Here is a 123,005-nt window from a genome sequence, read left to right on the forward strand (position 1 = left end):
ATATACCAGAAGCCTAGTGAAGTGAGATTTGGAAGGCAGAAGTGAAGCCATTACTAAGGTTTTGCAGTTTGTTGTTGCTTAGTTGCTCAGTTATGTCTGACTTTTTTGCAACCCCATGGACTGTAGCCCACCAGACTCCTCTGTCCATGGGATTCTCCAGGCAAGAATACTGGAATAGGTTGCCATTTCCTTCTCCAGGGGATCTTCTTGACCCAGGCATGGAACCTATGTCTCTTGCATTGGCAGGTGGATTCTTTACACTGAGCCACCAGAGAATCTATAGACACATTTAATTACCACTAAAATAACCATTTTGTTTTCCTAACATATTTTGAGGCATATTGTTGGGGAAAGGTCAAAGAGCTTCTTCTAGAACTGTTCCTTAAGATAGTAAGTCTGAGGCAGCACTTACTTATGGAGGAATTTCAGAGATTATTGCTGCTATCAAGTCCTGGGGGATACAAGGACTTTTTTTTTTTAACTAAACTTTTCTTTCAGTTTGGTTGTTATAAAAGCTATGAAAGGGGAGTTTGAAATATCACAATCCTTTTTAAGGTGCTTTTTAAAAACTTGTAGTTGATTTACAATGTTGTGTTAATTTCGGCTGTATAACAGTGATTCATATATATATATGTGTATATGTGTGCATATTCTTTTCATTTTCTTTTCCATTATGGTTTATCACAATCATTGAATATAGTTCCCTGTGCTATAGTAGGACCTGGTTGTTTGTTATTATTGATACATTATTATTGACTAAAGTCCTTATAGGCTAGTGCTGAAATTCCAACTTCAACCCCAGTTATTTTAATTGGCAAACAACCTGATACCCTATGAACCATATACACCCAAATCAGGTCATATGATTTAATTCTATTTCTGGACTTCCCTGACAGTGCAGTGATTAAGACACTGCGCTTCCACTGCAGGGGCACAGGTTCATTCCTGCTTGGGGAACTAAGATCCTTCATGCCACATGGCGCCCCTACACAACCCCCCCAAAAAAGTTATTTGTAAGTCATACTACTATGCCCACCTTTGTCTTAGGATTCTGCAAGTGGCTCAGCCTCTATGGCTGTGTCATAGAACCACAAAAATCTGATGCATAGCAACTCAGGTTGGTATCCACTGGGGTATCACCCCAGGCCACATGGCCCTGAAACCAGGCCCTCCAGAAGCTGCAGGAGTCATCATTTAAGAAATGTACCTAGGGCTTCCCTGCTGGCTCAGTGGTTAAGAATCCATCTGCCAACCCAGGAGACATGGGTTTGATCCCTGGTCCAGGAAGATCCCACATGCCAGGGAACAACTAAGCCCACGCGCAACAACTACTGAGCCTGTGCTGAGCAGCCAGTGAAGTCGCTGCAATGAGAAGCCACTGCACTGCAACTGGAGAAAAGCCTGCCGCAGCAAGGAAGATCCAACACAGCCAAAATAAAGAATTTTTTTAAATGAAATTGACTTATAAAGCCAAGTATATCTGATTTTTAAAAAAATCTATAGACTTATTAAAGAGGACTCTTATTCACAGAGTGCTGCCAGAGGACCGAGGCTCGGGCCTAAAGTGGGTCAGCATCTCCAACCACAGAGCAAAGGGCTTTTCCCATCTGTGTGAAGAGGGGAAGCAGGATGAAAGTTGGGCTAGTGAGGGGCTATGTGGATTCTGAGACCAGCAGGACTGGACGGGGGCCTCCTGGGTACGTTGTCTGGAGAAGCTGACCAGGGGCTTGTTCAGAACCTCACTGTTGCTCAGACGGGTGGAGAGTGAGGGGCTGTGATCCAGCGTTTCCATTCCCTGTGGGGAGGGAGCCTGATACCGTGGGTTATGAAATAGGACTCAAAAGAATTTGATCAAGCCCAGATTGGGAGCTGGGTCAGGAGAGCAGGGCCTCCTGGTGCCAAAGGCCACACATCAAACACGGTGGGATCCTGGCTTCGACGCGGACGTGAATGTCTTTGTTCTTAAAGAAATGGCACAGAACCACAGTGATTTCACCCCCCGGACCATTGGCCCCTGAGGTCACCAGACTCTCCTGTCCCATCTTATCCAGTCTCGACCATGGACAGGGGCCTCTCCGCGGGGCAAGTAATTCAGGACTTCTCGGTACAGGTCCACCTGCCCGGGAACAAGTTCTGCTAGGAACCCACGTCCCGGGCTAGCGAGTCCAGGTATCTAGAAGGAGGCTGGGCAAGGATGGGCTGAAGCCGAAAACCACACTTCCGCCCGGCATAAACACCTGACGAAGGTTCAGACTAAACACTGAAGCCTGGAAGGACAGTAACACTGTCTAGTCAGGGGGAGGCGGGGGCGAGCCCGGGAGAATAACCAGAACTGCTGGGAAGCTGTCAGGGTAACTTAGCTGGGGTGAGTGTCAGGAGTACCATCCAATAAGATCGCCACTTCCCGGAGAACCATTCAATCAAGGACTGCGGGGGCGGGTGTTACGTACACAAGAAGCATCTGGCGGAGGAGTGCGTGGGACACCGTTCAATTAGAGGGCGGAGGCCTCGAACTCCGTCCAATCAGGACCGGCGGCGGCCACCCTCTCAGGCCGCGCAGGCGTCGCTCGCTTCAGACCTGGGCGCTCCCGCACGCCTGAGGGTTGCGGTCCCAGGTGTCATGTTTCCGTGGCCTCGCGGGCTCCAGGAAGGATGCTCTGGAGATCCAGGAGCTGGCAGATATGGTGAGTTCTCTGGCCGGAGCCGGAGACCGGCTGGGGCTGATTACGACCCTCTGGGAGCTGAGGCAGGCCCGGGTCTCCGGCGCCCGCTGCTCTAGATAGCGACCCAAATCTCCTCCTCGACCCCGTTGTCCTGTCCCTTCCCGTCCTCTCTTAAGTGGGAGTGTCGGCCTTAGAATGCGCCCCTTGGGGATCCCGGGGAGGACCGGGTGACCCGGTCAGGGGCTGGGGTGAGGGGACCCGTCCAGACCTGACAGATGCCGTCATATCCCTACCAGGTAAGAAGTGCTTTATTCCCATTAAAAAACAAAATTCAACGAAGTAAGTTTCCAAACTCTTACTGGTTTTATTCAGTCATTCAGGAATCCGGCAGCTTCCCATCCAGCACAGAAGGGCGCTGCGGGTTGAAAGTCTCCTGTAGGCAGAAGTGAGCGGGTCGAAGGAAGCAGCGAAAGTGGGTTTTGTCTGTGTCAGGTTCCTTTACTCTAAGGAGGGCGCGGGTCTGCCAGGAAGATCGCCTCCCTTTGCCGACCTGGTAATTCCTGATTGACTGCTTTCAAATTCCGTTTCTGGGAGAAGCTGAAACTCTTAAGTTCAGCCAGCTCGGTGTCTTGGGACTCAGCATAAGTGACTCCATTTGGGGCTCTGAGCTTGTTTTATTATTCCAGAGATTTGGAGTAGGGACAGGACTCCGATCTCAGCATATGTCCCAAGGTCTCAGACGAAACAGAAAGGGGCTTTTCTGTTCTGGATGAGGAGGGTGAGAGCGAGGCAGTTTGACAGCCTGGGGGCTCTCTGGGGTCAGTGCATTCTCAGTCCAGATGGAGAAGGGGAGCTTTATTCTGCATCTCAGTGCTTCTTGATGATGGGCAGGGGGAGCTGGTGACCAAAAAGTCAGGGGAGAGTTTGGGTTAGAAATGGGCAATTGTGAACTCTTGGTCAAATGAAAAATTCAAACTTCCTAAGCATGCACTTTCATACTTTCATTCAAGTGTGTTATTGCGGGGTGCGGGCGCGGGGGTTGTCTGTAAGTGTCTCAAAAGGTAGACAGAGTTTATTTTACACAGAGGAGTAATTTGCTCTAGCGCAATAATGGAACCTGGGACTTCCCTGGTGGTCTAGTGGTTAGAAAACCTTCCAATGCAGGGGATGTGGGTTTGATCCCTGGTCTGGGGATTAAATCCCACATGCCACAGAGCAACTAACACCCAATTAAGCCAAAAATAATTAATTTCTAAAAAATAATGGAACCCCAGGAGAGGGGTTGTGGGAAATTGATCTACAGCCGGTAGATCTGAAGAAGCACAGGTGACAGTCTGATCCTGAGACTGGCATCTGAAGTGTGTGTGTGTGTCTGGGGGTTGGAGGCAGTCTTGAGGGACTGAACCCTGAACCTGTGGAATCCAATGCCATCTCCAGGTAGAGCGTGTCAGACCCCAGTTTCAAGGGTAGGAAACCCAGCTGGAGTCACAGAGAATTGCCTGTTATGGGGAAAAACCATGAAGTATTGGTGACCAGGAGTCTCTGAAGTGATATGGTCTCTGTGAGGGTAAAGAGACACAGAGGGAAGAAACACACAGGAGGGAAAACTGAGTTTTCCCCAAACACGTAAGAAGGAGAGCTAGTTTTCCTTTTACCAGGCTTCATCACATCACCGACCCAGCCCATCCTCTGGGAGATTCTCCTTGCTGACTCCATCTGTCTCCCAGCTCTTAATCTGGAGCTTTTAAAAGTTCTTATTATCTTTTGTCTTACTTGTGGAGCCATGTTGGGAGTTTTCACAAGAATGATATGGCTTATGGATGGTTCAGGATGGTAGGCAGACTCTTCTTCAGGCACTGTCCTTGGCTGATGCAAACAGTACATGGGTGGTGATGGATGAGCATGGCTGACCCTCTGTGCTTTAAGCCAGCACCTCCACGGTGGAGTCTGGGGCCACGTCTCTATTCAGGAAACCTCTATTAAGGCAACTGTGGGATCACCATTTTCACTCTGTAGTACTGAAAGCAAATCAGACTGAATTCCCAAAAACTTTCCTTGCATTTCCCTGATGACTCATGTTGAACATCTTTTCATGAACGTTTGTTTTTTCTTTTTTTGTTTTCCTTTGAATGAGCTTATTGACCATTTATATTTCTGTTTTGGAAAAGTGTCTGTTCAAATGTTAGGTATCAGCATCTCCTGGATGCCCTTTAGCATTTTATTTCCTCTAGTTTGCTGAGTATTTTTATCAAGAAAAGATGATGTGGGGTTGTTTTTCTTCCCTTTCTTAAAAAGTATTATGATGAGATATTTTGCATTTTTTTTCAAAAATAATTTTATTTATTTTTGACTGTGCTGAATCTTCACTGCTGCTGGGACTTTTCTCGAGTTGTGGCCAGCTGGGGCTACTAGTTGTGTGTGGGCTTATCATTGCGGTGGCTTCTCTTGTTGTGATTCATGGGCTTATTTGCTCCACGGGATCGAACTAGTGTCTCCTGCATTGGCAGGTGGATTGTTTACCACTGAGCCACTAGGGAATCCCTTTCTAATCCTTTTTTCTTTTTTTTTTGATCTTTTTTGGCCTATCCACATGGCATGTAGGATCTTAGTTCCCCAACTAGGATCGAACTTGTGCCCCCTGCATTGGCAAAGCAGTCTTTTTTTTTTTTTCCTTTGGTTGTGCCAGATCTTTGTGGCTGCTCTTGGGCTTTTTCTAGTCTCAGTGAGCAGGGGCTGCTCTTCATTGCCCAGTCTTCATATTGCAGTGGCTTTTCTTGTTGTGAAGCATAGGCTCTAGGCACTTGACTTTCGGTAGCTACAGCTCATGGGCTCCAGAGTGGTGACTCAGTAGTTGCCCGTGGGCTTAGTTGCTTCACAGCATGTGGGATCTTCATGGACCAGAGATTGAACCCCTGTCCCCAGCGTTGGCATGCAGATTCTTTACCCCTGAGCCACCAGGAAAGTCCCAAAGATGATGTGTTTTTACAGATACCTTTTCTGAGTCTATTGAGATGATCATGTGGTTTTTGTTCTTTATTAAGAAGGTATATGATACCAGTTTCCCATGGATGGAGGAGCCTGGTAGGCTGCAGTCAATGGGGTCACGAAGAATCAGACACGACTGAGCGACTTCACTTTCACTTTTCACTTTCATGCATTGGAGAAGGAAATGGCAACCCACTCCAGTGTTCTAGACTGGAGAATCCCAGGGACGTGGGAGCCTGGTGGGCTGCCGTCTATGGGGTCACACAGAGTCGGACATGACTGAAGCAGCAGCAGCTTTGTTTCTTTAAACCAAACTTTTTATTCCTGAAATAAATCCCACTTGGTCCTGGTGTTGAATCCTTTTTATATCTCTCTGGATTTGGATTGCTGACATTTTGTTGAGGAATTTTTTTGTTTGTGTTTATATGGGATAGTGCTCTGTAGCTTTCTTTATGTGTGATGTCTTTTTTTGGTTTTGGTATCAGCATAATGCTAGCCTCCTAGAAGGGGTTGGAAAGTGTCTCCACACAATTCAATTTTGTATATGGATTCCTAATATTAATACTAACAGTGTTTAACATCTTTTCTTGTGGTTATTGGCCATTTGTATATCTTCTTTGGAGAATTGTCTATTCACATTTATTGCCCTATTATTGAGTTGTCTTATTTGTCTTTTATTTTTTATTGTCATGTTGTTTAGTCACTAAGTCATGTCCAACTCTTACAACCCCATGGACTGTATAGCCCATCAGGCTCCTCTGTCCATGGGATTTCCCAGGCAAGAATGATGGAGTAGGTTGCCATTTCCTTCTCCAGGATTGTTGTTATGTGAGTTCTTCACATATATTTCTGATACAGAGCTGTCATCAAGTATGTGACTAGCAAACTCAGTTGCAACCCTAGTTGAAGTAACTTTGCCTTCTTTGTAGCTGATGTTGTGGGATTTCTTTTTCCCTTACATCTTGAACCCATATTTTTTTGCTTAAAAAAACAATTTTAATTTTGTACTTGTATCTTTTTATATCATCAATGTAGAGTAATCCCATATTTCTCTAAATATAATAATTAGGTTCTTCATTCTCCCTCTTAGAGTCACCTCTGGCTCAATCACCATCAGATTCTTCAACAACTCTTGTTTGTGGGACATCTTTCTTGAATTCCAAGCACTCTATTATTTATCTGAGAGGCCCTGCTGGCTTGACAGCTTCCTGAGGAACCAGGCCCTTTCTTACCCAACAGATGTGCTGAGCCCTGTGTCCTGGATGGCCTGTATACCCTCAGTGTCCACCTCATCACAGGAGGGGTTGTGTCTCTGCCTCTGTCGGATATGACGGGACCAGACCAGACTGCTTGTTGCTGTTGCCTTCAGGTTCATGGTTATTCAGATCCAGCAGCACTGATGTTCTGATTCCAGTTCTTGAAGGTGACAAGACAGTGATAATTTTTGACCAATCCAATGTCCATTTCCATGTTATCTGAATGATGGTTTCATTTATCAGTCTTTACCATGCCTCAGAATCTACTATCTTAGTAAGAACAGTTCTTTTTAGTCCTGTCTCCATTAGTCCATGTCTACTGTTGCTGTTACATTTTGCTTCAGTGTCCAGCACTTTCCATCACTGAGGAACCTGCATTGGATTTGCTGGCGTGTGATTATTTCCCACAAGAGTGTGAGCTCAGGAGTCCTAGGAATTGAATCCAGTTCCCACTTATTGGCCTCCCCATCCTCCCACACTCAAGGGTGACAGCAGAGCCTCACTGACACAGAATATATGGCTGTTTCAGGACTCAGTGGTCTTTGAAGATGTGGCTGTGAACTTCACCCTGGAGGAGTGGGCCTTGCTGGACCCTGGTCAGAGGAAACTCTACAGAGATGTGATGCTGGAGACCTGCAAGAACCTGGCCTCTGTGGGTGAGGACAGCTTCCTCCCTGCCTTAAGTCTTCCCATTCCGTTCCGTTCCGTTCCGTTCCGTCGCTCAGTCGTGTCCGACTCTATGTGACCCCGTGGACTGTAGCCTACCAGGCTTCTCCGTCCACGGGATTCTCCAGGCAAGAATACTGGAGTGGGTTCAGTTCAGTTCAGTTCAGTCGCTCAGTCGTGTCCGACTCTCCGCGACACGATGAATCACAGCACGCCAGGCCTCCCTGTCCATCACCAACTCCCGGAGTACACTCAAACTCATGTCCACAGAGTCGGTGATGCCATCCAGCCATCTCATTCTCCGTCGTCCCCTTCTCCTCCCGCCCCCAACCTTTCCCAGCATCAGAGACTTTTCCAGTGAGTCAACTCGTCGCATGAGGTGGCCAAAGTATTGCAGTTTCAGCTTTAGCATCAGTCCCTCCAATGAACATCCAGGATTGATCTCCTTTAGAATGGACTGGTTGGATCTCCTTGCAGTATAAGGGACTCTCAAGAGTCTTCTCCAACACCACAGTTCAAAAGCATCGATTCTTCGGCGATCAGCTTTCTTCACAGTCCAACTCTCACATCCATACATGACCACGGGAAAAACCATTGCCTTGACTAGACGGACCTTGGTTGGCAAAGTAATGTCTCTGCTCTTTAATATACTATCAAGGCTGGTCATAACTTTCCTTCCAAGGAGCAAGCATCTTTTAATTTCATGGCTGCAATCAGCATCTGCAGTGATTTTGGAGCCCAAAAAAATAAAGTCTGACACTGTTTCCACTGTTTTCCCATCTATTTCCCATGAAGTGATGGGACCAGATGCCATGATCTTCGTTTTCTGAATGTTGAGCTTCAAGCCAACCTTTTCACTCTCCTCTTTCACTTTCATCAAGAGGCTTTTGAGTTCTTCTTCACTTTCTGCCATAAGGGTAGTGTCATCTGCATATCTGAGATTATTGATACTTCTCCCAGCAATCTTGATTCCAGCTTGTGCTTCTTCCAGCCCAGCGTTCCTCATGATGTACTCTGCATATAAGTTAAATAAACAAGGTGACAATATACAACCTTGACGTACACCTTTTCCTATTTGGAACCAGTCTGTTGTTCCATGTCCAGTTCTAACTGTTGCTTCCTGACCTGCATACAGGTTTCTCAAGAGGCAGGTCAGGTGGTCTGGGATTCCCATCTCTTTCAGAATGTTCCACAGTTTATTGTGATCCACACAGTCAAAGGCTTTGGCATAGTCAATGAAGCAGAAATAGATGTTTTTCTGGAACTCTCTTGCTTTCTCCATGATCCAGCGGATGTTGGCAATTTGATCTCTGGTGCCTCTGCCTTTTCTAAAACCTGCTTGAACATCTGGGAGTTCACGGTTTACATACTGCTGAAGCCTGGCTTGGAGAATTTTGAGCATGACTTTACTAGCGTGTGAGATGAGTGCAATTGTGCGGTAGTTTGAGCATTCTTTGGCATTGCCTTTCTTTGGGATTGGAATGAAGACTGACCTCTTCCAGTCCTGTGGCCACTGCTGAGTTTTCCAAATCTGCTGGCATATTGAGTGCAGCACTTTCACAGCATCATCTTTCAAGACTTGAAATAGCTCAACTGGAATTCCATCACCTCCACTAGCTTTGTTCGTAGTGATGCTTTCTAAGGCCCACTTGACTTCACATTCCAAGATGTCTGGCTCTAGGTCAGTGATCACGTTATCGTGACTATCTTGGTCATGAAGATCTTTTTTGTACAGTTCTTCTGTGTATTCCTGCCACCTCTTCTTAATATCTTCTGCTTCCGTTAGGTCCATACCATTTCTGTCCTTTATCAGTGGGTTACCGTTTCCTTCTCCAGGGGATCTTCCCTACCCAGGGATTGAACCCGGGTCTCCCGCATTGGAGGCAGACGCTTTAGGGAACAGTTATTTCTTACAGTGTCCTTTCTTATGAGGGACAGGGATGGGAATATGTTGGAAAAAAGGCAGACATGGCTGCTGCTATTATAGAACCTACCTATAATCAGGTTTCTTTTCCATGAAAACAGTTTCATGCCTTGATTGACTTTTTGTCACTCTTGAGCAGAATCTCAAGGTTCCCTAATTTGGGCAGTGATAGAAGCATAATGACACTACCCTTATGGCAGAAAGTGAAGAGGAACTCAAAAGCCTCTTGATGAAAGTGAAAGAGGAGAGTGAAAAGGTTGGTTTGAAGCTCAACATTCAGAAAACAAAGATCATGGCATCTGGTCCCATCACTTCATGGGAAATAGATGGAAAAACAGTGGAAACAGTGTCAGACTTTGTATTTTTGGGCTCCAAAATCACTGCAGATGCTGATTGCAGCCATGAAATTAAAAGACGCTTGCTCCTTGGAAGGAAAGTTATGACCAACCTTGATAGTATATTAAAAAGCAGAGACATTGCTTTGCCAACCAAGGTCCGTCTAGTCAAGGCAATGGTTTTTCCCGTGGTCATGTATGGATGTGAGAGTTGGACTGTGAAGAAGGCTGATCGCCGAAGAATCGATGCTTTTGAACTGTGGTGTTGGAGAAGACTCTTGAGAGTCCCTTATACTGCAAGGAGATCCAACCAGTCCATTCTAAAGGAGATCAATCCTGGATGTTCATTGGAGGGACTGATGCTAAAGCTGAAACTCCAATACTTTGGCCACCTCATGCGACGAGTTGACTCACTGGAAAAGACTCTGATGCTGGGAAAGGTTGGGGGCGGGAGGAGAAGGGGACGACGGAGAATGAGATGGCTGGATGGCATCACCGACTCTGTGGACATGAGTTTGAGTGAACTCCGGGAGTTGGTGATGGACAGGGAGGCCTGGCGTGCTGTGATTCATGGGGTCGCGGAGAGTCGGACACGACTGAGCGACTGAACTGAACTGAACTGAAGAAGCATAATGGTTTTCACCCTGTGAAAGTTACACTTGTCAGTACACATTTGACACGATGATCTTGCTGCAGTTAAACCCACACTGACCCGTCGTCAGTGACATGAGGACTGGAGAATCGGCCCATCTCATGGACAGCTTGCTGTTCTCCACCCTCCCCATGAGGAACTTTCTCCACTAGCAGGATGGCAACCACACACTGTCCAACATCTCAAGGCCTGCTGGGTCTGTGGACACAGGCCTTATCCAGGGCCTCTGTACCTGAGATCACCAGGGAACTCACCTCTTGGGAGGAGCAGGTTCTGGATCAGACAGCAATGTTTCGACATACCCATTAGGAACATGACTAGGTCTCTGGGAAGATGATGGGTATAATTAACCTGGCTTCCCTCTTGGAGTTTTTATCCATCCTTGGCCACTCAAGGAGTCTTTTTGTACCTCCCTGTACAAAGGAAGGATTTGGGAAAGTGCATTTTGCCCCATTTCTTCCTACTTTCCTTCTTTGATAATATTGATCAGACATCAGTCTCCATTCTTTTTGAAATGTCTCTTAGTGAACAAAGCTGCCACTTTGACTCATTTTTCCTGTGATGGCCAAGATAGTCAAGGTCTTTTCTTTGTCCCCATGTCTATTTTTCCTTATAAAATTTGTTTACATTTTTGAATCTGTATATGGAAAGTAATCTTTTGGTTTCTTTTCTTTCCTTTATCCCACCGTTTCTTTCCTGAGAATTTAGTTACACTACCAATTGTTACAGGTTCTTTCCTTCAAGTTAAAACCAGATCTAGTACTCAGTGTGATATTTTGAAGAATGAACTGTGCAGTGAAGAGAAAAAAGTAAGATTCACGAGAAATGATTCCTGGTCTGTTTTTGGAGAAAAATGGGTGTTTCTTGACATCGGAGGTCACCATACCCTAGAAAGGGATTGGAGGTGAGTGGCACTGCCATGGGGGCGAGGATACGTGCAGCCTGTTAGACTCACTTGAAACTAAAGGAAAGGTGTAAACCTAGCTAGCCAAATTTGTACTTAGAAAATTTCGAAAGAAAATACTTTCCTAAATATGATGTTGAATATCTAAATCATAATGAGGTTGGAAACAAAATGATGACCAAAATACCCTGTATGTAAGAAACACGGAAAATGTTGACTCTGTTTTAGCCCTCAGCCAAAGCATTAAACTTGTTGCACTTTGTCACAATACAGAGTGTAAAAAATATGATCATTCATTGAAAATGGCAAGAATGTAGTCAAAATAATAATGAGCAATCATCAATAAATAATTAGTGAAGAAATTACTTATAATCATTCATCTCTAATACTGTGCTTCCCATTTTGAACAGAAATCATTTGGTGGAGAAGCTCTGCATAGATAACGAAGGTCATCACTGTCTGGAAGCCCTGAACCAAATTACAGATCTTACTGTACATAAAGGATATTGGCCTGGAATTCAGCTCTGTAAATGCACTAAGTGTGGAAAAGCCTACAGGGGTTGTTCTTTCCAAAATCAGCAGAGATCTCTCCCTGGATACACACATTATCCATGTGAGGAATGCGGGGAAAGCTGCAGCTGTGTTTCATGCCTAAGCCCTCCTAGGGGAACAGACATTGTAGAGGAACCCAATAAATGTCAGGATGCTGGGAGAACATGTAAGAGATGCATGAAGAGTCATGGTAGTAAACGGTCTTCAGATTGTAAGAAATCTGGAAAAGCTCTTGCTTTTCCCTCATCCTTTAAGGGACATGAGAGAGGTCAGCATGGACAGAAAATCCACATGTATAAAGTCTGTGGGAAATCCTTTACCTATCATTCGTACCTTGCACAGCACATGAGAACTCACACTGGAGAAAAACACTGTGAGTGTGAGGAATGTGAGCAAGCCCTCCGATATTCCTCATCCCTGGTTGGACACATGACGATACTCACCAGTGACAAACCTTATGTGTGTAAAAATGTGGGAAAGCCTTCAGTTGTCCCAAATACTTCAGAAGACACATGAAAACACACAGCGGCATAAAACCCTACGAATGCATAGAATGCGGCAAAGCCTACAGCTCCTCCTTATCCCTTAGGGAACATGCAGGAACACACAGTCAGGAGAATTCCTATGAATGCCAGCACTGCGGAAAAGCCTTCAGGCATCAGAGATATTTTAAAAAGCACGTGAGGATGCACAGTGGAGCAAAGCCCTATGAATGCACAGAATGCGGCAAAGCCTACAGCTGCTCCATGTCCCTCCGGGAACATGAGAGAACACACACGGGGGAGAAGCCCTTTGGATGTCCATTCTGTGGGGAAAACTTCATGCGCCAAGCCTCCCTTCGCGGACACCTGAGGACACATAGCAGGGAGAAAGCCTACACATGCACGCAGTGCCAGAAAGCTTTGCATTGGCCCTCCTCCTTAAGGAAGCATGTGCGAATGCACAGTGAGGAGAAGCCCTATGCATGTCAGCAGTGTGGGAAAGCCTTTTGGTACCCCACAAACCTGCGAGGACACATGAGGACACACACCGGGGAGCAAAGCTGAACATCAGGCCTCTGGGAGAGACTTCACTTTCACTTCAGACTTGGATTGTGAGCAGCACCCTGGAGCAGAGCCTTGTGAGTGGGACACTGGGAAAACCTTCAGCTCTTCACTTATTTCATACACAAAAACTCAGGGCATGACAGAAATCTCTTAATGAATATAAATATGGTTTTCCCTTCCTAAGTGCCTCATCTTCAATAGGGATCCCAGGGTATTCATTTCTAGTTCATGTTGTTAATCTGAACAATTAAGGTAACTATCCCTCTGTCTCCTTCATCTGTACTAGTTATATTTCGTTACCTTTGATTTTACATCATCATGCAGTCATATAAAGTTTATCTCATTTCTGTTACAATGTCTTTTGGGTGGGAGGACTACGTCTCTTGGCTTGGGGGAATCTTAGTTTTCTAATCAAGCATGGTATCTGTGCCTCTGCAGTGAAAGTACAGAGTCCTAACCATTGAACCACTGGAGAATTCCTGTTACAGTGTCTCTTTAAAATTTTTTTTATTTATTTATTTTTGACTGTGTTGGGTCTTCATTGCTGTGAGAGGGATTTCTCTGGTTGTGCCGAGTGGGGGCTACTCTCTTATTGTAGGGCATAGACTCAGTAGTTGTGATGCACAGGCTTAGTTTCCCCAAGGCATGTGGGATCTTCCAGGACTGGAAATGAACCCATGTCCCCTGCATTGGCGGGAGGACCCTTAATCATCAGACCACCAGGGAAGTCCCTACAAAGTCTTTTGAACCCAGGGGTGTAAGTGGTTTTCAATTTTCATTTTGTGTGTGTGCATGTGTACAACTTGGTATGTTTAGGCAAAAAATTTTTGATACTTTCTTTGCTTTATATTCCAAGTATGTAATCATGATATGAGGTCTGTATTGTTGAAAAGTATTTCCTGGTCCACTATTAGAGATACAAGAATTTTCTGACTCAGTATTTACCCTCCCCTAGAACCTTTATACTGAAAGTTGTGTCTTCTACGTTTCTTTGTAGACAATGAATACTGTATCTGTGTTCTTCACAATAATTAGTAATTGTGGAAGGTCTTGAAAGACCTTCTGTCTTGCCTGGTGATGTTTGTAATTTGGTCTCTGCTCATTGTCCTTGACCTTGGTTAGAAACTGGACACAAAACCCTGAGTTAAGAAGAATGACTTGTTGGCATGGAGATGAAAGGTGCTGTCGAGATGATTCTACTGAACTGTGTTGTCATCTTGGGTAAGGTGGGAAACTGTATATCCAGAGTCCTTCTGTTAGTGATTCTGAGTTAAAGTTTTTGAGGAGAGGAAGATGCATGAAGTCTGGAGCTGGAGTGAGGAAGCCACGATTCTCAGCTCTTCTGTACCATCAGGACACAGAGCTGCCGGGCAGCCTGGTGGCCTGAACTCCAGCACTGCTTTCTCACTCTGGCTCTGCCTGTGTGGAGCAGCCCCAGTCAGACACATGTTTAATGTTAGTTACCTGCTGGGCAGCAGTGTGGACTCTGCTCATTAGTGTGGACAAGGCCCCTCATCACGGGTCCTCTTTGGTTTTCAGGTTCACACAGTTTCCTGCATGTTCCTGTGGCTCTTTGGGGTCCATCAGGCCACTTCTTCAGGCTTCAGAGGATCCCTCAGTGATTTTCTCATATCATGTGGCCCTCTTCATATCCAAGGATTCTCCTAATTACTTGATTTCTGTGGGAAGCATCTTGTTCCTCTAACAGTGGATGTTCCCTACCTCTACCCATTGCAGATATAATATGGCAGCCACAGATGCAGGAAACCTGCTTCCCTAGTTGCATTATGAGGCTGTAATGACCCCTCATTTCTTGTTCCTCAATACTTCTAAGACTGAGATAAGCTCCTGTGGATATATGTAGCAGTTTGTGGCATTTTCTCTTACAGGGGTCTGCTCTTTAAATGATTAGCCCAGTATGTTTAATTAGTCCATTTTTATATGTTATTTCCCATTGCTTTAATATGTGATCACCCAGGATGTGATTTAAAACAATGTGCATTAAAAAAATCAAATTCAGGAACTTCTCTGGTGGGCCAGTGTCTGAGATTCTGAGCTCCCAATGCAGGGGGCCTGGGTTCGATCCCTAGTCAGGAAACTAGATCCCACATGTCACAATTAAAGATTCTGTGTGCTGAACTAAGACCTGGCACAGCCAAATAAATAATTTTTTAAAAAATAATCTGATTTAAAGTGTTAGAGGGATACCTACTGAATGCTTATTTGGAGGCCGTGAATCTGTACCTGTCTTGTGTGCCTTTAGGGGCTGGCCATGTGTGGCCACAAGAAGGGGATCCAGGAAGGCCCAGAAAAAGCTTACTCTACTCAAGGCCTAGTGACATAATCACTGCACAACAAGACAGGGGTGTCACTCGGGGAGCACCAAGGCAGCTATCTCACTTGAGCCACAGGGGAGCAGAGCATACAAGGACCTGTGGGCAAACATCTATATTAGTCAGCGGCGTAATTGTTTGTAATTGTTTGTTTGAGCCTAGAGTGCATGGTATAGAAGGGACATTCAATATCTAGCACCAGATTATGATTGTGGACTTAGAAATAAAGGCTTAATTGGAGTCAGGACCCTTAGAAAATGGAAGAGAAAAAGTGGGCGTTTGGTTTGAGGACTTGCCTGCCTGGTGATCACAAGCTCCTCACTGGTTGCCCATCAAGCCCCTATGCACTGGCCCATCTGTGTATGGTGGCTCCAGACCCTGAGAATAATTGGTTTCTTCATTCACTAGTACCTTCCAGACATCATACAAGTTAGGCTGTTGATGAATTCTAGCCTGGGATCATAAAGACAGGGATTCTGGGAAATATACCTCCCAGTCACACGCACAATGAAAAAAAACAATCCAGCACAAACATATCTACCTATTGGTTTCATTGACCTTTCACAATTGTACCAAGAAATGTAGCACAGTGATGGGGTGAGAGGACTTCCCTGGTTTCTCAGACAATAAAGAATCTGCCTGCAATGCAGAGTTTGATCCCTGAGTCAGGAAGATCCCCCGGAGAAGGAATTGGCAACCCACTCCAGTATTCTTGCCTGGAGAATCCCATGGACAGAGGAACTTGGTGGGCTACAGTCCGTGGGGTTGCAAAGAGTTGGACATAACTGAGCAACTCAGCATGCACTCATGAGGGGATGAGAGGGATATGGAGAAGATTTCATTCAATCTCTCCAGTGAATATTATAGCAGAAGAGTAAACTATTTCAGGTAACACTGGCAGTTGATACCTAAATAGATTATTAAACTATATACAAGGACATGTATGTACTGTGGCCAGCACAGAAGGTAGGGATCAAAAGTGGTCGACACAGTTTGGAAAAAAGAAACTAGAGACAGAATTAAAGTTTCAAAGGTGGGAGCAGGGGACTCAAGACCTCTAGGATCAAGAGCCTTGTTCCTCAGAGCCATATCCCTTTTATTTAGTGTTTTGGCAAGCAGGAAATATCTGTTGTGCTATGATAAAATCAGCCTTCTGTGTCCCTGGTCACATCTCCCATTTTATTGATTACTTTGGACTACCTTTGTTATTTTTTTGTACAAGGGGTATCACCCAGCTGGAGGTCATAGACTTGCATATGCTTTGGGAAAACATCTTGGTATGTGCACAAGCAGCGTTCTGAACTTGCGCTGACCCAGCGTTCCAAGGTCCACACTGTTTTTCCTTAGCTTAGCAGGGCATGATGACCCCAACTAATCAACCCGATGTACTTTTGTTTGGATTATACTTAATTGTTATATCTTGCTTTTATTCTTTTCCCACGGTGATTTTCTCATGGCTTAGCCAGAGCAACAGTGGCTGACTATTAACCCCTGCATGTATGCATATATACTGAATTCAGTAATGTCTTCTCCCTCCCTCCCCCCTCATGACCACCAATTTCATGTCCACCTGGAATCTCTCATACAACCTGTGGATTTAAAAGATATTCACAACCTAAAATTTGAGAGTTATGTTCTACCCAGAGGGAATTTTAGGGACTTAAGCCCTGGAGGCAGCATCTCAAGTAAGCCTGAGAGAACTGCTCCAAGGAGGTGGGAGGAGGAGCCAGGTAATATAGAAGTGTTGCAACAAAGGGCAGGTAATCAGAACATCAAAAACTGACAATTGAAGAAAATAAAATATCCCAAGTTAAGCAATGTAGTGCTTTTCTATGTATGGGAAGATGCAAAAGTCTGGGCTCACTGAAATCATTCCTTTGATATGCATCTCAGCTACCTAGGGCCAGTATCCTGTGTTTTCACATCCTGAGTTCCTCAGGGCTCACCGTGGGGAGTGGATGCAGTCTGATGGATGATAGATGGCAGATACTCTTCTCTTTCCTGATTTCCTTCAGGTTCAGTGGCTCTCATTGGAGGGCTGCAGTCACTGATGACTGACATCCTTGTTTACTGATACGGTAGGAAATATTCCTTTTCTCAAACCTGATTTGAAAATAAGGTCTGTGCAGATGTAATCAGGGTGTGGCCATAATGGATTGGAGTAGGTTGTAATCCAGTGATGTGTATTGGGTCACAGACACCTGCCCAGGAGACAGACATGTCTTAGCCGTGTAAAATCAGAGCAGAGGTTGATGTGATCTTCCTTTTATTTATTTATTTTTGGCAGCACTGGATCTTTGTTGCTTTTTGCACAGGCTTTCTCTAGTTGAGGTGAGCTGGGTTTGCTCTTCATTGTGGTGCTTGGGCTTCTCATTGCAGTGGCTTCTAATGTTCCAGAGAACAGGCTTTAGGACCACAGGCTCTAGGTACATGGGCCTCAGTAGTTGCAGCACATGGGCTCAGTAGTTACAGCTCAGGCTCTAGAGCATAGGCTCAGTAGCTGTGGCACTCTGGCTTAGTTACTCCAAGGCATGTGGGATCTTCCCAGACCAAGGAACGAACCCATGTCCCCTGCATTGGCAGGCAGATTCTTATCCACTGCACCACCAGGGAAGTCCCCGATGTGATCTCTCTACAAGCCAAGGCATGCAAAGGATTGTCAACAGTCTCCAGAAACCTGGAGACATGCCTGGAAAAGGTTCCTCCTCAGAGCCTCCAGAATATCCAGCCCTGCTGACAACTTATTCAGGTAGGTCCAGCCTCCCAAACCGTGAGAAAATATTGTTGATTTCAGCCCCGCTGTCTCCAGTGCTTTTTTGAGCGGCCCAAGCAGACTAATGCAGCTCCTAAGGCGGGAGTGGGCCTTGGGTACTTGAGGGTCAGGAACATGCCAGTGTTTCTAGAGGAGAGTGAGGTGGGGGCAAGAACATCAGAGACAGGAAGAGAGCACTCTGTGTGGGCAGGCACGTCATGTCCTGATGCGTGGCACTGAAGGCACTAGCAACACAAGACAAAATAGATAAATTGGACTCCATGAAAATTAAAATGTTTTCTGCATCAAAGGACACTATCAGGAGAGTGAAAAGACACCCTACAGAATGTGACAACCCATTTTTGAATCATATATGTGACAAGGTTTTATTATCCAGAATACCTGAAACAACTTTGTATAACAAAATGCCAATGATTCAGTTAAAAAAAAAAAAAAAAACAGGAAAAGAACTTGAATCTACTTTTCTCCATGTGAAAGTGATAGTCGCTCAGTCATGTCTGACTCTTTGCAACCCCATGGACTGTAGCCCACCAGGTTGCTCTGACCATGGGATTGTCCAGACAAGAATACTGGAGTGGTTTGCCATGCCCTCCTCCAGAGGATCTTCCTGACCCAGGGATCAAACTTATGTCTCTGATGTCTCCTGCATTGGCAGGTGGGTTCTTTACCACTAGTGCCACCTGGGAAGTCCCCTAATCATTGTACTACCAGGGAATTCCCACACAGAATGTCTTTTAGTGGTGACCAGGAGGTGGGGTTACCAAGGCTATACTGGTCTTATCATTTGTTTTTAAATGAATATACAATTCACATTCTGTAACGGTTACCCTCTTAAGAGTGAAAGTCAGTGGCTTTTTGTATATGGCATAGCTGTACACCCATTGCTATACAATCTAAAAAGAAAGTGCAGCTGTTCACATTTCAAAATTCACAGAGACGGACTAAAAGCTGATATGATATGAATTTCCCTGCAGTATAACACACATACCTGAGGACTGTGATATCTCAGTGACACAAGGTTGATAACCTTACACTGGACATACAGCAATTACAAGCCAAAATTATTGGCATGCAACATGCGTCTTTAAGCTGTAACCCCAAACCGAAACCTTATAAGGTATAGCTGATGGACTAACAGCACTGAATCCTTTGGAATGGATAAAAGGCATAGGTGGCGGGCTTATAGGCACTCATATCTTTTTGCTGTTTTTTTAATAATCTTGTGTTTAGTCTTCAGATGCACAAGAAAAGCCCTCAGAAAATTAATGAAGAAAGCAGTGGCCCAGTCAGTCTACCTACTGTTACAAAACAAAAAGAGCGAAATGTGGGAAACAGTCTCCAGATGTCTTTGCAAAACCATGAGAAAAAATAATAGGAAACAGCAACAAGAAATAACCGGAGTATATGGGCTGATTGGCTGGGGTCAGAGTGACCTGCTTGAGCAGATGGAGAGAGAGGAGTGTGGACTTAGCAATGCCCAGTCAGTGCAAGTCAGAAAGCTGCTTGCACACGCACTGATTGTTTCTCTGATGTTCCTGTGGGGATCTTCGCTCCCAGCAACATGGTGCCCTTTGTACAGAAAATAACATAGAAGTTCAAAAGAAAAACATTAACTGGGGACGTGACTGGAAACATGGGAAACTTATGTGATCTTAAAAAACAGATACTTTCTGCATACCAAGAAAGAAGCTCAATAAAAGTGATGCGGCATTGAATATCAGGGCTTTTGATCCTCGAGGTCTTGAGTTCCCCAGTCCCATCTTTCCTTCTATTCTGTCTTTGTGTTTTCTTATGTTCTGCAGCACCTGTCTCTTACCCTATGTTGCTAAGCTGGACTCAGCAATGGTGACCTTAGTCCACGCTGTGTCCTGACACTGAAGGTCACCAAATTGATGAAACAGATTTTCACCTATTGAGGTCTGGGGAAGTCATTCTGATGCATACCTGATTCAAGTTGAAAGTGAAAGTGTTAATCGCTCAGTCCTGTCCAACTCCCTGCGACCCCGTGGACTATAGTCCACCAGGCTTCTGTCTCTGGAATTCTGGATTGGGTAGCCTTTCCCTTCTCCAGGGATCTTCCCAATCCAGGGATTGAACTCTGATCTCCAGCATTGCAAGTGGATTCTTTACCATCTGAAGCCCCACCAGGGAAGCTCGATTTAAGTAGAATTTTATGCTAAAACAATGTTTGTGGCCTATTGAACAGCATGTCCATCTGCTTTAAATTATTAAAGCACCCACTGACCAAAAGTAAAATGTGTTTTAAAAATAAAGATTAGGGGCTTCCCTGGTGGTCCATTGGTTAAGAATCTGCCTTGTAATGCAGAGGACACAGGTTCAGTCTCCTGTCTGGGAAGATCCCACATGCCCAGGGTCAACTAAGCCCAGGGGCCACAACTAATAAGCCGGAGTGCCCTAGAATCCACGCTAAACAAGAGATGCCACTGCAATGAGAAGCCCTCGAACTGCAACTTGAGAGTAGACTCCACTCGCAGCAACTAGTGGAGAAAACCTGCAAACTCCAAGGAAGACCTAGCAAAAAAATAAAAATACAGCAATACTTTTTTTTTAAATGAATATTAGCTGCCTCCCTTCCTGGGGCATCAATGATGGTCCTCCTTCAATGATAAGACTGCTTTTTGAAATCTTGGAATAATGTTGCCCTGACTTGTTTGATGTACTATGTTCTGACAGGAGAGGAAACTGCTAAAAACCGTGCTTCTCCTGAGCAGTTCCTCTGAGTTATCTGAGAGGCTGTCTTAAGCGCTGTGGTCTTCAGTTTGGCTTAAATAAAAGTGTTTATTCGTTTAATTTTATTTCCATCAGCAAAGCGCTATGACCTGTATTTTCTCGTCCACATTCCGTGAACGGAGCAATCTGCATGGAACCTGAGTCTGGACTACCAGATGCAGAAGGACACAGGTGAGCCGCGGAGCGGACACCATACGGTCCGCCGCCCCCAGAACTGGCTGTGCGCGCAGCCCAAGTTCCAGGTGGGCAGATCAGCCAAGCGTGTCTCTCTGGCATGTCACTCGGGGCAAGGGCGGGGTCTAGTTGAACTGTCCAATTAGCAGCTACTGGGCGGAGTCCAGACAACCAGAATCAGGATAGGATGGGACCAGGAGAACTGTCCATCAAGGAGGAGGCGGGGAAGAATTAACGTCCAATCAGTGCGCGGGTCATGGAAAGCCGTCCAATCGGCACGCGACGGGTGCGCTTTCAGCCCCGGGAAGTTTCTCAGCCTCCGCAACACTGGTGTGAACTAGTCCCGGTATTTTCTGGTGTTCTGTCCCAGTGGCTCTTACTAACCGAGGTCGCAGGGCACGGTTTGGAGAACCCGGAACGAGGAGAATATGGTGAGTGCATGGCTCAGGGCCTTAAGAGAGAAAAGTTCCGGTTTGGACGGACCGGAACATGCCGAAAATGACAGCTGGCCAGGGTCTCCCCGCGTCCCACCCATGCGGTTCCAGCCCGAGTTCCCTCCCCGGCCGCGTGGTGGACACCCAGAGCCCTGTCCCGGGGTTCCGACCCGAGTCTCCCTCTCGGCCTCAAGGTGGGGTCCTGACGTCCTGTTCCGCGTCCTGACACAAGTTCTCCCTCGGTTGCGGGGTGGGGACCCAGCGTCCTGTCCTGGGGTCCCGCAAGGAAGGGACCCGACGTCCTGTTCTGGGTTCCGACCCATTTCCCCCCTCGGGGCGGGGGCGGCGGCGGCGGGGACCCGGCATTTTATCCCGGGGTCCCGACCAGAGTTCCCCATCTCGACCGTGGGGTAGGGACATGGCGCTTTGTCCTGTTATTGCGCGGGGTCCAGGGCGTCCGGACACAGCCTGCGGTCCCGTGGACGTCGGAGGGAGGACAGGACGGCTCCCAACGGGCCGTTAGGCTCAAAAGGAGGCGGTGGGGGCGGATCCTCCCTGAACCTCACAGATAAAGTCAAGTCCAGACTAGTCGAGGAGACTGTATGATAAAGAAACACTGCTGCAATAGGGCAGAGGCTCCAACCACACCGCAAAGGGCTTTCGTCTTCAATGAGAGGAGGGGGTTCAGGAGGGAAGTTGGGCTAGTGAGGCGTACGGATTCCGAGACCAGCGTGGCTGTGCTGAGTCCAGTTCAGCAACATAGAGCGAGAGACGGGTGCCGGCAGGGCATAAGAAAACACAGACAGAATAGAAAGAAAGATGGGACTGGGGAACTCAAGACCTCGGGGATCAAGAGCCCCGACACTCAATGCCGCATCACTTTTATTGAGCTTCTTGGTATGCAGAAAGTATCTGTTTTTTAAGATAACGTGTTTCCCATGTTCCCAGTCACGTCCCCAGTTAATGTTTTTCTTTTGAACTTCTATGTTATTTTCTGTACAAAGGGCACCATATGGCTGGGAGCAAAGATCCCCACAGGAACATCAGAGAAACAATCAGTGCGTGTGCAAGTAGCTTTCTGACCTGCGCTGACCGGGCATTGCTAAGTCCACACTCCTCTCTCTCCATCTGCTCAAGCAGGTCACTCTGACCCCAGCCAATCAGCCCGTATACTCTGGTTATTTTTTGTTGCTCTTTCCTGTTACTTTTTTCTCATGGTTTTGCAAAGACATCTGGAGAATGTTTTCCCACATGACTGAACTGGATAGGGCTCCTGTTCTCTGAAGAAGCTGACCAGGGACTTGTTCTGAACCTGTGTTGCTCAGACATGGGGGCGACCCAACGTTCAGGATCCTGTGGGGAGGAGTGTCCTAATGTGGGGTAAGAAATGGGACACAGAGAACTTGGTCAAGCCCAAATGTGTGGGACCACAGACCTTCTGGTGTCAAAGGTAAAATGTCAAAGCGGGGCTGGCCTCTGCATACCTGCAGGGAGCACCACAGAGTATCTTGTACTCTGGGAACTGATCCACAGTGACTTTCCCCACAAGTTGATTTCTGCCTCAGGAGGTCCCAATGCCCCTCCTGTCTCGTGTAGAACAGCAATCAGTATTGACTCTCTAAAGAAAAAAGAATTTTATTTGGGGTCTTAAGAATTGCAATTCGGGGGGACATGGATTTGAGTTGATGGAATACTATTTATGTTTTTGAGGCATGACAAGAAAATGTAAGCATATTGGCTCTTCCTAGTGTTGATTTGTGCGGCTCCATTAACCAGCAGACCTTCTCAAAGGTAGGAGTGTCTGCTCCACAAGAAAGATTTTAAAAAAAGTATTCCTCCTTCCCTGGTGGCTCAGATGGTAAAGCGTCTGCATCCAATGCGGGAGACCCGGGTTCGATCCCTGGGTTGGGAAGATCTCCTGGAGAAGGAAACGGCAACCCACTCCAGTACTCTTGCCTGGAGAATCCCACGGACGGAGGAGCCTGGTAGGCTATAATCCGTGGGGTCGCAAAGAGTCGGACACGACTGAGCGACTTCACTAATTCACTGATTCCTCCTTCTCCCACCAGTAGTGTAACTCCAAGATAATATTCCTTTCCTAATCCTGTCAGGGGTCATGCTGATCTCCTGCAGACTGTGTATTTTTGGTGAACTTTATGAGAAATGTCATTGTGTCATTTTGATGTATGTTCCTTTGACTCAAAATGTACATGACTTAGGCCTTCTTTGGAAGTCCATGGTTAATAATTCACCTTTTAATGTAGGGCACACAGGTTCATCCCTGGTTGGGGAACCTTAAATCCCACAAGCATCAGAGAGCGACCAAAAAAAAAAAAAGTATATGACTGCCTTAGACTTCTAGTAAGTGGAACAGTCCTCAGAGTTTTATAAGAAACTATCTCCTGGGTTATAATCCTCAGTTCAGTTCAGTTCAGTCGCTCAGTCGTGTCCGACTCTTTGCGACCCCATGAATCACAGCACGCCAGGCTTCCCTGTCCATCACCAAATCCCGGAGTTCACTCAAACTCATGTCCATCGAGTCGGTGATGCCATCCAGCCATCTCATTCTCTGTCGTCCCCTTCTCCTCCTGCCCCTAATCCTTCCCAGCATCAGACTCTTTTCCAGTGGTTGGCTTAAATAAAATTCTCTTATCTTCTCTATTCGATTCACTGTTAATTTTTCATCAATAGCGTAAAACTGAAAGAGTGTTGTAGGGAGGAGAAAGAGTATCAAGCTTATTAAAGGAAAAGCCACAGGGCTGTTAAAGTTGCCTGGAATGAACTATGGTAGACACTGACTGACACAGTGTCCTTGAGAGACAGGCTGTCATGAGTTATTTAGGGGAAGGGTCCGTTTAAGTATCTTGACTTTCTGAACCACTGGGCAAATGTTCTGGATGCCTGCATTAAGGCAGTAAGTAGTGAAAAGTTCAGATTCCATCTGGACTGATTCCTGCATAAACCCCAGTTCTTCAGTGGCCTCCTGGCTCCAGTTTATAGCGCTCCCTTAGTAATACTGACTCCATTTTATTTTTCCTTTCACACCTGCCTCGTCCTGTCCTGGCTCCCGGACTTTGGTGGTAGCCCTGAACAGGGAGCACTGAAAGGAACTGAGTGGCACTTTTATGTTGGGGAAAAGGGGACTGCAACCTGTGAACTGATGCTGTGTCCGTCTGGCCAAGGGTACATTCGGCTTTGAGTTCACCGGCGCTGCCAAGTCTCCTGGAACATAAGCCAGGGAGTAAAGGGCTGAAGCCGACTACCCATACTTCCGCCCTGCTTGAGCACGTGGCCTCCAGCCGGCCTGTCCCTCACAATCTAGTCCTTCACCAGTTCTCATTCAAGGCCCGGAAGGGGGTGTTCCCAGAGGCACATCCAATCAGGGACGGGTGTGGGCACGTTCGCCGACGTGGTGACGTCGCTCTCTGCTGCCAGGGCGTCCCATCGCAACCACCTCTCGGGACGCTCGGTGTTCCCTCGCTGTCGCTCTGACCTGCCTGAGCCATTGGGCTGCAGGGCCACAGAGAGAGCCACCTGAATGCGGGGGGAGGGACTGAAATGGTGAGTGCATAGGGTAGGCGCTGAGACTGGCTGGGGCTGGTTCGAACTGGCCGGGCGGTAGTCTCCAACGTCCTCTTCGTTTCGCTTGCTGGCCTCCTACTCCTTTCCGGTGCTCGCGGGGCTCCCGGGTCCCAATTCGTGCCTCCGGCCCTCGACCGCGATGTGGGGTCTCGTGAGTTCCGACTGGGTCCTTGGCCTGTCGGATGTCTGGCTGAGGACGAGGCAACGTCCGGAGCGGATGATCCGGTTCTGGGGTTCTATCCGGGACCTGACAGATGAAGTCAAGTTCAATTTGTCAGAGAGACTCTTTCGCAAATGCTGTTGCCAGAGCGCCGAGGCTCGGATCTCAGGGATGTGCCAGCGTCACCAACCACACGGAAATGTACTTTTCTGTGTGAGGAAGGCTCATTGACAGAATCAGAGGTCCTGTGGTCAGGGCATCCTCGGCCCAGTTCAGGGGGGACTTTTTCTGCCGCTCAGTGGTCCTCAGTTTGGGAGTTGTAGGGGCGGAGTGACCCAGAGTCAGGGGCATTTGGGAAGAGAAGCTTGGAGTAAAGTTTGGGTTAAAAAAATGGATGTTGATCTTAAAAATAACAGTTCAGTTCACTCTCTCAGTCGTGTCCGACTCTTTGCGACCCCATGAATCGCAGCACGCCAGGCCTCCCTGTCCATCACCAACTCCCGGAATTTACCCAAACTCATGTGCATCGAGTTGGTGATGTCATCCAGCCATCTCATCCTCTGTCGTCCCCTTCTCCTCCTGCCCCCAATCCCTCCCAGCATCAGAGTCTTTTCCAATGAGTCAAATCTTCGCATGAGGTGGCCAAAGTATTGCAGTTTCAGCTTCAGCATCAGTCCTTCCAATGAACACCCAGGACTGATCTCCTTTAGAATGGACTGGTTGGATCTCCTTGCAGCCCAAGGGACTCTCAAGAGTCTTCTCCAGCACCACAGTTCAAAAGCATCAATTTTTCGGGGCTCAGCTTTCTTCACAGTCCAACTTTCACATCCATACGTGACCACTGGAAAAACTATAGCCTTGACTAGACGGACCTTTGTTGGCAAAGTAATGTCTCTGCTTTTTAATATGCTATCTAGGTTGGTCATAACTTTCTTTCCAAGGAGTAAGCGTAACTAGGAAAAATGGATTTATTGGGGAACAACAAAAAATTGCAATTAGGGACAGACAAGGTATAGTAAAAGCTATAAGCAAGTCCAGCAAACTTATGCATTGGGGAGAAAGGAGGGAATTGGCAGGGGTTGTATTGGTGTAATAAAATCCATGAAGAAAATGGAAAATTCAATTTTTCTCATTGGCTAGTTGCTGGGGTAGTCAATTTCTTGAGAAGATGCAGTGTATATACATGTTTTTCTGTTGGGTGCTGTACTTGATGATTCTTTCTTGTTTTCCATTTTTCTCTTGGGATCCACAGTCCACATTTCTTCCTCTAATTGATGTCAAGTGGTACTGGGTGAGGCTCTCCCTTCTGGCTCCACCCTTTATTCTTTTTAAGTAGTTTTCACTTTCTTGATTTTCACATGGGCCATTGAGAACACTTGGTCAAGACTGTGGCATTGAAACAACCCAAACCTTCTAACAAGAGACCTTTATTCAAATGACTTATTCCAGAGGGAGAAGGGTCTGTTCCACCAGACACAGGGGACCCTGCAGGAGGGAGGACATGTGACCCTAAGATCTGCAAGTGTCTCAAGAGCTGGGCAAGGAGAATTTTCCTTTTACAGAGAGGAGTGGCCAGAACCAGGAAGGGCGAGGTGTGGTGCTTGGACAGTAGATCCCTGAGGCCAGCCTGTCGTTAGGGATCTGTGTGCTGGCTGGGGTGAAGCAGGCCAAAGTTCAGGGGGAAGTCGAGGGGCTGAACCAAAGTTTGGCCAACAAGCACTTGTTCTGCGTGGTCATTGGGGCAAGCAGGTCCCCTGATCATAATGAGGCGGAAATGGGGCTTTGGTGTTGGGGGACGGTATCTGGCCTTGCCCTGAATAAACAAAGGGTCTCCGTGTGAGTCTTCTCTGAATCAAGTGGGGCAGTTTCTTGTAGCTTCCCATTTTCCAGAACACCGAAGTGTGGAGGGTCCTTTCACCTTCCATACATGTTTCCAGGAGCACACAGCTCACAGAGGGTTCAGCGTTGTCCCCTGATATGGGGGAGCAGCCTCCTCTGGTCCAGCTCAGCACAAATAACTTCCCTTCCTCCAGCTTCCGGTTTCAGCAGGTGTAAAATACTGAATTCTTCTTGCCTGGGTTCTCCTCAGTGAGGGTGGTAACATCTCAGGTCTCTGCTCTTTCCTGAAGGCTTGGATTCTCCTGGTTCTTTGGGACTTAACCAGAGATGCCTCTGGAGAGAAGGGAATGTTCTGTCCTCCATTAGAATTGCCAGAAATGCAGGCATTCCCACCCCTTCATGTGAAGTGGGTGGAAATGTGATTGAAAAAGATTCTTAGGAATCTTAGCAATTCTTCCATGAAGGGTGTCTGGTACTGGTCCACTTCCTGTTATTAGTCAGTCAGCAGACAGAAATTCTGGGAACAGAGACCTGTGCTATGGAGACTTGCTCACTTCTTTTTAGATGAGTCACAGCTTGTTGTTATGAGGAGTTAGTGAACTGATGCCTGTCTTCTCAAAGGGATGAGCAGTAACCAGTTTCTCAAACCAGAAACCTGCCCTAAAATTTCCCTCCCCTGCGTTATCCAGGAACACAGGAGGAAGCAGCAATTTTACAGACCCTCATTCACAGAGATGGGGCATCATGTCTCCTGTAAATGACCCAAAGCTGGTGCATCCCCTGGGGTTGGGGACAAGCTGAGCCTGGGAACGAGAGGAAGGAAGGTGCCCTGGGGTCTTGCTGGTGCCCTTCCCCACATGGGTGTCCTCTACCGTAGAACCACCACAGAAAGAGCTGTTAATGGCAGGAGGGTGGGGGAGGGGATCTACCTGCAGAAGTGCTTGGGGTGATGTGTCCCCTAAGGCTGGTTGTTTCCTGACCTTTGCTTTTGGCCTCATCCAGGGAGTTGGTGGATTGTGAGGTGTGTGCCCTGAGTGAGTGTGACGGTCAGACATGGTGAAGTCTCCTTGGGTTCAACTGCAACTGAGAGGGTGGGATGAACTTGAGGGTTTCCTCCAGGTGAAAATTGAAGCTCAGAGGAGGGGCCTTTTCTTACCACCACGGGGAAGCTCAGTCCCTCCCCCTGCCCTGGGGGCACCCCCTTGGCCCCCAGTTCACACAACTTTGGCCTTCTGACTTGGGGTCTCCTGTGCACCATGGGCAGCAGGCTGCTGATCTGAGCGGCTCACACTTGGCTGCTCTTCCCTTTTGTTTCCTCGATGAGTCTTCTGCCCTGTGACTCAGTGTACAAGTGTGTAAGATATTTTTCTTCCATTACGTGAAGGTGTAGGGTTTTGTTTTTTCAGGTACACTTGCTTATGTGTGTGTACAGTTTTTTAAAGAACCATTTACTTATTTTGGAGCTGTGCTGGGTCTTCATTGCCGCATTTGGGCTTTCTCTAGTTGCAGTGAGCAGAGGCTTCTCTTGTGGTTCCCAGGCTCTAGAGTGCAGGCTCAGTGGTTGTGATTCACGGGTGTAGTTGCCCCTCGGCTTGTGGGATCTTCCCAGACCAAGGATCAAACCCATGTCCCCTTCACTGGCAAGTGGATTCTTAACCTCTGGACCACCAGGGAAGTCCTTTAAATCTATTGTTAATTTCCTGTTGTATCCTCTTTTCCTTTCTTTCTGGGACGCCAGTGTTGCTAATGCTTTGTGTTTGTCCCACGGGTCTCTAAGACACTTGTCACTTATTTTTTGTCGGTTTTCTCTCCGTTGTTCAGATTGTTGTTGTTCAGTCGCTCAGTCACATCCGACTCTTTGTGACCCCACGGACTGCAGCACACCAGGGTTCCCTGTCTTTCATTCCCTGTCTTTCACCATCTCCCGGAGTTTGCTCAAACTCATGCCTATTGAGTAGGTGATGCCATCCAACCATCTCATCCTCTGTTGTCGCCTTCTCCTCCTGCCTTCCATCTTTTCCAGCATCAGGGTGTTTTCCAGTGAGTCAACTCTTTGCATCAGATGGCCAAAGTATTGGAGCTTCAACTTCAGCATCAGTCCTTCCAATGGATATTCAGATTTTATTTCATTTAGGATTGACTGGTTTGATCTCCTTGCAGCCCAAGGGGACTCTCAAAAGCCTTCTCCAACACCACAGTTCAAACACATCTGTTCTTTAGCGCTCAACCTTCTTTATGCTCCAACTCACATTTGTACATGACTATTGGGAAAACTATAGCTTTGACTAGAGGGACTTTTGTTGGCAAAGTAATGTCTCTGCTTTTTAATACACTGTATAAGTTTGTTGTAGCTTTTCTTCCAAGGAGCAAGGGTCTTTTAATTTCGTTGTGGCAGTCACCATCTGCAGTGATTTTGGAGCCCAAGAAAATAAAGTCTGTCACTATTTCCATTGTTTCCCCATCTATTTGCCATGAAGTGATGGGACCAAATGCCATGATTTTAGTTTTTTGAATGTTGAGTTTTAAGTCAGCTTTCCTCTTTCATCTTCATCTTCATCAAGAGGCTCTTTAGTTCCTCTTCACTTTCTGCCATAAGGGTGGTGTCATCTGCATATCTGAAGTTACTGATATTTCTCCTGGCAGTCTGGATCCCAGCTTGTGCTTCACGCAGCCTGGCACTTGGTGTGATGTACTCTGTATGTAAATTAAAATAAAAGGGTGACAATATACAGCTTTTGACATACTCCTTTCCCAATTTTGAACCAGTCTGTTGTTCCATGTCTGGTTCTTTTGCTTCTTGACCTGCATACAGGTTTCTCAGGAGGCAGGTAAGGTGGTCTGGTATTCCCATCTCTTTAAGAATTTTCCACAGTTTCTTGTGATCCACACAATCAAAGGCTTTGGTGTAATCAGTGAAACAGAAGTAGATGTGTTTTTGGAACTCTCTTGCCTTTTCTATGACCCAACGGATATTGGCAATTTGATCTCTGGTTCCTCTGCCTTTTCTAAATCCACCTTGTGTATCTGGAGGTTCTTGGTTCACATAATGTTGAAGCCAGCCTAGCTTAAAGGATTTTGAGCATGACCTTGCTAGCTTGTGAAATGAGTATAACTGTGCAGTAGTTTGAACATTCTTTGGCATTGCCCTTCTTTGGGATTGGAATGAAAACTGACCTTCTCCAGTCCTGTGGCCCTGTTGAGTTTTCTGAATTTGCTGGCATATTGAGTTCAGCACTTTAACAGCATCATCTTTTAGGATTTGAAATAGCTCAGCTGGAATTCCATCACCTCCACTAGCTTTGTTTGTAGTGATGCTTCCTAAGGCCCACTTGACTTCACATTCCAGGATGTCTGGCTCTAGGTGAGTGATCACACCATCATGATTATCCGGGTCATTAAGATCTTTTTTGTACAGTTCTTCTGTGTATTCTTAATATCTGTGTATCTCTTAATATCTTCTGCTTCTGTTAGGTCTATACCGTTTCTGTCCTTAATGGTGCCCATCTTTGCATGAAATGTTCTTCGGTATCTCTACTTTTCTTGAAGAGATCTCTAGTCTTTCCCATTCTGTTTCTTTGCATTGTTCACGTAGGAAGACTTTCTCCTTGCTATTCTTTGGTACTTTGCATTCAGATGGGTATATCTTTTCTTTTCTTCTTTGCCTTTTGCTTCTCTTTTCTCAGCTATTTGTAAGGCCTCCTAAGACAACCATGCTGCCTCTTTGGGGATGGTTTTGATCACTGCCTCTTGTACAGTGTTATCCATAGTTCTTCAGGGACTCTATCAGATTTAATGCCTTAAATCAGTTTGGTTAAATTCTGATGTCCTACCTTCAAGTTGATTGATTCTTTTCTCTGTCATATTCACGCTGTATTTTAAACCATCCAGTTTTTTAGTTCAGTTACTGTATTTCAGTTCTAAACTTCCCATTTGGTTCTTCTTTGTAGCTTTTATTTCTTTGCTGAGACTTTCAATTTTTTGTTTCAAGTGTGTTTGTAATTACTCATTGAAGTATTTTCTATAGCTTTAAAACCCTTGCCAGATAATTCCCTGTGTGATTTTGATGTTGGTGTCTGTTGGTTGTCTTTGAGGTATAGGTTTTTATTCATTGGTTGGTTGATAGCACCTCCCAGCAATCAGCCCCCTGGATGACAATTGTCCTGATCTTTTTTTTATTCTTTGCAGCTTTGCAGGTGTCCCTCATCACCAGCGGTGTTTTATTTGGTTTTGCTTCTGCTGCATTTGTAGTAAGTGAAGGTGACCAGTTCCACACCAGTAGCGGCACACAGAAGACTTCTCTGTGGTTCTCAGTCCATCTGTTTCAAACGTGCTCATGTCAAAGGAAGGGCTCCCCCAGTTAACTCCTCCATCCAGTCCTTGTGGGGCTTGGGTTGTCTCACATTAAAAAAAAAAATGTATTTGGCAGCACATGGGTCTTTAGTTGCAGCATGTGAACTCCTAGTTGCAGTATGTGGGACCTAGTTCCCTGACCAGGGATCGAACCCAGGTCCCCTACATTGAGAGCATGGAGTCTTAGCCACTACACAACCAGGGAAGTCCCTCACATTTATTTTTGATTTGTCAGCAGTGCTGTTATTCTCCTTTTTGTCTCCCAACTCTAAGTGCTGCTGCTGCTAAGTCACTTCAGTCGTGTCCAACTCTGTGTGACCCCATAGACGGAAGCCCACCAGGCTCCCCCGACCCTGGGATTCTCTAGGCAAGAACACTGAAGTGGGTTGCCATTTCCTTCTCCAATGCATGAAAGTGAAAAGTGAAAGTGAAGTCGCTCAGTCGTATCCGACCCTTATCAACCCCACGGACTGCAGCCTACCAGGCTCCTCCATCCATGGGATTTTCTAGGCAATAGTACTGGAGTGGCTTGCCATTGCCTTCTCGGAACTCTAAGTGCAAGGTATAAATATTTTATATCTAGGAGAAAAATTGTGGGATTGTAGATTATAGATAAGTTAGAAATAGAAGTGTAGAGGGGTGACTGGAGTTGAGTGTTTATTCCATGCCATTTCTAGCACTTGGAGAATCCAACTTAATTTTGTTCATCTTTTGTGTCCATTTTGTGTGAAATGGGGTCTACTTGTGATAGTGAATTGGTTTTTACTGATAACCATTGGTGGTGAGCATTTCTTTCAATGGGTAATTCATCTTCTGTGAAATAGTTTCCTCACCTTGAACTCATTTGTATGTCTACTGATTTCTTATGTTTTATTTACATACTGTGGACATTCATCTTTTTTCATTTCTTGGTATGGCAAATATGTTCTCCTAGATTGTGAGTTATCATTTCTCTCGATTTTTTACTTTTTAAAATTCATTGTTAATTGGAGAATAATTACTTTACAATGTTGTGTTGCTTTCTGCCTTACAAGAAAGTGAATCAGCCATAAATATACATATATTCCCTCCCTCCTGAACCTCCCTCCCACCCCCACCCCAATTTTGGGTAATTCTTAACTTTAATAGACTTGGATGGAATTTATCCATCTCTTCCTTTGTAGCTTACTCTTTTTTCCATATATAAGAAAACTCATCCTATCCTCAAGTCATAAATGTGTTTCCCTGTAGTGTCTCATAGTGTCCTACTTTCTTCTTTCACAGTTAAGTCCACAGTGAATTGGTTATTGTACATGTAGTTATAAGAGAAAAGATTTCTTACTCCCCTGGGAGATAGCTGCTGCCCCATGTGTCAGGAGCCCCCTCCCAGCAGCACATGCCCTGGCATAGATCCAGCTGGGCCTGTTTCTGTGCATTGTGATTTTTTCCATAGGTGTATCTATCCATCCCTCTGTTAATGCCATCCTGTCATAATCACTGTAGTTTAAAACGTTTCAATATACATTAGGAAACATCCCACCACCTTACTCCATAGAAAATCTTGGTTGTTTTTAGAAATTCATCTTTTATTTCAGTTTTTAGAAGTGGTTTTTAAGTTAAACAAAGCAAAACAAACCAGCCCTAAAAGAAACCTTGTTGTACACTGGAATGGTACTTTCATAAAATTCTTAAACGTTTGGGAGAAGGTGACATGGTCTCTTCTGTGGATATGGCTCATCGCTCCATTTCTTTCTTTCTACTATTGTCATTAAATGTTTTGGAATTTATCCACTAAAACATTTTTATAGACATAATTGAGAAAGAAAACTAGTATTAGTAACAATAAGTTTTTACTTTTAATTTAAAAAAAATTTTTTTTTTCCTGTGGCATGAGTCTAGCCCTGTTGTTTTAGGTTATTACCCCAGTGCCATTTTGACAGTCTCTAACCTTCTACCCCGGAGAAGGCAATGGCACCCCACCCCACTCCAGTACTCTTGCCTGGAAAATCCCGTGGACAGAGGAGCCTGGTAGGCTGCAGCCCATGGGGTCGCTAAGAGTTGGACACAACTGAGCGACTTCACTTTCACTTTTCACTTTCATGCATTGGAGAAGAAAATGGCAACCCACTTCAGTGTTCTTGCCTAGAGAATCCCAGGGACAGGGGAGCCTGGTGGGCTTCCGTCTATGGGGTCGCACAGAGCTGGACACGACTGAAGTGACTTAGCAGCAGCAGCAACCTTCTACCCATTACACTACCAGTGGTAGCCCTGATGCGGTGCTGGGTGGGGTAAGGAGGGCACCAAGTGAGACAGAGATGTGGGGAAGGCAAGGGCGTCTAGACTGGGTGGCATTGAGAGAATGGGCTGGATGGCTCATGCTGGGACTCTCACTCATTTGGGGAGCTCATGGGGCAGTGGGGAGGGCTGCCTGGGATGGAGGAGCCAAGTAGGGCACATGGATGTGGGGGGGACACTTGGGCTGAGGGCCAGATGGCGGCCTGCTCCCGGGACACACACACACTCAGACACCACTCTCGGATGAACACTTGGACACACATACCAATACGCTTCTTAACCTGCACCCTGCCCTCAGCTCCCTGTCTCTCACCCTGCTGTCCTTTTCTATCCCACTTATGCAGCATAGCCAGATAACATTTATAGTGGGGAAACAGTGGAAACAGTGTCAGACTTTATTTTGGGGGGCTCCAAAATCACTGTGGATGCTGATTGCAGCCATGAAATTAAAAGATGCTTACTCCTTGGAAGGAAAGTTATGACCAACCTAGATAGCATATTAAAAAGCAGAGACATTACTTTGCCAACAAAGGTCTGTCTAGTCAAGGCTATGGTTTTTCCAGTGGTCATGTATGGATGTGAGAGTTGGACTGTGAAGAAGGCTGATCACCGAAGAATTGATGCTTTTGAACTGTGGTGCTGGAGAAGACTCTTGAAAGTTCCTTGGACTGCAAGGAGATCCAACCAGTCCATTCTAAAGGAGATCAATCCTGGGTGTTCATTGGAAGGACTGATGCTAAAGCTGAAACTGCAATACTTTGGCCACCTCATGCGACGAGTTGACTCACTGGAAAAGACTCTGATGCTGGGAAGGATTGGGGGTGGGAGGAGAAGGGGACGACAGAGAATGAGATGGCTGGATGGCATCACCGACTCGATGGACATGAGTTTGAGTGAACTCCGGGAGTTGGTGATAGACAGGAAAGCCTGGCGTGCTGTGATTCTTGGGGTCGCAAAGAGTCGGACACAACTGAGTGACTGAACTGAACTGATGGCCTGTCTTCCTGCCAGAAGGCAAGCTCCAAGAAGGCAGGGTGCTTGGCCTGCCTTGTCCACTGCTATATGTCCAGCTCCTTAGGCTTAAGTGCTCAGTAGGTAAGAACCTGGTGGCTCAGGTGGTAAAGAACCTGTTTGCAATGCAGGAGAATTGTGTTTGATTCCTGGGTCAGGAAGATTCCTTGGAGAAGGGAAAGGCAACCCAGACCAGTATTCTTGCCTGGAGAATTCCATGGGCAGGGGAGTCTGGCGGGCTACAGTCCATGGAGTTGCAAAGAATCAAACACCACTGAGCATGGATGCACGCAGATAAGAACTGAGCGAACAAGTGAACCCTGAAAATCACAGTCAGGTGTGTGCCACCTGGTACCTACGCAAACATGCCCAGTGGCCCACAATACTACCACAGATGTTCTCAGACACTGATGTTTTCAGTCACATGCCGCACTTGCTTACCCCCAGACCCACACATCCATGCAACACAGACCTTGCTGCCACTCACAGGTTCTTTCAGATTCACACCCAACTGTCCAGGTTCCAAGGCTTGTACTCCTGCAGACACATACCAACATGTCCCTGCTCCTCACCTTCTCAGCTTTTAAAAGTTGATTATATTTTTAAAAGATGTGTTTAAACATTTACATTTCATCTGCTTGTTTTGCTTGATCAAAATACACTGAGATTTGTTTCTGTGAGTTTGCAGTCTGCAGTGATATGATACTGCCAGTGGGCATTTGTGAGTTCTGATAATGTTTTTAAAGTTCATTGATTTTTTTGCTATGGATCAGTACTTCCTTCCTCTTGTTTCCAGTAATGTCCCATTGTGAGATTAGCTGAATTTGTTTATCCAAGTCAGTTGATGGCCTTCTGAGTTGTTCCCACGTTTTGGCTGTCACAACTCATGTGGCTGTGAATGTTTGTGTGTATTCGTTTTTGTGTTGGTGTTTTACTTTCACCTCTCTTGGGTAGATAGCTAGCTAGAGTGGAATCGCTATTATATGGTGCTGTGTTAATAATCTTCAGGATTTGCTGAACTGTTTTCCAAAGTGGCTTCACTATTTTACCTTCTCTCTAGTGGTAGTTGAGGGTTCCAAGTTCCTCACATCCTCGCCAACACTGCTTGTCTGTCTTACAGCTCTCCTAGTGGGTATGAAGAAGTATCTGTGGTTTTCATTTGAATTTCCTTGATGACTAATGTCCCTTTTTTTTTTTTCCCTTTGGCCACACCGCACAGCTTGCGGGATCTTAGTTTTCTGACTAGGGAGCCAGCTGAGCAACCAGGCAGTGAAAGCGCTGAGTCCTAACCCCAGGACCACTAGCAAACTACCTAATATTCCACATTTTTGATTAGCAAACCCCAGTTGCAGCCCAAGGTGAGGTAGCCTTGTCTTTGTAGCTGATATAGTAGGAATTTTATCATTTAGATTTCCAGAATATATCTTTGATTAAAATTCTAATTTATAAAAATAATCGTTTGCTTTGTATTTCAGGGGTGTGGTGTCAGCCTATATTGTCCTAAAGATAATAATTAGGTGTCTTTTTTCTCTCTGTTCAAATTACCTTCGACTCTGTTGCCATCAGATCTTTTGCAGTTCTTCTTTGTGGCACATCTTCCTTGTACTCTGGGCACTTGGTTATCTATCTGAGAGACCCTGCTAGCTCAACCAATCCCTCAGGAGCCAGGTTTCCTCTTAACCTCACATTAACTCCATGGGTGTCCCAGGCCCTGGACCCTGACCTGTGTCTATGCCCTTGGTGTCCACTTCATCCTGGCAGAGGGTTGTGTGTCTGTTTCTGTCGGATATGAGGGGACCAGACCAGGCTTTTATATGCTGTTTCAGTCAAAGTGAAAGTTGTTCAGATGCAGCAGTCCTGGAAAATCTGTGTCCACAACCTCCTGACAGTATGCTCCCATTCTTGGAGAATCAAGGAAATAACTTACAAGCAGGCCACATACCCATTTCCAAGTCATCTGAATAATGATTTCATTTTCAGTACTTGTCCACTCTCATGATCTGCTCTGTTTCATTAAAAACAGTTCTTTTTCATTATGTGTGTGTTTATCAGTTATTGCTGTTACACTTTGCTTCAGTGTCCAGCACTCACCGTCACTGAGGAACCTGCATTAGATTTGCTGGCATGTGATCATTTCCTGCAAGAGTATGAGCTCAGGAGTCCTAGGAACTGAGTCCAGTTCCCACCTGTCAGCCTCCCCATCCTCCCACACTCGGGGGTGAAGAAGGAGCCTCGCTGACACAGAATATATGGCTATTTCAGGACTCAGTGGTCTTTGAAGACGTGGCTGTGAACTTCACCCTGGAGGAGTGGGAACTGTTGGACCCTGCTCAGAGGAAGCTCTACAGAGATGTGATGCTGGAGACCTGCAGGAACCTGGCCACTGTGGGTGAGGACAGCTTCCTCCCTGCACTAAGTCTTTAGCGAACAGTTACTTCTTACAATGTCTTTTCTTATGAGTGATGAGGATGGGAATATTTTGAAAAAAATGGCAAACATGGTCCCCACCTTTTTAGAACCTACCTAGAGTAGATAGCTTTTCCATGATAGTGTTACTATACTGAATTGATTTTTACTACTCTTGATCAGAATCCTGAGGCTCCCTAATTTCACAACTGACCACACTGTCCAGTGTCACCTTGGGGCAGTGAGAGAAGCATAATGGTTTTCACCCTGTGAAAGGTATCCTGTGATCAGTACACATTTGAGATGATCTTGCTGCAGTTAAACCTACACTTAACCTGTCCTTCACCCACCCCATGAGGAGCATTCTCTAGGAGCATTTTGGCAACTGCACTCTGTTCCACCTCCCAGAGGCAGCTGGGTCCATGGACTTCATTCAGGGCCTCTGTACCTGCGATCACCAGGGAGCACACCTGCTCGGGAGGAGCAGGTTCTGGGTCAGGGAGGGATATTTGGACATACCCGTTAGGAGCACAACTCAGGTCTCTGAGAATGTGATAGGTGTCATTAACTTGGCTTCCTTCTTGGAGTTTTCGTCCATTCTTGTCCACTTGAAGTCTTTTTGGAGCTCCTCTGACAAAGGGATCATTTTGAAAAGTGCATTTTGCCCAGTTCCTTTCTACTTCTGTGAGGTACTTACTAGTGAACAGACTGCCATTTTGACTTATTTTCCCTATGATGGCCATCACTTTCTCCTTGGGTTCAGTTAATATATTAATATAGCTCACAAAACTCAGAGAAACATGCTTCTTACTAGATCACAGGTTCATTATTAAAGGATATAATTCAGGAACAGCTACATATAAGAAATGCATCTAGATTTGAAAAGGAGTTTCCTTGCTTCTCCAGGTGCCAGTCTCACCACATCTCTATGTGTTCATCAACCTAGAAGCTCTCCAAACCTTTTTTTCATGCCTTCATTACATAGGCATGGTTGATGAAGTCACAAGCCATTGCCAGTTGATTTGATCTCTAGCTGCCCCCTCACCCCCAGAGGTTTTGGGGGTGCTGGGGGATATGGGTGGGACTGAAAGTTTAAACCCTTTAATCACGTGCTTGTCTTTATTGGCAATTAGTCCCCATACTCAGGTTCTTTGCAACAGTTTCTTTCATTAATATAAACTCAATTGGGATGGAAAAGGCTTGTTATGAATCATAGGAAACCTATTTCACCTTTCTGATCCTGAAGCATTTTCTGGAAATGAGCACAAGAGACCACATATTATTCTGTTGCTTTTATTGCTCAGGAAATTCCAAGGGTTTTGAGATCCCTGAGCAGGAAACTGTGGATAAGGATCCAGTTTATTTGAGAAGTACATGTTGGTCATCTCAGTGACCAAATGTGTGTGTGTGTCCACAATATCACACATCTCCTTTCTTCCTTTATAAAATTATATTACGTTTTTGAATGAGTCTATGGAGAGAAATCTAGGTATGGTCTCTCTTTCCTTTCCCCCACCATTTCTTTCCCAATGATTTAATTATGCTTCCAATTATTGCAGGTTCTTGCCCTCAAGTTAAAGTCAGTATATCAAGTCCTCAGTGGGATATTTTGGAGACTGGACTATGTATTGAATGGGAAGTTGTAAGATTCACAAGAAATGACTCTAGGTCTGTTTTAGGAGAAAACTGGGCATTTCATAACCTACGAGATCAGCATCTAACTCAGGAGAGGCGTGTGAGGTGAGTAGCACTCCCACAGGGAGAAGGGGAATGAGGGATCTCAGCAGAGTGTTAGACTCATGTGATGGTAAAGGAAGGTGTAAACTTAGCTTAACAATTGTAAAGTTAGCTAATAAACAATTGTGTACTCAAGAATTTTTACAAAACAATACTTTTATAAGTGTGCTATAGGCACTGAGCATCAGAAACTTAATTCAGTAGGAAACAATGATTAGAAAACCTCATGTAAAAAACACTGAATTTATGGCTCTCTCTGAGCCCTCAACCAGAGCATTAACCTTTGTTGCACTTTCTCACATTGCAGAGAGTGCTGAAAACATGCCCATTAATTGAAAATCACAAATATATAGTCAAAATAATAATGAATAACCATAAAGAAATCATTAATCCCTAATAATTCACTTCCTGTTTTGACCAGAAATCATTTGGTGAAAAGTCTCTGTGAAGGTAAAGAAGATCATCAATGTCTAAAAACGCCAAACAAGATTATAGATGTTACTGTGCATGAGAGTTATCAGACTAAAATTCAGCCTCATCAATGCATTACTTGTGGAAAAGCCTTCAGGGATCATTCTTTCAAGAAGAATCAGCAAAAGTCTCCCATTGGGCAAAAACCTTATACATGTGAGGAATGTGGACAAACCTGCAGCTGTGTCTTGTGCCTCAGCCCTGCTGGGGAAACAGACTTTATAGAGAAACCCGATAAATGTCAAGATGCTGGGAGAGCATCTAAGAGATGCATGAAGAGTCACAGCAGTAAACAATCCTTAGACTGTAAAAAATCTGGAAAAGCTCTCACTTTTCAGGGACATAAGAGAGGTCAATATGGCCAGAAAATCTATATGTGTGACGTGTGTGGGAAATCTTTCAGTTATTATTGCCAACTTAAACGGCACGTGAGAACTCACACTGGAGAGAAACCCTATAAGTGCAAAGAATGCGGGAAAGCTTTTACTGGCATCTCACACTTCCGAGAACATGTGCGAATGCACACTGGAGAGAAGCCCTATGAGTGTAAGCAGTGTGGCAAGGCTTTCAGCTGGTGCACTTACCTTCGGGAACACATGCGAACACACAGTGGAGAAAAGCCCTATGAATGTAAGCAGTGTGGCAAAGCTTTCCCCTATCTCAAATCCCTGCAAGGACATGTGAGGATACACACAGGAGAAAAGCCTTATGTGTGTAATGATTGTGGGAAATCCTACAGTTGTCCTAAGTACTTCAGAAAACACGTGAAAACACACAGTGGAGTAAAACCCTATGAATGTACAGAATGCAGGAAAGCATTCATCACTTCTTCATCCCTTCGAGAACACATGAAAACACACAGTGAAGAGAAGCCTTATCAGTGCCAGCAGTGTGGGAAAGCCTTCAGGTATCCGAGATCTTTGCAAGGACACATGATAACTCACAGTGAAGAGAAACCGTACGAATGTCAGCAGTGTGAAAAAGCCTACAGGTGTCTCATATCCCTGCAGAGACACATGAAGACGCACACTGGCGAAAAATTCTGAATACGAAGACTGGTGGGAAAGCCTTCTCCCTTAAAACCTTATAAATGAAGCAGTCAAGGGGGAGAAACATTATGAATGGAAAGAATGCAGGGAAAGCCTTCAGCACTTCATTTATTTTGTACTTGAAAACTCAGGGTAAGATGAATTATTTTAATGGAAATAAATATGGTTTTTCCTTATAAGTGCCTCATCCTGTCTAGGGATCCCAGTGTGTTAATTTCTAGTTCATGCTGCTGATCTGAACACTTTAGATAGTAACCATCCCTCTATGTTCCCATCATTTTTACTACTTGTGTTCTGTTACCTTGGACATTAAATATACAGTTATATACTACATGTCTCAATGTCATTACAATGTCTTTTGAACCCAGAGTGAAAGTTATTTTGTGTGTGTATTTTCATGTGGTATCAGTTTAGATGAAAATATTTTTGATCTTTACTTTGCCAAATGTTCATAGTATGTGATCATAATATTGTTGAAAAGTCTTTGCTCATCCACTGTTATAGATACTGGAATTTTCTGACTCAGTATTTACCCTCCTCTGGAGTCTTTATACTGAAAGGTATAGCTTCCATGTTTCTTTTTTGCTAATGGATACTATATCTGTGTTCCTCACAGCAGTCAGTAATTGTGGAAGGTCTTGAAAGACCTTTTGTCTTGCCTGGTAATGTTTGTAATTTGGCCTCTGTTCATTGTCCTTGACTAGAAATTGGACACAAAACACTGAGTTAAGAAGAATGACTTGTTGGCATGGAGATGAAAAGTGCTGTCTAGATGATTCTGCTGAACTGTGTTGTCATCTTGGGTAAGGTGGGAAACTATATCCAGAGTCCTTCTGTTAGTGATTCTGAGTTAAAGTTCTTGAGAAGAGGAAGATGCATGAAGTCTGAAGCAGGAGTGAGGAAGTCATGAGTCTCAGCTCTTCTGTACCATCAGGAGACAGAGCTGCAGGGCAGCCAGCCTGGTGGCCTGAGCTCCAGCACTGCTTTCTCACTTCTGGCTCTTCCTGTGTGGAACAGCCCCAGTCAGACACATGTTTGATGTTAGTTACCTGCTGGGCAGCAGTGTGGACTCTGCTCATTAGTGTGGACAAGGCCCCTCATCACGGGTCCTCATTGGTTTTCAGGTTCACACAGTTCCCTGCATGTTCCTGTGGCTCTTTGGGGTCCATCAAGCCACTTCTTCAGGCTTCAGAAGATCCCTTGGTAGTTTTCTCATATCATGTGGCCCTCTTCATGTCCAGGGATTCTCCTAATTACATGATTTTCATTGGAAGCATCTTGTTCCTCTAATAGGGGATGTTTCCTTCCTCCACCATGGCAGATGTGGGAAACCTCTTCCCTGGTTGCACTGTTGAGAGGCTGTAATGACACATTTGCTGTTTTGAATACTTCCATAATTGAGATAAGCACTTTTGCATATATTTGGCCCCTGTAAAGATTTTCTCTTATAGCTGGCTGCTCTAAGTGATAAACCTACTATGTTTAATAGCTTTAGATTTTTATATGAACTCTGCTATTTTCTGTTGTCAGATGTTTTCTTCACATGTATCCTGCTGAGAAACTGACTCAGTAGTCTTAGCCATGTCTCAATTTGAAACAAATGAAAAGGGGAATTTATTCCAAATTATAGATTGAGACAGGTTTGGACCTGGGCCCCTTTGCTGCAGTGCTTTCACCTGAACAGACATCTCCGTGGAACAACAGGATACAGAGAAACTATACGGGAAACTAAAAATAACTGCACACATGAGCAGTTGAGGCAGATTACCAACAACAAGATACAAAATGAACAAAAACCCAGCTGCCACTTCTGAGGTGTTGGGGTCAAAAGCAAGGTCCTATGCATGATCCCTGCCCAGAACCCCAAGGGGGTGAGACCCACTAAGCCACTTTTAGGGCAGAACTCATGGACCCGCCCCCACCCTGACCCCTTTTAAGGGACTAGCCCACCACCCCTCCAGGGTCCAGCAAGGGCACCTGTTACTTGTTTTCACTCCCTCCTTCTGCAGCTGGAGTCCCAGTAGTTCAGTCCCCTGCCTGAATTCTTCTTCTGGCCTAGCAACTTCTGTTGAAGGGTCCAAGGACCTGAATCAGTAACAAAAATAAAACATTGAGGAAATTGAATAAAATATAGTCAGAAAGAAAATGGTTAAATATGGCACATAACAAAGCAGATGTCAGCAACTAATTACATCTTCACATATAAACTGGTTCTCCACCAGGAGTAATTCTGCCCCTGGGGGTGGGGGGGACCTTGGCAGTGTCTAGAGACAATTTTGAACATCATGACTGACTGGGGAGGGGCTGCTACTGGAGCGTGCCTAGGGGCTGGGATTGCTGCTCCACACCCTAGAGTGCACAGGACACTCCCACCAAAGAGCCATCTGGTACCAAATGTTGAATCTGAGAAACCCTGGTGTATAAAAACTGAATCTTAAAAATAACATTGCAGATACTTCCTTGGCAGTCCAGTGGTTAAGACTCCCCACTTACAGCACTTCCAGTGCAGGGGCATGAGTTTGATACCTGTCTGGGAACTGAGATCCCACATGCCCCATGTTGCAAAAGAATTTAAAAACATTGCAGGAAGAGAGGGGAAAAAAGCTGGAGGTGAATATGCACAGTAGGATTGTTAACAGCAGTTTTTAAACACATTTAAAAAGAAATCCTATGTACACACAGACTACAAGACAACATGTCAAATTAGAAATGGCCACCTCTAGGGAGGGAGGAAGAGGAATTATCTGTACTGTTTTACAAATGAGTGTGACAAATATGGCTGAAAGATAAAATGTGTAATACTTCTCTATACTTATTAAAAAGCAAATATGTAAATGGTGATTCATTGAGATTAAAGAATTACTTTGGATCTGAAAGAAAATCATTTCTCTGTGAAAATTCACAATAATAAGGGGACTCTCCTGGCTGTCTGACTCTGTGCTTCCACTGCAGGTGGCACAAGTTCAATCCTGGTATGGAAAAAAGGATCACACATGCTGCCTGGTGTGACCACAGGAAAAAATAATATGATACCTAATGAATATCTGGGGTTTTTCTAGCAGGTCAATGGTAAAGAATCCACCTGCCAACGCAGAAGACCTGGATTCAATCCCTCCCTAGGTTGGGAAGATGCCCTGGAGAAGGAAATGGCAACCCACTCCAGTAGTCTTGCCTGGAGAATCCCGTGGACAGAGAAGGGACGACTTAGTGACTAAACAATGAATGTCTGCTCCACATTGTGCTTTACTTAAACAGGGTTTCTTGGTATCTGCTGTATTAAGCACTGGGGATAATTCTGAGTGGTAAGTGCAGCCCCATTCAGTATAGGGTGTTGAGAAGCACCCCTAGCTTCCACCCACTGCTGCTGCTGCTAAGTCGCTTCAGTCGTGTCCGACTCTGTGCGACCCCATAGACGGCAGCCCACCAGGCTCCCCCGTCCCTGGGATTCTCCAGGCAAGAACACTGGAGTGGGTTGCCATTTCCTTCTCCAATGCATGAAAATGAAAAGTGAAAGTTGCTCAGTAGTGTCCAACTCTTAGCGACCCCATGGACTGCAGCCTACCAGGCTCCTCTGTCCACGGGATTTTCCAGGCAAGAGTACTGGAGTGGGTTGCCATTTCCTTCTCCATTCCACCCACTAGATGCTAGTAACACCCCACCCCTACCTGTCACGTGGGAGAAAATGTCTCCAGATAGTGTCAAGCCTGTGGGTGGGATGGGATAAAATTGCCCCAGGGATGAGAAGTCACTGCTGTAGACCATTTATTTGATACTAGTCTTTTCTCCAAAATCCATGGTCAAAACTGCTGTCCTGCTGCCTGCACTTAAGGGGGTCTAAGACTTTAATATGAGGATGACCATCACGATGACGAACTGACACTAAATAACACTTTACATCACACTCAGTACTTCGTAAATGCTGGTACTGTTACGTGCGCTCGATATATAGACCACAGGCATCTTATCTTTGTGGTTCCCAAGGCAATAGGACCTGAGTCCACGATGCCCTCCAGAGCCGACGTTAACACATTTGCACGTGGCTTCCCTGGTGGCTCAGATGGTAAAGCGTCTGCCTGCAATGCGGGAGACCCGCGTTTGATCCCTGGGTTGGGAAGATCTCCTGGAGAAGGAAACAGCAACCCACTCCAGTACTCTTACCTGGAGAATCCCACGGACGGAAGAGCCTAATAGGCTACTGTCCACGGGGTCGCAAAGAGTCGGAGACGACAGAGCGACTTCATTTCACTTGCTTTGCTCTGAGCCAATGGAAACTACGCTGTATTTACATCTCATCTACACGCACACCTCCGAAATCCTAAAGTGGGTCCGATCCGGGTCCTAAAGAGGGTCAGACAGTCTCGCGCCCCCAACCAAAACCACGGGGGTTCATTCCCGTGCTACCAGCGTCCAACCGACCAGGGCTCGGCAATTCGAACTTCTAACAACTGTTCTGCCCTTTGAACTGTGCCCCGCCCTTTGACGCATTCCCGGCGCCGCCTGCCATTCCTCCAGACTCGGCCGGAGCAGACACAGGGTTAGCCTTGAGGTGGAGGCAGGAAAATCCTCCCTCAGAGGAAGCGCCTGGCCGGTGAAATTAAAGGTCGCCTCCGCCGCCGCCTCCGCCGCCGCCGGGTCCCAGAACACAGCTCCTGCTTCCGGCTCCGGGGCTGCTGGTAGCGGAAAAAAGGGGCTGGCCCAGGGCTTGGGATTGGTGGAGCCTCAAGGATGGGCGGGCTAACCGCGTCCTCCAATCGCCGAGCAGAGAAACTTGACTTGTGGGCAGTTCCTGACTGTGACCTGTCATCTCAAATCGCAGCTCACTGGGACTCGATAGGGCCCAGTACCCGGCCCCGCCCCTCTCCGCCGCTGTGGGCGTGGTTATTACCGGAACGGTGCCTGGCGTCCGGCATTATCCATGAGCGCACAGGTTATTCTGATAAGGAACGGCCACTAACAAAAGCAATAAATGTGTATTTCTCCGAACACTTTCTTCATGCTAAGACACCCCTATAGAAAACATTCCCATTGTTGGAATGTTTCTTCCCCCAAAATCTATTTCTTCCAGACATGGGGTCATCATATTTTATTCGTTTCTCTACGTTTTACTTTTGTTAATAACTACGTTGGTTGTAATAGGCCATCGTGGTCACTGGATGGCGACCTAGCTCGTGTTTTCACATATGTGATTATTTTGTTTTTTGCACTGGGTGTACGCCGGAAAAAAATAAAGCATGTGAATTCCTAAAAAAAAAAAAAAAAAAAAGCTTGGAAAAGAAAATGGCAACCCACTCCAGTATTCTTGCCTGGACAGAGGAGCCTGGAGGGTTGCAGTCCATGGGGTTATATGACTGAGCACGCGGGCATGAGGGTGTAGGGAGATGGGCTGGTAGCAATAAACTGCTAGAACTAAAACTTTTTTAATAAAATTGCTCATTAAGCATTTCTGTATTTCAATCTCTTCTCTGCATAGGGGAAGAAGAGTAAACAAAGAAAAAAATCCTTGCCTTCATCCTTCTTAGATTCCAGTGGGGAGGGGCAAAAAATTTAACCATATTGATAAAGAGCATATATATAATAGATATAATATATACCAGTGTCGACAGGAGGGTGGCAGTGAACACCTGTCTCTTCTGCCTCCCCAGACCCTGCACAGATCTTTGATTCTCATCACACACAAAGAAGCCTCTACTCTGCCCTAACCACCCCTTCTGAGGACCCAACCCTAGCCTTGTTCCAGGTTCTAGGCAGAATGCTTCTGGTACTGGAGGGCTGCCAGAATGACTGAGAGGAGGCTGGGACAGGCCTGGGGACTCTATGGGTAGTTCCTAGCTGTAAGCCTGTCCTCTCACACACTTAGAGAACCTCAGATGTGTGGTGAATGGTGGCCAGTGTGTGCTGCAGTTGGTTCAATTTGCATTAAATTAACAGGGCCCCAAGTCTCCCTCTCACCACACACAAAAAAGTAAATTAACAAGCTCAATTTTGGAAGAATTGGAAATTCTTACAGGTCTTCCTTTTAAGAGCATGTCAGTCTATTCAGAAACAATAACTTCATCATAATATAGCATATACGTGTCAGTTCAGAGTGAATCATGGACCTGAAATAGATGAAACACTGAAACATCTAGAAATATAGGAGACATCTTTATGACCTTGAGTTAGGCAAATATTTCTTAGGATACAAAATATGTCAAATATACACAAAAATCGAGTCGGTCATTAAAATTTTAAAGATTTGCCCTTTGAAAACCACTGTGAAAAAAGCAAGCAGGCAAGCTATGGCAAGGCGTTTTCGTGAAAGAGATTCTGTCCAAGTATTTGTATCCACAATATACAAAGAATACGGGATTTCCTGGTTGCTCAGACGGTAGTCTACCTGCAGAACGGGAGACCTGGGTTCGATCCCTGGGTCGGGAAGATCCCCTGGAAAGAGGAATGGCAACCCACTCCAGTATTCTTGCCTGGAGAATCCCGTGGATGGAGGAGCCTGGCAGGCTACAGTCAATGGGGTCGCAGAGTCAGACAGACTGAGCAATTTCACTTTATACGAAGAATATTTTCAATGGAGAAAAACTGTGACCACAAGAGGGCGCCCTTTCACCAGCAAAACCTTCTAGTTGTTTGGGAACAGACGCCGAAGTACTTTAGGATGAAAGCCTGTTATCCAACCAAATTGAGTCTGCTCAGTTGCTGGCAGTAAAGCCAATTTACTGACCCAGGTTTTAATGAAAGAAAGGGCATCGTTTATTGCAGGCACCAAGCAAGGCATCAAGGCTACTAGTGCTGTAAAGACCTGAACTTACTCCCCAAAGATTTTCAGGGAAAGATTTTCGGAGACAAGGTGAGAGAGGATTTGTGGAGATGTGTGATCAACTGGTGGACATTCTTCTGATTGGTTGGTGATGAGGTAATCAGGAGTCAATATCATCAGCCTTCTGATTCCAGCCAATCTGGGTCCTACCGGCTTGTGAGTAGCAAGCAGTTAACTTCTTCCACCTGGTGAGGGTTTCAGTCTGAGCAAAACAACTCAAAGGACCTGGCTTAGAATATTAACAATAGTCTTTGAGGAACTTGACTTTTTTTTTTAAGTCCTTGACTTTGGTTAATGACTAAATCGTTATTATTTTGTCTTGCTTGACTGTTTTCCTTTCTTTCTGCGTTTTCTCACTTCTCTGATTGAACTGATTCTTGGAATTCAAGGAAACCCTAGGAGGTTAAAGCTTTTTTGTTTTTTAACAAACAAGAGGCAGGTGGAGGACCTGTTGGGGGGTGCAGTTGTCCTGGAAGGGTCGCCTCGGGTCTTGCTCTGTTCCAGGAGCACAGAATATACCTCCTGAGTTAACGGGGAAAATATGCATAATTTTTATATATGTATGTATATATACATAGGCCTCTGAGGTGGCGCTAGAGGTAAAGAACCTGCCTGCAATACAGGAGATCTGAGTTCAATACTTGGGTTCGGAAGATCCCCTGGATAAGAGAATGGCAACCCATTCCAGTATTTGTGCCTGCAGAATCCCATGGACAGAGGAGCCTAGTGGGCAACAGTCTGTGGGGTCCCAAGAGACAGACACGACTGAGCCACTAACACACACACACACATATACACAGAGAAAATGATAAAGCAAAAGGGACAAGCTATTAACATTGGGGAAAGTGGGTGAAGGGAATATTCAGAGTTCTTCACCTGATCCTGTAATTTTTCATAAGCTTGAAATTATATCAAAATAAAAAGTTACCAAGTTATGCCCTAGTTCATACTAGAAAGCATAGATCAAAGAACATGAGTGATGGATTTTAATTGTCTGAGGCCATTAGCTTTCATTCATTTTCCTGTATCTCTGGTTTGGTTGCTGTGTTTTCCAAGAATATAACTGGTGATATAATCTCTTTAAGGAATTTTTTTTAAGATTTATTTATTTTATTTTTGGCTGTGCTGGGTCTTTGTTGCGGCACGAGGGCTTACTATAGTTGCAGGAGGCAGGGGCTACTCTCTAGTTGCGGTACACAGGCTTCTCATTGCCGTGGTGTCTCCTGCTGCGGAGCACGGGCTCTAGGGGCTCAGGTTTCAGTAGCTGCAGCCCATGGGCTCAGTAGTTGTGGTTAGGCGGCTCTAGAGCGCAGACTTGGTTGCTCTTAGTTGTGGTGCACAGGCTTAGTTGCTCTGTAACATGTGGGATCCTCCTGGACCAGGGGTCAAACCGCTGTTCCTGCATTACAAGACGGATTCTTAACCACAGGACCATCAGGGAAGCCCCCTTTAAGGAATTTTATAATAGCTTACTTGCATTGAAAACAGTAGGTCCCAAATGAAGCTGCTACCCCAAGTCACACGTGAAAGCTTTTTGTCTTTTTCATCCCAAGTTTTCTTCTCACATTTATTTCCATAAAGGATAAATTGACACACAGATTGAGTCAGTGATGGGGAACATTCTCCATCATCACGTGGAATTGTCATGTCCCTCACTGCGAATCCATGGAGAACACAGATTCTTGCAATGAGATGACCAGACCAGCTGCATCAGCCCACCCCCACCCCTGATCTGGCTAGAAGTGCAGATTCTCCAGCCCTACACCAGACCTTCTCACCAGAATCTTCAATGCTGGAGGCCAGCCATCTGTGTTTTTACAACTCTCCCCGGTCCCCACCAGTGATTCTGATTCACACACAAGTTTAAGAACTATTGACTAGGGCTTCCCTGGTGGCTCAGTGGTAAAGAATCTGTCTGCCAATGCAGGAGACACAGGTTCCATCCCTGATCTGGGAAGATCCCACATGCCAAGGAGCAACTAAGCCCATGAGCCACAACTACTGATCCTGTGCCCTAGAGCCGGGGAGCCACACTATTGAAGCCCAACACTCCATAGAGTCCTGCAACAAGAGAAGCTATGGCAATGAGAAGCCCATGCACCACAACTACAGAGTAGCCCCTACTCTTCACAATGAGAGAAAAGCCTGCTGTCATCAATGAAGACCCGGCACAGCCAAAAATAAACCAAATTATACTAAAAAAGAGAGAACAATTGGCTCAAAGATATGAAGGTAAGTACTCTAAGAAAAGAAAAATAACACAGCAGATTCCAAGAAACCCCACTGAGGACCCAGTAGAAGATGCTCATTTGTCATTTGAGATCTTTGGGTTCTTTGTTTCGTTTTATTCTGGTTGATTTACAGTATTATATCAGTGTCAGGTTACAGCATCTTGCTGATCTAGTGTTATTGCAGACAACACACCATTAAAAGTTATTACAGAAGAATGTATTTATTTCATGTTTAGAAGCAATGCATCAGGCTACTTCTTTGTGGAATTTTTTTTTTAAGTATCCTAGATGCTAAATAACAGAAAGATGGATAAACAGATGAACTAAAGGGTCAGGGGTCCACCTACCACAAGGACCCAGACCCCTTTGACTCTGTGATTCTGGTGTCCAGCATCAGAAGATGGGCAGAAACAAGCTTCACCATCAAGGCTGGAGCTGGGCAGCCTGGCGGCTGATGAGGACAAGCTGGCATCTGGCCCCCAGGAGACTCCTTCTGAGGACAAAACTCCTGCCACCGGGAATCCCCTAATGTAAGAGTTTTTCCCACTGGGGGAATGTGGAGCAGCTGGGCCCTCAGGCTCTGCTGGTGGGGAAAGAAGATGGGGCACCCACCTTGGAAAGAGCCTGGCAGCTTCTGAAAAAGTTAAGCAGATACCTACCATTCCTAGCTCACAGGCTAGGAATCTCTCCACCAGATTCTCCACCATCTCTCCACCAGAGAGACATGAAAGCAAATTCCAACACACACACCTGCACACAGATGCTCATAACAGTTTTACCCATGATCACCCCAAACTGGAAACAATGTCCATCTGCAGGTGACTGGATAAACAGAGCAGTCCATTCATGCAGTAGAATAAATAGCACTAGGCCACAAAGAGGAATCAAGTATGGACATACGCAAAAACATAGATGAACCTTAAAAAATATGCTCAGTGAAAGAAGCCAGACACAAAAGATTACAACCTTATGACTACATTTAGATGATATTTCCAGAAAAGGAGATATCTACAGGGACAGAAAGCTATGGACGGGAGCCAAGGAGAGAGCAATTCAAGACGGAGGACTTCTCTGGCGGTGCAGTGGTTACGATACTGCACTTCCAATGCAAGGGGCTCGGTTTTGATTCCTGGTCAGGAGACTAAGACCCCCACATCACCATACAGTGCGGCCAAAAAAAATTTTTTTAATTAAAAAAAAAAGGACAAGAGGGAAATTTCTGAGGTTACAGAAATTTGCTGAAATTGGATTGTGGTGATGGTTGTCCAATTGGACAAATTTACTAAAAACCATCGTGGAACCCTCTGCTGAAAAACTGGTCAACACACGTTTTATAAATTACACTTCAATGAAGTTGTAATAAAAAGTTTTGCCAGCAGAGGGTACCAGAGACCACAAATTCAACACAGAACTGGCCTGGGGAGGGGGTCTCCTTTACCGGCTGCCTTCTTCTTTTACCACCTCACAGAGGGAGTGAGCTGGACTCCCAGGGAGGTGTTCTGCAGCCTCTCCACACCATGGGGGTCTCGCTGGAATAAAGTCACCACCTGCCTTTAGATGACGCCATGGCAATGAACAACTGGCCATCTAGGGGGTTGCCAGGAAGCCCTCAGCGGTCTACCAGCCTTGTTCCGGATGAGCCCTAAATGTTCACCAGGTGGCAGTTTGCCCAAGTCTCTTAAGCACGTGATGGGGGAAGAAGGTGATGTTGAGACACCCATGGATCACACCCCTTCACTAAGTCCCAGAGTTAGGGTCCTTACAGAACGAAATAGGAATTGGGATGAACTGACACTCTTCAATTGGCTTCCCTGGTGGCTCAGTGGTAAAGAACCTGCCTGCCCGTGCAGGAGATGCTGGTTTGATCACTGGATGGGGAAGATCCTCTAAAGGAAGAAATGGCAACCCACTCCAGTATTCTTGCCTGGAGAATCCCATGGACAGAGGATCCTGGTGGGCTGCAGTCCATGGGGTCGCAAAGAGGTGGACACAACTGAGCGACTGAGCAGGCAGGCACAAAGATAGATTTTAGTCCTAAGCTGCCCCCTCCCCACACACACACATAGCTGGGAATGGGACTCTGTTTGGAAATAGCATCTTAACAGATGTAGTTAGTTCAGATGAGGTCCTACTAGAGGAGGCCCCTAAATCCAGTGACTGGTGTCCTTATAAGAAGAGGGAAATTTGGGGACTTCCCTGGTGGCTAAGACTCCACGTTCCCAGTGCAGGGGACCCAGGTTCTATCCCTGGTCAGGGAACTAGATCCCACATGCTACAATTAAGATTGAAGATCCTATGTGATGTATCTAAGACCCGATGCAGTGAAATAAATAAATACTTAAAAAGAAGAAGAATGAAATTTGCACACAGATGCTGAGTGAAGACAGAGGCAGAGCTCTAGGGGTGATGCTTCTACAAACCAAGGACACTCAGGAGGCCGGTAAAGCCAGAGGCTGGAGGAGGCAGGAAGGACCCTCCCCTGCAGCCTGCAGAAGGAACAGGGCCCCAGGCTGCCAAAGCCTTGATTTTGGACTTCCGGCCTCGAGAATGCAAGAGAATACATTTCTGTTGTTTTAAGCCACCCGGTTTATGGTTATTGGTGACAGCGGGCGCCAGGCAACAAATACAAACCTCCTTCCACCAGGTGGCACAAAGCAAACCTCAGTCAATTCTTAGTAATTTGATCAATTCACTTTTCCTGAGGCCAGGCTAAGATTAAGGGGATTCTTGTGGCGGCTGAGAGTGGGGCAAATTGGGCATATGGGGCTGTGAGCAGATCCTAGCCCAGCCAGTGACTCCGCTGCTCTGCTGTTCAGTCACTGTTCTGCTGCCTCTTGGTTCTTCGTCTGTTGCCTGGACGCGAAGCCCCTTCTACCTGCTCCGGTCATTTGGCCATTGTCTCTGGCCCACATGGCCCTCTGGGAGGTTCTGGGGATAGCAGAAAGAACGTGGGGGGAGCGGGGCTTGAAACCTGTCACCACCTCCCTCTGGTCACTCCACCCTGGCCTCTCTCTAGAGCCTTCTGTTGGGTCCGCACCCAACCCAAGTGACCCTGGGCCTCTGGGCAGCCAGGTTGGAGATCTCCCTGCTGCTGCTGCTAAGTCGCTTCAGTTGTGTCCGACTCTGTGCGACCCCACAGATGGAAGCCCACCAGGCTCCCCCATCCCTGGGGTTCTCCAGGCAAGAACAGTGGAGTGGGTTGCCATTTCCTTCTCCCAGGCCCATGGAATTCCAAAGCTTTGGAAATGCAAACCCGCTTTCTCTCAAATGTCCATCAGACCTTGGTTTTCCAAAGTAAATCACAGCAACTCGAGAGCCAAGAAGGAAATCTTTGCTTCCTTCCCTCCTCACTGCTGTGTCATCTGTCCCTTTCCTGAGGACTCAAGGAGGTTGCGTGCCTGTCAGACAGGCTGGAGCAAGTGGGAACAGTAAAAGGAAGATGCAGGGGTAAGCCCACACCAGCCAAAGGGCCCACCATGACCCCAGCCATGGGTGCAGGAGGCTTTCCACGGGTGAGAATAGAACTGCTGCTATGAAATGCCTCCCATTTCTACATGGACATAGAAACTTCTCTCTCTTAAAAAATATTTCTTAGGCTGCACTGGGTCTTAGTTGTGGCATGCAATCTCTTAGTTGCAGCATGTGAAATCTAGTTCCCTGACCTGGGATCGGACCCGGGCCCTCTGCATTGGGAGTGCGGAGTCTTAACCAATGGACCACCAGAAAAGTCCCAGGAATTTCTCTTTTGTTTTTTTAAGAATTTCAGATCTATGAAACTAACACAACATTTAGTAAATTAAATGTTTAGTAAGGAACTAAAGAGCCTCTTGATGAAAGTGAAAGAGGAGTGGAAAAGCTGGCTTAAAACTCAACATTCAGGAAACTAAGATCATGGCATCCGGTCCCATCACTTCATGGCAAATAGATGGGGAAACAATGGAAACAGTGACAGACTTTATTTTCTTGGGCTCCAAAATCACTGCAGATGGTGACTGCAGCTATGAAATTAAAAGACACTTGCTCCTTGGAAGAAAAACTTTGGCCAACCTAGACAGCATATTAAAAAACAGAGACATTACTTTGCCGACAAAGGTCCATCTAGTCAAAGCTATGGTTTTCCCAGTAGTCATGTATGGATGTGAGAGCTGTACCATGAAGAAAGCTGAATGCTGAAGAACTGATACTTTTGAACTGTGGTGTTGGAGAAGACTCCTTGAGGTCCCATCAAACCAGTCAATCCTAAAGGAAATCAGTCCTGACTATTCATTGGAAGGATTGATGCTGAAGCTCCAATACTTTGGCCACCTCATGCAAAGAACCGACTCATTGGAAAAGACCTTGATGCTGGGAAAGATTGAAGGCAGGAGGAAAAGAGGACAACAGAGGATGAGATGGTTGGATGACATCACAAACTCAATGGACACGAGTTTGAGTAAGCTCTGGGAGTTGGTGATGGACAGGGAAGCCTGGAGTGCTGTAGTCCATGGGGTCACAAAGAGTCGGACACAACTGAGAGACTGAACTGAACACTGTAAATCAATTATGTGCCTACTCATTTAGTCATGTCCAATTCTTTGCAATCCCGTGGACTGTAGCCCATGACGCTCCTCTGTCTGTAGGATTTGCCAAGTAAGAATACTGGAGTGCGTTGCCATTTCCTTCTCCAGAGGATCTTCCCCACCCAGGGACTGAACTCATGTCTTCTGAATTCGTAGGCAGGTTCTTAAGCACCAGTGCCACCTGGCAAGCCCCAATACTGGAGATTTTCTATACTCCAATAGAAAATCAAAATTAAAGAGAATCTCAGACCTGCACTAAGCAGCGGAACTTTCTAAGACGATGGGAATGTTATAGATCTGCAGAGCGGCCAGTTGTCCCCAGCCAGGTGCGGCTACTGAGCAGTTGACAATGATTCAACCCGTGGCCCCAGAAGAACCAAGTTTGAAGTTTTATTTGTTTTAATTCATTTTCATTTAAATAACTGCAGGTAACCAGTGGATATCATGGGAGACAAGACAGCCCCGGATAATAAACTGGTGTGTCCGGCTGACCCTCTACAACCACGGATAGGAGTGGAGCACGCAGAGGGAGGCAATTAGCAGGCTGGACCATAAATAAAATACACTTCAATTATGGGCCAGTGGAGGGATGGTGGGCAAAATCCTGTATTTGAGGCTTATACATGGCAGCTCTCACTCTGTCCTCCACAAACAAGCCACAGAACCCGATTTGTGTGTTTACATCATAACCTCTGGGGGCTATGCGTCCTAGGATCTGAACCCTCAGTCACCCGTTTTCCTTCCACATCCACCCCCTCTCCGCTACAAAGCTCAGACTTTGGTGGGGAAGGAGATCTCTCTGGTTTGTGTGAATCCCAAGCCTGCCTACCCCCACCCCCCTTAACCACCACTCCCCCAGCCCCCCTCCCCCACCCCAGCGCCTGTGGCCAGGTGCAAACACGTAGGAGAATCAGCATTGTGTGAGTTTTGAACACAGCAGGGTTTAGGGCTACGGAGATTACAAGATTAGCTTCAATATAAACCAGATTTGGAGAAAAATAAGAACTGTGTCAGGGGGATGGATGCCTTCCTGAACTGGTGACCTCTGAGCTAGAGTTGAAGGTGAAGTATCCAGCCGGGGGAACAGCCCAGGAGGGAACAGCCAGGGCGAAGGTTCTGGGGAGGGTACAAACTTGACCTCTCACTCCCACACTCTGCACTGGCCAACTTCCCATCTCAAGCAGGCCATTTCACACCAGAAACAGCACTCCTGAACCTCTCCACACACACCCCACCCTAGAGTAGAACTAGGCTTCCCCCCTTGGCCTTGAACCTGGAAAAGTGTACAGTTCCAAGGCCTTTCAGTTCCTGCCTTTGGTTCTCAGATTTCTCAGAGCCTCAGTCCCCGGGCTTGGAGGGCTGCTAAGAAAATTCGCTGATAAAATGCACAGCCCCAGGCTTTCCTCCTAGGAGGCTGGATAAAAGGGAGCCTTTGAATTTTCCCCAAGAAAGAGGACCGAAGCTTCGTTTGCATTGCACGTTATTTAATACTGAGAAGAAGGTGCTTAGCCCATATCTAAGGATCCGAGTGAGAGTGCTTCCATTCCCCGCCCCACCCTCAGCCTGGAGCCGCTCCATGGCAGGAGGAAAAATTGACGAGGCTTCTCACAAAACAAGAAGAATACACACCTCCCAGTCTCTCCTCAAGCTGCACCGTGTGACCCCGAGCCCCTTGCCTTAACTAAATATCCTCATCACTGCCGGGACCCCAAATTGCTTACAACTGCACGCTGCCCTTCCCCGCCTCGGGACCGCAAGGGTTAAGCGCAGGCGCCTAGCGCGCTGATTGACAGCTCGTCCGGCGGCTGGGGAGAGCCGACCAATCAGAGATGGGAGTCGCGGCCCACGTGGGTAAGCGCCCTTACGGTTGGTCAGTGCCTCCGGCGGCCGCCTGCGGAGCCCGATCCCACGTGCAGCTGCTGCTAGTTCATTGAGCGGCTTCGTGGTGAAGGTGGCGGGGGGGCGGGGCCGGGGCGGGCCGGGGCGGGGTCAGGGCGGGCCGGGGCGGGGCCCGATGGGTCAATTGGCCTCCCGGGAGCGGCGGTGGGGGTGCTTCCTGTCCTCCTGAACTTGGCTGACCCTGGCGGCTTCCTTCTGGGTAGGCCTTTGGATCTCTTGGCAGACCCCAGGGTCCCTGGGCTGGGGAGGAGGCTGGAGGTGTGCTGAGGGGCAGAAGTAAAGGAGTTTAGTGCCTCAGGACTGATTAGGTTTCTTTCTTTCTGAGAAATTTCTAATTAACCAACCAACTCTTATTCATCCTTCAAAACCCCTTTCCAAATGATGTTCTCCGGTGCTTTAGGAAACTGTCTCAAAACTTAAGTTTGAGCTTTGATATCTTTCTCTGGGGTTCCACCAGCCCTGACTGCTCCTAGAAGGAAGTGTATATGTTTGGCACCATACCCTGTGCCCCACCTCATAGAGTGAAGCCCCAGGGGGCTCACCAGGAATCAACACAACTGGAAGCCCCAGAGAGAGGTGAATGAATGAATATGTAGAGAATGCAGTCGGGTGCTGGCAATTAGGGAGGGGATTGGAGGCCCAGGACTCGGTCCTAGAGGGAAGATCAAGGTGGGCCAAGGGTGGGGTGGGGCTGGTTGTGTCTCTGTTCCTGAACAGCCTTCTATGCTCAGGATCTGTCATCTCCTTGTTAATTTTAGAGTCCCTGGCTAAAGTCCTTGTTACTGCAACCTCTTGGGGTCATCTCAGCCCCCACAGGCACCCTCAAAACATGGTGAGGCATTACCCCTGAGGGGAGGGGCGAGGAGGCAGCAGCTGGGCTCAAATCTCTCTCTTCTGCTCCTAAGGGAGGGACATGGGCTGGCTGGCCAGGCCTTTAAGCTGGGGATACTAAGCCATCATACTTTAAGGCACTTTTGTTTTAAAATTAAACATTTTATCACCCAGGTGATAAACACCTGGCTACATCATCTGTTCAGTTAATATTTTACAAGCAAAAGTCCCTTCCTCTTTCCTGCCCCCGACCCCATTCCCAGAGAAAACCACTTCTAACAGTTTAGGCCAGGGGCCGGCAAGCTTCCATAACAGGCCAGAAAGTAAATATTTTCAACTTTAGGCCAAGAATCAAGATGGAAGATATTGTGTGGGTACTTAAGTAATAACAGAGAGAGAGAGCAATGACCTTCAGGTCTCAGGAGGTCCCACCCCACCCTCTTGGGGGCTGATAACCTGACAGCAAGTATGCTGCCAGTCTGTGGGTTTTGTTCATCCTCCACTTTGACTTCTCCAGGCGCATCCTGAGGCCAACCTTCCAGCGCAGAACTATCAGGATGCCCTGGATCAGCTCAAGCAGCACTTCCCCAGGTGAGGACAATCCCCGGGGGCTAGAGGCACTGCTGTGGCTGGAAGTCCCATAGAGGGAAAGAACCCCAACTTTGTCTCCATGGCCCAAAATGCAGGACCAGTGTGGGCAGCGACCATGTTGGAGGGTGAAACAGAAGGAAAGGAAAACCAGTAATACCAATCCTGGCTTTCATTTCAGCTTTTGACTATGTGTGGTTCAGTGTGAATTTGCTTACATTCAATTATATTTTGTAAAATACTACATTCAAATCACGTTCATCTTGACGCTGCCTTCAGTGTGGCATGTGGAAGGGACTAGCTCTCTTAATGGAACTGCCCTTCTGGGGGACTGAGGGCAGGGCACATTCTGGGGAAGGGTCTTGAGGCCTCCACTTCCAGCAGGTCTGTCTTCCCCGGCAGGTTTCCCACTCACTTGACGACGCAGGTGGACCTCGCTTATGGCTTGGTGAGCCCCGCCCCCACCTGTCAGCCCGTCTGGAGCCACCTGGAAAGGCTGTTGTGTTTAGTCTCATAATCCGGGTTAGGGGACACCGCCTCTACTTTGCTTGCTTTAGGCAATGCAGAGAACCCACTGAGCCCCAGCTTCGTGTGTTTTTCTTCTTTTAAATGGAATTCAGTCATAGACACTTTTATTTTTTATTTATGGCTATGCTGGGTCTTTGTTGCTGCTCTCAGGCTTTCTTTAGTTGTGGTGAGTGGGGGCTACTCTCTAGTTGGGGTCGAGGGCTTCTTACTGCAGAGCACAGGACTCAGTAGTTGTGGCTTTCAGGCTCTAGAGCACAGGCTCAGAGCTGTGGCCCCTGGACTCAGATGCTCTGAGGCATTTGGGATCTTCCCTGGCTAGGAACAGAACCCATGTCTCCTGCCCTGGCAGGCAGATTCCTTACCACTGAATCACCAGGGAAGCCCATGTGAGTTTTTCTTAATTAATAAAAACCTTGCTGTGAAAACAAGCAATTCCATATTTAAATTAAGGAGATGTTTCTTCAGGCCACAGTTGGTCAGTTAGGAATATACAGCATATGACTAGAGTCCCTGCCCTTCAGCAGTTTATGTTCCAGTGTGTGCTGTCTTCTGGAACTTTCCACGATGTTAGGAACGTTCTAACCCACCAGCCCCACATGGCTACTGTGCTCCTGTAAGGAGCTGAATTTTCATTGATTTAAAGTAAAAGAGCCTTATTTGACTGGTGGCTCCCTCACTGGACAAAGCAGCTCTAGGGGAAGGAGGGAGACAAACATGTAACTAGAGAAGCAAGATTTCACAAAAATATAAGTGCTCAAAAGAAAATAGAAGGTGAAGGGGTGAAATGAGTCGGGGTTTTGAGCTCAGGTAGTCAAGAAGGGCTTCTTGGAGGAAGTGACGTGCTCAGCAAGACATCACAGATAAGGAGTTTCTGTCACCCTAGAGAGAACAGGGAAGGTTGTTTCAGGCAGCAGGCATAGCATGTGCTGAGGTCTTGGAAGGACTGTGCCTGGTGTTGGAGGAACAGTGAGGAGGCCCGTGTGGCTGGAGCAGTGAGTGAGGGGGAAAGAGGGAGGCGGAGAAGGCAGGGAGGGGACAGGGCAGGTCACAGCCCCCTTTGGCCTTCTCTTCATATCTAGAATGAACAACAGTTGTTCAGCTGCTCAGTTGTGTCCGACTCTGCGACACCATGGACTGCAGCACGCCAGGCTTCCCTGTCCTCCACTATCTCTGGAGCTTGCTCAAACTCATGTCCACTACGTGGTGATGCCATCCAACCATCTCACCCTCTGTTGCCCACTTCTCCTCCTGCCCTCAGTCTTTCCTGGTATCAGAGTCTTTTCCAGTGAGTTGGCTCTTCGCATCAGGTGGCCAAAGTATTGGAGCTTCAGTTTCCGCATCAGTCCTTCCAATGAATATTCAGGGTTGATTTCCTTTGGTATTGATTGGTTTGATCTCCTTGCAGTCCAAGGGACTCTCAAGATTCTTCTTCAGAACCACAGTTTGAAAGCATGACAGCCAGGGGTCTCCCTAATTACCTCCCACTCTTAGTATGGTTGGCCATATCCCATTTGATGAGAGCAGACACCAGAGAGGTAATTACACCTTGTCCAGGGTCACACAAAATGGGGAGAGGGCTGCACAGCATTAAGTCTTGCACTCTTGCTCACATCCGTTGACCACCTCCTCATGTGATTGCTGGTGTTCTTTGCAGGTCCTGAAAATCCAGCAGGGGATCCAGGAGCATCTCAAGCAGGTGAATGAGTGACAGGAGCTTGGGTGGCGAGGGAGGGCTGCCCTCCTTTCATGGCAGGAGAAAGGGGAAGAGGGGGGAGGGTAGGGAGGGACAGGGCAGGTGGTGCAGGCCCTAGCAGGCTGCAGGGGAAGACTTGGGCTTCCCCCTGCCCCCTGGGAGGTGGGGTTGCAGATAGAGTGGGTGGGGCCTGAAGTGGAACCCCAGGATATGAGGTGGCCCCACATCTCAGGAGTGCATCTCCGATCCTGTGCCTCTCCGATCCTATGCCTCTCCTTCTGGGCCTGCTTCCAATCCCCATGGGGCTGGAGAAGGCCAGGGGCCTGTCAGCACTTCACAGGTCAGTTACTTCTGCTCGGAAGGGGCCATTATGTGCCAGGCACAGCCGAATGCAGTCTTCATGTATCTGAGGTTCTCAATGGCCTAGCTCACATTGGCAGGGGAGAGCAGGCCTGCACCAGGCCTCCCCTCCTCCCACGTGGGGCGCCTTGCCCAGGCTGAAGCGCAGCTTCCACCCCGCCTGTCCTCCCGCCACCTGGCTCCTTTCTCCTGGGCACTGGCAGGACTTTTCCGCCTGTGCCACATGTGACTGGCGGAGGGCCAGGGCCATGTCTGCGACTTAGCAGAGCCTGGGGTGAGAAGCTCAGGGAATAGGGAAAGACAGATCCAGAGTAGAGCAGAGTGGAGGAGGAGGGGCCAGGAAGCAAGCAGAACACGGTTATTCATTCAACAGATATTTATCCATCACCTCCTTGCCAAGTATGGTTGTAGGTGCCAGGGAAATAGCAAAAGAGAACACAGACAAACCGCTGCCCTTGGGGTGAGAGGAACTTGGTAAACAGAAGTGTCAGATGGTGAGGACTGGGCATGGTGGGAGGTGGAATTGAGCAGCCCCAAGGGGATGTGGAGGGAGGAGGGTACCAAGGTGGCAGTGGGTTACAATTCAGGGTGGTCAGGGAAGACTCTGTGACATTTGAGCAAACTCTTGAAGATCAAAGGAGGGAGGATAGGTGTCTGGAGTGAGGAGTAGACCTGGCAGAGGGCACAGCCTGTGCAAAGGCCCTGAGGCAGGACTGTGCCTGACCCTGGTGTGTTGGAGGAACAACCAGTGGGGCCCTGTGGCTGGAGCAGAGTGAGCCAGGGGGAAAGAGGAAGGAGAGGAGGGAGGGAGGGGATGGGGCAGGTCGTGCAGGGCCTTGTGGGCTGCAGGAGGACTTGAGTTTTTGCTCTCCGGAAGGTGGGAGCCCTGGAGGGCTGTGGGCAGGGGAGGGGGCGGGCTCTGACTCAGATGCTCATTTGCGCCCTCTGGTGCCTGCTGCAGGGAGGAGGGACAGGCATTGGGGTCCAGTTAGGACTATCCAGGTGTGGGAGGCTGGCTGATCACTGGGAAGGTGTGGTGGTGAGAAGCACGCAGAGTGGGGATGTGTTTGGAGGAGGAAATTCAGAGCAGGTGCTGAGAATCGAAGGGTCTGAGGAGGATCCCAGAGGGTCTCCACCAAGCACCTCTCCCCCGACAGAGAGCCCCAGGTGATGCTTACTCCTGGTTCTGTGCAGACCACCGCCCCCTCCCCTGTTTTCAGTCTCTCCTCTACCAGCTTCCCTCGATGCGCACTTAAAATCCCGAGCAGCAGCAGGGCCCCTCGCTCCCCAGCCCGCCTGCACACAGCTCTCCCCCGGGAGGGCCAGCTCGCAGGCAGGAGGGAGCAGCACTTTTCATGCTGAGTGCATTAAAGTGCCAGTAAATTGCGCATTAACGAGCCAGGGCGAATTGGGGAAGGCTCCCCTGGGCCTTGTGCTGCTGGGAGGCCCAGCTGGGGAATCCATCTCTGACTGCCCTAGGAAGCAGCCGCCTGGAGCTACAATGGCTCGGGGAGGGGGTCCTCACCCCGCCTCTCCCTCCCCCATCCTGTCCGCCCCAGTGACAGGCAGGAGATGAGACTAGGCTGCGAGTGGGGACAGGTAGACAGCCCAGCCACCGCATATACTGACTTTGGGAAATTGACTTTGGGGCTCTGAGCCTTGTTTTCTCATCTGCAGGATGGGAACCTCAGTGGTGCCCGTTCAACAGAAGTGAGAGCCACGGTCAACACTCACCCCACATTCCTTAGCAGATATTTCTTTCTGTGAATCAGAACATTTCCCCAGGATTTCGGAATTCACCCTGGGCCAAACAGCATCTTGGTATCCACCACGGAGAAGAGGCATGTGCATTGGTAAGGCCCATGGGCACTGCCTCCAAAGCCACAGGCCGAAGACTGAACCCATGTCCTCCTCTGCAGTAAACATGGGCCACGTGTGGCTGTTTACATTTTAGCTGGCAATCAAGTGGCACCGTCCACATGTCAAGGACTCAACCCTAGCAGGCAGGTCTAGAACATTCTTAATATCACTCTGTTTAGTCCTCCTGGACTAAATATAGCTGCGTATACGCACATTCTCACAGAGCCTCTTATCAGCCCGAGAGGGTGGGTGTCCACGGTGAATTCCTGGCAGTACTGCAGGGGGCTTCCTGTCTTGGGTGGTTTGTGTCCTTGGCTGGAGGCCAGGAACATTGTAGGAGCTGCTGCCCTTGGTTCTTTTATTTATTTGACTGTACCAGGTCTTAGTTGAGGCATGTGGGATCTAGTTCCCCTGACCAGGGATCAAACCCAGACCCCTTGCATTGAGAACTTGGAGTCTGAGCCACTGGTCCACCAGGAAAATCCCTGTCCTTGGTTCTTGAGCCCTTGGATGTGGCTGGTGGGCCTCAGGGTTGCAGTTTATTTTTTTGACCACATTCTACTGCATGTGCAATCTTAGTTCCCTGACTAGGGATAGAACCTGTAACCACTGGACCACCAGGGAAGTGCCCACATTTTTAATTATACTTAACTTTATATTAAATAGCCACCTGCAGTCAGTCTGTGCAGGGCAGCACAGTCTCAAGGAAGGAGAGGTTAAAATCGCTTCTAGTACTTGGGCCAGAAAAGCTTTGTGGAGAAAAGCAGTAGGACGTGCCATAGGAGGGAGCCTGTCCTAAAGGAACAGATGGCAACCTGCTGGGAGGGAGAAAGAAAATTTAGGGAGCCTTCCGTGACCACAGAAACTGTTGACTTAATCCTGGAATCGGTAGCAGTCACATTGCTTGACTTTTATTTTTTTAAATATTTATTTGGCTGCACCGGGGTCTTACTTGTGGCATGTGGGATCTAGTTCCCTGACCAGGGATTGAACCCAGGCCCCCTGCATTGGAAGCACAGAGTCTTAGCCACTGGACCATAAGAGAAGCCTTAAAGAAAGTTAAGTCGCTCAGTCGTGTCCAACTCTTTGCGACCCTGTGGACTGTAGCCAACCAGGCTTCTCTGTCCATGGGATTCTCCAGACAAGAATACTGGAGTGGGTTGCCATTTCCTTCTCCAAGGGATCTTCCCGACCCAGGGATCGAACCTAGGTCTCCCGCATTGCAAGCAGATGCTTTAACCTCTGAGCCACCAGGGAAGCCCCAGAGAAGCCTTGGCTCCACTTTAGAAATAAGTGACCAGCCAGATTCCCCGGCTGCCCTGTCACCAGCCCTGCTCCTGAAGAGGAAACCATCGATTTCTTGGGATCTTTGCAACATTTCCACAAATTCAAATGTCAGTCCCTACATGGGGGGACCTGGGTAACAGGGCTTTGCTTCTTAAAGCCATTTTAAGTGGGAGTGGCATTCAGGTCCAAGAAAATGTGAGTTTGATGAATTTACCATCTTAGGGTGGTGACTGGTCGTTAGGGCTCGATTTTTGTCACCTGCGGCCACGGTTGCCTTCTGGGTACCAAGAGCGTGCTTTTTGCTGGGTGACCACAAATCCACCCAAAAACGTTCAAGGGAGGTGGTGTACCCCATATTGCCCATGAGGAAACTGGCTTGTTGGAACGGGTTTGTCTTTAAGGTGGTTTTTTTTTTTTTATTATTTATTTGACCTCACTGGGTCCTAGCTGCATCACACGGGATTTTCAGTCTGGGTTGCAGCATTTGTTGTTGGTGTTCAGTCGCTCAGTCGTGTCTGACTCTTTGCGACCTCGTGTGCTGCAGCACACCAGGCTTCCCTGTCCTTCACTGTCTCCTGGAATTTGTTCAAACTCACATCCACTGAGTCAGTGATGCCATCCAGCCATCTCATCCTCTGTCATTCCCTTCTCCTCCTGCCTTCAATGTTTCCCAGCATCAGGGTCTTTTCCAGTGAGTCAGCTCTTCACATCAGGTGACCAAACAATTGGAGCTTCAGCTTCAGCATCAGTCCTTCCAATGAATATTCAGGTTGATTTCCTTTAAAGGGTTGACTGCTTGCAGCATGCTGGATCTTGAACTACACCATTTGAACTCTTAGTTGCAGCATGTGGGAGCTAGTTCCCTGACCAGGGATCGAACCCAGGCCCCTTGCATTGGGAGCATGGAGTCTTAGCCACTGGACCATCAGGAAGGTCCCCCAGGGCTGTCCTTTATGAAGCTTTAATGGGATGACCTCCCCTCCAGGCAGAAAACTTCCTACAGATGGTGGAGACCTGCAGCCAATCCCTAGGCTTCCAGCTGGGGGAGGTAGGTTCCTGGGTCCTCCAGGAGGGTGGGGATGGGCTCGGGGCAAAGGGTGCGTCCTCATGTCCCTCACCCATGACCCTGCGCTTCCAGAACCAGGGGAGCCAGGCCTCCCTCAGTGAGCAACCCAGCCAGGACCCCCATCACCCAGGGGCCACGCCCCCACAGACCTCCAGTCTCCAGGATCCACACTTTGAAGACGTCCTGGTCACGAGGTCATCCGACTGGTTCCAGCGATCCCCCAGAGTAGACAATGACATAGTCCGCCAGCGAGACACGCAGCCTTGCTGGAACTTGGAGCCCCAGTTTTCACAGGATATTCTGACAGAGCAGCTCTGGGAGATTTTTGCTGGGACCCAGGACCAGGGGGAGCGCCCGAGACACAGGAGTGAGCCTCCCTGGGGTTGAGGGAACAGGGGGGCTCAGGCCATGTGGAGAGGCAGCATCTGTTGAACTTGGTTGCCCTGCCTTCTCTCCCTTATCCCTTCCTGTCGCCATAGTGACAGACCAGGCGCCAGGCCATGTAAGTAACTGGAATCCTCAATACCCAGAGGAGTGGGCTTTGTCCTGACTGGGCCCCCTGATAGGGACCTCTGGGTGCCTGTGGGATTGGCCTGTCCACCCCCTTACCCCTTGGAGACCCTCAGAGAATACCTGCAGCTCAGCCTCAATGGAAGGATGGGACTTCTGGCAGCTAGAGCATCTTGTCTGCGCTGCCTGGGCCCTCCCACCATGTTCTGCTTCTCAGACTAACCCTGGCACATCCTTTGGTCTGAACTGATTTCCCCAATTCCCATGGGCAGGAGAGCCAGGAGCCAGGACCACGATACTTGGGAGTGAAAATGCTTCCCAAGGACACTCTGGGTAATCCAGGGGGAGAAGGGCAGTCCACCCTGGGGGGGAGGGGGCACGCTTACCACTGATTCACTCTTGTCTCTGCCCAGTTTTCCTCCCACCCACGCCCTCCCCCAGCTCCTCTGAGGGGTCCCGAGAGGGAAGCCCAGGCCTGGGTGCTGTAGGACAGGGGGTGTTCTCCCACATGGCCCAGGTAAGACCTTGCACTCCACACAAAAGCTGGGGGGGAGGCGGTCAGGACAGGAGGGGGATGCGGCTCAGGTGTGACCTCATCCACCCACAGGAGCTTGCCAGGAAGACCTATCAATTTCTGAAGCCCATGTAAGTATGTCCCAACTTGTGGTCTGAGGCTAGGGGAGCCCAGATGTAGGAATGAGAAGACTTCCTGGAGGAAGGGGCAAAATGCTTAGGACCTTGAAGGATGAGTAGGAGTTTGGGATAGGACAAATCATTCTGGGCAGAGGGGAGCAGTGTTCCATTACAGGAGACAGAATACTTGGAGGAATGTGTGTAGGACCTTGGGGGATGTAGAGTGTGGTGGAGGAGTGAGGCTTGAGAGACTCCCCAAACCTGAAAAGGAAGGAAGCCCCTTTGGGGCTTGCTGCAGAGAGGCTCTCAGGCAGGCTGCTGACTCTGAGGCCTTCTCTCTCAAGATGCTGGGACCCTGAGGACTTTGAAAACACATGGAATAGGCCTGATGCTTTGCCCTGGCAGTCCAGGAAGCTGGCCGTTCCACACAGACTGGAGAAGATGCGGAGACTAGAACATGGGGAGCCCGTGCTGGCCACGGCCGTCAGCAGCTTCACCCGGCATGCCTTCACCTGCGGCAGGGGTGGCGTCAAGGTGTGGAGCCTGGTGGGCCAGGTGATGAAGGCCAGGTTTCCAGAGAGCTTCCTGAGAGTAGAGGTGAGGGCTCTGGGGCGGGGTTTGTGGGAACTGGGAGTGCCCTGCCCCCTGCAGGGAGGAAGCTCACCTCAGACTCTGCCCACCCCAGACACCAGGGGCCTACCTGCGCACCTGCCTGCTGTTCTCAAACAGCACAGCCCTTCTCACGGGCGGCCACAACCTGGCTGGTGTGAGCCTGTGGGACCTGACGGCGCCTTCCCTGCATGTGAGAGCCGAACTGCCCTGCGCGGGCCTCACCTGCCAGGCCCTGGCTGCCAGCCCTGAGGACAGCCTGGCCTTTGCTGGCTTCACCAACGGCAGCATCAGGATCTGGGACCTGCGGGACTGGAGTGTGGTCAGGTGTGGCCCAGGGGAGAGCCCCTTCCTGTCTCAGCCCCTGAGCAGGAAACCAGCAGTTTCAAGGCCAAAGCCCCTTTCCTTTGGGAACTCTTACATTGGAGAGTTGAAGACCTGGGTTCATGTCATCGCTAGGCTGTTTGTTTGAAACCCCGTTGTGGGACTTCTTGTCTGCCTTGGTTTTCCATCTGTCACCCTGATGTGACTGGGCGACATAATTCCCGGTTGGGGAGCCGTGCCAGGCCCTGTGGGGTGCTGAGCAGCATCCCATCTCCCACCCACTCAATGCTAGGAGCACAGATGTCCCCAGACATGGTCCCGTGGGGCTTAGACTCACCCCTGGGGAGTGTGATTGGGTGTCCAGGGGGCACAGAGCTTAGTCTCAGCTCTGACCTCCCTCCCTATGCCTCTCCTGGGCTAGGGACCTGCCGGGACATCCGAGCGGTGCCAAGAGCATTGCTGTTAAAGACCAGCATGTCTGGACAGGGGGTCTGGATGCCTGCCTGCGGTGCTGGGATCTGAGGGCCACTGGGGAGCCCCAAGAATACCAGTTTGAATCTCAGGTATGCAGCTGGGATGTGGCCTGTTTGGTCAGGTAGCAGCTGGGCCTGGGACTGAAGGAGGTTGATGCTGGGGGAAGGGTAGGGGGAGTGGTACCTCAAGTCTCCGTGATGCTGTGAAGAGAGGGTTCCTTAGTTACATCCCCCTCCATCGCTCAGATGACATTGGATGCTTTTGTACTCTATATCAAGGGATCATATTCTGAGTCTCTGTGATAATCTGGTAAGGTAGAGAGGACCACACTCATTTTGTAGATGAGCCAACCTAGGCCGGAAATGTGAAGTTGCTTGTTGGTGCCTCCCAGCCAGGAAGCAGGCAGGTAGTCAGGCCCCCAGAGTGGGTTCCTGGGCTCCTGCCACCTCTTGACCTGGCTGGGACCTGATCCAATGTTTTCCTTGCTGTCTTCTCCCCAGATAATGAGCCTGTCCCCCAGCCCCCATGAGGACTGGGTGCTGGTGGGCACGGCCAACGGCCAGCAGTGGCTGCAGCCCAGCCTCGGGGGCCCGAAGCGCATGGTGGGGTGTAAGGACGGCACCATCCTTGGACTCAAGTTCTCCCCTGTGGGTGAGTGGCCAGGAAGGGACTGGGGAGTCCCCCGTGGTCCCCAGCGATCCTCAGCCTCCCACAGGGCACTGCCTCACTCAGACCCACTCCCCCAGCCCTTTCTTCTCTTTTTTTAATATTTATGTGTTTGGCTGCACTGGGTCTTAGTTGCAGCATGAAAGATCTTTAGCTGCAGCATGTGGGATCTAGTTCCCTGACCAGGGATCGAACCTGGGGCCCTGCATTGGGAGCATGGAGTGTTAACCCCTAGGCCACCAGGAAAGTCTCCTGCTCAGCCCTTTCTGACCCTTCCTGACCAACCCCCCTGACCACGCCCTTCATCAGCAGGAACTCCCCTCAGAGATGCTATCTGCAGGGGCTCACTCAGGGAGGTGTGAGGGTCTCCAGTTCCCAGATCCCTAGGGGTCCAGTCCTCAGCTGCCAGCTTTCTCTGTGACTGGGCCCCCCTCTGCCTCTTCCCAGGCCAGTGGTGGGTGAGTGTGGGAACAGACAACCTGGTTAGCATCTTCAGCATGCCCATGGGGACCATGGCGGTCCAGGTACAAGGGCAGGGCAGGAGGGTGGTGCGTGTGTGTCCTGGGTGCTCAGGGGCCAAGCCTACCAGTCCAAATGCAGAGGCCCCCCTCAACCAAGAGGGACCATGTTTGAATGGATGGGCAGATGTTAAGAACAAGAATGGGTGAGTCCCTCCCTCTACCCCCCAACCCTCCCAGGTGCCTGAGAGATCTTCTGTCATGTGCTGTGATGTGTCCCCCAGCAACCACCTGATCGTCACAGGGTCCAGGGACCATGCCTCAGTGTACCAGCTCACATACTGAGGGCTTGCCGGGGTGGGCGGGCTCACACGATGAGTGATCTTTGTCATGTGTAATAAAGCAATTGGAAAAAGCACTGGTCCAGTGCTGTGTCCTGTCCCCGGGTACCTCATGGAGGTTTGAAGGGACTTTGTCCAGCCCAGGTCTCTACATTTGAGTCCACCTCTCCTGAGAGTCAGGTCAGAGCCACTGACCCCTGCCATCAAGAGAACTGGACATGGAGCCACCTGCCTTTTGTTCTGAGTGTGCAGCACAACTGGAGGAGGACATGGCAACCCCGTCCAGTATTCTTGCCTGGAGGATCCCATGGACAGAGGAGCCTGGCGGGCTACAGTCCATGGGATTGCAAAAAGACTGAAGCGGCTTAGCACGTGCAGCATGAGGGACCTTAGTTCCCCAACCAGGCATGGAACCCATGCCCCCTGCAGTGGAAACGTGGAGTCTTAACCTGTGGACTGCCAGGGCAGTCTCTGGAGCCCTTCTTCCTGTTCCACTGAGCTCTTCTGATCTCATGGAGAGACGTTCCCAGCCCTGCCTGTGCAGCCCCAGGAGAGGGTCCTCAGTCTTTCCCAAGATACACGTGTCCCATTAGACCAGGGCTTCTACTCCCCAGGGGTGAGTCTAAGCCCCAGGGGACCATGTCTGGGGACATCTGTGCTCCTGGCATTGAGTGGGTGGGGGCTGGGATGCTGCTCAGCACCCCACAGGGCCTGGCATGGCTCCCCAACCGGGAATTATGCAGCCCCAATGTCAGCTGTGCCGAGGAGGAGAGACTGGTTTATGGGGGGTGGCTCTTGCTGGCCAGCACTTTTCCACCCACTAAGTAAGGTTCTGAAGTCACCATTTGCTCACCCTGTCCCTCCGGGATGAGCAATGTCCCCAGTTCCCCAACCCAAAACAGAAAGGCAGTTGTGATAAATACATTTATTCCCCAAGGTCCCCCTGTGCATCTGGCCCCACATCCAGCAGGGGAGGACAGGAGGGGTCAGCCAGAGCACGGATGAGACTTAGGGCTCGTGGTAGGACTGGGGGAGGTTGGGAATGGCCCTCTGCTGGCAGTCAGGCCAGGGGCGCAGGAAGGGGGGTCTTAGTAGACCACCTCATACACGGTGGCCTTCTTGTCCCCAGAGCCTGTCACGATGTACTTGTTGTTCCCGGAGATGTCACAACTGAGCACGGAGGAGGATTCCTTGGACTGTGGACAGGAGGGGGCGGGGGTGGGGAGAGTGAGGCGCGGCCAAGGCCAGCACGGTCTGGCTCATGCTCCTGACCACCTGCATGGTCACAGGGAAGACACGAGACAACTGGGGTAGCGCCTGTCCCCAAGGGTGAGCTATGGTCAAGGCCGGAGCTGAGACAGGACTTGGGGGCCCAACAGGGGGAGCCTAGCCGAGAGGAGAGAAGGAGGGTAACAGTTTTTCCAGAGAACAGTGATGATGCTTCTGGGAAGAGCAGGAGAACAGTACCCTAGAACAGGAGAACCACCATCTCCTGGGAAGCTCAGATAGGGTGTGTATTGGACATGAGGTCACATAGCACAGAATAGAGCTAAGGCTTAAAGCAGGATGACCTACACCAGCACTCTGCAATCTTTTTCTTTTTTTTGGCCACGCAGCTTGAGGGATCTTAGTTCCCCAACCAGGGCTTGAACCTAAGCTCTGGGCAGGGAGAGCACAGAGTCCCAACCACTGGACCACCAGGGGGTTCCCTCAGCAAACTACTTCTGAAAAGGGCCCAATGGTAAACTTTCAGGCTTTGACCTGAAAGCTCATTTAAGTCCAATGAGCTCTGGCCGATAAGTGCAAGGACCAAATCAGTCAGTGTTACATCATCTACTTTTTTTCCCCCCACAACCCTTTTAAAAATGTAAAAACTATTCCTCATTGAGCAGGATGGCTCCAAGAAAGATGCCAGAATAAGTGTTGTGGAGGATGGAGAGAAATCGGAACCCTTCCATATTGCCAGTGGGAATGAAAAATTTGGGAAAGAGTCTGGCAGTTCCTCCAAAGATTAAACAACTCTCAGCAATTCCATTCCAAGATATCTGCCCAGGAGAAATGAAAACAGGCATGCACAGGAGAATGTACATGAATGTTCACAGCAGCGCAATTCACAGCAGCCCAGAAGTGGAAACAACCCTAGTATCCATCAACAGTTGATGGATAAACACAATATGGTCCATCCACACAGTAGAATATTAGCCTTTATATTGCTTAAAATGGAAGGAGGTTCTGACACCTGCTACGTCATGGATGGACCTTGGGGATGTGATGCTCAGTGAGAGCAGCAAGACACAGAAGAATCAATTTTGTGTGACCCCACTCATATGAGCCATCAGATCCACAGAGACAGGAAGTAGATGGTGGGGCCAGGGGATGGGAAGTCAGCATCTCATGGGGACAGAGTTTCAGTATGGGAAGATGAGAAAATTCTGGAGATGATGATAGGGATGGCTGTAGGACAGTGTGAATGGACTTATGCCACTGATCTGTGCATTTAAAAATGATTAAGATGGTGAATTTTATATGGATTTATCACAATACTTCCCTGGTGGCTCAGACGGTAAGGCATCTGCCTACAGTGTGGGAGACCCGGGTTCAATCCCTGGGTCGGGAAGATCCCTGGAGAAGGAAATGGCAACCCATTCCAGTATTCTTGCCTGGAAAATCCCATGGACAGAGGAGCCTGGTAGACTACAGTCCATGGGGTTGCAAAGAGTCGGACACGACTGAGTGACTTCACTTCACAACTAATAACACAAACAGTCTGTGCACAGATGTGGCCTTCAGGCTGACCGCCTGCTTTAGTAGCTCCAGGCTGGTGAGGACGCTCCCCTGTTCAACCCCCACCCCTCTTTGGGTCCTGGGGCACCTGGTATCCTGCAGTGGTCGGGGGGGGGCCGTGGAGACCTCAGACATGCAGTACCTGGAAGATGCTGGCCCCGTACGGAGTCCTCCAGGCATTGAGCAGGTTGTCCTTCCCTGTGCTCACGAACCACCGCCCTGGGGGAGGAGGGGGAGGAGTTCAGGAGGGCGGTGGACTGGAAGAAGCCAGGGCTGGGGTGGCGGACAGAGACAGGGCAAACTGGTCTGGCCGCTCCCTTTCTTGCACCTCTGCCCTCCCCTGGCGAACAGGAAGCCCCTTTGCTGAGGCTCCAGCCTTCCCCCCAAGTTCCAGATGGTGAACTCAAGGTCCCAAAGAGCTCCAACTGACCTTCAAGAAGGGGGAGCCCCAAGAGAGGGTGGCAAGATAAAAATGGGGTGCCCAGGGAGTTCCCTACTTGTCCAGTGGTTGGACTGTGCTTTCACTGCTGAGGGACCAGGTTCAATCCCTGCTCAGGGAATTAAAATCCCAAAAGCTATGTGGCGTGGCCAAAATGGGGGGAAAGAAGCAAAACAAAAAGAAAAACCAGGATGCTCAGTTGCATTTGAACCTAAGATCAACCACGCATCATTTTTAGTACAGGTGGGTCCCAAATAGTTCATTATCTATTTTTTAACAAATATTTATTTATTTGACTGTGCCAGGTCTTAGTTACGGCATGTGGGATCTAGTTCCCTGACCAGGGATTAAACCCAGGCTCCCTGCGTTGGAAGCCACTGGGCCAGCAGGGAAGTCCCTCTGTTTGTTTTTTTTAAAGTATATGTAAGTTCCATGAACTACTTGGGATATATCAATACTGAAAACAACAGAAAAATTTGTGTAAGTATATCCCATGCAATATTTGAGATCTATCTGCACTCAGTTCAGTTCAGTTCAGTCGCTCAGTCGTGTCCGACTCTTTGCGACCCCATGAACCACACTAAAATAGTATAAATCATATCTCATGCATTTTGGGGACATACTTATGCTAATAAATCATATGCTGTTTAGTGTACAAGTATATCCCACAAGGTGCTTGAGACATGCTAACAAATTCTTTGTCCTTTAGAGCAGCGGTCCCCAACCTTTTTGGCACCAGGGACCAGTTTCATGGAAGACAATTTTTCCATGGGGAACAAGATAAGAGGGGGTGGCTTCAGGGTGATTCCAGCACATGACATTTATTGTGCACTTTATTCCTATTATCATTACATCAGCTCCGCCTTAGATCATCAGGCAATAGATCCCAGAGGTTTGGGACCTCTGGTTAGAGTATGTCCCATGCAATACTTGGGACATACTTCTATTAAGGAGTGATGTGTTGTTTATCTAAGATTCAAACATAATCGGGCATCCTCTTTTTCTGTTGTGGGTTTTTGTTGCAGTTGGTGTGTTTTGGCAACCCTGCCCCAGCGCCCCAGCTTCCCGAGGCCCTGCCCAAGCCCCAGAGACGCACCGCAGGAGGCAAACTTGAGGGATAGCACACAGCTCTCGTGGAGATGCAGCTGGTATTTCTCGGGCTTCCGGACATGTAGGAGCTCCACGCTACTGCTCTCCATGCCAACGGCCAGCCAGTCCTGGTTAGGGCAGTGGCCCAGGGAAAAAATCTAGGGGTGAAGAGAGGAGACAAAAAACCCCTTGGCATGTGGTGGGGGGATGCCCAGAGCTGGGGGGGCCCGGGGAGGAGGGGAGCGGTCCAACGTTCTGCCACTGCAGCTCCTGCATGGAGAGGCAGCTGGCCCTGGGCCTGGAGCGGAGTGCAGCAGGCAACTGCGTGTCGAATCATTAATATTAATCAGAATTACACGGAGCCCCGGGGCCTCACATCCATTATCTTCTCTGAACGCACAACAGCTCTGGGAGAGAGGGAGGGAGGGAGGGGGTGAAGCCGGCGAGGACCGCAGCTCCCCTTGAGCAGATGGTGGAAGGGAAGCTGAGGCCACGTCCAGCTCAAGGTCACAGAGCAAGTCCGAGAAAGACCAGGCCTCCTGACTCCCAGCCTGGAACGTTCCCCACTTGCCAAAACCTCCTTTTACTTTGATTTGAAAGGATGCAGTGGCCTCGTCGGTCTGTGCACCACATCAAGCACAGAACAGAGAGCAGTAAGGCCCTGTTCCATCCTAAGCCTTTCTAAGTCTTCCTGATAAATGAGACACATGTGGAAAGAACCATACATTCACAGCAGAGAGAAGAGTAGAAGGTTTTGTGTGTTCCCAGCCATATAGGATTTCCCAGCCATATAGAAGCATCCCTGTATAAAGAAGAGGGTGGGCTGGTGGGATGGGAGATAGTCACCATGGGATCACCAGATAGGAAGCCACCCATCTAAGTGTTGGTGACAGGGAATGGACAACAGTATCCACCTGCACTCCTGATGTCCCTATCAAAGGAAGCTTCAAGCTAAAGAGAAGAGAAGGTAAAATGAGTTTGGAAGCTAGCTCCTAGCAGGCTTCAAGGAGGAAGCAAATTGGAGATGGGTTTTGAAGGATTGGTAGGAGCTTACCAGTTGGAGGAAGGAAGGGAAAGGCATGTCAGTCAGAGGGAACAATAAGTGGGAAGATCTAGAGGGATCACAGGGCATGGTGTGTGTGAGACTAGAGCACAGAGGCCTTAAAAAAATATGCCAAGGAGCTCACAACCTGCCCCCAAAACAGCAGGAGACAGGATCTGGGTCCAAGGTACCTGAAGACCTATCCTTGACTATTTGCTCAGTCCCAGGGAGCCCCATGATTCTGTCTAGCCCCTTTACTACATCCTTCAGTCTCGATTTTCAGAGCACCCCCAACAGAGACCTTTCTGTGTCCAGCTCCTACATCAGCTTCTATCTATCCCCTAGGGTCAGCAGCTTCTCCGTGATGAGTTCTGGGGTGGGGGTAGGTCAGGAGCTCTCAGGAGGGTCAAGAGGTTGAAGGCTGGGAGGAGAAACCAGCTACACAGGAGAAGACAAAGGAACAGGGGAATGGCTTGGCAAGATCATCTGGGAAGATGATCTGAGGGTCTTAGTAGCCTCACAGCTTGATATGAATCATCTTTGTGTTTCCCTGTTTCTGTATTTGAAGGACCGATTAAAGAGGAATGACTGGATGTGTCTCAAGGACAAGAAAGATGAACGTAGAGACTAGGTGTTTGGTCCTGTCTGGCATCTGGGTGCCTCAGGGGAGAGGAAGGGAGGCTGGCTTCCTGGCGCTTGTGTCCCTCTTCTGCCAGACCCCGTGTGGCACCTGGGAGGTGAAGTCATGCTGCTGCAGCTGGCGGCCCTCCCGCAGGTCCCAGCAGCGCACGGTGTTGTCCAGGCCCCCTGTCCAGAGCCGAGTGCCATAATCCGAAATGTCAATGCAGCTGGCCCCATCCGTGTGGCCCTGGAACTGCCTGGAGAAAGGAGGGCCCAGCTGTCAACCCTGAAGGCGGTGCTGCTTTAGCGTCTTCCCAGGCAGCACCAACAGAAGAGGGCAGGAGCTTGCCCGAGGTCACAGGACACAGGCCACCCACCTGACCATGGTCTGGTTCTGCAGGTCCCAGACCACGATGTTGCCATCACTGCAGCAGGAGAAGCAGACCTTGGCGTCAGGACTGACAGCCAGGGCATAGCAGGCAGGTGCCGAGGAGGTCAGCTCCGCCTTGATGCGAGGAGTGGGTGCCGCCAGGTCCCAGATGGACAAGGTGCTGGCTTCACCACCCACTATCAGACTCCGGCCGTCAGGCAGCAACTTGCAGGAACGAATGTAGTTGTCCCGGTTCTGGTAGGGGAGAGAAGCGAGGACAGTAGGTGGGACCTCCAGCCAAGCCTGAAGAACCCAGTTGAAGAAATCATCCCACTGGCCTATAAGCTCTGCCCCTGGTTGGCCCTTGAATTCCACCCATTGACCCATAAACCCCATCCCTGTTGGGCTATAAATCGTGTCCTGTTGGCTTATAATCTCCACCTGTCGGTGCCCTAAGAGCTCTGCCCCTAATTGACCAAAAACCCAACCCTGGTTGGCCTATAAACTCCACCCATTGGCCTATAGCCCCACCCCTAAGTGGCCTATAAGCCCTGCCCCTCTAGCCTGCAAGGTCCCCTTCCCTTGTCTGCAGGCCCCGCCCCATGTGTCGACAGGCCCTGCCCCATGTATCTGCAGTCCCCGCCCCACCCTCACCAGGCAGTCCAGCTGGGCCACTGGCATCTTGGCGCCGGGCTGGCCCACGTCCCACACCTTCACGCAGCCCTTGCCACCCGTGTAAACGTGCTGTGTGGAGCCGCTGATGGTGACTGCGCAGACCACCTCGCCGTGCGCCAGTGTGTGCAGCTGCCGCGCGTGCCGCGGGATGCCCGCGCCCACCAGTGCATCGGAAGGGAAGGGCACCGGCTGCATCTGCCCGTCCGCAGACACGTGGAAGGAGTAGGCCCTGGACGGGAGGTGGTGCGTGATGCACAAGGAGCCAGGACCCTCCTTACCCTCACCCCCTAAGGCAGGGAGGCGTCTTCCCCTGCCTGTGCCCCCATGTGTTTAGCGACAGGGCCCCAGGATCAAAGGTGACGGGCACGGTCAGCGCGATACAAAAGAGGAAGTGGTCTGGCTGTGGCCTGGCGCGTGGGAAGCAAGCACTTAGTACTAGTTTGTGAAATAGAAAATCCAGGAAGATGCCTTGTGAGTTCCAGACAATGCCGTCCAATAGCAGCCACATGGGGCCAGTTAAATTTAAAGAAATGTAAAATTTCAGTTCCTCAGTTGCAGTGACCACATTTGAAGTGCTCAATAGCCACAGATGGCGGATGGCTCTCAGATCGTACAGCCCTAAGTATAGAATCTTCTCATGGCAAAAAGTTCTACCGATCTTGGGGCCGGCTCATTCTCTGGGGTGGGATGCATTATTGGGTATGGAGCAGCATCCTTGGAGCAGCAATCCTTCTAGAGGCTAGAAGCATTGGGGTATGACAACCAAACATATCACCAGACTTCACCAAATGTCCTCGGGGAGGGGCAACACAAAATCTACACCCTGCTGAGAACCCCTGGTCTAGACCTTGCTTGTCACATATCTTTTTATCCAGACAGCAACTCTGGGAGCCCCAATTATCTTACAGAAGAGACTTTTGCAACAGGCAGAGGGAGAGCCCAACCCCCACCCCACAATATAAGCACCTCAGAGGAGGCAGGGAGCACCACCCTGGTACTCACGGCTTTCCCCCAGGGATGGTGGGCAGGGAGGAAGAGATGGACGACCCTCGGAGATGTGGGTGAGACTCAAATGCCATCTGCCAAAACACCAATGGGGGTGTCACGGGGAGGGTGACTAAAACCCACATCTGCCTCTCCCATGCTCACTTGCCACATCCCTCTCTGTTTATCAGAGGACCCCTCCCCACCAATTTATCAGCCCCTCCCAAGAAAGGGGAGATGCCCTCTTCTCTACCTATCCTACAGATGGGAAAGTGAGGCTTTCACATGAGGGAACCCCAAGGTCTCTAATTGGAGAACCCTAGCACCCCAGAGTTGGAGGGATCCTGATGAATCTCCTGTCCAATGCTCAGAACAGGGGTCAGCAAACCACGGCCCTCTGCTTGTACTTGTAAATAAAGTTTTATTGGCACACAGCCATACCCATTCCTGTATATATTGTCTAGGATGGTTTTGAGCTATGAAAGCAGAGTCAGGTAGTTGTGATAGGAACCAACTGGTCTGCCAAGCCAAAAATGCTCACTATCTGGCCCTTTCTGACCTCTGTTCTACAATGTCACTTGCAAGTGCCCATCCAGCCTCTGGCCTGGGATAACTCCAGTGACAGACATTTTATTCCCTCTGGAGGCATCTACACCCACTTCAGGACGGCTCACTCTAGCCAGCATTCATCCTAGTACTGGGGTCCACACAGACCTTGTCTCCTCCCCTTGCTGCAGCTTGGGGGGCTCATACCTCTCCTTTAGCTCCTCCTCATGGATATCACTTCTATCCTCTCCCTGGGCTCATTCTTTCTCTGCAATCTATCAGAATCGTCGAAGTCCCTCAAAAATCAGGGCAAACTACTGTATACCATCTGCCAGAAGGCTGGAGGGGACCCTCACATTCCATGTCTGGGGTTTTGTTTCTCTTAATGCAGCATGATCACAGTTGTCTTTTCCATAGTCACAGGTGCTTATCTGTACTAAGCTTGTAGGGCTACTGAGACCATCAGATCATCTTCTCACATGCACTCACCAAGCCAGGACTCCCCTCACTTTCCCCATTCCCTGGTCTTTCCACGTGTAACTGGGGGCTCCCAGCCCCCAGCCCCTGGGTCCTGCTGACACCTGGCATCTCTCACCCTGAGGACTCACCATGGGAGAGCGTCCGTACACCACAGAGCCGCTGACCTGGGGGGACAGGTGGAGGCTGACGTAGGAGCTGGGCACGGAGAGGTCCCCATTAAGGGCACTGTGGGAGCCCAGGCTGAAGGATGTGGTGAAGGGACTGGACAGGGTCAGGGGACTCCTCAGGGCTGAGTAAGAAGAGACAAAGACAGGTTTTCAGACACGTTGGGCTCAGGTCCAACTGCCTTAGGGGAGCTCCAAGGCTCTCATGTTCTAGCACAGCATCCACCATACCCTGGCCTATCTCTAGACACTTAACAGATGCTGTTCACTCTGACCAATAAGCCTTTCCCTTTCCTTTCTCAGTTATTGAACTCCTACTCATCCTTCAAAACCCAGACTCAACTGTCCAGCAACATCTCAGGAACATATTCAAACCTCCCCCACTCTACACCTAACCTCCAACCTTGCCCATCTTGAGTCCCTCCCTCTACCCTAACCCCCACAATAATGATGGGGAAAGTGAAGCTCAGAGAAGTCAGGTCACTTGCCCAAGGTCACACAGCCGGTAAGTGTCCAAAGCTGACCTCAAATCCAAGCATGTGTAACTCCAAAACTTGTCTTTCTACGGTACTGGAGCCCCCAAGAAAGTTACTTCCCCTCTCTGGGCCTCAGTTGACCCCTGCCACCATCAAGCCAAGACAATGAAGAAACAAGAGGCCCAGAGTGAGGCAGTGTCTAGCTCAGAGTCATGGAAAGGGCAAGGTAATGCCAGGGCTGTGAGTCAAACCTCCTGTCTCTCTACCCCTATTTTCAAGAACTCCCCAGAAGGGAGCAGGGACTCACCAATACTGTCTGTGGAAGGGGCAGGCTTGGCTGCTAGCTGGCGGAGGTGACTGGCCGAGCTGGGCCCAGGGGTGGATGCATCCTGGGGCGGGGAGGAGTCGCAGGATTTGGAGGCGGGAGTGCTGGCCGGAAGATCGTTCTGGGGGGAAAGGGCAGGAATGAACACCACCAGACACCTGGTGCCTTGCAGCCCAAGGATCTGGGTGGAAGGTGAGAGCAGGTACACCTGGGGCAGACCAGGCTCATGGCAGGTATACACAGACACCTGGGGACAGGCCCCACAGGTGACACCCTGAGCACGGGACCCATGTGAGCATTCGTGCACATCCGAACGCCAGGTGGACATCTGAGCATAGGCCCTCGGGGTGCACACACAGGAACCTACGCAGTCTTGGGAGAATCGTGCATGTGTGTGATAAGGTATATGATGCAGCCGCAGGGTAAAAAAGGTGGTGAACATTCACACACTTGGGGCAAGTTGGGCCCACGGGGATCATGAGAGAAGGCAGTACACAGACTTAGAGGGTGTCACATCCTTTAGGGCAGAGGACCAAACTCTAGGATGGGCTCTGTAAGCAGGAGACCACAGTGTGTTCCCAAGTCAAGACCCTAGTACTGCTGGGCGCCCACTTCCTCCCCACAAGGAGGGGATGTCCCCCACTGCTGTCCCTCCCCATGGGGACCCTGGAAGAGAGGGGAAGCTGAACCTCATGTAGGAACAAGCTCCATCTCAGCTTTCTGTCATCGCTTGCTTTGCCTTTCAAGAAACTTCACATCCTCATCTTGTGTGGGCTGCACCCTATCTTTCCTTCACAGGATCACACGTTTTGTGACAACCACATTCACACACCCATGGCAGGGAGTAGTTGGGGCCAACATGGGGACAGGGGGGCCTTCTGGGGCTTCTCCATTAACATAGCACTGCCCCTCCCCCTCTGCATCTCCTTGGCATGGGAGGAGGGCACAGGAGATGCCATGGAAGCCCCAACCTTGGCAGTTGCTATAGCAACCTGCTGGGAGGGGAAGCCTAGAAACCGACACAGTCTCCCTGGTAAATGCAGGGCAGGGGTCTGGGGAAGAACTGGGGGCAGGGACAAACGGAGCTGAATTGAGAATGCCTGGGGGGCTTGGGAAGGTGGGGGAGTGCTTTCAGGTGGTCCCCTATACCTGGCATCAAACAGCAGGAGAAGCAAGGAGAAAGTTTTTCTGGTATGAGTCATCTTTCCTTACAGTTGGGGCTGGTATGTGTGTCCCCAAGGCCCTAACACTCCCAGGGCTGGAGTCGGCCTGGCCAGTTGCCAATTCTATAGTTTCACTCACTGTGTTTATTTTCACTGACTTCTTATGTATTATTGCTAGAGACACCTGTTTTCCACATAAGATGGTGAGTTACCTTTTAATATTATTTACAAAGTTGCCTTTTCAGATTTATTGAGATTCCAGGGAATGAGTCCACTTAGGAAAAATTACCAGACTAATGCAGAGGTGGCTTTTTAGGAACAAAATAATCAAGAAGGGAATGCTGGAGCACACCAGCCTGGCTCATTTCTCTCATCCCACATCTAACGGGGCAGTCTGTTTTCAGGTCCCTGGGATGAATAAAATGAGTTTCAAGGCCCCCCGACTCCTTACCAGGACGAGTTCCTTGGCTCTGGGGAGTGGTGAGCCAAGGCTGGAGGCCAAGGAGGCTGGACTGTCCACGAGGTCCCGACGAGCAGGGATGCAGGTAGGTGCCTTTCCACATGGGGTGGTTGCTGGGCTGGGGGGCTCGGAGGGTTGGTCCTGGGTTTGAGGAGGTGACGATGAATGGGAGGGGGCACTGAAGTGGCAGAGGAAGGAGAGCTCCTCTCTATACCCTACCCATGACCCACCCCGACCTCTAGAATGGACATCTAGGACCCACTTTGGGAGGATTATGAAACCTCCCTGTGCCTCAGTTGATTCATCTGTACGATGGGTTTAAGGACATAAGCTACACAGAACAACAACTCTATATGGGCTTGGTTTTGTTTCCCCTCATTGAACAGATGAGGAAAAGTGAGGCCAGGGAAGGGGTGTCATTGCCCCAAAGTCACACAGAGAACCAGGGCATTAAGCCACTTCCATTGCCCACTTCTGGGGTTCTCTGGGCCTTAGTTTCCCCACCTATACTATGGACAGGAGGTCAGCCTGAGATGTCCTGGTTTCCCCTACTTCCCCTGGCCCCATAGTACCCCCATCCCAGCAGTCCCACAGACAGGGGAACACCAGGCCCCCACTCTCCCTTAGCCCCCCAGCCCCTCCAGATAACCCACTGCCTGTTCTGTGCCCAGACCAGACCTGAAGTCAGAGCGGGAAGAGCCTGGACCCTGACTCACCTCGTCCACCACCAGGTTGTAATCGCTCTTGTCCTCGTCACTCTCCTGGGGGGACACGGGGGGAAAAGAGCTCACCCTGGCCCTACCCCTGCCTCCACACCCCCTTACATCTCTCTCCTTGGGAGGGTCGGATTGGGATTCTGGGGCTTGGTTCATTTGTTCAAGTACAAAGGAGGCCAGTGGGAGAAATCTCTCAGCGGAGAGAATGGAGAAGATTAATCTGAGCACCCAACAGGTGCTATGTGGCCTCAGTTTACCCGTCTGTGCAATGGGGGGAGAGCTGGAGGCCAGGAGCATTCTTACCTCCTTCCCAGCTCTCGACCCACAGAGGCAATCAACCTCTCAGGCTGGTCGGCCTCACCCCACCCCCATCTGCCCACCCAAGTCCATGTATGCCTCCCCCTCTACTCACATAAGGTCCTGACAGATCCTTCTCCTCGGCTCTCTGCTTTCCATTTCCACCCAGGCCGCTGGGCCGCTCCTCTTCCACCACACTCTCCGGGGGTGAGGGAGACACACTCTGCAGAGCCACAGGGGCCAGGCAGGAGAAAGAGTCAGAGCTCTGAGCCCAAGACTGGGTCCTGGCCCAGCCAGAACCGAGGATCCCCATCACTGTTATTAGGATCTGTGCCCCAAGCTTCTCATCTGGAAAAAAGGACTTTCCAAGGGCAGATTCAGTGGTGTTGTGACAATCACAAATGTCCCCAGACATCACCCAAGTGCCCCTGGGGGGCACCCGTGCAAATTGAAATAAGCTCTGAGTGCAAAATGCATTCGAAGCTTGGAGACAGAAAAGATCCTATTAAGACTGTTTTATGTTTTGAGTTTGGGTTCTGAGGGAGGCATGAGCCAATCTTGCAGGTCTCTTTGCATGGCCCTGCAATAAACCTTTCTCTGCTCAAAAAAAAAAAAAAAAAAACAGAAAAACAAAAACCTTTTATGTTGATTACAGGTTGAAATATTATAGATGCACTGTGTTAAATAAAATTTACTGTTGAAATTCATTTCACCTGCTTAACTTTTCTAATGTGGCTACTGGAAAATTCATAGTGATGTTTACAGAAAGTTAAATATGTGATTGAAAATGCATGGAAACACACACACACACACACTCAAGTGCATATAAAACCATGAAGTGGGAATAAGTTCTGTGGGGAGCACCCATGTCCATTTTCTGCCTGGGACACTGTATTTCAGTTCTGAAAGATGTTGTCACTGGGTGAGGGGTACAGGGGACCTCCTTGTATATTTCTTTGCAACCTCCTGTACGTCTGTAATGATTTTAACACTAAACAATTTTTTAAAACTACCTACAGGGTTCACATATTTCCGTTGCACAGCACTCTTGTAGATGATAAAAATGGAGAGGATCAGGGATAAATTAATGATGGAGGAATGGATGGAATGCTACCCAAGAATGCATTCATTTATTCTATTGCAAAAATTGCTACAGATGGAAAATTTGAAATAAATAAAACTCTAGTCTTATGGGCAGCCCCCTACCCCCCTCCAAAAAAAAGGCTACACAGTGTGAAAGCGGGATATGGTCTCCTTCTGAGCCCCCAACAGCTCAGAACAAGCAGCTTCAGCCACATGTGAATACAAAGCAAATGTTAGATAAGAGGGCAAGTCCCCCGAGCCCCTCAACTTACCCTGCTAGGGACTCTCTCCACTGGCGGGTGGGGGTGAGGTAAAGAGAGAGAAAGGAAAAGAAGGGGGAGTTATATCCCACGGTGCTAGAGCGCTCAGCCGTCCACAGCACATACAGCCCTCTTCCCAACTCAGAAACTCCCTCCTCCTCCTTCTAACACCCTGGCAAGGAGTGGACTATCCCTTCCCTGCACCATTCAGATAGAGAGGTTTATAACTTGCCCAAAGACACACAGCCCACGGGGAACAGAATTGAACCTGCAACTCTGCAGCCCCTCCGTTCCCTCACATTTATTTTTATTTTATTTATTTATTATTTCTTTTAAGGCTGTGCTGGGTTTTCGCTGCTGTGTGGGCTACTCTCTAGTCAGAGTTTCGCGAGCTTCTCGTTGCAGTGGTTTGTTGTGGAGCGCGGGCTCTAAGGAGCGCAGGCTTCCGTAGTTGTGGCTTCTCGGCTCCAGAGCACAGGTTCAGTTACTGTGGCACACAGGCGTAGCTGCTCCACAGCATGTGGGATCATCGGGATTGAACCCGTGTCTCCTGCATTGGCAGGCAGCTTCTTTCCCACTGCGCCCCCTGGGCAGCCGCACTCCCTCTCATCTAGGTGGGTTTCGTGGTCCCGCCAGCCTCTCCCCGCGCCCCGCCCCCGCCATCGAGGGTGCCCACTCACCTCTGGGCCCCTCCGCCGCCACACCTGCCCGGTCCTCCTTGGTGGCCGCGGCCAGCTGAGCCTGGGCGGCCAGGGCTCCCGACAGGGCCAGCAGCCCTGTTGCACTGCCGCCCACCAGCCCCGCAGGGCGAGGGGTGAGGGGCCCAGGTGCGGCGTGGTGGGCCAGCGGCTGGAGCTGCTGCTGCTGGAAAGGAAGGGGGTGGGCCGGGGGCGGGCGGGGGCGGGCCCTGGGAGCCCCCGCTTCCCCCCGCGGGAGAGGCTGTGTCTGGGCAGAGAGGGCGCGCCTTGGGGTCTCCAAGGCTACCGGAGCCCAGGCCAGCTAGCTGCCCACCCAGCAACCCCAGCTTCACCATCGAGGGCGGGGCGGGCGCCAGAAGACTCACCCCAATGAGGCTGTTCAGCTCCCCGACTGTCACCTGCTTGGCCCGCTCCACGGCCTGCAGGACCTGCTGTTGGTGCTGGAGGTGGGGGTGGGGTCGGGGGCGCTCAGGAGAGCTCCCTTATCTGACCAGAGACCCCTCCTCTCAGACAACACCCTCTGGGACCCCCCTTTTTTTCATCAGTCACACCCTGCCGGCATGTGGGATCTGAGTTCTCTGACCAGGAATCCAACCTGCACCCCGACACTGGGAGCACTGGGCCATCAGGAAGGCACCCGGCCCTGTTCTTCTCTCACTCCCTCTATTATATTTTCTTTCTCTCCTTCCAAAAATCAGGAAACAAAGCACTGCAGTGCAGTTCAAACCAATACTTAGAAAGCGGAATTTATATATCAGAGTTCCCACTTTGGCACTGCTGATGTCGTGGCTGGATCACCCTGTATGGGGACCGTCCTGGGCACTGTGGTATGTGGAGCCTGATCCCTGCCCCCAACACTCACTGGATGCCAGAAACACGCCCAGTAGTGACAATCACAAATGTCCCCACCATCACCCAGTGTCCCCTGGGGACAGAATCACCCCCAGTAAAGAGTCACTGTACAAATAAGCAGCCATGGAACAACCACCCAGGTCATAAAATACAAACTGGCAGTCTCTAAAGGCCCCCCCATGCACCCTACCCTCATCCCGCCCCCCCCCTTCCTTCCTCTCCCCCGCTTCACAGTGATAAAACACCCTCCACTGCACTGTTGGGTACAGAAGCGGTTTGCAGCCACTGAGCACTTGAAATGTGGCTGGTGCAACTGAGGAACAAGATGCCTCCTTTAATTAATTTGACAGAAATTTACATATTAATTTAATGTAATATATTATAAAAGAAATAAAAATTAATACAGATGTAAATGGCCCCACATAGTTGGTGGCTCCTGTGTTCTCTCTAAGGCCACTTTTGCACCCAAACCACTCAGGATGGAGACTGGGGCTGTTCCCACTAAGGAGTTATCAGGATACTGATGGGTGTCCTGTATGGGGCACACCTGTGAGGGTGTGTCCAGGCCAGGGATTGGTATGTTTTGACTTCAAAGGGCTAGAGAGTCAATAATTTTGGTTTTGTAGGCCAGAGGGTCTCAATGGAAACTCCTCAGCTCTGCCATTTTATGGGGAAAGCTGCCACAGACAATAAGAACATGAATGGGCATGGCTGTGTGCCAATAAAACTTTATTTACAAAACAAGTGAAGGGCCAGTGATTTAGCCCTCAGGTTGTTGTTTGCTGACTCCTGGTCTAGAAGCATGGAATTCACTGGGGCACATAAATGTGTCTTAATTCTCTCCTTCCCAAAATCCTTTTATCCCATTTCCTACTGTAGTTTGGCCTCTGTCATGCTGGGCCACCTTGTCCAGACACCATCTCTAAATCCGAGATCAGACAGAAAGAATCTCACTCCACCTCAAGAGCCCAGAAACCAAACCAAAAGGAGCATCTTTCCCCTTTTGTGGTCTCCAACACAGTGAGGGCCCCCTGTGTAGCCATGTTGTGTCAGAATCTGTCCTCTCACCTCTCTGGAGATAGAATGTTCCAGATGGAAGCAGGAATGGGGGTTGCAAAGGTCCCGAAGAGCTTGGGGCATTTGCACAAGGCTAACTTTATTTTGTAAGTTTCAATGAAGTGCTCACACTCTCTTGCCTTATCTGCCCCTTTCCACATTTTTGTATTATTGTGATTACAAGTACATAAGCGTTATCCTTTAACCATGTTTAAGTGGCATTAAGCACATTCACATTGTCCTGCAACAATTCCTACAATCATCTCCAGAGCTTTCTCATCTTCCCAAATGGAAACTCTGTCCCCATGAAATACTGACTCCCCGTTCCCTCCCCCAGCCCTTGGCCCCACCACCTACTTCCTGTCTCTGTGGATCTGACTCCTCCAGGGACCTCCTGTGAGTGGAATCGCATAGTATATGTCCTTTTGTGACTGGCTGATTTCCATCAACATAATGTAGGGACTAAGTACCAGGGACAGACTTTTATTAAGTGTTTACTAAACACCAGCATCATCTTCACCACCTTGTATGTAGAGGCTGTTCTAAATTTTATGACGGAGGCACAGAGAGGGCAAGCCACTAGCCCAAGGCCACATGGCCAGGATTTGACCGAGACAGCCTGGCTGCAGACTTGAGCATCAACCCCCTTCCCTCTCAGCCAACACCTGCCTCCATCCAGAAAGTCCCAGCCCAGCCAGTGAGTAGACCACCAGGCCAAATCCTTCTTCCAGTTCCCCTCCCCACCCCCATGAAGCTCACTCACCTCCTGAGTCAGGAAGGGGATAATCTGAGCACAGATCCCACTGAGGCGCTTCACAATCTCGGCCTAGCAGGAAGCAATGGGGAGGAGGCTTGGAGGGCAGGCTGTCAATCCACAACCTCAACTCCAGGGCACAACAAGCCTTTGCAAAGCTTGGGGTGAGGGGCCTGTCACCCACAGGTGCAAATATGGGACAGAGGCTGAGAGTCTGGCAGAGAGGCTATCCACCTGATGTCCAGCGCAGCTTTGAGCTGGGAGACAGGACAGATACACCACCTGCCAGACCCACTCAACAGAGATTCCCAGAAAGCAGGTGCAGCCGCCCAGTGCAGACTGGGACCTACCCCCCCCCCCCAGGAGCTTTGAGTTCAGCATAAACAGAGGGAGTGAAGCCCCCACCTGGAGTCCCAAGTTCAAGCCCTGGCTGGACCCAGGTTTTTCCCAGGCATGGCCCCTCTCTGGTTGCCCCTGTGCCCTGTGGCTGCAGTCAGCAGGCCATCCCAGAATACCACACTCAGGAGTGTGATGCTATAAGAAATACACATTGTGGGGGAAAGAATTTGAAAAAGAATAGCTACGTGTATATGTATAGCTGAGTCTCTTTGCTGCATACATGAAACTAACACAACATTGTTAATCAACTGTAGCCCAATATAAAAGAAAAAGTTAAAAATATACATATATACATTTGCTCTTTGCCCTGTTCTTGGCACAGAGCTCCTACAACCCTAGGAATTTCAGAATAGTAGCTGTGAGAGGAGCATCTTTTGTCATTCACAGTAAGTCCATGTCATCCACACTTGAGTGACACTTAGGGATGGAACTTCTTTCAGTCCTACCCCCAACCCCTGACCTCCAAGGAGGGGAGAGGGGCTGGGGGTGGCAGAGAGCTTCCTGGTGGGTAGATGCAAGTTTGTGCTGGGAGACAGTGCCCGGAGAGGGCATAGAAGCTCCAGGCCCTTCTCCATAACCTTGTCCTATGTATCTCTTCCATCTGGCTGTTTCTAAGTCATATCTTTTATCATAAATGGGTAATGTAAGTAAGAGCTTTCCTGAGTTCTGTGAGCCATTCTGGCAAAAGATCAGACCACAGACTGGGTTATGGGAACTCTGATTTATAGCTGGTGGGTCAGAAGCCCAGGAGGCAGGGCAGTCCTGTGGGGCCCTAATCCTAATCCTGAACCACTGGGGTTTGCACTGACTCTGGGTAGGTGTGTTAGGGTTGAACTGAAGCATAGAGACACCCAGCTGGTGTCAGACTTGCAGAACTGTTCTGTGTAGCGAAAACACACACATTTGGTGTCAGAGAGTGGGTTAGAAATAGTGTGGTTTTACTTGTAGGTTTCATCTGGGACCAGGGCTGGGCAGGGAGTGCCCCATAGAGGCCGAACAGAGGGGAAACATGAGTGGGTGGGGAAGGGGGTTTTCTGTCAGTCTGTGCTTTGCCTCTGCCTGAGTTACAGAGCTGCTGGATGCATCTGGGTGAGGCTGTGTCTTCCATCTCATACCAGGAGGGTGGAACCAGGCTCCTAGAGCTGGGACCCTGCACCTTGCCCTCCACCCCATAAAGAGGTCTATTTCATGCACCCACAGGACCACACCACGCTGCAGGCAAACAAGCCCCCTCCTACCCACCAGACCCAGCAGAACCCACAGAGACCCAGAAAAGCATGCCAAGGCAGACTCCCTCCAGGCACTCCCAGCTCACCCTCACTTCTTCCCACCCACCAGAAAGACCCTAGGCTCTGCTGATTTATTCTAATATTCTGATGGACAGAACCCAAGATTCCATCAACCTCAGAATCTCCAGGTCCCTCTCGTCCTCTTAAAAAACATCTGGGTGCATGGGTGGTTCCATGATAAAATTCTCACCTCCCCTTTAGAAACCATCAGAAAATCTTGAGGTCAGCCTCAGGATCTGGGGATTAATCTCGGGCAAATGGAGCTGATTTCAGAACCTTCGGGTATGACTCAGAACCCTGAGATCACTCTCAGACACAGAAGACAGGCTCAGAACCTTGAATCATTAGCATTAATCTCAGAACCTTCAAAATGGCATCAGAACCTAGGGGTTCCATCTCAGACCCTAAGGATCCATCTCTGTATGTCAGACACATTGGGCTGAAAGGGACCTCTAAGACTGTCCGTTTGTCCTCTTCTTAGGACAGAAGTCCCTCCCCGGGCTCCATGACCTGGCTGCTGGCCTCTGCTACAAGGAAGCCTGGCCCCTGTCTGTTGCCCACATCTCTCCTGGACAAGATCTCCAGAAATTCATTTTTGAGGCTGAAATCTGGCCCCTGGTCCCAGAGGTTTCAGGATAAGATGTCTGCTCCCTGGGCCTGTGACTGTTGGAGATCTGGGTCCCTCTCACAGCTTCCAGAACCCCCTCCTCCCTACTGGAAACCCTTACCCCCAACACACTGTTACCTGCTTATGCATTTCGATGTTGAGCCCGTAGGACATTTCATAGTACTGCAAAGGAAAGGCCGTCTGGCAGTGTCCACCGTAGCCATGGATGTCCAACTGCACTGGGTGACTCTGGGTCTTCCAATAGCCCCCAGACTCAGGGGGATCACAGCAGGACCCAGAGCCTCCCAGCTCCTTGGGGGCCCAGAGAGGGAGCCCAGAGGAGAAAGCAGGACTCCCCTCCCTCCATTCTCTCCAGGGGGTGGGGTAGATGAGCAATGTTCAGAGACCCTGGACCCTCAGAGATGCCCAGGAGGAGAGGAGGTATCCTCGCTTTATTGTTCCAAGAGTTGGGAGACAGCCTGGAACCCCAAGCACCCCATTTTACAGATGAGGGAAACTGAGGCCCATAACCGGCTGGGGACATGTCTCAGAGCGGTACTGGAGTTGGGGTTCATGCTCGTCGTGTTTCAACTCACAGACAAGCCATCTTCCCCACTGCCTCCCAGCCAGTATGATGAACCCCTCACCATGACATAATGTCGCTGCATTTCTGTCTTCTCACTGGCCAACTTCTCACACTCCAGCTTGAGGCTGGGAAGGAGACGGGACATTGGGATTCCATACTCTTTGTCCCCCAGCAGAGACACCCACGGACCCCTTCTGGGCCAGTTTCCACAGTGATGAGATTGGCTCTCCCCTGCCCCACCTCCTCACACCCACCCCCCAACTCCCGCTCCCAGGCCGGCCCCATCCCTTCCCAGGCTCCAAGTGTCCCAGGACAGAACGAGCTGTCCTCCTTACTTACGCTTCTACCTGGAAGCCCACCTCTCGGCCCTGGGGTCCCTCCGTCCTCCCAGCACGCTGGTGACCCCGCCCCTCTCCCCAAGGCGAGCCCCCTGGAGAGGGGCGCCCCGGTCCCCCACCCCTTACCTGTGGTACTGAGCCTGAAGAAACTGGAATTCTTCCTTGATGCGGTCGCAGATCTCCAAGATCGAGAACTTGAAGGGCTGGCCGGACTGAAGCGGGGTCTTGGGGGGGACGCCCAGGTCTGAGTTCCTGGACGCCCGGCGGCCCCCACCTCCCCGCAGCCCGGGCCCCAACTCACCGGGTGCCTTCCCTGGGGGTACATCCTGCCGATCCGGGAGGCCCCCCGCCACGACTCCGGAGCTTGACGATCTGGCGGGGGGGCAGGCGACGGCGGGGTCGGGGAGAGGCTGGGGTTGGGGGGCCTGCCCGAGAAAGAAGGGGCAGCGGCGTAGGGCAGGGGACCCCGGAGTTCCCCCGCCCCCCGAGCGAGCGCGCGGGGTCGCGGGGACCAAGGGGCGCCGAGGCCCCGCCGGGCGTGGGGCGCGCGACCGGCGCAGAAGGTCGGGCGAGCGGCGGCCGGTTTCGGAGGCGCGGGCGGCGGGCCCCGCGCGGAGCCGCCTCCCTCCGGCGGGGCTCGGCCGGGAGCCGCGGGCAGAGCCGCCTTAAGGTGGCGCCGCCGCCCCCGGCCCGCCCACCCAGCCCACCCTCCCCGCGCGCCGCGGCCCCGGGACCACCCCCTCCCTTCCACCCGGGACCAGCAGGGAAACTGAGGCTAGCGTCCAGCCCTGCAAACGTCGCCACTGCCCACTCTCCCGAGTATCCAATAGAGAAAAACCAGTTAAACACCTAGTGACCCACTGTGAGGGTAGCTTGGTGCGGGGAGGACAGGAGGGGGCCAGAAATGGTCTTTCTGAGGAAGTGGGCTTAGACTTAAGGATGGGGAAAATAGCCTGCCAAGTGCTAGCTGGAGAACCTGCCTGCGGAGACAGGGTCTAACCTGTAAAAACATCAGAGGAGGGTCGAGCTGGGGGGCAGAGCCAGGCCCCTCCACCCTCACTGGGCCTCGGTATTTGGTACTCACACCTGTAAAATGGTCAAAGCAGGGGCTATTTTACATCCACAGGAACAGCCCTCAGCCTGTTCTGGAACGGAGTAACCTTCCAGTGATGGGAGTTGGGTTCCCATGGCCACACCAGTGAACCTGGCTGTCTCCCTTCTCAGACCATGGGCTCCTAGAAAACAGAGGTCCCGCTGAGGACAAACATGAATCTCTGCCATCAGACTGAGATCTCTCTGAGGGTGGGGCTCCATCTCCCATTGCAGACTGCAAATATCCAGTGAGGTGGGAGGTGGGACATTCTTATTCCCATCTTGCTCATGAGAAACTTCAGGGTCGTTTGTTAGGTCAATCAGCAAACATGTGTGGAGAGCCTAGTGTGGACCAGACACTGCTCCAGGCCCAGGAGTTCAACAGGGAACCAAACAGAGAAAACCCCTGGCCTTGTGTTAATATCTGCACCTGCGTCTGTAGGTGAGTGAGCAGAAGCACACAAAACCCCTGTTGAATTTATTGAACACCTATGACATGCCAGGCCTCCTTCTAGGAAGAAGGAATACAGGATGGATGGAGAACAGATTTCTTGCCTTCTCTGAGATCAGTGGATAAAACAAGATTGCAGCTTGAAAATCGTTTGTGTACAAAGAGGCTTTCGGGGAGCAATTATGGAGATTAGAGGGAATCTACTTATTTGGGGTGTCTGAGAGAAACTTCTTGGAGGAGGTTGACACGTGAAGGATAAAGATGGGGAGTCACGGGAAGAGGAAGGGAGATTCTAAGGGTAAAGGATAACGTCGTTCAGTCGTGTCTGACTCTTTGCAACCCCATGGGCTGTAGCTCACTGACTCTTCTGTCCATGGAATTCTCCAGGCCAGAATATTGGAGTGGGTTGCCATTCCCTTCTCCAGGGGAATCTTCCTGACCCAGGATCAAACCCAGGTCTTGCTCACTGCAGGCAGATTCTTTACCATCTGAGCCACCAGGGAAGCTGGGGTATGAGTTCAATGGTTCCCTATTGCCATCAAGAAAAAAACCAAACTCCTTCCTCTTCCCACAAGGCCCTGCACAAACCCCCTCCCCACCCTCCCTTCCCCATCCCAACTCACATCACTTTCACCCTCTTTCATTCCCTCCAGGTACATGGGCTTCTCCTGCTGTTCCTCCAAGACACCCGGTACAATCCTGCCCCAGGGCCTTTTCACTTCCTGCTCCCTTTCCCTGGAATGCTGTTCCCTTGCTTCTCATTATTCAGGTCTCAGCACCAACGTCTAATCCTCGGAAAGGCCCTTCCTAGCCACCCATTTAAGCAATATTCACCCACCCACTCCACTCTGTTATTCTCAAACCCTCATCTTGTACTCTCTCTTGCTCTCTTGGCCCTATCAGAGTTTGTTTTGACATGATTGTGTTTCTTTGTGGGTTGTTCCACTCATTCATCTCCCTTACTCGGCCATGTTGGGACAGAACCTGTCTTAGTGCCTGTAGAACCTGGCCCACAGTAAGTACTCAAGAAATGAACAGGCAGGGGTGTGAGACGAAGAAATAGTGGATCCAGCTAAAGGCAGACATCCCTGACCACACTCCTGCTGGGGAATTCTAAGAAACAGAGGCTGCCAGCATTCCATGACGCCAAAAGTTCATCATTCCAAGTTTTGGGGCATCTGTGCAGTCCTAATTCCAAAACCTTTCCAGAAGGTAGCTTACCTCCCTGGGAAGACAAAAGCTCCCCGCTCTGGGCCACTTCCTCATCCTCTACTGCTTCCACCTCCTGAAGTCCAATGGCTCCTTCTTGACCCTCACCTCAGACCTGTGCACAGAGTGGACTTTCCCCTGCCTGCCCGCATGCCCTCCCGACGTGCTGGCCCTCGTTCTTCTCTGAGGCTGGTCCCTTTCCTCCTAGCCTAGTCATCTGAATGTCACCTTCGCCCACACCTCTGGCTGCCCAGGCTCTGAGCCACCATGTTCTCTTAGAGGCTTCAAGCATCACCTTCATGAAGATGGCTCTAAGCTCTGGCTCCACCCTTGATCCCTACCCTGAGACCCAGCCCTATGGGTAGAGTCCCCACTAATGGATGTCCCCCAGGCCACTAGATGCAGCAGCTTTCCCCAGACCTGTCCGTCACCCTGTCAGACCCCAATCACCTTGATCCTCCAAGATTCTAGAGCATCATCCGAGCCTCTTCTCACCTCTTCACCTACCACACAACCTTGCTTCCCATCCCCACACCCTTGCCTGCATCAGCCCTTCTTCTTCTCCCATCTGGACCTCAAGCCACCTTCTCACTCTGAGTACGTTTCACTCTTGTCACTTTCTGAGTCTGGCCTGCCCTCACTTAAAGCTACCCCATGGCTCCCGATTGCCCTTGGGACAAAGTCCCAGATCTTCAGGCTAGCATCAGATGCCCTGCACCACCTGGCCTAAGCCAGCTTTACCTCACTCCATCAGTTGAAACACTCTGCCCAGGCCACACCAGCCAGATTACCTCATCTGTGTTCTTTCCTACCTCTGGGCCTTTGTTTTTGTTATTATCTGTTTCTTGAATCCCCTCCCACTCCTTTTCCCCCTGGAGAAAATCCATTCCTTCAAAGTTCAACCCAAAAGGCACCTCCTCCAGGCAGCTTCTCCAAAAGTCATCTCCCACTACACACATATTGAACATAGACTGTTTAAAATTGGCAGGTTCATATTTATTCTCTAACCACCTCCTCATGGGGAAGATGCTGGGGCCTTGGTGAGGGCCAAGTCCAGGCCTTGCTTGGGAGGCTCCAAGGGGCAGGGGGCATGAGACAGAGCTGAGGACACCCTGCAAGTCCACATCAGCAGTGCCTGGACAAAGGGAGTGCCCAGAGACTAAAGGACCCAGAGGAGGAACAGGAGTTTTGCCTGGTGAGTTCAGAGAAGGCTTCCTGGAGGAGGGGACCTTTACCCATCAGTCTTCAGATCCCTCAGCCAGGCACACTCCACATGGGAGGGTAAATACTGATTTGTGGATTGCCTGAGAAGCCACAAAACCACACACACACACACACACACACACACTACAAGTCAGTGTGTATAATTTGCCAGGAAGGAGGAGATGGTTTGTTCTGAGCAGAAGCGCAGAAGCAACCCCAGCTTTGGAAGCAGCAGCTTTGAGTTTGGGGAGGTTCAGCAGAGAGCAGTCTGTGAGATGGGTGGAGAAGATGGTGGGGGGGACCCCTAGGCGGCCGATTTCTTGATAACTCGCTGAAATGCCACATCCGGCCAGACAGGGAGGCAGGGAAAGGACTGCCAGGCAAGAGTTACAGCCTGGGCAGTCTAGCACAACCTTCTCATTTCACTAGAAAGGCTTTCCCCAGCTAACTCATTTGCCATCCAGGGCTTCACTCCCCACCCCTCTGGGTCTCAGTTTCCACATCTATAAAACCCTGGGAGAAGGGCAACGTTAGGGAAAGGGACTTAGCTTTTGACTTCTTCCCTCCCACTACACAGAAAGACTCAGCCCCGGTTCCTGGATGGGTTTTTATGATGTGGATGTGGTGGGTTTTTTTTTTTTAAAGGAAAAAGCTGAGAAGCAGCACTGGGACCCGGTATTGCTCAGACCACCTTAAATCAGCCTCGCCGCCCGAGCTACTGTGGAAATTCCTTTCTCTGCGGTGGTTGGCTGGGCGCGCCAGCCAATCTGCCTGCGGCGCTCCCACATGGGTCCGTGACATCACGATGGGAAATGACCAATGGGGATCAGGGATCTGGCAACCAATGGCAGAAAGCGCTAGGATTGGCTGGGCCAATCGGAAGGCGGCAAGGCACTCCCAGCAGGGTATGGAGAGTGTGGCTCCCCTCCCTGAGAGAAGCCTGAGATCCTCGTGGACGCCTGATTCTGCCTGGGTTGGGCTTTCGGGGGGTACTCCAGCTCGGTTAGTATCCAAAAAGCGGGGAGAAGCGAGCCACCTCCTAAGCCTGGCTGGTCTTCCCTTAAAAACAAGAGTTCCGTAGTCCAACATACTACCTTGCAAAAGCCTGGCCAGCTGGCTGGGCCGACTAGCGCCTTTCGCCCTATTTCACAGATGGGTAAACTGAGGTAGAGACGTCAAGTCACTCCAGACGCCCAGGGGAAGAACTGAGACTGTCACCCGAGCCCGGAGTCTCCCAGCACTGCTCAGTTTCTCCCATCCGGTCGGATGGGAAGGGATGGACCCAGGTGTAGGCGAAGGGTGAGGGTTGCTGGTCTCCATGACTCAGTTTCCCCGGGCGCGAACGGGAGAGGAGATGGGAGCAGGGATTCTCAGAAAGACTACGAGCCCCAGAAGCTCCCGCGCGGCGCCCGCCCGGGCTGTCAATCAAAGTAACGTGGGTCCCTCTCCGGCCCACTCTCCCCCGCCCGCCGCCTCTCTCCTGCCAGCTCCTGCTCCCTCCCCGCCGGCTCCCGGCCCGGCGCGGTATAATTACAGCCCATTGATCCGACCCGGGCCGGGAAAGCGGCTCCCTCGGGGAGGCCAAGCCTTTGGCTTCCGACTTCGCCAACCTCTGCCTACCGCCCCCTTAGCCGAGCTGCTGGGCCACCAGCCAGGCCTGTCCCCTCCCGCTGGCCAGGGCTTTCGGGTGACCTCTGAGCCTCCGTTCCCGCCACGGTTGGCTGTGAGCCCCCCTCAGAAAAATTACACACGATTCCTTCCACCCATGAACAGGGGGAGCCCTCCTGCCCTGTTCTAGCGCCCTCTACCTCCTCCTGTGACCTAGGGACACTTGAGCGCATCTCTCTGGGCCAGTTTTCTCACCTGTATAGTGAGACGGTTGCACAAGATTTATTCATGAAACCAGGGCTTTCTGCTGCTCCCCAGCTTGCAGCCAGGGCTAGGCCATGCAGGAGGGGTTCCCAAGTTTGGGGAAGTGGGAGGAGACCAAGCACAAGACTCAGCCCCCTGAGAGTGGTCAGGGCTGAGGAGAAGGGATGACCTGGGTGGAGATGGGGGTGAAGGCAGAGCCAGGAGGGAGGTGCCTACATGGAAAGTTGGAAAGGCATGCTAGGTGTCTTGCGGGGTGTTTAAGCTGAGGTTCTGCAGGGTACATAGGAGTTGCCTCATTTGAACTGTGCCTTTATATAACCCTAACCCAACATGGCAATGGCAACCCACTCCAGTACTCTTGCCTGGGAAGTTCCATGAATGGAAGCTGCAGTCCATGGGGTCGCAAAGAGTTGGACACGACTGAGCGACTTCACTCATTTTTCACTTTCATGCACTGGAGAAGGAAATGGCAACCCACTCCAGTGTTCTTGCCTGGAGAATCCCAGGGACAGTGGAGCCTGGTGGGCTGCCATCTATGGGGCAGAGTCAGACACGACTATGGGCAGAGTCAGACAGAGTCAGACACGACTGCCGTGACTTAGCAGCAGCAGCAACCCAACATGGAAGAGGAAAGATGGGGCAACTTTAAACCCTGCCCTGGGATTGAGGAGCCTTGAGGTCTGACCTCTTGCCTTACTGAGTGGACCTCTGGACATTCTCTGGCTGTGAAGCTGAAGCCGGGAGTGAACACAGCATGAGTATAATATCACTCTGCCTACTTTCACAAGGGTCTGTAAAATCCCATTAGGCTCTGGTTAGTGGGGGACAGGGGAGACAGCAGCCAGTGGCAGGAGGCACTGGGATTGGCTGAGGGCTTCAAACTCCAGCCTCCCCCTGGGCAAGAACTGGACTGCAAAGGGGAAAAAAAGGACTTCTGGGAGTCCAGGATGGACCTGGACTCAGTGGGTATTCTCATCTGGAAAAGGAGATTGATAATAGAATCTTCAAATAAGTTCAGGCCTGTAAAGTACTTAAAATGCTTCATAGTAGGGACTTCCCTGGTGGTTCAGTGGCTAAGACTCCAGGCTCCCAATGCAGGGGGCCTGGGTTTGATCCCCGTTCAGGGAACTAGATCCCACGTGCTGCAACTAAAGATCCCACATGCTGCAACTAACACCTGGCACAGCCAAAGAAATAAATAAATATTTTTAAAAACTCATAGTAAATGCTCTAAACAGGGTAGCCATTTACACTTCCTTTATGCCCCAAAGGGCCCTTCTCTACCCAGCCTCACTTCACACCCAACAGCTGGGCTGTACACTCACTTTTCACTTTTCCCACATCTTTGATCACCCATGAAAATGTGAATCCAATCTCACCCTTCCCTCTGCTCAAGAATCTTCCATAGCTCCCCATCACCCTCAGAATAAAATCCAAACTCCCTACCTCTGTCTACAAGATCTGACCCCCCCATCACTTTTCTCCTCTCCTCATCACTCACTCCCCACAGGCCTCCTCCCTGTTCCTCCAACACTGAAGACATGATGATCCTGCCTCAGGGCCTTTGCACAAGCTATTTCTTTTGCCTGGACCATGACTGGCTCAACTCCTCTCAAGCTTAGATCAAACATCACCACTGAGGGAGGCCTGGCCTGGCCAGCCTGGCTCTAGCCGGCCCCAACCTCCCTACCTGGTCAGCTTCTCTCATTTTATTTCCTTTGGAAGCCTAGTCACTCTCTGAACATTTACAACTTCTTTTTTTAAAAAAATCTTTTGGCCATCTCTTGTGGCATGTGGGATCTCAGTTCCCCAGCCAGGGATCGAACCCATGCCCCCTGCAGTGGAAGCGTGGAGTCTTAACCTCTGCACCGCCAGAGAAGTCCTGAATGCTCACAATTTATTTGTATAATCTTTATGGTCTGTCCAGGCCTAAATGCACCTGTTCCACATGTGTTAGGAAGCTTAGGGGTAGAGCCTCTCCCAGGTCATTTGGCATGTGGGGCAGAGTCCCAGAGCTCCTGCCAACCTATCCAGTGCTAACCCTGCCAGTAAGGCACCTCTACAACCTGAAGGTCTGAGTTCAAATCCTACCTTGGCTACTGTGCTCCTATGACTCTGTAAAATGGGGATAATGCCAGATATTTTCTCATAGGTGTCACAGAATCAGTTTGACAGATGAAACAGCTTCAGCTATTATGATGATGTCAGGGTGTACAACTGGGGCAAACAGGGTTGAAGCTCACACTCAAAAGGTATCCCCCCTTTTGGGGGGCCAAACCCTCAGGGCATGTGAAACTTCCCTGGCTAGGGACCAAACCCATGGCCCCTGAAGTGGAAGTGGAGTCTTAACCATTAGACCATCAGGGAAGCCCAAGGCATCCCCTATTTTTAAAGCCCTGGGGTTTCCTGGTCAGTGTATCTATCCTAGACCCCACATCACGAAACTAACCCTCCCACCCAACCCCATGCCAAGCCTTGACCTCACCCTCTGGACTTTGCCACGTGGCATCTCTGTGAATTCTACCTCCATCTCTCCCGTGGGGAGAGCGCTCCTTGCTGGACCCGAGACTCCCCCAGCCCCCCCGCACTGCACAGGTGTGAGTGGAACACTGTGTCCTATGTGAATCTCCCTCTGCAACTTCTGATATGCTGCTGCTGCTGCTGCTGCTAAGTCACTTCAGTCATGTCCGACTCTGTGTGACCCCATAGACGGAAGCCCACCAGGCTCCCCCGTCCCTGGGATTCTCCAGGCAAGAACACTGGAGCGGGTTGCCATTTCCTTCTCCAATGTGTGAAAGTGGAAAGTGAAAAGTGAAAGTGAAGTCACTCAGTCGTGTCCGACCCTTAGCGACCCCACGGACTGCAGCCTACCAGGCTCCTCCGTCCATGGGATTTTCTGATATGCAGCGAGTCGTTTTATCCTCTCTGGGCCTCAGTTTGCTCATCTGGAAAATGGGGCTGTCCTTGGTAATGGTTCTCAAGACATTGATTACTCTGGGCTAGCTGCTTCATTCACTTTACTTTGTGTCTGATGCTCACAGACGCCCTGCAAAGTAGGGGATGAGACCCTGCAGTTGACCAGGCTGAACTGCCTCCAGGCTTCTGCCCTGGACTCCTTTTACCTGGAACACCTCCCCCCACCCCATCCCCTGTATGCAGGCTCCTGTTGTCATCCAGGTCTCAGCTCAAATGTCACCTCCTTGGAGAGACCTTTCCCCATCTCCTGGCTTAAGTAGCCTCCTGTCATTCTCTGTCTCCTGCCCCTACTGGATTTTTCTCCCCAGCACCTGACTGTTCTCAGAAATTATCTTATTCACGGGTTTATTTGTTGTCTGTCTTCTCTACCCGCTGTGGGTTCCACTAGGGGCAAAAAGGGGTGCTGTCCTGAGTCCCGGGCAGTCACCACAGAGTCTGGCACACAGCAGGCGCCCAATAAATTCCAGTTGGTGGTGGGTCTCGCTTGGGAGTTGGGGGAGGGGAGATGGAGGCAGCCAGGCCCAGAGACACCGAGGGACCTGTCCAAGGTCACACAGTAGGCGGCGCTAGGTGGCTGTGGTCCTGGGTCCCCGGGGCCATCCCTCCTGCGTTGCTGGGTGGCCGCCCCCTCGTCCCCCCGCGCCGCTGCGGCCGAGGAGCCACGGGTAACCCCGCAGGCCGGACCGACGAGTCACCCAACTGGCCAGGCCAGGCCCAGCAGGGGACGCGGAGCGAGGGCACTGCCCCTCCCCCGCCTGGGCGGCGGGAGGCCCAGAGGGGAGGGGGAGGAGGAAGCGGAGGGGACAAAGGGGGCGGAGGGGCGGGGGAAGAGAAGAGGGCGAGGGGCGGAGGAGGGAAGGGCGGGGGGCGGAGGGGGAGGAGGACGCGAAGAGGCGGAGGGTCAAGGGCGGAGAGAGGCGGGCTTCCCGGCCTGGCAGGCGCCCAGCAACCGGGCCCAGGGGCCCTGGGTGGGTGGGAGAGGTTTGTAGGGGGAGCTGGAGGCGGGGAGGACCAGCGAGGTCGACTGAGAGGCGGGGATGGCGGGGAGGGGGCACAGTAGGAGGGAGTGTTCGAGGGGGAGGAGAGAGAGGTCTAGAAAGACCTTGAAGGACAGAGGAAGAGAGAGGCCGAGACCCGGAGGTACCCGGAGGCAGAGGAGGTGCAGAGATAGTCGGAGAAGGGCAGACCCCGCGAGGGCTCTGCAGAGCAGAGTGCCTGGGCGTTTGGCAGGGCCTCGGCTCCCTCCTGCAGCCCCTAAAGTCAGAAAATACCTATATGCCACGCGGGCCTCGTCCTGGGGTCCTGCCTCTGACTCCTCTCCAGACCGGCCCCTCTGCGACCCCAGAAGATCCTACTCATCATGGGTGTGGCTGCACCCCTCCTCTGCTCCAACACTTTCCATGGCTCCCGGAAGCCCCCGGCTGTCCGATCCGACAGGACGCGTCCTGCAGGGCTGGCCTAGGCCCACCCATCTCGCTGGCTCCTTTGCCTTCTTCTCACTTTCTTCCTACATCTTCCCTGAACACCTACTGTGCGCCAGGCAGGAGTCCAAGCCCTAGGGATTCAGGAATGACCCAAACAGACCCACTCCCTGTTGTTGAACTCATCTCGGGTGTGGGGAAAAGCAGCTGTTGCTGCTGCTGCTGTCGCTTCAGTCGTGTCCGACTCGTGTCCGACTCTGTGCGACCCCACAGACGGAAGCCCACCAGGCTTCTCCATCCCTGGGATTCTCCAGGCAAGAACACTGGATTGGGTTGCCATTTCCTTCTCCAATGAAAGGAAAAAGTGAAAGTGAAGTCTCTCAGTCGCGTCCGACTCTTTGCGACCCCATGGACTACAGCCTACCAGGCTCCTCCATCCATGGGATTCTCCAGGCAAGAGTACTGGAGTGGGGTGCCATTGCCTTCTCCGGGGAAAAGCAGAGGACAGGGAATATTTGTTGACCTAAGTTGTTCACAGCGATCAATGCTGTAAAGATAAAGCGAGCAGGAGAGAGGGGGTGGTCGGAGTGCAGTGGCTGTGGGGACGGTGTGTCCCACCACCTTTGCCCTCTGGGCAAAGGGTCGCCCAGAGGTGGCACCGTGTTCAGTCATCCTCAGGCTAGAAAAGGATGCTGATTGGAATGAAGGCCCCAAGCAAGGGGAAGGGCCAGAGCTCTGCCCACCTGTGCTGGGTCCAGGCTAAGATGTGTGTCTTCCAGTATCCTGGTTCTCTGCTGTGTGCCCCTACTTGATGCCTCAGGGCTCAGTTTCCTTATCTTTAAAATGGTCCTCTTTCTTCACCAGGCATATTCAAGAATTATTTGAGAACTGCAGCTGAAGCCCTGAGCCAAGGTCAGAGCATAATAGATGTTATATCCATGATTTCTGTTATCCTTATGATCTGCATTGCTTTCCCGCTTATTTCTGGTCCCGCCTAGTGGGACCGAGAGCTCTGCCAGCCAGCCAGCCAAGGGCAGGAGACCAGCTGTGGCCCTGTCTTGTCTTGTGACTTTTTGATAACTTCCTGCCCTTCCTCAGGCCTCAGTTTTCCTGTCTGTACAAGGGCGTGAGCATGTGGGGTGGTCACACCCAGGTCCCTGATTCCACATCACTGCAGGTCCTTTTTGTTTCTCCTCCAAGCCTAAGTTCAAGGTGCAAACTCCCAGACTCTGGAAGGAGGAAGGCCACGTAAATATTTCAGGCAGCAGATGTACCTGGCCAGCCTGGAATGTGAATGTTTAATGTCACATCCTCTTTAGAGGATGTTTTTTTTCCCTGGCTGGCTGGAAAATCTGTTAGTCCTTGACCCCTCCTCAGCCTGGGAGGCCAAACTATGAGGAGGAGGTGAGCCTGTTTCTGGGGGACTGGGGTGCAGGAGGGTGCTGGGTCAGCCTCTTGCCACTGGGGCCTGTGGGAGGACATGATTGTATGCACAGGAACATCCTGGCTTAGAGAGAGTAAGGGACCTGCATACCCTGAAGCACAGGGATCCTCGCTGCTGGAAAGACCCTTAAAAAAGGGGAGAGGGTAGAAGAGGGGACTCCCAGAAGAGCCTAGGGTTTGGAGCGGGGGTGGGGTAGTCAGAACAGTTGGGTTCACCAAGACCTGTGCCCCCGCAGCCCCCTCTGGGGTCTCTCTGCCCCTCCCCCTTGCCTCCCTCCCTCTCTTCTATTGCTCCTCCCCTCCCCGCCTTCCTCCCCTCCCCCACATACCCCCTTCTTTCCTTCTCCCTCCTTTCCCTAACCCCCTCCTTCCTCCCGCCTCTCCCTTCTCTCCCCTTACCCCCTCCCTTCCCTTCCTCCTCCCTCTCCCCCTCCTCCTCCCCCCTTCCTTCTCCCCTCCTCTCCCCCTCCTCCCCTCCACCCTCTCCACCGCCCCCTCCTCCCCTTCCTCCCGCCTCATTAGGCGCGGGCGCGGCGCGGGGCCCATTAGCGGATCAATTAGCCGAGGTCGCCGGCGGCGCGGTCGTTAAGCGCGGGAGGCCGCGGCGGGGAGGGGGCCCTGGAGACCGCACCTCCGCCCGCCCCGGCTTCCCGGCTGCGATCGCTACCCCCAACTCCCACCCCAGGACCCTCTGGTCACGCGCCCCACAGCAGACTCCAGGGCCCTCGCTTTACCCTTCCCAGCCCTACGGGCGGGATGGGGGAGCTTCGAGGCCCAGAGGGACACCCAGGTCACAGCCGTGGTGTCCGTGACTGGGCAAGGCCCCTTTTTCTTTGGAGCAGACCCCCCGCCTCCCCAACGCCCTTCATCTGCCAGCAGCATCAGTAATAATACTAATAATATCAGCTGACTTGTCTTGAGCTCTTGCAGGCTTCCTGCTAATCCTCGGAACAATTTCCCAGAAACAGATCAGACAAGTGACCACTTTCCTCTCTGCCTCGGTTTCTATCCACACACCCGCTGACCCATTTTGTATTTTCCCAACGCATGTGTCTATCCCCACAACGGTGGGGACTTAAGTCTTTCCTTTTCCTTCCCTGCTGTCCACAGGGCTCAGAGTAGGAGCTCAATAGGTTGGTTTGTTTGTATTTAAAGGAAGAATGAATGAATGGGTGAGGCTGTGCTAAAGCACTTTCTCCAGAGTCCATGATAGGATCTTCATGACAACGGTGTGATTATACCCATTTCACAGATAGGGAAGCTGCTTGCTTGCTCCAATCACCTTGCTGTGAGAGGAAGAGCCAGGATTCAAGCCCAGGCTGCAGACTCTGTGTTCAGAACCATTATGGGATATATTAGTAACAGCTGCTGTTCCCATCCCAATTGAAATTTTCATAGTTCCAGGGAATCTTGCTTTGTGATGGAAGGTCAGAAAAATGGCTTCTCAGGGTTTTGGGGGATTAGAACCCAGGGGAGGGGAAAAAAATCACTATTCCAGAACAGCATGTGCAAAGGTCTCTATTCAAGGAAAGGCAAAATGTTTCAACCTGGCTCCAGCCTGCTGAGGAGGAATAATTAGTATTGTGGGTAGCAGATCCTCAGGGTGTCCTGGGGATTTATTCCTAGGGCCACAGAGGCCAAAGATAATCTATTCTTTAAAACATTTTTAAAAATTGTGAGAAAAAAAATACCCCCCTCCCCCCACACCGGGATTTCCCTGGCAGACCTGTGGTTAAGACTCCATACCCCTAATGCAGGCGTTCGATCCCCCATCTGGGAACTAGATCCTGCCTGCCACATGGCAAAAAGATAAAAATTGTGAAGTAGAATACACAGAAGAGTGCCCAGATTATAAATGCCCAGATTATCATTTGATCACTTATCACAAAATGAATACACTCGTGTAATCAGCCCCCAAGCTTCCATCGTGGGTAGAAGTCTGCTTGGGTAACCCCGTGACATGTGAAACTATAAGTCACTTGGGCCTGTTCTTTATATAAATGGAATCACACAGCGTCTTTTGTACTTGGCTCCTTCAGTGCTGTGTGTGCTGCAGGTGTTGAGTGAGGTGGTTTCTGGTTCTTTTTCTGACTGCATAGTATTCCATGGGCAGCTGGTGTTACAAATTACCCTTCTGCCCTTTGATGGACAAGCTGGTAGTTTCCAGTTTGGGGCAATAATGACTTGTAACAGCTGCTCTAAACACTCCGGTGGCATGTCTGTTGGATGGATCTAACACTGAAATCCAGGGGGATTGCTGGGTGCCAAGCAGTCTTTTGGAGACAGATGTTAACAGTTTATACTCCCCAAGTCACAGAGATGAGTTTTGGGGTTTTTTGCTCTTGTTGTTGCAGCATATGGGATCTAGTTTCCCGACCAAGGACTGAACCCTAGCCCCCTGCATTGGGAACAGAGTCTTAACCACTGGATCACTGGGGAAGTCCCTGCATTAACATATGATACATGTTAACTAGGGAGTGAGTGGTCTCATTACATTTTTGCACGTGATTTCACTGTAGTGGGGGGAGGGGTGGGGTGCAGGAGGGTCCCCCTGTCCCCTCTCCACCTTCTTTCTCACCTGAAGGACAGAAGACATTGTCTCTGAAGTTGCTGTCCATCACCACCCCTTCCCTCCTTCCCTGTGCCTTTGGCCGCCTGGAAAGCCACTGGATCAGGCAGATAGTTAAGAACTCCTTGGTCTCCTCATGCTCCCAGTCCCTTGAGAGTGAGAGTTCTATGCCAAGAAGCCCTGGCAAAGATCTTGCAAGATGGAAGATATTGCAAAGTCAAAATGACGGCTCCCACTCTCCAACCCGCTCCCTGCCCTCAGCCCCATATCCTGGGTGGAGAGACTGATGTTCTCTTGACTCAACTGTCAGGTGTCCTAGGGAACTACCTTTCCTCCTGGCTCCCCCTCCCCAGGTGGTCCAGCTTGGATGCAGAGGCATGAAGGCAAGCTCCAAGTGGTCCTTGGAGAGTTGAGGTCCAGCCAGGAATCAGTTCTTTGATCTGGAAGCATGTGTGCGCGCGGTGACTGCTCTCGGTCTTCACATCTGTCTCTTAAGGGTAAAGAATTCCACTTAGGAACCATCTGGCCTGAGGCTCGGAAACCAGTCCCGCTGCTTATGCTCAGTGACCCCTTAGCTTTTCTGAGTCCTTCTGCTTACCTGTCAAAACAGCTGCCCAAACCTCAAACACCTAGGCTTTGCTGTGTGACCTCGAGCCCCCATCTGGCCATCTCTGGGCTAGGCACTGAGTTCAGGAGCTAAATTATATTTACAAGCTGGCCTCAGTTAGGACTCTTCATATCTAGTCCCGTAACAGAGGCAGGCAGGCTCAGGCCTGAAGGAGGCACCCTCCTCCCCTGGGAAGGGGGTCACCGTGGGGCAGCCCGCAACACAGAGGCAGAAACACAGCAACCAACCTTCTCACGTCTTTATTTGAAAGGCACAGCTAAGCCCACCCTCGATACAGCATTTTCACTTCTCTCCATAGAGATCAAACGACTGAACACAACAAAAGCTGACAGTCTAAAAGGCTATATACAGACACAGGTGTGGGTGTTGCTTTTTTTTTTTTTACATTTTTGTCTTTTTCCTTTTTTTAATATCCCTTTTCTTAAAAGACAAGCTAGTATACTGGAAAAGGGGGGGAAAATAAAAACCAAGACAACTTGAGTACCCTCATCTTTATTCAGGAAGGGGAGAAAGGAAATTCTGAGTTGCTGGCCCCACTCTGTTCCACTGGGGCTAAGCTCGCTGTCGGTGGCCCCTCTTTCTTTTGTGGGTGTGGGCATCAGGAACTCATGGAGGGTGAGTGGGTGGGAGGGGGAGACGCGGGATGCCCAGGGTGGGGAGGGGCAGCTAGCATTGTGTTTGCATGCAGTGCCAGAATGGGAGGCTGGGTGACCCCTGGGGTGGGGGCCCCCCTTGGCGGGCAGACTGTCAGTTACATGTGTGTGAATCAGGGAAATGCAGGGGGTGTTGGACCTCTTGAGGGTTTGCTCCCTTAGGACCTGGCCTCCCACCTGTGTCTCCAGGCCTCAGCTTGCCTCATCTGTGGTATGAGTGGGTACTGACCCATTCAGGCTAGGGGAGGAGGAGGGAGGCCAGGAATTGGGGGTAGGAGCCAAGCCAGGGTACGGCACAGAAGCAGGGCAACAGCCCCAGCAGGCAGCTACCATAAATACTACCAGAGTATGGCCAATCCCAAGCTATTACTGTGTCTCGCGTGCTGAACCTTCCTCTCTCTGTTTGTCTCCCCTCTGTCCCACCCCCCACCCTCCCCATCCCAGCTGCCCACTAATCCGACTTCTCGCCGTCGTCCTCCTGGTGGGTGTCACCGTCATGCCCATTTTTGTCTTCCTTGGAGAGGTGGGCCTGGGAGCCCAGCGCCGACAGCGAGAGGAGGCCGGTGCCCGCGCTGACCGCCGGCAGAGAAGGGGGCTGTAGCCCCACAGGCAGGGGGGTCAGGGGCAGGGCCAGAGCCTGCAGCTGAGACAGCTGGTGGGCCTGGAGCTGCTGCTGCAGTACACAAACAGGGGAGCATTAGCCCCCTTGAGCCCACCTGTCCCTCCCCTATCCCCCCACAAGACCCCAGACATACTCGGATGATGGAGTTCAGCTCAGGAGCAGTGACCTGCTTAGCTCTCTCGATGGCTCCCAAGACCTGCTGCTGGTGCTGGAAAGTGGGAGGTGGGGGACAGAGAGGTGTCAGCTGATTCACCCCATCTTGTTGGGATTTGTGGCATGGAGCCCAGAAGAAGCCCCACTCCCATCTGCAGTGTTAGAGCCCTCCCTCTCCATGATTTCCCATCTCTCCCCTCAGGAAACTCCCCTCTCTCCAGTTGATTCCTTTCACCAAGCCTCAGTCTCTTCATCTGGAAAATGGGATACACAGAGACGCACAGAAAACCCAAAGGGCTTGGTACCAGAATCTGAGGAAACTGTGGACTGTGACTGATGCCACATGCAAAGAAGTCAAAGCCAGTAAGAGCTCAGACCAGGACTGCTAATGGAAGAGATCTGAGGTCTGCTAACCCAAGCTCCTCTTCCTCCACAGCCGGGAAGGCCCAGTGAATTCTGGCAGGGCTGGGGTATGAGTCGAGGTTTGGGGCAATCCCCCAGCTTTCTTGAAAATTTGTCTTTCTGGCTATCAGATGCTAAAATCTGCCCAGCTTCTTTCATGCTTTGGCTACCAGGGAGCCCCTGCTATGAAAGGAAACCATAAAGCTCGATCTTCAGGGTCCTAAGAATCCCCTTCTCTGGGGCTTCCACGGTGTCCTCCTGGCATTGTCCCTGGGCATCCCCTGTGGGACCCCAAGGTACCAGCAGAGTTTAAAAAGAAAATGATGAATTATCAGCAGTAAATCTGGCAGAGAGCAGAGGGGCCCTACGTGACCCAGATGTGTGTGTGCGTGCGTTCAGTGGGCTTCACACTGAGAATCCCAGGAAACAGAAGAGGAAGACTTGGGTACATAGTCCCTTTGTGTGTCCATGCGCTGTGCATCTATGTTTTGCATCTGTGTGTATGTCTGTTGCATCTGTGTCTGTTTGTATGTCTGCCTCTGTGTGCGGAGTGCCTTCCTGTACACCGGGTGGCTGGCAGGACCAGGCAGACGAATCTCAGCAAGGTGAAAGGCAGAAACAAAATTCTTGGTGCAGTGTTCGGCAGTGCGGGCTGGGAATTCCACAGCAGGGTGAGGTCCTTCCCTTCACCCCTGGGGTTTCTCCTGCACAGACTGGCTGATGACTGGGAGGTCCAGAGAAGGCAGGCGTGTGCCCTGGGGCATGCAGATGGCCACAGAGGGGTGGGGCTGAGGGAAGTTCAGGGTCTATCTCCTCCCAGCAGACCCCCAGGGGCTCCGCTCACCTCTTGGGACAGGTAGGGCAGGACCTGGGCACATATCCCATTTAGCCTCTTGACGATTTCAGCCTGGAACACACAGACACTTCAGCCCTGGGCAGCAGCCAGCCAGGGCAGGTGCAGACCAGCCCTGGGAGGCCCAGTGGTTCTGTCTAATCCAAGAGGAGGCCGGCTCAGCCCAGGGTCATATCAATTCATCGGACCCACGGGCACCCCACCAGCAGCTAAAGTGGCCCCGGGGGCTGAGTCTCTGAAGGTAGCTAAGAGCCCAGGACAGAGGGAAATCCAGGCCCAGTGGCTTGGGGTCTGGGTGGCCCTGGAAAGATGCCCGATGCCTCGTAGGTAGTGAGCATTCCATGGGAGGGAGGGAGGAAGAGGTGGGGGCAGCTGGCATTAGAATTCTATAACACACCTGAAATAGGGTTTGGAGGGTGGGTTGGCAGGTCATCACCCCCTCCCCCAGAGCTGTCACAAAAGAGACACAATGGGGTGGGGCTGGCAGGTCCCAGGAAAGCCTCTGACCCGCCCCCTCAGGGAGAAAAACCTCCCAGGGAGGCCTGAGAAAGAACAGAAGTGGGGGGGCTCCGGAGGTAACAGGATACCAAGGCAGACTTGGTGCTCAGCCAAGGGGCTGCGGGTTCCTACCTGCCTGAGCCGGGGGGGAGGGGGAGGGGGCGTACCTGCTTGTGCATCTCGATGTTCAAGCCATAGGACATCTCGTAGTACTGTGTAGGGGGGAGACAGAAACGGGGCGGGTGAAGGATGTGGGGCTCCAGAGACAAAAGACACAGGGGAAGTGACGGAGAGAAACAAAGAGGGGGGGAGAGGGAGGGGGAGGGCCGTCGAGAGAGAGAGAGAGAGAGAGAGAGAGAGAGAGAGAGAGAGAGAGAGAGAGAGAGAGAGAGAGAGAGAGAGAGAGAGAGAGGAGAGAGAGAGGAGAGAGAGGAGAGAGAGAGAGAGAGAGAGAGGCGGAGGCGGGGAGGCACCCACACCTGGAGCTGGGGCCCAGGTGCCTGCTGAGGATGCCAGGGACGCCAGTGGGGACCTGAGTGCCCCATTTCTGGAATAATGACCTCACCCCCTCCACACACACACATTCCAAGACTCCCGATCTTTTATCTTTATGTGTCTTGTCTGCGGGTGGCCCCGGACTCCAGGGAAGTTTGTCTTCCTGGGTATAAATAATCGAGAGGATAAACAAATCCTGTTGGGTCTGCCTCTGGGGCCAGCGGCCCCCCTCCTCACGCCCCACATCTGACCCTGCCCCTCCCCTGCTCTAAACCCTCCTATCTAAACCCCATCACCCCCCAGGGAAGACAAGGGGAAAAAGCCAGGTTTGTGCGGCCTCCCCTTCTCTGCCCAGCTGGCTCCTATCCATTCATCAGGACCCCAGCTGCAATGCCTCCTTCTCCATGTAGCCTTTCTCCAAACGGGAGCACACCCTTCTGGAGTCCCCCAGCCCCATCCCTCTGAATCCAGAGGTTCCTTGTCCAGCTCTGCCTCCCCCGTGGCCTGGGGGAAGTGGGCTCTGGGCTGGACTAGGGCAGGGGTTTTGATGCAGAAATCACCACCTGGTGCATATGAAGCGAAGCAAGTGATTCCGGCAGTGTGCAGGGGCAGGCAGGGTCTCCAATGTCAGGTCCAAGAAGGCAGTGCCACCCTCTCCCTCCCTTCCACCCACCTCAAAAGAGTGTCAGCCTCCTGCCAGGGGAGGGGGGTCCTCCAGGAGTCCTCCTCTGAAGCTTGGACTAGGAGGGGTTAAGCCTAGGATGCTCAGACCGTGGGGGTGGGGAGGGGAGGGATCAACAACCCCCCCCACCCCCAGTTCCTGGCTTTCACAGCCACTGGCTCCTCCGCTGCCAAGGACAGCCGGGGACCTGGCAGGCCCAGGCTGCAACCCGGTGGTTTGGCACCTCGGCCACTGCCCGGGCTGGCAGCCAGGCCAACAAGATGAACTCAGCCCGGCCAGGGGCTGGCTGAACGGAGAGCAGACCCTGATTCCTTGCACATCCCAGAGGAGATGGCCAGGGTTCAGACAGCAGCTGCCACTGCTGGAGGGAGACCTGGGGTCCTCTGGCCCTACCCACCAGACCCCCAGGCTGGCTTACCATCACATAATGACGCTGCATTTCTGACTTCTCGCTGGCCAGCTTGTCACACTCGAGTTTCAGACTGAAGAAGAAGAGGGGGAGGGCCGGGGCTGGGATGAGGTCCCCCCGATTGTGCAAGGGAGCCCCAAACTTTTGTGGGGGTCAGAGAGAAGAGGGAGGAAGGGGAGCCTCAGGTGCCTTAGCTGGAAACTGGGGATGATGAAACCCACCTTGAAGATGTGGGGGTGGAGAAAGCAATGAAAATAATAAAAACAGAAGTCAGAACAAATATCCTGACTGTAGATCAAACAAGGATTCAAAGAAACTTTTTCCTATCGTGAAATCCAATCAGGTCAGGGCTGTTAACGTCAGTCTCCTTTATAAAGATGATGCAATGGATGCTCAGAGAGGTTGAGTGAACAGGCTCAAGGTCACACAGCCAGGAAGCTGGCTTCAAAGGCCATACTCCCACCCACTGGGCAAAACTCCAGCAAAGAAGGAATAGACAGACATCGCTGAGAGGTTGCAAGGGCCCAGAGCCCACTGGCAGGGCTCTGGACTGAATTCAGTAAGGAATCTTGAAAGGCACACAGCCCCTCTTAGAGTGACCTCTGATTTCCCTGGCTGGGGGGAGGGGTATAAATTTCCATCCCTGCGTAATAGAGTTGGTGACCCTCCTCTTCTCTTGGGTTGCCCCAGCAAAGATGAGCTTTGGATATTTCTCAAAGACCCTCAAGGGGGTGTCAGGGTGGCAGGTAGAGAGCTCAGGCCACAAACTCAACTAGACAGACTGGGTCCAAAGTTCAGCCCCACCACTCTGATGCTGTGTGACTCTGGGCAAACGCCTCTGCCTCTCTGGGCCCTGGTCACTGAGTCTGCTGAGCTCCAGCCTCCCACGGTGGGGTGGTGAGGACAAGGTGAATTAAGACCAGAAACGTTCTTCAAGCTGGCATACAGTAAGTACCCAATAAATACTTCGCTGATCTTGTGGTCACCCCAGGAGACTTCAGAGTTTCGTTCCGCCAGACTGACCACGACTTGTATACCTGGGTTCCCAGGTGAGCCACACGTAAGTCTAATTCTCTTTAAAAATGTCCATGTGTGACCACCGTTAAAAATAAACTCAGGCAATTTCATTCCAAATTCGGCATTTCTGGCCTTTCCTGAGGGACTGGTAGATACTGTGACAGCCTCAACACGGTAGAAGCCCTCAGTGTACAGCAGGAAGCCCAAGCCCAGCGAATGGACACTGTGAAGCTCAGAGGGGGCGAGGTCACACAGCACTCTGGCAACATCTCTAGAATTGGATCGGCTCCAGTGGTCACTGTGACGTGGGCATGAGCCAGGCAGGGAGAGGGGACCCCCTGGAGAGGCTCAGAAAGGCCAGATCTTTTGGGCGAAACCCCTAAACCCTGCATATCACAGGATCAGAACAAAGTCCCTAGGCTTGCCCTTCAATCCTCTAAGCCTCCGATTCCTCATCTTTGAAATGGGCACAATGACAAGACAGCAGGGAGGACAAAAGATGTATGTTCACTCTTCAGCCAATGGGGAGAATGGGCAGCACCCCCTAAAGAACAAATACATCACTATTTTCAATTTCTTCTTGGAGAAATCCCAGGATCCTTCAAAAAATACTTCTGTGTGGGTAAACAGGTCCAGGGAGGCCCCAAACCCCACTGGTATATAGACTCCCCCTCTGATTCCCAGGCAAAGCCATCCTCTGTAGCAGAGCCTTGAGGATCTGCTTTCTTCAACCCAGAGATGGGATATAAATTTTGCTACTTTCTTGCTGTGCAACCTCAGAAAATCTCTGGGCTTAAGTTTTTCCAAGTGTAAAATGAAAAAAAAAAACCAAAAAACAGTTCCTTTCTCTTTAGATCAGGCAGTGGCAAAACCCTTTAGCAATGTCAGATTCAATTCTGGAGGGAGAATCACCTTCCTGCTGGGTGGCAGGAACCCTTTCTCCAAAACCAGGCTACAGATTTGGGGAGTGGGTGGAGGGCTTTGGGGAGGTGGAGAATCAATCACCAATTCTAGATGCTGGGGGAGTCTTTTATCCATTGGTATGGGGGTAGGGAGAGGGGCTCTAAAACCAGACAACTGAGTCTGGGCAAATTATTGACATTTTTGATGCCTCAGATTTCTCATCTACAAAATGGGACTGTCTTACAGACTAAATGAATGTCATATCCCTGAAGTGGTGAAGACAGCGCCTGCCACCTAAGACCTTCAAGGCCTCTATTTTTTGGAGCCTGTATATAAAGCAGAGGCCACAATCTCCGCTCCAGGCCTCAGTCTGGAGCAAGGGGCTCCACCTTCTCCTGGGTCGGGGACCACCATCCCCCAGCTCACCTGTGGTACTGAGCCTGCAGCAGTTGAAACTCATCTTTGATGCGATCGCAGGAGTCCGAAGTAGTGAATTTGAGTTGCTGGGGGAGGTGCGACGAGCCCTGTGGGGAGGGGGCGGCGGCCCGAGTCAGGACCCCCCAGGGCAGACAGCCGCCTCTCCCCCGCCACAGAGGCCCAAAGGCGGCGGCAGGCGCAGCTGCAGCGCCCCCCCACCCCTGCCCCACTTCCCGGGCCGTGTTTACAGCTCCCGGCGCGGCCCCCGCCCTCGCTTCCTGCCCCCGCCTCTCCCAGCGAAGCCGAGGGGGGTGGGTGCGCCCGGAGTCGCTCGTCCCCCGCCACCCCCAGGCTGTGGGGGTGCGTCTGAAGGCCCGCCCTTGGTGGGGGGCAGGGTGCGCCCTCTACCGCGCCTCCAAAGCGCCAGGAGGGGGTGCACTCCGAGCGCCCAGTTGCCTCTGGGGGGAGGAGAACGCGTCCTAGAGAGACCCCCCCTCAAGCTGGGGGGGAATGAGATTTCCTAGCCTAGTCCCCTTGGGGGAGGGGCCTCTCACCGCCTGAAATTTCCGAGGGGGGGCACCCCTGATTCTGAGCACCCTTCCTCCAGGCCGCGCTCTTCCGGGAGGGGTGCGCCTCGGGTCTCCCCCCACTCCCGGACCCCGAAAGCACCCCCAGCCTTAGAGGTGCCTGGTGGGGCTTCCGGGGCGCCCTAGGCCTGAGGCCAAGGCCGCCGAGGCCCAGCCTGGCTTGGGGGAGGGGGCCCAGGGCCCGGGCTGGCGCGGAGTGGGGGGATCTAAGCTGGGAGCTGGAGGGGACCTGGCTTGGAACCTAGCGGGGTACTCTGGTCCCGGAAGCCGGGAGGGGGGCCGGGAGCTACGGGGGATGGGAGGGAGTCCGGGAGCTGGCGGCGGGGGTGGGGAGTAGCTCTGGGCCCAGACCTAGAGGGGACTGGGCCCAGGAGTTGGGGGTGGAGATGCCGAGCTGGGAGCTGGGGGTGGGGGTGGTCCGGCTGGGAGCTGGAGCTGGGGGCGCAGGGCTTGGACCTGGAGAAGGGAGCTGAGTTTGGACCTGTGGGGGGGGGGCAGGGGCCGAACCTGGGGGAGGGAATGGTTCGGCTGGGAACTGGGGGAACCGGGCCGGGACCTGGGGGGACGCAGGGCCCAGAGCTTGGGGGATGGCCCGGCCAGGAACTGGGGGGTGCCGGGCCCGGAGGGGGTGGGAGCCGGGCCGGCGGGCCCCGCTTACCGAATGCCTGCTTTGTGGAAACATCATGTCAGTCGCGGCGGGGGGCGCGGGCTGCGCCCCGGCTGTGCGCCCCGGCTCGGGCTGCTCGGGGCGCCGGCGGCCGCGCCTTTGTCCCGGCGCCGATCGGCAGCTCCCGGGGCCGCCGCCGCCGCCTCCCGCGCCCGGCCTCGCCCGCTTCCTGCGCCCCCTCCCCGCGCGCCCGGCCCCGGCGCGCCCCGGGCCCCGCTTCCTGCGCGCCCGGCGCCCCTCCCCGCCCCTCCCCGCCGCCCGCCTCCCCGCACGCCCGGCCGCCGCTCCTATTGTCTAATGGCGGCGACGCCGGCAGTGGCCGCGGCCTCGGCTGCGCGGAGGCTCCGGCTCCACCTGCTGCTGCCGCCGCCGCCGCCGCTTCTGCTTCCCGGGCCCCGTGCGCGCCGCCGAGGGGGGGGCGCGCGCCCGGGGAGGCCCGCGGGTCCCCACCCATCCGCCTCCCCCGGGCAGGCCGGCGCGGTGACCTTGGGCCCAGCGCGCCGCGCCGCGGCCCCTGCTGGCCGGGTGGCCGGGACAGCCGCGCCTGGGCCTCGGTTTCCCCATGTGTCAGAGCCGGGGGGCCCAGCTGCCCCCATCGAAACCTCCGGCGCAGTCATGGCGCGACCCGGCCGCGTGCCATGGACATGCTCTGTAACCTTGGCTCACGGGATGTTTTCTGAGCCTCGATTTCCTCTTCTGAGAAAGGAGGTGGTGATAACCACCGAGCTTCTGGGAGCCATGGCTTCCACACACATTTATGGAGCGCCTACTGTGTGCCAGGCCTCGCTCCAGGATGTGGGGGTGGGAAGGGATACAAAGTCCAGGCCCTGGTGGCCCTGGTGGAGATGACACGAGACATAGAGACAGTCCCGTGAACCACATCCCTAGCAGGTCAGACAGTGGTAACAGCTATGGAGAAAACAAACCAGGAGGGAGGGCCGGAAGGGGCGATTTTAAACAGAGGGAGGTCAGAGCGCCTCCTTGGCCTCTAAGAGGACCCAAAGGTGAGAGAAGGAGCTGGCAGGCTATGGGGGTAGTGGCTTAGTCAAGGAGGCAGAGACAGCCAGCGCAAAGGCACTGAGGCAGCACTGCCTGGCACGGGGTAGGGGTGGAGTGCTTGGGAGGAAATGAGGGCAGGGAGGGCCCCAGCTCCCAGAAGGGCTGTGCTCTGGTTAATGATCTGCCCCTGTGGTCTCTGGAAATTCCTAAATAATTTTTGAACAGGGGTCCTCACAGTTTAGTTTTGCATTGAGCCCCGCAGCTTCTGTAGCAGGTGATAGGGAGGGACAGACGCTGCAGGGCCTGGTGGGTGATGGGGAAGACGTGGGCTTTTACTCTGAAGGGTGGTGGGAGCCCTGGAGGGCTGTGGGCAGAGAGGGGGCGGGGCCTGACTCAGGCCTGGAAGAAGCTATTGAAATAATGCACGGTTAACCCAGTGCAAGTGCTAAAATACACAGGCTTTTAATAATCACCATCACCAGCATCATCAACTGTGCACCTTGCCTCCTGGATGAGTTTGACTTCTTTGGGCCTTGAGTTTTCCCATCTGTAAAATGGAGTTAGGACCCTTGTCAACTTTCCCGGGCAGATGAGGGGTTAGAACTAGGTGGAGATGAATAAGCAAAACTGAAACCCCTCCTGCCCCCAAGGCACCTGAAGATAAAACAGCATTTTAACACAATATTTGTTCTGTTCAGTTCAGTTCAGTTGCTCAGTTGTGCCCGATTCTTTGCGGCCCCATGGGCTGCAGCACACCAGGCTTTCCTGTTCATCACCAGCTCCCGGAATTTGCTCAAACTCATGTCCATCAAGTCGTTGATGCCATCCAACCATCTCATCCTCTTTCGTCTCCTTCTGCTGCCTTCAGTCTTTCCCAGCATCATATTTCTAATTTCTTTTTCTTAGTTTTCAGTTCAGTTCAGTCTCTCATGTCTGACTCTTTGCGACCCCATGGACTGCAGCACGCCAAGCTTCCCTGTAAATCAACCTTTTTTAGTTTAGTTCTTTTTGTTTTTCCCTGGCTATACCATGGAGCTTGTGGGATCTCAGTTGTCTGACCAGGGATTGAACCTGGGCCACGTCAGTGAGAGCCCATAACACCATATTTTTTAAAATAAAAATTAATGCCGAAAAATTCACCTTGAAAAAATATCAATTTATTAAATAAGGTAGGATCCAATGGGACCAGAGATGAATTAGTAAAATGTGGGGTTTCCTTAATTCCATTACTGGAAGAGGAAAGTCTCAAATTTTTAGTAAGTTTACTGTTCCTGGACTAGTAACCCTGGCAGTCCAGTGGTTAGGACTCGTTGCTTCCACTGCTTTGGTTGGGGAACCAAGTGGCATGGTTGGGGAAGCAAGTGGCATGGACAAAAAACAAAGTTATAGAAAGTTTACTGTTCTAACCGTCCTGGAATATGTGTACCCCACAAATTGTATTGGAATCCTAGATGGGAATGGACTACAGAATTTTCATGGCCCTGGGCAAAATGAACACGCAGGGCCTCTGGTTCAGAAAAGATCAGGAATTTTAGGATGGTGACCACAGAGCATCAGACTAAGTGCAAGTCCTTTCCTTTTTTTTAAAGGAAGTGTTTATTTGGCTGCATTCATTGGGCTGGTCATGTGGGTGCCCCTGAGGCATGCAGGAGCTTAGTTCCCCAACCAGGGACTGAACCCTAGTCCCCTGCATTGCAAGGCAGCTTCTTAACCACTGAACCACCAGGGAAGTCCCAGGCCTTCCTTTGAAGGCAGAGTCCTGTAGGGCTGCCCGAATCACAGGCCCAAGAAACCAGCCTTGATGCCCGTCCTGCCCACCAGATGCCCTTTCTCCTGGGAGACCACCTGCATCCAGGCAGGCAGTTCCCTGTATTCGGGTGTTTGGTGACCATTTTAGCAGATCAGATTTGGAGCTGATCAGACACCTCAGTACAGTAGGGTAAGGGCTGGGCCTTTCAGCATGTAGAGAAGCCCAGAATCGCGACCCAGACTATGAATAAACCAACCCACCTGTTTTAAGTTTTTACCAGTCTCTGTTTTAGCATTTTAACCCTGCCATTATACCCATTTTAAGAATGAAGAAATGAAGACACCAAGAGGTTAAGAGATTTGGCCAAAATCACACAGATGGTGGGTGGCAGTGCCAGGAGGTCAACCCAGGTCCTTGGGCCCTTGATGTCTATGCAATCCTGACCCTCTGTTCATTGTTCAGTTGCTAAGTCATGTCAGACTCTTCGTGACCCCATGGATTACAGCACGCCAGGCTTCCCTGTCCTCCACTATCTCCTGCAGTTTGCTCAAACTCATGTCCATTGAGTTGGTGATGCCATCCAACCATCTCAACTTCTGTCACCCTCTTCTTCTGCCCTTAATCTTTCCCAGCATCAGGTGGCCAAAATATTGGAGCTTCAGCTTCGGCATCAGTCTTTCCAATGGGTGTTCAGGATTGATTTCCTTTAGGATTGACTGGTTTGATCTTCTTGCTGTCCAAGGGACTCTCAAGAGTCTTCTCCAACAATGCAATTTGAAAGCATCAATTCTTTGGTGCTCAGAAGAACCTCATGGACAGTATGAAAAGGTCTTTTTAGGTGGGGCATAAAGGCAAAGCATGGTAGGGAGACTAACTGGAGAGGGCCAGGACTCTAGATGATGAAGGACCCTGCGTTCTGATCTGAGGAGTTGTGGTGGTGCCTGGAGGGCACTTGGGAGCCGTGGAAGACTTTAGAGCAGAGTTTGTCAGTTACCACTCTTAACATTCTGGCCTGGATCATTCTCTGGGGTTGGCTGTCCTAGGTACTGTGGGGTGTGGAGCAGCGTCCCTGGCCCCCCCCATTCAATGCCAGGAGCCCCCCAGCCCCAAATTCCCTGGGGCAAAATTGCCCCCAGCTGAGGAACACTGACATAAAGCAGCAGAGAGAGACCACCAAGGCTGGTGGCAAAAGATGCTTGCCGGTAGTGGGAATCGATATCGGCAAGTCAGGAAGCCAGGAGACCAGAGGGGATACCTAAACTAAGGTTCAGGAGAGGCCCAGGCTGGCCCAGGCCTGCTATCTGGAGGAGCTTTGTGGGTAGAAAGAACAGAATGCTAGGGACTCCCCTGGTGGTCCAAAGGCTAAGATTCCACATTCCCAATCCAGAGGGCCCAGGTTTGATCAAGTAGTGAGTCTTGACCTAGAGAAACCATCTGTGGGGGTTCATTGTCATCGTCTTACAACTTCTGTAGGCCTGAAATCTTTTCAAAGTCAAAAGATGAGTGAAGAAAATGTGGATTTCCTAACTTTATGGTCAGATGCTAGTCTCTAAATGCCAAGAAGCAGCAGGGGACTTCCCTGGTGGCCCAATGGATAAGACTCTACGTTCCTAATGCAGGGGGACCAGGTTCCATCCCTGATTAGCGACTAGATAGATCCCTTGTGCCACAGCTAAGACCCGGCGCAGCCAAATAAATAGTTAAAAAAAAAAAGAATAATATGCCATTTTATGACAGGGCAGAAGGCTGTAGCCGAGAGGGAACAGTCTTCATCATAAAATTAATTTGGGGTGGGGGGAACTGGGGCTTTTGAAGACCTTACTGTCAGAGTAGCTGTCATCCACACCCCTCAGCTCCTACCCATCCCCAGCTCCTTTCCCCTCTCTGGGGTTCTCTGGCCACATCTGGGGCCAAGTTGGGGCGGGGATCTGTCTCATGTATCTAACAGCCTGAGACCAGCCTCTCGGCCTGCTTACAAATGAGCGCTGGGCCTGGAGGCCTCAGGGCAGAGCCAGGCGCTGGCTGGCCTTTGATGGATGGGGCTGCGGGGCCATTAATCAGAGGCGGGGGAGGAAACAGGTGGCCGCCGGGCAGGCACGGGGGACCTCCCTGTGATAGGCCTGGTGAAGCAGGGGGCCTCAGCTGTCCGGCCTAGGCTTGAGACCCCGGCTGCAGTAACCTGACTAGGTGACCCTGGGACAGTATGACTTTACTGCTCTGTGCCCTAGTTCCGCCTCCCCAAATGGAGCTGTTATTCATGCATTCCCTCAGTCAACATTGACTGCACCTCCTGTGTGCCTAGCATCGTTGTGAGTGGAGGTTTACAGCAGTGATTAAGGAGGACAAAAATCCTCTCCCTTGCAGAGCAGACGGGCTTTAAAAACTTGACTCAGGTCCTGCCCTACCTCTGCCCACAGCCCTCCAGGGCTCCCACCTCCCTCAGGATAAAAGCCAAGACCTCTCTCCAGCCCACAAGGCCCCACTTGACCTGCCCAGTCTCCTCCCTACCCTCCCCTCCTCCCTCTCTCGTCCTTGGTCACTCTCCTCCAGACACACGGGCCTCCTCCTCAGTGTTCCTCCAGCATGCCAGGCACGATCCTGCCCAGGGCCTTTACACTGACTATTTGCCCTGTCTGAAAAGCTCATCCCCGCATCCCACTTGGGCTAATTCCTTTGTCTCCTTCCAATCTTGACTTAAATGTCACCTTCTCACTGGGGCTGTGTTGTGATTTTCCTGTTTAATTCTGGTAGGGCTGGCAGAGGATGTGTAGGGAGACATTTTCTTCAGGCATAAAACTTAAGAGGGCACCAAATCTCAGTCAACAAGAGACATACTATTTTAACGCAATTACTACAATTTTAAAACTGTGGTAAAATACACATAAGATTAGGGCTCCCGAGGTGGCTCAGTGGTAAAGAATCTGCCTGCAATGCAAGAGACTTGAGTTCAATCCCTGGGTTGGGACGATCCCCTGGAGAAGGGAATGGCAACCCACTCTAGTATTTTTGCCTTGTAAATCTTCTGGACAGAGGAGCCTGGGGTGGCAAAGAGTCGGACCCGACTGTGCATGAGCCACCATATGAAGGTATTATTTTATTTCCCTTGGGTGAATACCCAGAAATGGAATTGTTGAGTCAGAAGGTAAGCTTATGTTTAATTTTTGAGGAATCGCCAAACTATTTTCTACAGCAGTTGTACCATTTTACATTCCCAATGGCAATGTACAAGGTTTCTAGTTTCTCCACATCTTTGCTAATAATTGTTATTGTCCTTTAAAATATATATAAATACATATTTTATACATATATATGTGTTTTATCCACCCATTCTAGAAGTTGTGAAGTTACATCTCAATGTGGTTGTGATTTGCATAAGGCAATATTTGAACAAATCAAAAGTAAATGACAACATTTCCATGATAAACAAAATTTTAAATAAAAACAGGATGCAGGGACTTCTCTGGTGGTCCAGTGACTAAGAGTCTGCACTCCCAATGCAGGGGGCCTGGGTTCCATCCCTGGTCAGGAAACTAGATCCCACATGCCACCACTAAAGATCCCGGGTGCCGCAACTGAGACCTGGAGCAGACAAATAAATAAAATATCAAAAAAAAAAAAAAACACCCAAACTGGATCCAGCTTTGCACTTGCCTATCACCCACTTTACTTGATTCCCTCTTCCCAGCTCCGCAGCAGCTGCTGCTTGTCCTTCATCCTCCCTAATCCAGTAGTGAGGTTAATGTTCCCCCACCCTTCCCCATACAGCATGCAGGATCTTAGTTCCCCAACCAGGGATCAAACCCATGCCCCCTGCAATGGAAGTTCAGAGTCCTAGCCACTGGACTGCCAGGAAAGTCCTGAAGTCAATGCTTTCTTTACTGGATATGACTTACCACCATCTGATATATGATGTCTTTACGTATTTCTTTGTTGGTTTTCTCCACCACTAGAATGTTAGTTTCAGAAAGGAGGGATTTTAAAAAAGTAATTATTGTAGTTGATTCCCAACGTTGTGTTAATTTCTGTTGTGCCTGCCTGTTAAGTCACTTGAGTCTAGTCCGACTTTTTGCGACCCTATGGACTGTAGCCCACCAGGCTCCTCTGTCCGTGGGATTCTCCAGGCAAGGATACTAGAGTGGGTTGTCATTTCCTTTTCCAGGGGATCTTTCCAGCCAAGAGATGGAACCTGTGTCTCCTCCATCTCCTGCATTGGCAGGTGGGTTCTCTACCACTAACGCCACCTGGGAAGCCCCAATTTCTATTGTACAGAAAAGTAAATGTTATACATATATATTTTTTTTTTCATATTCTTTTTCATTATGGTTTATCACAGGATAGGAATATAGTTCCCTGTGCTATGCAGTAGGACTTGCTGTTTATCCATCTTATATATAATAATTTGCATCTGCTTATACCAAACTTCGATCTTTCCCTCAGAAAAAAAGAAATTTTTGTCTGCCTCAGATATAGTTGTACCTCCAGCACAAAGAACAGTGACCGGCTCACTGTAAATACTGAATAAATGATGAAGGTGTGTGTTGTTAGGATCCACTAAGTTGCTGGAAAAATTAAATAAGATAGGTCCCAGAAAGCATTTAGCACTCATGGCTGATACATGACATCTGGGACTCAAGGTTTATGGCCTGATAGAATCCTCTGACTGGCCAGGCTTGGGTCACATGATTACCATAATTCAATATTTATTGTGTGAATAGATGCTCTGATTGGCCAGATTTACTTCACATGACTTTTCCAAATCCATTAAAAGAGGAAACGAGTGATTCTTATTATGAATTATCCTTTTCCTTCTCCCACCTTCCTTTGTTTAACAAATAGCTCCTATTTGCTGTGAGAAAAGGGTAGGGAATAAACTGACATTAATCAGGCCAACAACAACAAAAACGATGACTTTATTATATAGCTCCCATGGAACTCGACAGAGAAGGCCTCTCTGAGGAACGGCTGTTTAAGCTGACAAAAAGGATTGAGTCCATGGGAAGATCTCAGGAAGGGCATTCTAAGCAGAGGGGACAGCAAGTGCAAAGGCTCTGAGGTCAGACCAACCTTCCTTCCATGTTTATGTGCTTTGCACTGTAATGTTCATGCGTGCGTGCGTGCGTGCTTGTGTCTGACTCTTTGTTACCCTATGGACTGTAACCCCGCCAGGCTCCTCTGTCCGTGAAATTCTCCAGGCAAGAGTACTGGAGTCAGTTGCCATTTCCTCCTTCAGATTCTTCAGCTGTCAACATCATTTCCCTCAGTTCTGAGTGCAAGTGACCAAAAAAGAACAAAAAATGAAATGGCTTATTTGTTGATTTTATTTTTGGCTGCGCTGGGTCTTCATTGTTGCACGTGGGCTTTCTCTAGTTGCAGCGAGTTGTGGCTGCTCTCTAGTTGCGGTGTTTGGGCTTCTCACCGTGATGGCTTCTCTTGCAGTGGAGCACCGGCTTTAGAGTACTCGGGCTCAGAAGCTGTGGCACACGGACTTAGTCACCCCGTGGCTTGTGGGATCTTCCCGGACCAGGGATCGAACCCGTGTCCCCTGCATTGGCAGGCAGATTCTTAACCACTGGACCAGCAGGGAGGTCCCAAATGTAACTTTTGAAGGAGATAAATCCCTCACTCCTGTCTCCTGAGTCCAGTCCTGCAGAGAGCATGTTCTGTCCGCAACTCATAAAACCCAGGAAAGAAAAACAAATAGACAGTATTGATGCTGTGGATGGCCCAGGCCTCCTGCAGGCTGGCAACCTATCTAAGTGTTCACACATTCGTTTGTTTACTAGTAACCCATTTTGCCAATGGGGACAAGAGAGCCTCAGTGAGAGCGCGGCCCATCTGGAGGTCACTCAGCCTGGCAGGGGCTGGGAACCCAGGCCTCTAGGCCTTGACACCGCACCCCCAGGGCCCAGCTTGACAATGAGTGTATTTTGTTTTTGTGCTTTTCCTTCTCCCTGGAGTTTCTGGTTGCACCCTTGGGAGCCTGGCGTTGGCAGGTCCGGGAGCGGCTGTTGGGGTGTTTAAAGGCCTTTAAAAGGTCTTTCTCAGCCTTTCCCTAGGGCTGGGTAGTAATTAGGTGCTGAGATTAGGGGCTACCCCCAATGGGTGTGTCTCTGGGGACACCTGGGGACATTTGGGGATTATGGGGAGTAGGGAGGCGTGGCTGCCCACCTGGCCTGCCCTTCAGAGGGCCCCACAGCCTCTCCTGAGACAACTAATGGCCAAGTGCCAGCAGCTGCTTTGCAGCTGGTGGGCTGTGTGACTCTGGGCAACTCTCTATCCCTCTCTGGGCCTCTGCTTTCCCATCTATGTCACAGTTGAGGGTATAGTGCAGACCCCACAGGACCTGTACTGCTGTCCTCGCTCCCTGGTGCCTAGAGCCCTCCACCCTTCCCTTAACAAAATCAGTGGCCCCTTCATTGGAAGAGGCCAGGGTCTACCAAGCTCTCACATAACCCCAGTGCTGTTCTGAGCCCTTGAGGTGGGCAGGACGATCACTCCCACTTTACTGCTGAGGAGAGTGAGGCCCAGAGAATTTGAGAAACAGACCCAGGAGCACACAGCCTGTGAATGGAAAAGCCAGGATTTGAACCTCAATCACCATCCTAGGCTTCTTTGGTGGCTCAGATAGTAAAGAATTTGCCTGCAATGCAAGAGACCCGGCTTCGATCCCTGGGTTGGGAAGACCTCCTTGAGAAGGGAATGGCAACCCACTCCAGTATTCTTGCCTGGAAAATCCCATGGATAGAGGAGCCTGGTAGGCTATAGTCCATGGGGTCGTAAAGAGTCAGACATGACTGAGTGACTAACACTTTCACTTCACCATTCTAAGACTACCAGCAAATATTTCCCGACATGCTACTGAATGTGGGCAACACTTTTAGTGTTTTGCATGAGTGCTGTGGAATAAGTGGTGTCTGCCCACCCCCTGCCACATAACGGGCTTGTGATGAAGCCCTGACCCTCAGTGGGAGAATATTTGGAGGTGGGGTCTCTGGGAGGGGGTTAGGGTTAGATGAGGTCTTGAAGGTGGGGCCCTCATGGTGGGATTAGTGCCCTTCTAAGAAGAGGAGGGGGGGTGAATTCCCTGACAGTCCAGTGGTTAGGAGTCCGTGCTTTCATTCCTGAGAGTCCAGGTTCAATCTTTGGTTGGGGAACTAAGCCTCCCACAAACTGCTCCACCCTCCCCCCAAAAAAAGAGGAGACCCACCCTCCCCCCAAAAAAGAGGAGACCAGAGCTCGCTCTCTCTGCTGTGAGAACGCAGCAAGAGGTGTCTATCTGCTATCCAAGGAGAGAGCCATCACCAGACTCTGACCGTACTGTCACCTTGATCTTAGACTTCCAGTCTCCAGAATGGTGAGAAAATAAATTTCAATTGTTTAAATCACTCAATCTATGCTATAGTACCCCAAGCAGACTAAGGCAATGAGTTACATAATTTAATCCCCAGAATAATCGCAGGAGGAAATGGTTATAGCCAAGGAGACCCAGGGGCTCAGAGAGAGCAAGACACACCTCTAAGTTCACACAGCCAGGAATCCACTGACAGAGATGAGATTACAACTTTAGTCTGGCTCATTTTCAGTCCCACATATGTCTCCCTAAACTTTTCTATTGTTGTTCAGTCAATAAGTCGCGTCTCTTTGCAGCCCCATGGACTACAGTATATGCCAGGCTTCTGGTTCCACTGAGTGCTTGATAGACAATAATTTTTTTCTTTTGTATGCAATGGATTTTCTTTGTGGCACGTGGGCTCCCTGAGTGGGTTTAGCTGCCTGGCGGCATGTGGGATCTTAGTTCCCCAACCATGGGATCAAACCCCATGTCCCTTGCATTGGAAGGTGGATTCTTAATTATTGGACCACTAGGGAAGTCTCAGTAATTTCTTTTAAAAGTTCATAAATTCAAACACGTTCACCAATGTGGAGACATACAACACTCATGGACACACATACTCACACACACCGGGACCCCATCTGCTCAGGGATGAGTGGATAAGTAGCTCCTTTCTCTACCAACTGGACTGCCCACCTTGGTCAGCACAGAGCTCCCATGCCTTTTTGCATTAAATGTAAATTAATTGAAAGGAAATTTAAAAATTGAGTCCCTCAGTTGCACAGGCCACACCTCAGGTCCTCATCAGTCACTGGGGGCTGGTGGCCACCACACTGGAAAGTACAGGTGGCTGTCATCAATCACCATGGTGGGACATTCTATGGAGAGCCTGGTCTGGAATGTTCAAAAGCAGTAGTTTTCTTCTGGGGGTGATTCTGTCCCTAGGGGACACTGGGTGATGTCTGGGGACATTTGTGGTTGTCAAGAATTGAAGGGATCCTGGCATCGAGTGTGAGGGGACCAGGGAGGCTGCTCCATACCCCACATGGCCCAGGACAGTCCCCAACAGGAAATGACCCAGACCCCGTGTCAG

The 123,005-nt window shown here is 50.4% G+C and overlaps 5 protein-coding genes and 1 long non-coding RNA gene across 9 annotated transcripts; 3 read left to right on the plus strand and 3 right to left on the minus strand.

Annotated features, from left to right (window-relative positions):
* The first annotated feature begins 2,541 nt into the window (after window positions 1–2,541).
* Window positions 2,542–21,152, plus strand: LOC129559619 (uncharacterized). The gene is given in 5 exon segments (XM_088838866.1): window positions 2,542–2,684; window positions 7,434–7,560; window positions 11,211–11,385; window positions 11,796–12,403; window positions 12,406–21,152. Coding segments are annotated over 5 exon segments (1,491 nt in total). The 5' UTR covers window positions 2,542–2,681; the 3' UTR covers window positions 12,984–21,152.
* Window positions 21,153–21,318: 166 nt separating this feature from the next.
* Window positions 21,319–40,324, plus strand: LOC129559617 (uncharacterized). The gene is made up of 4 exons (XM_055431551.2): window positions 21,319–21,445; window positions 36,927–37,053; window positions 38,630–38,810; window positions 39,229–40,324. The coding sequence occupies exons 1-4, from the start codon at window positions 21,443–21,445 to the stop codon at window positions 40,322–40,324; spliced, it is 1,407 nt and encodes a 468-aa protein (XP_055287526.1). The 5' UTR covers window positions 21,319–21,442.
* Window positions 40,325–40,418: 94 nt separating this feature from the next.
* Window positions 40,419–44,992, minus strand: LOC129559620 (uncharacterized). The gene is made up of 3 exons (XR_008686575.2): window positions 44,486–44,992; window positions 42,305–42,412; window positions 40,419–41,686 (listed from the first exon to the last, which is right to left on the minus strand). It is a non-coding gene; the product is annotated as an uncharacterized LOC129559620 (long non-coding RNA).
* Window positions 44,993–55,951: 10,959 nt separating this feature from the next.
* On the plus strand, window positions 55,952–68,132 carry TLE6 (TLE family member 6, subcortical maternal complex member). Its single transcript, XM_055429126.2, has 17 exons — window positions 55,952–56,026; window positions 56,586–56,659; window positions 57,176–57,249; window positions 57,649–57,694; window positions 59,429–59,470; window positions 63,960–64,022; window positions 64,113–64,407; window positions 64,520–64,542; window positions 64,823–64,883; window positions 64,964–65,067; window positions 65,158–65,195; window positions 65,528–65,780; window positions 65,869–66,119; window positions 66,538–66,679; window positions 67,091–67,241; window positions 67,704–67,780; window positions 67,955–68,132. The coding sequence occupies exons 2-17, from the start codon at window positions 56,657–56,659 to the stop codon at window positions 68,057–68,059; spliced, it is 1,728 nt and encodes a 575-aa protein (XP_055285101.2). The 5' UTR covers window positions 55,952–56,026; window positions 56,586–56,656; the 3' UTR covers window positions 68,060–68,132.
* Window positions 68,133–68,971: 839 nt separating this feature from the next.
* On the minus strand, window positions 68,972–89,224 carry TLE2 (TLE family member 2, transcriptional corepressor). 4 transcript variants are annotated; one of them, XM_088838868.1, is made up of 21 exons: window positions 88,910–89,224; window positions 88,735–88,832; window positions 88,332–88,395; window positions 87,823–87,867; window positions 85,795–85,923; window positions 85,399–85,461; window positions 83,093–83,167; window positions 82,710–82,893; window positions 82,042–82,061; window positions 80,802–80,909; window positions 80,390–80,434; window positions 79,665–79,814; window positions 78,033–78,171; window positions 77,214–77,374; window positions 76,078–76,154; window positions 75,055–75,304; window positions 74,408–74,655; window positions 74,140–74,287; window positions 72,375–72,525; window positions 70,982–71,058; window positions 68,972–69,251 (listed from the first exon to the last, which is right to left on the minus strand). In XM_088838868.1, the coding sequence occupies exons 1-21, from the start codon at window positions 88,931–88,933 to the stop codon at window positions 69,144–69,146; spliced, it is 2,364 nt and encodes a 787-aa protein (XP_088694994.1). In that variant the 5' UTR covers window positions 88,934–89,224; the 3' UTR covers window positions 68,972–69,143. The 4 variants fall into 4 exon arrangements, with proteins under 4 accessions (XP_088694994.1, XP_088694993.1, XP_055285094.1 ...); XM_088838867.1 differs by having other exon boundaries at window positions 82,710–82,890; window positions 88,910–89,084; XM_055429119.2 differs by lacking the exon at window positions 85,795–85,923.
* Window positions 89,225–103,695: 14,471 nt separating this feature from the next.
* On the minus strand, window positions 103,696–111,996 carry TLE5 (TLE family member 5, transcriptional modulator). Its single transcript, XM_055429134.2, has 7 exons — window positions 111,822–111,996; window positions 110,586–110,683; window positions 108,249–108,312; window positions 106,821–106,865; window positions 106,147–106,209; window positions 104,881–104,955; window positions 103,696–104,798 (listed from the first exon to the last, which is right to left on the minus strand). Exons 1-7 carry the CDS (start codon window positions 111,846–111,848, stop codon window positions 104,577–104,579), a joined length of 594 nt encoding a protein of 197 aa, XP_055285109.2. The 5' UTR covers window positions 111,849–111,996; the 3' UTR covers window positions 103,696–104,576.
* Window positions 111,997–123,005: the final 11,009 nt, after the last annotated feature.

This window comes from Moschus berezovskii, chromosome 8 (genome assembly GCF_049115385.1).
Source record: "Moschus berezovskii isolate FMDL1 chromosome 8, NW_MosBer_1.0, whole genome shotgun sequence".
Classification (NCBI taxonomy): Eukaryota; Metazoa; Chordata; class Mammalia; order Artiodactyla; family Moschidae; genus Moschus; species Moschus berezovskii.

Bases quoted from the DNA above. Each gene is read 5' to 3' on its own strand.
- LOC129559617 (XM_055431551.2), top strand. The intron at 37,054-38,629 runs GTGAGGACAGCT...CAATTATTGCAG, and splicing joins CAGGAACCTGGCCACTGTGG to GTTCTTGCCCTCAAGTTAAA. The intron at 38,811-39,228 runs GTGAGTAGCACT...TGTTTTGACCAG, and splicing joins ACTCAGGAGAGGCGTGTGAG to AAATCATTTGGTGAAAAGTC.
- TLE6 (XM_055429126.2), top strand. The intron at 64,543-64,822 runs GTAAGTAACTGG...TCCCATGGGCAG, and splicing joins CAGACCAGGCGCCAGGCCAT to GAGAGCCAGGAGCCAGGACC. The intron at 67,781-67,954 runs GTACAAGGGCAG...CAACCCTCCCAG, and splicing joins TGGGGACCATGGCGGTCCAG to GTGCCTGAGAGATCTTCTGT.
- TLE2 (XM_088838868.1), bottom strand. From the start codon at position 88,933: ATGTACCCCCAGGGAAGGCACCCG. The intron at 85,924-87,822 runs GTAACAGTGTGT...TATTTCTTATAG, and splicing joins ACATCGAAATGCATAAGCAG to CATCACACTCCTGAGTGTGG. The intron at 82,894-83,092 runs GTGAGTCTTCTG...CTTCCTTTCCAG, and splicing joins AGCTGAACAGCCTCATTGGG to CAGCAGCAGCTCCAGCCGCT.
- TLE5 (XM_055429134.2), bottom strand. From the start codon at position 111,848: ATGATGTTTCCACAAAGCAGGCATTCG. The intron at 108,313-110,585 runs GTGAGCTGGGGG...CTTCTTCTTCAG, and splicing joins CTGCAGGCTCAGTACCACAG to TCTGAAACTCGAGTGTGACA. The intron at 106,210-106,820 runs GTACGCCCCCTC...TGTGTGTTCCAG, and splicing joins ACATCGAGATGCACAAGCAG to GCTGAAATCGTCAAGAGGCT.